Raw genomic sequence first — 133,098 nt, 5'->3', positions numbered from 1 at the left:
ATGTAATTTTAGTTAATGAATTTAAATTGAAGAATATGGATTAAATCTGCAACTTACGCTGTACGGGAAAAATAGTAGAATTTAATCTAATAGATTTAATTGCTCCCAATTAGATAGTAACTGAAATTTCAAAATTCTTAAAGTATAAGGATTAAAATTGATGAAATTAAAGTATAAGAACTAAATTCATAATTTTCATATAGTACATAGACTACTAACAGAATTTGACCAATAATGATATTATAAGAAGTGATGAGTCAGCTGTCGGCTCGTTTAGAGAGCCGATAGATGTGTCAATTTACGTGAACTACGCTAATCTTAAATGCACCGCAAAACTAATTACAGGTAAGGTTGTAGTAATATCTATATTTTTATATGATAAAATGTAAATTTAATATTTTTAATTAGATATTAATAAGTAATTAATTTTTAATCAGACTTAAAAAAATAATTTTATTGGTAAACTATTCGTTAGTCATTCTTAATAGAAGTCGTTCTTATTTTGGTTACTCTAAAATTTTTTAATCAATTTTGTCACTCTAAACAATAAATTAATCAAATTGGTCGCTCCATCTTCAACTTGTAACGGAATGCTGGCGGTGCATTTCCACATTAACCATTTCAAATAGGGGTCATTATTATTTTGGTCACCACAAAATAATATGTGAAAATACATCGTTAGTCTTTCTATTACGCCATTTAATGACGGAGTGGCCAATTTGACCATTTTCTTCTTTTGAACTAACCAAATTAACAAAAAAAAATTGAGTGAAGACAAAAAAAAGTAACCACTGTTTAAACCGGACCGGCTAACGGAGTAATTTTCCCTAATTTATACTAGATTTTAAACCCAATAATGGAGGGCATTTTATCTAAAAGTTCCAAAATAGATTGTGGATGATGATAAGGATCCGATCCATAGGTTTGATCTCCATGGTAATGTCAAGTTAAGGTACAAATTTTGATCCAATTAACATAAAAACAAGATATTTTGGGTAACTTTAAATGCCCAAGTTAAATTTTTTATTAATTAAAGGGATAAATATTAAATTATACATTAATTTTAGTTTAATATTAATTTTAGTTTAATATGTAATTTGATATATGAACTTTGACTTTGTGTAATTATATTCATTAATGAATATATATATTTACTTTCATATTGGATTAATATAATTATTTACGTATACAATATATTAATGCAAAATGATACTAATTCGATAATGTTACTAATGATTTATGAAAATTGAATGAAATCAAAATTTCATTTATAAAATTACACACAAAATCAAAATTTTCGTATGACATTACATATTTAATCGAAATTCATGTAATACAGAAGTTTGTTTTCTTATTGGGGGTGAGAAAAACTAGTTATGAACTGCTTCTTTTGTGGTGGAACGGTTGGTTTGCACCTTTGTCTTGGATGCAATTATTTCCTTTCTTCAAGTTATATAAGTTGGTCAGTGAAACGTCAGATAATAAGCTTGTTTTGCTTGTTATCGTATGAGGAGGTTTAAGTTCGAAAACTCATGGCTCTCGAAGGAGGTTTTAGTGGAGTGGTGTCAGGTTGTTGGAACGATTCTGCTTCAGTTGGTATAATTGAGCGTCTGCATGCTTGTAGTGAGGCATTTTGGCACTAGCACTAGTCAGCCGCTACTAACTTTGCACCTCGTATCCAAGATCTAAAGCGACGTATAACATCGCGCAAGCTTGTTGGGTTAATGATTTATCTTTACTGGAGTTGCGCTCCCAACTTAACTTCTTGCTCTCTCAACAGGCTGTGTATTGGCGTCAAAGGGCTAAGGTTTTATGGTTGTGTCATGGGGAGGCGAATACCAAGTATTTTCACGCCCAAGAATCAAAGCGTCGTTGGATTAATCAAGTATCTATGTTGCTAGATGGATCAGGTAATCCTTGTACCAGTGATGATGGTATGTGTGTGATTGTGGAAGGGTACTTTTAGGATCTATTTGTTGCATCAATCTCTTATGATTATTCTGCATATGTCGAGTTTGCGCCTTCTGTCAATGCGGACCACAATGCATCCTTGCTTGCTGCATTTGAGACTTGAGAGTTTAAGGAGGCGGTTATGTTGGTGCACCTGGACAAAGCATCGGGGCCAGATGGTCTGAATCTTACATTTTTTCAACGGTGTTGGCCTAGTGTTGGACAGGATGTGTATGTGCAGTGTTGCTCTTGGCTGGAGTGAACTATTTCCGGGAATGCTTAAACGAGATTATTGTAGTGCTTGTCATAAAGAAGGATAAGCCAACTTCTAGGAAGGATCTTAGGCCTATAGCTCCTTGCAATGTTCTATACAAGATTCTTGTGAAGGTCCTTGCTAGTTAGTTAAAAAAAGTTACTATTGACGATTTTTATTCCAGGATGATTAATTACAAATAATATTCTAATTGCGTTTGAGCTAATCCATTATTTGTGAAATATAGGGAGAGAGAGCAGAAAGGAGAAGTTGCTATGAAGATCGATATCTATAAGGCTTATAACCAGAATGACGGGGTTCTTTTTATAGTTTATAATGAGCAAAATGGGGTTTGATGAGTGCTGGGTTAATTGGATCATGTTGTGTGTGACTACAATTAGTTAATCTCTCTGAACGGTTGGAAAGTTGGGCCTATTTCATCGCATTGGGATTTATAACAGGGAGATCTACTGTCTCCATATCTATTTATACTGTGTACTGAGGACCTCAGCTATTACTCTGAAAGGTTGAAGCATATGGCTTATACCAAATATGCTTATACCAACACAAGCCACAAACCACCAAAACAACCATTATAGTTTGCATGCATCCTTACACACATAGTTCATCTTCAAATTGGCACAAAACATAATCAAATTACTTTTGTACATATATTGTCATTAACCTATTTACATGCCATTTATAACCAGACCAAAATAAGTAAATAGCTACCAAAAGAGTTGACGAATAGTGTGATTTCCCAAGACGATTCAATCGACTGCGCAAATTCGACAATCTACAAGGAAAAAAACAAAACGAGATAAGCTTACTTAAAGCTTAGTAAGTTCGTATAAAACTTAGACACAACGTACTTGATATTTCATAATTTACTTAATGTAATTAACATACATACATATCATTCCATAATCTCTTACACCTTTCACAACATAACCAAATAGGTTAGTACATCATTTCATACAATCTATTAACATGATAAGCACATGATTCATATGTAACACATACTCAACATTTCCATTCATTTCTTTATCTTATTTTCTCTGGGGAACTATAGTAAATTAACTTCAGATACTCGGGATAATTTTGCTCACACAAGTTGACAATTGGAACATTAATCATTACTCAATGTTGCCAACACAAAGTGTCTGATAGCTGTAACACCGATACAAAGTACCTAATAACCGTAATCACCGACACATAGTGCCTGATAAACCCTAATGACATGTCAGTTGTATCCTAATCATTCACTAAGCTCACAGGGGCCTTAACTCATTTCCCATATTCTTTCCATCTTTATAATATAACACCATATTCAACATGGTCATTTTCATACCTTGTAATAGTATAATTCATTTCAAACACGTATAATTGTTATACTTTACATTTCAATCCCTCGATTCCACATCAATACTTTTCTCAAAAAACCATACCAACACTTATACATTTATACTCATACATAATTCAATTCAAACATTTTATAAACAGAAAAAACCTAATACAAACTTACCTAAACAAAACAGCTACAAACACCACACCAAGGATTACTCCGTAATTTTCCCCTCCCCGCGGTTATCTACTGGTTGGTCTGTTTCATGATCTATATAATAATTTAACTCAATTAACCATTTCAAATACCTTAAAATACTTAAATACATGCACTTGACCTTTTAATAACATTTTACATTATTACCTTAAATTTTTTTCCTTTTATTCAATTTAGTCCCTAAAATCGAAACTTACACATTTATCACAATCAAGCCCAAAGCATGCAAACTAAATTTACTCTTATTCATTTAAAGCCCATAATCAATGAAATTTTACAAGGATTTCATGCTAATTTCAATATATTATCAATTTAGTCCCTAAATTTAAAATTAACCAAATTCACTTTACAAAACAATCTCACATCAAAACAACTCTTCAAGCTCAACCATTTAACATATAAAAACATCAAATTCATCAATGGTGATTTTTCAAACCTATAACAGTTTTACAAAATAGTCCATGTAATAACTAGATTAAGCTATAACGATCTAAAAAAATAAAAATTACTAAAAATGAGTATCCAAATGACTTGCGTGAAAGAAGATCAAGCTTAGCTAATTATTAGACCCTTGTCAATGGTGGTTGTTGGTTGGTGAATTCAAAATGAGGAAGATGGTAACCTTTGTTTGTTTTAGTTTATGTTTTATTTATTAAATGACTATTTTACCCTTTTAAAATAACTTAAATTTCATAAAATATCATACCTAAACTGTGATTATAGATAGCATGGTCTATTTGCCTCATAAAACCCTCCAATTAAAATTTTATAATGATTTAGCAAATATAAATTAATAACGATTAATTTTGCAACTTTTACGATTTAGTTTTTTTTTCCTTAATTAACTGACCGAACGCTACAATTCTAAAGCAAATTTTAATACAACACTCTAATAACCTTGTAAATATTAATATTTTTTGACTCACTGGTCGAAATTGTGATCCTGAAACCACTGAAAACGAGTTGTTACAGAATTACATCAACAACTAAGATTAGTTTTGTAGCGACCTAAAAATTTCGGTACGGGCGCTAGTCGAAGTAATTATTGAAAATTTGAAAATGGAGTTTTGATTTTATTTAAAAAAAATGAGTCGCCACCGATCTTTTTTCTAGGTGTGATCGGACACCTTCAAAAATCTCTTTTTAGAAGAAATTTTTCTTTAAAAAACTTTTCTAAAAAAGAGGCAATTTTAGGTCCACGTCAAAATCCAGAGAAAATTAGGGTTCGAGTCGATTCTGCTGCGAGGAAGGTATTAGCACCCTCGCGACGCCCAAAATTGGTATCTCGTTAAACGCGCGTTGTCTTAATTTTCAAAAATACGAGTTCAATTTAATATTTAATCGTGATTCGATTGAAACACGAGAATCTCTTGTTTTGAAAACACGAGAATTTTGAAACACAATATTTTTTTTTTGAAAACACAGAATTTTTTTGAAACAAGAGAATTTTAGAAACACGAAAATTTTTGAAAACTTGAAAATTTTTACAACACGAAAATTTACGAAACACGACAATTTTTTGAAACACGAGAAATTTTTGAGAACGCGAAAATTTTAATATACGCAAAATTTTGGAAACACGAAAATTTTGAAATCTGAAATTTTTCTTTTAAAACGCGAAATTTCTTTTGAAACACGAAAACTCTTGAAAATACGAAAAGTCGAAAATTTTTAAATACGAGTAAAATTCGAAAATACGAAGATTTGAAACACGAATTTTTTAATTTTATTTTTAAAAAAACGTATCGTATTTAACACGAATCGATGATGTTCACCCCTACATGGTGATGAAATCGTCGAATTAGTGTCAAACCGATTCAATTTAATATTAAATCAGGATTCTAATAAAACACGAGAATTTTTATTAAAAACACGAAGATTTTTTTTATATATATTTTGATTTTTAGAAGGACGTCCCGTATTTAACACGAGCCATCGATATTCACCCAACATAGCGATGAAATCAACGGCTTGGTGTTCAATAGGTCTGTTGCCTTATGCATTAAAATAATTTTTTTTATTTCATTTTTTTATTTTGACCATGCAAGTAAAATGAATATAATAATATTATCTTTTTAAAAAACTATTTTAAAAAAATGCTAATTTAATTTAAATGAGGCAATATTTAAATAAATGAATTAAATTAAAAAGATCAAGAAATTACCAAAAAGCCCTTTTCTTTTTTTTTCCTTTCTTTTTTTTTAGGTCTGCTAGGAGTTGGGCCGCCGAATTCGGGCTTGGGTGTTGGGCCTGGGGGAACCTGCTCGGCCTGCTGCTGCTGAGCCTGGAGGCTTGCTGCTGCTGGGCCTGCGTTGGGCCTGCGCTACTGGGTCTGCTAGAGGCCTGCTATTTCCTTTCTTCTGCTGCTTGAGCTGTCACTGCTATTGGGCCTAATTCAGTCTGCTGTTGAACTGCTGCTGGGGGCTGCTGCAGTTTGGATCGGACCCGGGTCGGGTCGGGTCGGGTGGTCGGGTCAAGTTGACCCGACTGTTGATTTTTCTTTTTTTTCTTTTTCTTCTTTCTTTCCCTTTTTCTCTCTTTTTCTTCTCTTTTTTTTCTTTCTTTTTTTTCTTCTTCTTCGGGTCGCCCCCTAGCTCCACGCCGTCGCTGTCACTTGCGCCGATCTCATCCGCCCTCGGTGGCTATGGATGGCTCCCCTCTTCCCCTTTTCTTTCTCCCTTTTTCATTTTCTTCCTTTCTTCTTTTCTTTCTTCCCTCTCCTCTTTCTTCTATCTCCTCTTTCTTTTGTAATTCGGCCACCCCCTTTAAGTCGAAAGCAACTCCGCTGTGGTCGTCCTCGGCTTCTCTCCTCACTCGGTGGCCGACGGCTCAAAGGTAAGCGTTTTCCCCTCCTCTAAATTCGGCCATTGGCTGCTGCTTCTTTGACTCTTTCTTTTTAGGTTTTCTCTCTTTTTTCTTTTGGATTTTGCTTGTTGTTTTTTTTTTATTCATGCTTGCTTTGCTAAGTGTAGGCGATGGTGGTGCTGCGGTGGTGGGCACGGTGGCGCTGGTGCGACGGAAGGAGCTGCTGCTGTTTTGAATTTTTTTTGCTTCTGTTGTTTGCTCTTTTTTTTATTGCTTGCCCCCCATTCTTCTTTTCAATTTTTCTTTTTTAACCCCCCAATTTTGTCTTCTTCCTCTTTATTTGCAGGTGGCATTAGAGCAATCATGGCCTAGGGAGGCTGCTGGAGTAGCTCGGCTGCCGATTGGGTGATTTGACTAGTCTAGAAGGACTAAATTGTAGAGGGCGCAAAGTTTTTGGGGTAAAAATACAATTTTAGGAAAATATAGGGCTAAAGTGTAATTTCTAAAAAGTTTAGGGGCCCAAGTGTAATTTACAAAATATTAGGGGTCAAGATGTAATTTTTATTTTTGAATTTTTTTGAATTTTTTTTTTAAAAATGAAATCGAGCCGGACAAAATTCAGTGATTACAGCTGCCCCTCTTTGCTCATCGCTATGAAACAGGGATAGAGCAAAGACTTAAAAGCACTGAATTTTGTTCGACTATCCAAAAATTTTCTTTTTATTTGAAAAACAGAAATTGAAAATACCTCGGCGTGTGGCCCGAGGCTCAACTCACCTCTAGCAATATGAGTTGATTTTTGAAAAACAGAAATTTAAAAGAAATACCTCGGCATGGTCCGAGGCTCAACTCACCTCTCGTAATATGAGTTGATTTTTTTGAAAAAAAGCAGAAATTTAAAAGAAATACCTCAGCGTGACCCGAGGCTCAACTCACCTTTGTATTATGAGTTGATTTTTAAAAAAAAAAGACAGAAATTAAAAATACCTCAGCGTGACCCGAGGCTCAACTCACATCTGTATTATGAGTTGATTTTTTTAAAAAAGACAAAAATTAAAAATACCTCAGCATGACCCGAGGCTCAACTCACCTTTGTATTATGAGTTGATTTTAAAAAAGACCGAAATTAAAAATACCTCAGCGTGACCCGAGGCTCAACTCACCTCTGTATTATGAGTTGATTTTAAAAAAAGACATAAATTAAAAATACCTCAGCGTGACCCGAGGCTCAACTCACCTCTGTATTATGAGTTGATTTAAAAAAAAAAGACATAAATTAAAAAAACCTCAGCGTAACCCGAGGCTCAACTCACCTCTGTATTATGAGTTGATTTTTAAAAAAAGACATAAATTAAAAATACCTCAGCGTGACCCGAAGCTCAACTCACCTCTGTATTATGAGTTGATTTAAAAAAAGACCGAAATTAAAAATACTTCAGCGTGACCCGAGGTTCAACTCACCTCTCGTATTATGAGTTGATATTTGAAAAAAACAGAAAGTGAAAAATATTTCTTGAAAGAAACAGGGTTTCAAAAAACATCTGGTAAAGCTAAAAGCCTTCTTCATCATTGATTCTGTGCAGCTTTCTCCCAGTATTCCTTGCTCTACTGGTATACCTGTATATGTCATTTATGATGTTATTATGATATGCACATGTTTGTCCTAAATGCTTTTGTGTCTACATGATCATGCAATGCACCCTGAGCTGTTTGTCACGTGCCTCACTTTGGATTTTCCTGAGGGTCCGCATTCATTTCCTCAATTCTTGACTTTTCTCTCCAATTTTGTACTCATCCTCAAGTTCTGTGAGTAATCTACATTTTCGTATACCACACTCATGCCCCTTTGTTGAACTTTGTTCATGCTTTGGGGCCCTTGTACTTGTCACATTCTCATCCAGGTAATGTTCAACATTCCTTTTGTTTAGAGTATGTCATCTTACTATTTATCATTTAAATGAATCAAACACGAGATGTATGAAGAAATGGCAAAGTAGGCATGAAAGCAATACCTCACATTCATATTCTTTTCAAAAACAACAAACAAAGAAAATTGACAAGGAATAGTTCAAATAAAGAAAGCATCGTAAAGAAAGGAAAGTGAATCCAATGGCCATGAATGCTCTAGTTATCCAACGCATGAACTTCTCCATGTTTCTTTGTCAATGATCTTTTCGAGCATGGCTTCCTGTGTAGAAGATTTCGAGCTTCTGAGAATGCTTCAAATATTGTAATCTCGCCATTCGACTCCCCGCTCAGGTCGTCTTGCTCCTTAAGTCCGAATCTGTTTCATTAGGATGCCCTTTCAGGTTTTCATCCTAATCTTTTCTGTTTATTAAGACGCCCTTTTCGGGTTTTCATCTTAATGTTTTTCTTCTTTTTTTTGTTTTTTTCTTGTTTTTTGTTTGTTTGTTTTTTTTTTGTTTTTTGTTTTGTTTTTTGTTAGGCATAATATTTCTTCACATCATCTGAGTTCACTGGATTAGGTAATTCTTTCTCATCCATCTCAGTGAGAATCAGAGCTCCTCCTGAGAATGCCTTTTTTACAACGTATGGCCCTTCCCAATTTGGTAACCATTTTCCTCGAAAGTCCTTCTGTATCAGGAGAATCTTTCTTAGTACCAGCTCCCCTTCGCAAAATTCTCTTGGCCGCACCTTTTTATCATGGGCCGTGATCATTCTTTTCTGGTACATCTGTCCAAGGCAAATTACCTTCAAGCGTTTCCCTTCAATAAGGTTTAGCTGATCATATCGAGCTTGAAGCCACTCTGATTCTTCTAACTTTGTCTCCATCAAGACACGTAGGGATGGGATCTCTACTTCGATAGGCAGAACGGCCTCCATCCCGTAGACCAGAGAAAAATGAGTTGCCCCTGTAGACGTTCATACAAAGGTGCGATATGCGTACAAAGCGAATGGTAGCTTCTCGTGCCAGTCTTTATATGTCTCAGTCATCTTCCCGAGAATCCTCTTAATGTTCTTATTAGCTGCTTCTACTGCTCCGTTCATCTTCGGGCGATAGGGCGAAGAATTATGATGCTTTATCTAAAATTGCTCACATACTTATTTCATCATCTTGTTGTTCAAATTTAAAGCATTATCTGAAATGATTCTTTCAGGCAGATCATATCGACATATAATCTCCTTTTTTAAGAACCTACAGACTGCAGCCTTTGTCACGTTAGCAAACGAAGTGGCTTCTACCCATTTTGTGAAGTAGTCTATAACCAAAAAGATGAATCGATGCCCATTAGAAGCCTTCGGGGAGATTGACCCTATAACATCCATGCCCCACATAGAAAAAGGCCACGGAGAAGTCATGACATGAAGGGGCGACGGATCTGCGTGAATTTTATCGCCATAAATTTGACATTTGTGGCACTTTCATGCATAGCAAATGCAATCCGTTTCCATCGTCAGCCAGTAATAACCAAGTCTCACAATCTGCCTGGCCATGGTGAAACCACTAGCATGCGTTCCACAAATTCCTTCATGAACCTCCTCAAGTATCTTTCTAGCTCCAACAACGTCCATGCACCTCAGGAGCACTTGATATTTTCCTCTTTTGTAGAGAATATCCCCGTCAAGAACAAATCCAATAGCCATTCTTCTGATTGTTCTTTTGTCATTCTCGTTTGCCCGCTCGGGGTACCTTTGATTCTTGATGTACTCCAAGATATCATGGAACCACGGTCATCCATCTGACTCCTCCTCAATGCTAAAACAGTGTGCGGGGGTCTCATATATTCTCATTTGGATAGGCATTATCTCAGTTTCTCTGTTTGCTTTGAACATCGAAGCCAAGGTGGCTACGGCATCAGCCAATTGGTTCTCCTCTTGTGGAAAATAGTTAAAAGTCACTTCTTTGAATTCTTTGACCAATTCTGTCACCAGATCGCGATATTTGACTAATTTTGAATCCCTTACTTCCCAGTCTCCGCGAATTTGATAAATGACTAATGCTGAGTCCCCGTGTACCTCTAAAATTTCAATTTTCCTCCTGATAGCTGCACGAAGCCCCATGATGCAAACTTCATACTCTGCTATATTATTGGTACAGAAGAAATTCAATCTGGCAGTAAGCGGGTAGTGGTCCCCTTCAGTTGACACTAAGACTGCTCCGATCCCATGCCCCAATGCATTTGATGCACCATCAAAGCTCATCTTGCATGACTTCTCTTTTGATGACTCGCCCTCTTTTTCTGAAATGCACATCAAATCTTCATCTGGGAAATCAAATCTCAAAGGCTCGTATTCCTCCGTTGTTTGACTTACCAAGAAGTCAGCTATTGCGCTTCCCTTTATCGACTTTTGGCTCACATATACAATGTCATACTCAGTTAATAGGATCTGCCATCGTGCCATTCTCCCTGAGAGTGCAGGTGACTCCATCATGTACTTTATTGAGTCCAATTTTGAAATTAACCATGTCGTGTGATACAGCATGTATTGCTTGAGCCTTCGAACCGTCCAAATCAATGTACAACAAAAGTTCTCAATTGAAAGGTACTTTGCCTCATATTTTGTGAACTTCTTGCTGAGGTAGTAAATTGGCTTTTCTCTTCTCCCTGACTCATCATGTTGCCCCAGTACGCAACCCATTGAGTTCTCAAACACGGTCAGGTACAATATTAAGGGTTTTCCAAGGGTCGGCGGTACTAGCACAGGAGGATTAGATAAATACCGTTTTATCTTGTCAAAAGCCACTTGGCATTCCTCATTCCACTCTCCTTCATAAAAATCCTCTGACTTCTTTTTATGCACGCGGAGGCGGCAGTTCTTGTATGGCCTTTATCTTGTCTGGATCAACCTCAATACCTTTCTTGCTGATAATGAAACCTGGCAATTTTCCCGAGGTAGCCCCAAATGTACACTTGGCTGGGTTAAGCTTTAACTAGAACTTTCTTAATCTTTCGAACAGCTTCCTGAGGTTCCCAACATGCTCTTCTTCTCCCCGGGACTTGGCAATCATATCATCGACATAAAATTCTATTTCTTTGTGCATCATGTTATGGAACAACATCACCATGGCTCCCTGATATGTTGCCCCAGCATTCTTCAATCCGAATGGCATCACTTTGTAACAGAATGTTCCTCACATTGTCACGAATGTGGTTTTCTCCATATCTTTTGGGGCCATCTTTATATTGCTGTCTTTTTTCAGTACCGGGACTATATTAGCTACCCATTCTGGATATTTGGAGACTTGTAGGAAGGCAGCGTCAAATTGTTTCTTGACTTCTTCTTTTATCTTTAACAGCATTTCGGGTCTCATCCTTCTTAATTTCTGCTGAACGGGCTTGCATTCTAGTTTCAGTGGGAGCTTATGGACCACAATATCTGTGTTCAACCCTGGCATATCCTGATAAGACCAGGCAAATACATCTTTGTACTCACGGAGTAAGACGATCAAATTCTGTTTGGTGTTCTCTGAAATGGAAGCCACAATCTTCACTTCTTGTTTCTTTTCTTCACTCCCCAAATTCACTGTCTCAACAGATTCTTAATGGAGTAAAATCTATTTCTCTTCTTGTTCAACCATTCTTAGTAAGTCAGGAGGCCGGTCACAATTTGCAGCATCTTCCTCGGCTTCAAATTCTCCTAAACAAACAGCCTTCTCGAAATCGATTTCAGGACTTGTAACGGGATAGTTCATGCCATGGATATCTAAGCACTTGAAAGGCGGATAGAAAAGACTACTATAGGGGAGTATCAAAGTATTGGAATCAACACACACAATGTTATGGAATGAGATACATGGAGAGAAAGGATATGAAGCGATGGGGGTAATTATGAAACTGATAAAAATGAAAAGATGATAACAAAATGCATCTTCATTAATGTCCATTGAAAAGATAAATAGCAAACATAAGCTCTTACGAAAGGAATCCCATTACTTAGGGACATACAAAATAATGGAGAATTAACATTGGGCATTACTCTAGAGAGGACTTAGAAACTACAATGAGGTCCATAGCAATCTAATTGTTCAAAATATGTCTTGGGGGATAAGAGCGTATCATTGAAACATCCTCAATTGTATCACTCTCGTTGAGTTTAGCATCCATAGCTCTAGAATGACGTGATTCCAGACTTGTAGTGTTGCAATTGTGGATTATACGGTTTTAGCCTTAGTGAATGATTAGGGTGATATGTACATGCAATGAATGAATGGATGATGAATGTCAGTCATGCATAAATATGCAAAAAATGGTGTTGATTTCAAGTTAGCCCCATATTTTGGCGTTTTATTAATCCAAAAGAGTCCATTAGAAAATATTTTGCCAATGAAGATGCCTCTAGTGCCTGAGTCCCACTGTTTCCAAATCCCAGTCAAGTCTTCGAGATCGTTCTGACGAGCATTCAAAGTCACACGCTCGAGAAGATCAGAGGTGTATCCTTCCTTTAAACTGTCCCCTTTTACTTTTTGAGTCCTCAAAGACCAATCTCGGACTATAGCATTTTTCTCAGTTACTCGTGTAATTGACTCCTCCATCAAAAACCCGTTTTTGGTAACCAATCTTTAACCAACACCTTCATAATGAGATGTCTATGATGCATGATGAAAAAATAAAATGAAGAACAAATAACCTTGGTTAGATATCACAATAGAAATAAACAGAGGAAAAAAAGAAAAATAAAGACTATGGAAAATTTAACAAATTAAGTTATTCAATCATGCAATTTGGTGGAACAGACCCACATTTATTTATTTATTTATTTTTTGCCCCAACATGCTTTACAAGAAACCTACCCCACATACCATCAGACAATCTATCCGGTCCAATTTATTAAACAGACTCAATTAATTTGCAAATAAATGTAAATGTAAAAGAAATAAAAGGCAAGAGGCGTTTCTCCCGTGCACTTATTTTGGTAACTATCAAACGAATAGAGGTTCGGCATGGCTCTAATTGGGTGGCTCGTACAGTTCACTATATGTGGCTTCGGTTCTAGAAAGGTACTCGAATTGTCCATACTGTCACTTACTAAGGTAAGTACGGAGCCTCGGTTATCGCCTGACATGGGCTTGCGAGTTCAATTTTAGGGATTACATTTACTTATGCCTATGCGGAGGGACAAGTTAACTCACGAAAGTAGAAGTCATATGTAACCCGGAAGTAATTACTAGCCTGTGCGGAGGGACGAGTTAACTCACGAAGGCGTAGCGTTTACTTCCACTTAAATGGACGGAGCCCGAGTAGACAGCTCATGTTATGCAAAAAATGCAAGTGCACGGTGTGTGGGGAGAAACTCACAAACCTTTTAAATTTTATTTTTACTAAAACAACTAAAAAAACGTAAAACTTAAAGCTGAAAAAAAACAGAAAGACAAAACAAGTTAGAAAAATATTAATTAAAAAAAACCGAATGCAAATGCATGACTTTTCAAAAAATAAAATTCAAGGATCACGATTAAAAATTAATTTGAACAAAGGATTTTAAAAATTTGACAACACGCGTTTAACATCAGACTCGACTCTCAAAAACATTTTGTCCCCAGCGGAGTCGCCAGCTTAGCAACGTAAAAATTTCGGTACGGGCGCTAGTCGAAGTAATTATTGAAAATTTGAAAATGGAGTTTTGATTTTATTTAAAAAAAAAGGAGTCGCCACCGATCTTTTTTCTAGGTGTGATCGGACACCTTCAAAAATCTCTTTTTAGAAGAATTTTTTTTAAAAAAAAACTTTTCTAAAAAAGAGGCAATTTTAGGTCCACGTCAAAATCCAGAGAAAATTAGGGTTCGAGAGTCGGTTACGCGCGAGAAAGGTATTAGCACCCTCGCGACGCCCAAAATTGGTATCTCGTTAAACGCGCGTTGTCTTAATTTTCAAAAATACGAGTTCAATTTAATATTTAATCGTGATTCGATTGAAACACGAGAATCTCTTGTTTTGAAAACACGAGAATTTTGAAACACAATATTTTTTTTTTGAAAACATAGAATTTTTTTGAAACAAGAGAATTTTAGAAACACAAAAATTTTTGAAAACCTGAAAATTTTTACAACACGAAAATTTGCGAAACACAACAATTTTTTGAAACACGAGAAATTTTTGAGAACGCGAAAATTTTAAAATACGCAAAATTTTGGAAACACGAAAATTTTTGAAATACGAAATTTTTTCTTTTAAAAACGCGGAAATTTCTTTTGAAACACGAAAACTCTTGAAAATGCGAAAAGTCGAAAATTTTGAAATACGAGTAAAATTTGAAAATACGAAGATTTGAAACACGAATTTTTTAATTTTATTTTTTTAAAAACGTACCGTATTTAACACGAATCGATGATGTTCACCCCTACATGGCGATGAAATCGTCGAATTAGTGTCAAACCGATTCAATTTAATATTAAATCGGGATTCTAATAAAACACGAGAATTTTTATTAAAAACACGAAGATTTTTTTATATATATATTTTGATTTTTAGAAGGTCCCGTATTTAACACGAGCCATCAATATTCACCCAACATAGCGATGAAATCAACGGCTTGGTGTTAAATAGGTCCGTTTACCTTAAGCATTAAAATAATTTTTTTATTTCATTTTTTTTATTTTGACCATGCAAGTAAAATGAATATAATAATATATTTTTTTTAAAAACTATTTTAAAAAAATGCTAATTTAATTTAAATGAGGCAATATTTAAATAAATGAATTAAACTAAAAGATCAAGAAATTACCAAAAGCCCTTTTTTTCCTTTCTTTTTTTTAGGTCTGCTGGGAGTTGGGCCGAATTCGGGCTTGGGTGTTGGGCACAGGGGACACTCGCGACTGCTTCTGCTTGAGCACTGGAGGCTTCTTCTGCTGGGCCTGCATTGGGCTTCGCCATCGGGTCTGTTGGAGGCTGCTATTTCCTTTCTTCTGCTTGGGCCACACGCTATTGGGCCTAATTCGGTCTGTTGTTGAATGCTGCTGAAATTCTGCTGCAGTTTGGATCGGATCCGGGTCGGGTCGGGTCGGGTGGTCGGGTCAAGTTGACCCGACTGTTGATTTTTCTTTTTTCTTTCCCTTTTTCTTTCTTTTTCTTCTCCTTTTTTTCTTTCTTTTTTTTCTTCTTCTTCGGGTCGCCCCCTAGCTCCACGCCGTCGTCGTCACTTGCGCTGATCTCCTCCGCCCTCAGTGGCTATAGATGGCTCCCCTCTTCCCCTTTTCTTTCTCCCTTTTTCATTTTTTTCCTTTCTTCTTTTCTTTTTTCCCTCTCCTCTTTCTTCTATCTCCTCTTTCTTTTGTAATTCGGCCACCCTCTTTAAGTCGAAAGCAACGCCGCCGTGGTCGTCCTCAGCTTCTCTCCTCACTCAGTGGCCGACGGCTCAAAGGTAAGCATTTTCTCCTCCTCTAAATTTGGCTATTGGCTGCTGCTTCTTTGACTCTTTCTTTTTGGGTTTTCTTTCTTTTTTCTTTTGGATTTTGCTTGTTGTTTTTTTCGGATTCTTGCTTGCTTTGCTAAGTGTAGGCGATGGTGGTGCTGCGGTGGTGGGCACGGTGGCGCTGGTGTGACGGAAGGAGCTGCTGCTGTTTTGAATTTTTTTTGCTTCTGTTGTTTGCTCTTTTTTTTATTGCTTGCCCCCTTTCTTCTCTTCAATTTTTCTTTTTAACCCCCCAATTTTGTCTTCTTCCTCTTTGTTTGCAGGTGGCAGTGGAGCAATCATGGCCTAGGGAGGCTGCTGGAGTAGCTCGGCTGCCGATTGGGTGATTTGACAAGTCTAGAAGGACTAAATTGTAAAGGGCGCAAAGTTTCTGGGGTAAAAATGCAATTTTAGGAAAATATAGGGCTAAAGTGTAATTTCTAGAAAGTTTAGGGGCCCAAGTGTAATTTACAAAATATTAGGGGTCAAGATGTAATTTTTTATTTTTGTATTTTTTTTGAAATTAAAAAAAACGAAATCGAGCCGGACAAAATTTAGTGATTACAAGTTTCTATCTACAATATGAGAGTCCTAAGGGTTTTAAACTCTATATCCCTTAGGATTTTCATTAATTACTCTAGTAAGTCTAGTTTTATTTGAGTGTTTCAATGGGCCACCAAGGCTTCAAGTTGATAGGCTTCTCCATGAGTTCCATGAATTGGGTCAAATGAGTCACACTTAATCAGTTGACCTCCATGGGACGTTCTATGCGTAATTGTAACAGCCCAATTTTCAGTAGTGTCAGAACAGTGATTTGAGATCACTAAATCCGATGAAAAAGTTAGAAAAATTTATTAATTAATAATTATAAGTTAAGCGTGATTTTGGAAATATTTTTGAATAAGTGAATTTTGTGATTTAAAAAATTATTAGGTAAATTGGGTCAAAAACGAGGTATCAAGATCTTGATGTTATAAAATGAGCCATAAATATTTTATAGATATTTACAGAGCGTCATTAGGGTAGTGTTAAAGTTTCGTTAAGAAATTTTAATGTTTTGATGGTTAATTGATTAAAAAGGACCAAATTAAAAAAAGTACATTCCCGAGACTTCGTTCCGGTAAATCAGACTCGTAAAATATTTATTATAAATATTTACAAAGCTAGTTGTGTAGTTAATTAGGTTTTAATTAAGTGAATTTGTCTAAATTGAGGTTAATTAGGAAAAGGACTAAATTGTAACAGAGGTGAAAGCTTAATTATAGATTAAAGAAAAGTTAAAAGGACCAAATAGAAAATTATGCCTTTTCTAAAGTTGAGCCGGCATATGCATGATAAAAATCTTAGATTTTTTATGTTTTAAATATATATAAATATATTATTTAATTTTAAAGTATATTATTAATTTATTATATTGTAAATTATATTAATTATATTATATCATTATATTTTAAATAAACAAAAAGTTGACAAATGTATGATGAATATGATGATGACATGTGGAAAAATGAAATACGTATATTAGTAATTATTACATATTTACTTATTATTTAAGTAAATAATATTATATTATTATTTTATTGTTATTATATTAAACTAATTAAATAAAAGAAATAAAAGATAGAAAAAGAGAAATAGAAACAAAATAGGCAAACGAAACAGAGAAGGAAAGAAGGAAAGAAAGAAAAGGGAAAATTGAGGTTTTGAGGTTTCAAGCTCAATTGGTAAGTCAATTTAAGTCTTTTTCTTGTAATTTTAAGTTTTTAGAAACTTAGAACAAAATATTTCATGGTTTATGTTGAAATTTCGGAAGTTATTAGATTTCTAGAGATTGATTATGTTGAATAAATGAAAGAATTAAGGGTTGTTTTGATAGAATTTAATTTTGTGAAGTCTAGGGACTGTTTTGGTGGATTGTTCTTTGTGCTGGAAATTTGAGTTGAATTACTAAGTTTGGCGAGTAATTAAAATATTTTGTACCATGAGTTTTGTTAGTATTAGCTTTCAAGGAGTTTAATGCTATAAATTAAAGTAGCATGGTGTTATGTATTCGGCAATAGTGGGTTATGTGTTAATGATGGAATTAACTTGGTTGATATAATGGATTAAATTGTATAAGATGTAAATATTTTGGGGCAAATGTGTAAAAGTGTAAATAAGTAGCTAAAGGTGTTGAATTGAATGGTATATGAAATTGAGTTTAAAATTTACATAGTCATTTTAGAAATGAGTAGAATGATAGTTTAATAATTTTAATTATTAGTGTTTAATTAAGTTAATTAGTATTAAATTTCAAAATGGGAGTAGAATAAGGGACTATTTAAATAAATAGTCTATTAATTTTATGAGTTTTGGCTAGTGGATAAATATGAGAGAATTATATATATATATATATATGTGTCATTGAGATATTTTGAAGTCTTTTATTTGAAATAGTTTTGTTTGGGTGTTTGATGTTGAATTTGTGTTATTTTTAGAGTAAAATTTACTACATTTAAAAAAAATAAGGATTTATGGTGAAATTAGAGAGTTAAATTAGTTTAAAGTGGGAATGGAATGAAAATGTGAAATTAGTTTTGAGAATAAAAGTTAGTCTCGGTTCAGGGACTAAATTAGAATTTAGGCAAATATTGAGTAAAAATTGAAATATTTATTGTGAGATTGAATGGTGTTGTATTGATGATTTTTAATTGTTTTAATTCCGTAGCTAGCGTCATACCGGAATTCTCGACTAAAAAGGGGAAAAATATAGTCGACGAGGAATAATTCGGAATTCCTGGTTTGTATTTCTATATTCCGAATCTAATTATTAATTGTTGTATTTTGATTAAATGTTATGGTAAGTGATTAAGGTGAGAATTATTGTGTTTTACAATTGAAATGGATTGTTTTGGTATGTGATGAAATTATATTGGTTGAATTGAATTGGAATATATATATTATGAATATATTTGTGTAAATGTGAAATTGTGCAAATATGATAATTGGATTATTTTTATATGTATAAAATTCAGTTTTAATGCCCAAGTAGACGAAATTTAGAACTACTGGGATATTAGTGGCATGCCATTAAGGAACTGCAGTGCGCTATCTGATTATTAACACGTTACGTGCTCTTTGATTATTAGCACGACAGTGCTCTCTGTTTAGTGCATCTGTGCTCTCTGTATAGCACTTTAGTGCTATCTGTTCATTAGTGCATAATAATGCACCTCTGTATTTATTCCGTATATTCGGTGTGTTCTATAAAATCTACTTTGGGCTAAGAATATGAAAGAGTAAACTGAAAATAGAATATGATATATGTTGTAAATACATGGAATACACGAGTTATCTATTCATAAATTGAATGTGGAATGGATAGTGTCATTGTTTAAATGATACGTGAATAAATTATGGAAAACTATTATATATAGCAAATGATGAAAATTGAGTATTATGTGATTTTAAATTTTCAATTGTGCTTAACATTTTATTATACATATTTTAATGTTTTATTTTTAAATATTCGGATTATAGAAATACCACTGAGTTTTTACTCAGCGTACGGTTTTGTTTTCCGTGTGCAGGTTAAGTACTTAAGTTTGATTGCTGATTCAACATCCAACAACGATCCCGAACTCAAATATGGTGATGTTTATTTCTTTGTGTCGGCATGTACCTAGAGTGTCTAAATATTAGTTATTTTGTGGTTTGATTGTAAATGAAGTTGTAAGATTAATTTTGGAGAGTTTATAATTTGGATTAAAATGATGCTTTGATGACTTTTTTTGATGATATAAAATGTTTGAGATTTTTTTGTCTGCTTGATTTGTAAACTCTGGTAATGCTCTGCAACACGATTTCGGCGAGGGATACGGGTTGGGGGTGTTACAGTAATAGTCACGAGATTTATCCGTGGCCTACATGACCTGCATCAATTAGGATCGCATTGATCCTTACAAATAGGCTTCAGCACCCTTACAAATAGACTTCAGCACCCTTACATTGGACACCGAGTTAACCTTGAGTATTGTCGCTAATTTTGGCTTGTAAGCCCTTTGACTTACCCACTTCAAAACTTTGGAAGGACCCTTCTGTCTTTACCAAGCCAACAGTAAGTCAAAATGTAAAACACTAAGAAAGTGTTTTAGATGTACCTCACTCATTGTATTTACTTGATTCAGTTGCCTAGTATGCATCACTACTTTTCCCACAAATTATTAATCATAATTATTTGAACTAAAATTTTTTAAGTTTATAATTATTTTAAATATACAATTATCATAAGTTATAATTAATAATTATAAAATTAAATATTATAATTATTTTAAATTTCAATTTAGTAATATAGTAGAAAATAAAGGTATTCTCGTGGGTTCAAAAAATTCCAAACTCGTGCTTTTATATCTACTAGCTTATGTAATATTTAATTAGTTTTTAAATAAGTCATTTTAATTGCAATAATTAATGTTAAATAATATTTCTTATTTAAATTATTGAATATAATATGAATGTATTAATTTATCAATTCAAATGTTATAATAGAAAATTTTCAAATAATAATTAAAGCATTTATAACATATTCAACATACAATATAGTTTTAATTTATGTAATTAATGCAAAGTAAAATTATTCAAAATAATAACCAATTAACATAATTAAATCTAATATTAATTAAGTGATAATTAATATGTTTAGTATTCTTTGCAAGTATAACTCTATTTTACATCAATAAAATTAGCACAACTTCATTTATGTCAAAACATTTTAAACTAATACTTATTAATTATAATTATCACAATTTTTCCATATACTTTATGGTTATAGTTCTATTCAAGTAATAACTCTGTTTTAAAATTAGGACAATTATTTTAACAAATAATTGTAACTTAAATTCTAATTATTTTTAAATGTGTAATTATCACTACTTCTATTAAATTATAATTATTTTAAATGTTTAATTATCACAACTTCTATTTTATATCAACTTTTAAACTAATAATTTTAAAATTAAGTATTATAATTATTTTTAAATATAAATTTAGTAATATGATAAAAAAATAAACGATGTTCTCATCAGTTCAAAAGTTTTTCATACAAACTTTTATATATATTATAGATTAATATAGATAAAACACAAATGCATTTCTCAAGAATTTAACCATTCGAACATCATGTGATGGCCTGGGTTCCAGTCACGTTTGTTGTTCAAGCTTTGCCCATGTTAAATTTGTAAGTTTTTAAACGGAATAATCAATTCTTATACCCTTCTTTATTTACAAACCATTCAACCTTTACCTTGTATAAATATAACAATTTTTTTTATATAATTGGAGAAGGAAAATGAATCGAATCCAAACTCTCGTATTTACAATATAGTGCTCTTACCATTGAGTGAAGAGATTATTAGGAAAATATGAAACAACTTTAATATAACTATAAACAAAATTAGATAACTACGAGGAACACTCAAGCAAGTACAACAATTAACAAGTCTATTTTAAGCTAGCTATTGTAGTGCATTTAATTATACCTAACATTTACGCATATTTCCTTATGTCAACTTCCAATTTTATTTTAAAAAATTATTTTAGTATTTCATATAATTTTTTATTTTTATTTTTAACTTGTATTTTTGTCAAATCACTCTAAAATTGAGTGAAAAAGTTGGCGCTTTCTAGTTTTGCTAACATGGTATACACATGAATTGCCACGTGAATAAAATATCAACATTTAATTAAATTTTTGAATTTTAAAATATTTGTTTATATTTTTAAAAATAATTTTAATTTTAAAAATAATTTTGGTAATTTTTATTTTTAGTTTTAAATTTTATAAAATTAATTAAATGTTGATTTATCATCCATGTGGTAATCTATGTGTATCTCACGTCGATAAAGTTAAAAACATTAATTTTTCCATCATTTTAGGACAATTTGATAAAAAACGTAAATTTAATAGCTAAAGTAAACAAAAAATTAAATGAAGGCTAAAATGAATTTTTATAAAGTTAAAGAGATAAATAAATCATTGTGCATTTTCTTTTTGAAAACAATAGAACCAAAGTACCAAAGTTTTTTATTGACATAACATTGATAGTTTGATCTTGTAATTAGAATATCTTAAAGTTTAGGGATCAATTTAAAATAAAGGTTATAGTTTGAGGATGTATAGTGAAATTAACTCAGATTATTTTATAAAATTGTTATTAATGATAATTATATTATGTTTTCTTTTGTCTTCTCTTTTACTTTTCGTTTTTTTTAAATATTTTATGCAACTACGTCTAAATTTCAATTTAGTTATATATTAACATTTTTTTTACTTTATTTTTTATTTTACGGCTAATGGAGAAATTATCTTTTAAAAATTGAGAACTAAAAACTTTAGAGAATGGATGAATTGAGAGAATTGAGAGAACTAGGAGAATGAAATTTGAATGCAAAGGGTCAATCGTTACGGGGGCGGTGAACTTTGGTGATTGGAGTGGCATTTGCGATTCACTACTAGGCAAGGTGTCGGAGAAGTTTTTTGGTAGCCAAATAGAGATGAAATGGTTGGAAGAAATTTTCAATTATCTCGACAACTCTGTGAGTGCCTTTGAAAGACATCAATAGCTTGAGCATTCATCCTGAGGTTAATCGAGGGTATTCTAATGCTCATTAAATCTTGAAATCTTGTACATCTGAGGTGGCTACTACAACTCGTGGACTTGAAAGAAGTGGGGCAACCCAGTTGGGGATCAACCATGTTGGCCACATTGTACCGAGAGATGTTTCGGGTGACACAACCATAAAAAATTAAAATCGGTGGTTGCATACTCCTTCTCTAGTCATGGGCATGGTACCAACTACAATTTTTACGTCCCCATGTCAACGCCCCTTATCGATTCTCACTCGTAACAAGGTAAAATTTATTTGATAATATAGTTATCATAATATTTATTCATTATTATATTTTTGAAAAAACATATTATTTGAATAGGCGGAACAATGGACGAGTCATGTAGGTATAGCGGACTAGCTTGAAGATATTCGGCTACTGTTAGATCGATGATCGAAAACAGAGGTTAGTTTTTGAATTTTTCAATTATATAATATTTTACATAAGGATTTGAAATTTAATAATAGGTAGATAATAAAATTTATAATTTTGTACTATAATTTGAATGGATGTTATACGTCAATTCGAAAATTTAAGAATGCATCCTAGTGGAATTTTTGGCCAATCGCAATATCTGTCACGTTAATGTGTCATTGATAGTTTTTGCAACAGTGGAGATGCATGAATCCAACCAAGTGATGCGCTAGTTCTGAGTTTAGGCAAACTATTCTGCCGTCACCCAAGACCTTGAAGAACCGTACAAGGTCGACTTGCAGGAAAGAACTGACAAAGATTAGGCGAAATTCCACAAGAAATATAACATTTGGGAGCATAGGTACAATTTCATACCTATGCGCAGCCCTATTCTCGAACCAAAATTGGTGATTTATTTGGACTACATGAGAGGGTTTAGACATCACAGCAAGCCATATCTACTACCGGAGGAGGAAAGGACTAGGCAATGTCGTCATAAGAGGCCAAGATGACCCCGCATGAATCCTAGGTCGGGAGTATATGTCACCTTAGCAGAGTTATCATCAACTCTAAACCAACACGAGGAACCGATGGCTGCACCACCTCCTGATCAGTATGATTCATAATATTCTAGTAATTTTACTAACCTTTTGGACCTTTTATTTTTACATAAGCACCACGCAATGCACCACTGTAACTTGCATCAACACCTTCTGCACCTTTTATTTTTACATATGTACCACACTATGCACCATCGTACCCTACATCAACACCTTCTGCGGGTATTTTTTTGCACCACCTTCGTCCCTAGCACCATATTACGAGACAATGCCTACAACAACACCGACGTATCCACCATCATCGATAATTCTAACATTTTATCTGTAACCGAGTTATGCGACATACACTTATCCATCGATAGTGTCGCAATCACCCTTAGTGTCATTTTTCTACTAAGGTGGCTCATCTTGGCAACCACCTGTTATTAGAGCGGACGACATACGATGGCAACCTAAAACGACACTGCACTTAACCACAAAGGAACGAGATCAAGAGAAAGATGGAACTCAATGTGAAGATGGAGATTAAAAAGATGAGGAGTCGAAACGCGAACTATGAATAAATCCTAGTCGCAACCGGGGCCCACCGGGTTCTGACACACATTCGGCCCGACGACGCCAATGGTTTTATTTTTTTTTCAAGTTTTGGCATGTAAATCATCTTTTAGTTTGTTAACTTTTAATTTGGATTGTATTAATTTTTTTCATCCATAATGTATTTGATATCAATAATATATAAATTTTTTTGTAATCTACGAAAAATGAAAAATATTGTTATATTGTATTTTATTGTACTTTACATCAATAATATATCAATATTCACAAATTACCAAAAATTGAGAAGCAATGAAAAATGAACAAATTGTCTATCAAAAAAATGAATAAATGTGTTAATGAGGTCTTGTCCTCAATGTTCCCCCATGTGTGGATATGTTGGTCTCATATGCTTTGGGTTCCTACAATAATTGCATAACCTCAGTTGGTTTTTTCTCTCTTGAATATTTATATTATCGCATAATCGAGTAGAATTCAACCGACCTTTTGGCTTACGACACAATGAAATATTCGATACCAACTCAAATGGAGTATCGAATATTTGTCCCACTCGTTATGCATATTCTCCATAATCTTCTTTTTTGTGACTCATGCATTGTAGTACAATGACGTGTAATCGTACTAACATGATTGCCATGAAAAATAAAAGTATGTATTATAGGGCGTGCTTTTAGAGAACATTTTGTCATCTCAGCTGAAAATGCGTCATGCGAGGCATGTTTTCTCCTTCCCATTTTCAACCTTAAACCCTAACCCATAAAAAATTTCCAAAACCTAGGATAGTTTTCAAACACCCCGGGAGTCCCGAGATAATTTTCATATTCAATTAGTAGATTGATTTTTTTTCCTATTCTTCCCTCTCTATTCCAACTATTCCAACTCTCTCAGCCCATATATTTAAACCCTAAAGAATTCTCCTAAATTGTTTTTTTGTTTGGTATTGAAATTTTTTGAACAGAAAGATTAATTTGCGTTTAAGGGAGACTGTGTGATAGTTTTAAGGTGTGTTTGAGTTTACGATGACGCAGTGGAGCTCAGAGACCACCACATTTCATTTACGGTATAGGGATTGAACCATCACATTAGAAGCTTGTCGCGTTGCAACTCAGCCTCCATTTCACGTGGTTATATGGTCACCAGTTGAAGTATAAGTAGGGGTCCTAGTTGATGGTGGTTATGCAGTCACGGGTTGAAGTATAACTTCGGAGCCCAGTTGATGGTAGTTATGCATTGACGATAGTTATGCGATCACAGATTCAAGTTTCATGCTACCGAAATAGGATACTTTATAAAACCAATACATAAGCTTGAGATCATAATCATAAAGAAAAACTAAGGGGTTATCCAATATAATCAGCTTATTATTTTTCTCCATCTCTACCAAAGCAGTATTTTTAACCTCCCTATTCGAAACCTATAACGGAGTTGATGGCAAGTGGACGTCCTTGGGGATGAGTGACTATTTCAATAGAGAAAAGCTTAAGGTCCTTTCGAGGCAAATATGAATGTTGTGATTAAAGAACTCTTTAATGAATACAACTGCTGCCGGCCTAACTCGAGTTTTATCTTCTCCCCACTACCACAGTCACTCCCACTTAAAGTCCTCTTGCATCCAATTCTTTCACAAGTTTCAAACAATTAGGTTTAGGATAGTGCTTTTCGTAGAGACGAAGAAAAAGAATAAGTTGATTATACTGGAAAGCGCATTTGTTTTTTCTTATGATTGTAACAGCCCAGTTTAAACCCTAGTTGGACAGTGATTTCGGGACCACAAATCCGAGTCAGAAAAATATTTTAATATTATTTTCCGTATTTATAGTATATGAATTGATATGTGTGAAATTTTTGTGATTTAATTTATCTGTTTGTGTGCTTAAATTGAAAAAAAAAGGTTAAATCGCATAAAAAGTAAAAGTGGCATTCTCATTGTTAAAGTGTTAATTTGTTATGATTTGATTTATGGAAAGTCCTTAAAGGGTTACTATACCATTATAAGGTTAGTGGACATTTATGTCCATGATTCAAATGACTTATATTATGTTTTTACTAAGGTTAATATAGTAAAAAGTAAACAACATGTTATTAAATAAAATAAAACATAAAATAGCCGTGTAATTAGCTTTATTTTGCGAAACTTGAGAAAGAAAAGAGAACTCTTGAGCTTTTGTATTTTGGCACTTTGAAGATTAAAATTAGGTATGTTATTTGTTTGGTTTTCTATAATTTTATATTTTGATATCGTTGCTTGAATATTACCTAGCCCATACTTTAATTTTTGGAATTGATAATGAATTTGAGATTTACCATTGTTGTTAATGTAATGAAATTTTGTTTGATGATGAAAATAAATCTTTGATGTTTGATTATCATGTTTAATTAAGTGATTTTTAATAAAAATCCAAATTAGGGATTTATTTGTGAAATTTGAAAATTTAGGGACTTAAATGTGAAATAAAAGAAATATATGGATTGCTAAAGACCATAGAAAGATTCAACTAAGGCATGATGTTGATGAATTTTGTGTATTTTTTGTTTTGTGAAATAGGGACTAAATTGTGAAAAATGTGAATTTTAGGGGCTAAAGTGTAAATTTCCCCAATTATGTGTCTATGGTTTAATTGAATAAAATGTGTTATTAAATATTTACATTTGAATTTATTTAGATCAAGAACAAAAAAACAGAATTAAATCGGGGGAAGTCAAAAGTGGTCGAGTAGTCGATTTCATCTGTTCGTCTTCGTTCGAGGTACGTTTATAAGTGAATAATTGATGCTAAATTGAACGTATTTATTTTATACGTAACCGAATTTAGCTTAATGTGATTAATCTCGAGCTTAATTCAATTGATTTATGATATTCAAAAATAGTACGAACTACGTGATTCTGATATGTGATATCGTGTAAGACCACGTCTGGGACGTTGGCAATGAATTGAGATTTACGTGTAAGACCCTATCCAAGACCGTGGCATCGTTATTTGAATACATGTAAGACCACGTTTGGGACGTTGGCATTGTACGAGCTATTTAGAGCCGTCCGAATATCCTTTTTGATTCCGAATGGTATAACATGAAATTATATGGCAAAATCAAATGTGAGTTTGAATTAAACAATTCAGGTATGTTTAAGTTATACGAAGCTTGGAGATAAAGGTAAGTACTTTGCATAACATGAAAAGATGAATTAATCACTTAAATATGAGTATGTATATATAGATATGTGTTCGAGATTAGTTGAATTCGCCTATTAGTATAACTTATATGTATTATTTGAAAACTATTTGCTTATGACTTACTAAACTATTAAGCTAACGGTGTGTTTATTCATTCATTGTTGTATAGATTTTGGAAGCTAGTTACGAGCTCGGGGATCGTCAAGGAAAGTCCATCACACTATCGAACTCTATCTTGGTATTTTGAAAGCTCGAAATTTTGAACGTATGGCATGTATAGGCTAGCATTTGGTTTGGTTGGTCTTGAAAATTGTAGATATTTAGCAATGCGAAAATGGCTTGATTTAATGCTGATATGATAATGTTTAAGTAATTTTGGGACATGGTATATATGTCTAGTATGCCTGGTATATGAATTCAGTATAATGAAAAGATATATATGTATATATGGTTTATGATTAGTACATGTAAGCTTGATATAAGGATGATGGATTTGTTTTGGTTGTGTTTTGTTAATGATGTTATGATAATGTATAATTGGTCATGAAAATAGCTCATTTTGGAAGTATGATTTATAGCGTATTTGTGTGATGATTGATTATATAATTCGCTTAAGTGAAGTAAATATAGTTGATGGATGTATTTCAATTGTGTCTTATTATTGATTTATTTTGGATGCATAATTTGTCTTGTATAAAGGTTTGAAAGTGGTAAATAATTTGTTTTGATATAATACTTATGCTCACATAAGTTAAGTTATATATGTGTGATAGCTTGCATATTGGTTGTTAAAAGACAGCTTATGATGGTAAAATATGAACATGTTTTTGTAATAGTTTTGATGGTCATTTAGGTACGGTTATAAATGGTACAATTAGCGTTGATACGAGATTGTGAAATTGGTTGGTTTATCGGAGGATAAATTTTATGACTGAATATGTAGTTAAAGATCGACTGTACATATGTATTTTGGAAGTGGTGAAAGGGTGTGTATTTATATTTGGCTAACGATAGGTAAAATATATTTATACATGTCTATGATATGTTTAAGTTAAATGCTTGAGTTTAAAATGTGCCATATATGTGATTTATGAATATGGTAAATGATAGATAGTTGTTTTGGATATTTCATTATTCAAGTGGTGTTATAATTTTGGTATGATTTAAGTAGGCTCTTACGTATAAAATTGGTAGTTATTATTTTGTTAAAGTGTGCATAATTTGGTAAAACCAAAATTTATACTTGACCATTATGTGATGTTGTTAATGTCATGTGTATATATATTAATGTTTAATAAATTATGTGGTTTGGCCTGACTTAGTAAAATGTGAAGAGTGCATATTTATAAATAGTACTTTTGGAAAGTAGTTAATGAATAGATTTATATGAATAAATGTCTGATCTGAGTTGTATTTTGATTGGTAATGCCTCGTAACCCTAATCTGACGACAGACACGGGTTAGGGGTGTTACAATGGTTATGGTCTTAAACTTATGTATCGGGTTTATAAAGCGTCCTATTCAGGTATCATAAACTTAAACTCATGATTGCATAACCACTACCAATTGGGCTCCCGAGTTATACTCCAACCCGTGATCGCATAACCACCGTCAACTAGGACCAGTACTTATACTTCAACCCGTGACCGTATAATCACTATGAACTCCAAGCTTAAGTTACAATATGATGGGCTTCTAAGGTAATTGCTCCATCCCGACACGACAGGTGAAATGTGTGGATCAAATATACCTTTAAGCTATCACAATGTCTACCTCAAACACCAACACAATCGGGTCTTTCTCCCCGAATTTTCAACCTTAAACTCTAAAAACTTTAAACCCTTAAAACCTTAAACCTTTTGGGGAAAAAAAGTTTGAGGAGAGAATGTAACACCCATATCCCATTTCTATTACCGGAATAAGATATCGAATGTTACTAGTCAAGTTGAAACAATTAATACGATTTACATTGAATAATAAATTCAATTCCATAATTACAATTAATATTCAATATAAAAGACATCATCCAGTTTTGGGTCTTAAAACGAGCTTTCAAAGCTCTAAAAATAAGTTACGAACATCCAGGGACCAAATCGAAACAAATCAAAACTTTCAGGGAAAATTTTGGAAATTTTCAAGTCGGGGATCACACGACCTTGTGTCCAAGCCATATGATAGAGTCCAGCTCGTGTGGCTCCAAACATGGTCGTATGGATATCTTACATGCCCGTGTACAACTTCGCACGTATGTGTGCATGGACCGTGTAACTCACTGATTTGGATCACACGACCTTGACGTAGGCCGTGTGCCAACCCGTGTAACAATCGAAATATCTTCACACAGCCATGTCGCAGGCCATGTGTTTGCCCATGTAAAGACTGCACCTATACTATTTTACATATGCATTGGGGACACGCACGTGTGACAACCCGTGTCCTAGGCTGTGTGAGCCCAGAATGATCAATTCCATGCTCAATTTCACCCCTTATTGTTTAGGTACCTATACACTTTCAAATACACATTTGAAAGGTGAAAATCAAATTCAAACATACTCAAACATGACCATAAATTCATTTTATATATCATACATTTGTCATCATTGACACACCAATGTATCTCACCACAATTCACTTCCAACTTGCAACTACAATCACATTTTATCTCTACAAAACAAACATACATTTCATTGCAAGCTTAAAGTTAACACATAGCATATCACTTCATACCATAACCATTAAAACACATTTAGGTAATAAGTAGGAGATCACAAGTCATTCAAGTGCACAACATGACATAACATATTACTCAAAACTAGGTATTTGACATAACTATACATAGGGGTCCTAGTACATGCCATATACCAAAATTGAGAAATTAAGCCTACCAAGATTCTCGGATAATGTGATTCCTAGTGTTAACCCGATCTTCTTAGCCTTCAAAATGTAATCTACAAAATAAATAAATTACGGGTAAGCTTTAATAAAGCTCAGTAAGTTCGTTTAGAATTTAATAAACCTTTCAAGTCAAACATAGATTTAATCAGTATTAAACATAGAGGTTTCCATTATATGCAACTTATAACAATAATTAACAACCAATTTAGTAATTCAATATACTCAGTGGACATTACTCGATTTGAGTTTTCGTCGGTATATCTTTAGATTTCTCCTCGTTTGAGTTTCACTCAGTATAACAGTAGGATTTGCTTGATTGAGCAACTTTCCGTAGGATCAGTAGATATGGCTCGGTAGAGCATACTTTCAATATATAATACAAATTTGAGTTTTCGTCAGTATATCTTTAGATTTCTCCTCATTTGAGTTTCACTCAGTATAACAGTAGGATTTGCTTGATTGAGCAACTTTCCGTAGGATTAGTAGATATGGCTCGGTAGAGCATACTTTCAGTATATAATACAACATTCATTAAGAGCATGTCAAAAAAGATATTAATTATTTTAGAAGCATAAATAAACATACGAACTTACTAGACTGATTTGCAGGAGATTCCAAAGTATAGGGACTACTCTGCAGTTTTCCCTTTTTCACGATTATCAGCACGTTCTTGATCTAAAAATAATAATTTCATTCCATCAATTAGAATAACAACACAATTTGATCCTTTCATGCAACTAGGTCCTTTTTGATAAATTACCTATTTTCCCCTTAACTTTCTATTTTTATTCAATTTAGTCCTTAGGTCATAATCATGCAATTTACCCATTTTTCCTAAACACCCATGATAGCCAAATGTTCTATAACTTCATATCAGACCCTATTTGCAATAATTTCACATCAAGTACAAGAAATTTATCATTTAATCAATTTAGCCCCTACACATTAAAATCATCAAAAATCACTTTTCAAAATAATCTAATTTTATCAACAAAGCTCCATATTTCATCATAAGCTTTAAGAAATAACTTCATTCATCAATTGCAACATTTATAACATTTAACAGTTTCACAAATTGGTTCTCGATTTAGCTAGACCAAGCTAATACAAACTCAAAAAACATAAAAATTACTAAAAAGGGGCATCAATACACTTACCAAATCAAAGCTTCAAATCAAAAGCATGAAAACCCTAATATTTCATTTCTATTGCTGTGGAGAAGGTGAGAAGAAAATGAATAATTTAGGTTTAATTTATTATATATTTTATGGTATTTTTGTAAATATTTCAACTTTCTTAATTAAGCTTCAATAAATCATTAATAAGCCTAATTAAACCACTTAATTAAGCATAACCTCGTCAAATTCCACTAACTAATTTCCCATGGGTTAAATTGTCCATTTAGTCCCTTTAATTTAACTACTCAACCTTTACAGTTTTTACAATTCAGTCCTTTTTACTTATTAAACTATCTAAACGATAAAATTTCCTAACCAAAGTTTAATACGATGTTATAGTCCTCGTAAATATTAATTGAATAACATTTACGAATTATGGTCTTGAAACTACTGTTTTCGACACACACTGAAAATCGGGCTGTTATAGAGAGAAACAAAAAGCGCGTCCAGCAAGACGCGTTTTTATCTAACATGGTAGGAAAGTGCGTCCTACTGGACGCGTTTTCAGTTGAGTTTGCAAGAAAATGCATCCTATAGGGTGCGCTTTCAACCACCTTCGGAGTAAACACAGCCTTCAAAATCGGACTATTTCCCTAAATGTCCTAAAAATCGACCATTTCCCTTTTTTTTTTTTTAAATTTTTGGCATTTTCATCAAATTTAAACTATATATCATGCTTTTAATTATATATTTTACATTTATTTCTTTTGTCGTATCCAATACTTAACAACCTAGTTCTTTTGTCGTATCCAATACTTAACAACCTAGCAATAAATAAGCTACTTAATAAGTACTTTAATGTTAACTGTTAGTTATATGTTTAGGTCTATAAAGAAAATTTTGTGATCTCCTAAGTAATTAGTCTTTTTAAATTTTATTTATTACTTTAAAATAATTAATACCTAAAAATTCAACATTTTAATTAAACTAATAAAATTTTTAAAATGCTAACATTTTAAAATATTAGTATTTGTGATTATTCCGTTTAGATAATTTAAAAACAATATTAGGTTAATAAAATTTAGTAAGTTGAAAAAGTTGTAAAAGAAAATAATGATATTGAGAATAAATAGTATAAAATATTCAATATGGATATCATTATATTTTTAAATATATATAAATATTTTTGGATAATATAAAATATATTAAAATATATGTTGAAATTAAATAAAAAGTTTAGTTTTTAAGGTTTGTTTTTAAGAAAAAAGTTAAGGTAAATTGCACCCATGGTCACTTTTGTTTACTTCAGGTTACGTTTTAGTCACTTATGTTTGAAATGTTACGTTTTAGTCACTTATGTTATTGTGTTGTAACATTTTAGTCATTGAGTCATTATTGTCATTAACGGTATAACGGTAAGCTAATATGACGCATTAAATCATCATTTCAAACAAAAAAAATTGGGTTAAATTATACAATTGGTCCCCATATTTTTTTCATTTTGAGCAATTTAATTTTTTCTTTTTCTTTTTTTCATTATTTTCCATTCTCTTCTGCTTCTTCCTCTATTTTCCTACCTTCTCCATTTCTTTCAATATATCAGGAAGTCGAATTGGCAGTGAAGAAAAAAGCATGGTATGGGTTTATGGGTTTTGGTTATAGGCAATGATGGTTTTCGACTTATTTTTTCACTGCCAATTCGGCTTCTTGATATGTTAAAAGAAATGGGGAAGGTAAGAAAATAGAGGGAGAAACATAAGATAATGGAAAATAAAGAAAAAAAATTAAAGAACATAAAAAAAATTAAATTGCTCAAAATGAAAAAAATATGGGGATCGATTGTATAATTTACCTTAAAATTTTTGTTTGAAATGATGATTTAACATGCCACGTCAACTTACCGTTACACTATTAGCAACAATTAATAGCTTAGTGACTAAAATGTTACAACACGATAACATAAGTGACAAAAACGTAACATTTCAAACATAAGTGACTAAAATGTAACCTAATGTAAACAAAAGTGACAATGGGTGTAGTTTACCCAAAAGTTAATAATTTTATTTCACTCTAAGATTTGAATATTTTTCAAAAAAAACACATAAAATTTTAACAAGAAATTTGAGTTATTCAAAACCTCTTTTGAAATTTCTTAAAATTTGACTTATTTTTGAAATTTTAAAACAAAAATAAAGCCTTCCTTCAAATCTCTCACCCAACACGTTCTTAAAAATTATTTAATTATTTTAAATATAATTATTTTTAAAAAATTACGTGTAAAATATTTTTTTCGATGTAACAAATTCTAGTCTTTTATTAATAGAACATTTGCATATTTTGTAATATATGAATCCTAATTTGTATGATTGCTTTAAAATTTGATCTCACTGTCTAATTTAGAGTCTCTTTGGATAAGCGGTGCATTTATCTATGATTACTGTAAAAACAGTAGTGGTGGTGAGATTAGATAATATAGAAAGCTAAATGCACCGTACTGAAAGTAAACGCTCATTCAAAGAGGTCTTTAGACTTTATCATTGCATTTCAAAGGGTTTTTTTTTTTTTTAAGTCATATAAGATAATTTTGTTAAGTTAAAAGTGTTTTTGAACTAAAAAATTTAAACTTTTGCGTTTGGAAAAAGTATATTGGAGTTAAATGATATTTTAACCCTCATTTATTATTGAGTATATTTTATGTTATATTGGATATGCAATTATTTTTCTATTGAAATTTATTTCAGATATAATAACATTATATATTTGAATCAGTAATGGTTATATTTTAATATCCAAAATATAATTTATATATTCAAATTTAATTTTACAAACAATGTATATTAATTGCTTAATAAGTAGTTAAAATTTATATTTCATGTATCAAAATATTAATAATGAGTTTACTATAAATTATTTTCCTATTTGTTTGAAGTATCGTAATATTAACATATTTGAATAACATCTAAATGTATATTTTCAACTTTACGGCATCATGTCTAAAATGAATTTTTCTCTTTTAAAAGGGTTTTTTAATAAAAATACTAATAATTACTTAAAATTTAAACCAAACATTTCAAAGAATGGGTATCTAAGAAATGATATTTGCATCGTATATATTTTTTATTAAATCATCCCTTCTAACTAAATCATGGTTTAATCACTTTCTATTTAATCATAGTAATATATTGTTTTGTTGGAATATATGTAAGGAAAAATAATTTTAAATGGTTAATAATTTCGGGTAGTAGATGAAAAGTATTTCAAATGAAATTATAATGATTAAATCGTAAATTCGAGTATAATAAAAGGACCAAAACAACAATTTAACATTATTTTTCTTACATTTCTCTTACCCTTTTTTTTCTTCCTGCAATAAACTAAACACTTCCATGAAGCTCAAGTAATCTTGGATTTAATCCTTATTCAATAAATTTGATTATTTTTAATCTCTGTATAAAACAAAATATTATAAAGTGGGGAGTAGAGGTAGGGTTGGATCTTAAATGTTAGAGTTGAAGCCTCGCTCATATTTAAACCAAGCTTTCTTCCCCTTCATTTCTGTTTGATTTGAACTCCCTTTCTGTCCTTCCATTTTCCTTTTGTCATGGATGAGCAGATAGATGATGCTGAGTTTTGGCTCCCCTCCGAGATTTTAATGGAAGATGGTATTCTTATGGGAAAACAAAATAACACTGAATTGTTCCCCTACGAGTTTGAGCACTCATACGACTCGTTCTCAGCTCTTAGCTTCCCCGTTGAATCTACTGTTGGGCCTGCTGAGACTGAGAGCAGTGACCGGGATGAGTTTCTTGCTGGGTTGACTCGCCGACTTGTTCTCTCCATGAATCATAAACTCACCCTATATGGTCTTTCCCTCAACAACAACGAGGTAAACTGAAATGTTTTTTTCTTTTTTTAATCCATGTTGAGTAGTGAGCTGCCTTAAAGCTCCTCTGGGACTGGCTTATTAATTATATGCGATTGTTCCTGTATGGGTAGGAAAATGGAGGTTTGGCGAGATCAGCACAGTGGACTCAGAGCAATGGCGGTTCTCAAGTAGCGAAATACAGCGATCGAGACATTAACCATGGAAGAAACCTACCCAACACTCAAAACCATGGGTTTATGAAGAAGTCAAACCAGAGTGTTTCTTGTAATCTTGCTCAAACAAATCATGTAAGCCTCCACCAAAAGATGTTGGGTTTTATGTTGTTGTTTTTTGTGATCTTATGGGTTCATTTTGTCTGGTTTTGTAAGTATGATGGAAGGCAAATGAAGGCAAGAAATAAGCAGCAGCAGCAGCCGAAGCAGAAGAAGAGTAGCTTAGAGAGTAATAAAGTAGGTGAAAGGGGTGAATGTTCAAGGGCTTCATTTCAAGTTCAATCACAACTACAGCTGCCTACGAGAGTGATTTTACTTCAGGGATTTCGTAATGTTAAAACAGAGTCCGTTGGAACTGGTGTTTTCTTGCCTCGTAAATATCACAACAAACCTTCTAAGCCTCGCAAGAAATCAGGTAAAAACAACTACGCCTGAAAAATAAGAAAAAAAAGGTATATTATCCGGTTGGTGACCCAACTTTTAGCTCACTTACATTTTAGTCAATCAAGCGTTAAATCTTTCACGAAAGTTGATTCTATACGTCATATTATATTTATATTTCCATTTTAGTCCTTCAATTTTTAGATCACTTTTATTTTGTCACCCCAAAAATTATTTTTAAGTATTGATTGAGGTAAAAAATAATTAAGGATTAAAGTAAAAAATGGTAGATACTGAAATAATACATTAAAAAGTGTCAAATTATTTTTTCAGTATTGAAATTTTAAATTTTAAAATATCAAAATTAATTAAATAAATTGTTGAAATTTTTATCCTTCAATAATGTAAATCAATTTGTAACAAAAAAAGTAATTTAAATTGAACAATTTATTTAATTGATTTTGATGTTTTGACTTTTAAAATTTCAATATTAAAAAATAAATTTAGAATTTTAATTAGATAAAAATATTCAATTTAACAAATTTTTAATGCATTAATATTTTAGCTTCCCCTATTTTTCACTTGAATGTTTAATGTTTTTTTTTTACCTCGATCAATACTTAAAAAAGATTTATTTGGGGTGACCAAAATGAAAACAACCTAAAAATTAAGTTACTAATATGAAAGTGTAAACATGATATGATGTGTAACAATCAACCGCCGTCAGAGATTTAACGTTTGGTGACTAAAATGAAAGCGCTCTAAGAGTAGGGTGAGAAAATTGCAAGAATTTCATTTTGGTGTGACTAAAATGAAAGTATCATAAGACTAGGGTGACAAAATTGCAAAGAATTCATTTTGGGTGACCAAAATGAAAGCGCACTAAAAGTTGGGTGACCAACTATGTAGTTTACCTAAAAAAGGTAGAATGTAAATTTAGCCCTCAATATTTACATTTTTTTTTATCAATTTGGCCCATATTTTTTTTTAGCTAATTTGACAATTAACTTTTCAAAATAAGTTCAATTGTTTTTACTCAATGTAAATGATAACTAAAACATTAATTTTTTAACGAAGTTGGCATGGCAACCTGCGTGATAATCCACATGCATTTCATGTTGACTTGACACTATTTATCATCATTGTCACGTCAACAAATAATTTTAAATTTATAAAACATTCAAAAAAATCAAAATTCACAATTTTTTTTTAAAAAAAGTTAATTTTATTTTTAAAAAACATTAAGTGCATGTGGATTGCTATATGGGTTGTCATATTTGAAAATTTAGCATTTTATTCAGTATTTTCGTCAAAAAATTAATTGATTCTTTTTAAAAGGTCGATAGTTAAATTTAACTTTAAAAATATTTAAATTACAAAAAATTAAATACTAATAAATAAATTTATTATTATAAAAATATCAAAACTGATTTGAACTAGAGTATGGGCTTTATTTTAGCTTATTTAAAATATTCTCCTCAATCTCTTAAAAGAAATTAGATGAAAGCTACATAATTCATTTATTTTTATATTTGTTTCGATTCGATTTGATTTAGTTTTTATTTTTCGAAATTTTTTATTCTTTTTAAAACCGATTGGACTATGGTTCTAGTACCAACAAAGGCGTTCCCTATTGTAATTTAAACCCGACTAGAAACAGGTTGCGCAATGGTTCTAGTACCAGCAAGGGTTGTCCAAGCATTAAACCTCAACCTTGATGGCACAAACAGTGGTTTTGCATCAAACTACGGAAAATAATCTTAAATTCTAAATCTTAAATTATATAATTGTTAAAAGCTTCCTGGTAAATGGAATTCTGATTGTTTAAATCTTGTAGCTGTTTTGATACCCAGAAGAAATGCAAACTTGAGACAAGAAAATAGAAATGATAGAGCAATGGGAAGCTTCAATCTGCCTCAGGATTGGACTTATTGAGCCTCTGGAAATTGGTCTTTGGTTTGCTGGAAAATGGCAGTTCATGTGAGGAAAGGAATTCAAGAGTATGTATTATATTAATAAAACTTTTGATTGAGGTTGTGTAACCCTCAATCGGTTCATTAACTCGGTTAGGAAGTTACGAGAATATTTTTTCATAATTAAAATAAATAATATTATTTAAAGGTATTTTAGTCTTTTCCCTTTAAAAAAAACTAATAAAATATGAATATGGTAGAATTTGACCAATTGCACTAATTAAACTTTTAATTTACCACTCATCGAAAGTTTTATTTTAACATTTTTGAACCCCATGTGATGGTCTAATGGTTAATGGTGTTCACCGCTCCAAGTGTAGCCTGAGTTCAAGTCGTGCTAGTCACGCTTGTTGTTCAGGCTTTATCTTATTATTATAATTCACAAAAAAAAAAAGAGAGAGGAAGGCAAACTATCAACAATCATTGTTGACACCATTTTTTGGATGAAAACGGGGTCTACTTGGATTTTGAAAACGAAAACAAAAACGGGAGTCGCCACCAATCTTTTTTGACGAGGTGTGATCGGGTCACTTCGTAAAAGTGGTTGTTTTTAATAAACAATTTAATTTTATTAAAACAACGAGTTTGGTCCACGAAATTCATAAAAATGGGTTCGGGAGTCGGTTACGTACGAGGAAGGATTAGCACCCTCGTAACGCCCCAAAGTTGGTACCTAGTTGATTAGTTAATGTCTTAATGTCGAAAATTGAAAACTTTAAAGAGATTTAAAAATACAATCCTTTACTGAATGTTGAAAATTTTTGAGAAAATGAGCATATTTCACGTTAATCGAGAAAATGAATCATATCCAGTAAGTTAGGATACAATGTCCCGAATTCCCGATACGAGAATAAATGCTGAAAATTTACTTATTTTAAAAGGTATTTAATTATCTCGGGTTTAGAAAAGGGATCATGCCCAGTAAGTTAGGACACGATCTTTTCTTAATTCCCGAGATCGTTTAAAAACTTGAGTTTGAAAAGATTCGTGTATTTAGATTTATTATGAAAACCGAAATCCAGTAAGTTAGGGTACGACCTTCTCGAATTTAAATACAAAATTTTATTCAAAAAGTCATAATTTATACATTGAATAAAAACAATTTAACGCAAAATAGTAAAAATAAAATACAATGTTAATATACGCGACAAAACAATAATGAATTCGTAATGAAAATACGAATAATACGAATAATCATCAAAATGAAATAAATAGATATAAAAGACAAGTCAATCATGTAATTGCAAGTAAGTAAACGAATAGAATTAAAACATTTTAAAATAATAAAGAACATGCAAATAACTAAATAAACAAAGAAAATGAATAAAAGTATAAAATGTAGAAGATATATACGTGTATATACATAAAGTTATGAAAATGTGAAAATGTATGTCTATATACATATTATAAAATTATTAAATATATATGTAAGTATATATATATTTACAAAATTTAAAAATATGTTCGTATATATATTATAAAAAATATGCATACATATATAAATTATAAAGTCTAAAAAATATATAAGTATGTATATATATAACAAAATCTAAAAGGGAATAAATGGGTAAATAAAAATAAAAGGTAAGTAATAATAATAATAATAATAATAATAATAATAATAATAATAATAAAACTAATTAGCTAAATAATAAAAGTGCTAAAACACGGACTAAATCGAAATAAAAATGAAAATACTGGGTAAATTCGAAAATAAAAAAATGAAAAGGACTGAAGTAAAACGCGCGTCAAAAGGAAGGGACTGATTGGGAAAATATTCCCAGCCTTCAAGCGCACCGTTTCATGCAGGACCAAAATGAAACAGGTGTAAAAAATGGGGTCAAATTAAAAAATAAATAAACAAGCATAAGGACTAAATCAAAACAAATTAGTAATGAGGGACCAAAGGCGCAAATAGCCCATTTCATGAAAACGCGCGGATCCCCCCTGGAGCGGATCGGGTCGCGCGCGGGTCATTGGGGGGCTAAACGACGCCGTTTAGCTTTCTTTATTTAAGTCAATTTTTTTTAAAAACCTCATTTCAGCCTTTTCATTTAAAAAAAAAAGAGAGAGAGAAAAATAAGTCTCCCTCCCCCCTCTCTCAACATTTCCAGAAGCCGGCCACATTCGCCACCATAGCGCCACCGGGCCCGGTGGCCGGCGTCGCGAAGACCTCTCCGACCAGCGCTTTGAGGCGCGTTCAAAAACCAAGTCCTCTGCTCGAAAAAAGACCAAAAGAGAGGTTTTCCTCCCTTTCAACTCGATTCCAATGACGAAGGGAGATTCCTATCTTTGGGGTTCATGACGGTCAGGTGACCCTTCTTCTCCCCCTCTCCCTTTTTATTTTCTTTTTCTAAAAGTTTTTTTTAGAACAGATTTGTAAAAAAGAAAAAGAATAAATATAATAAAATAAATGAATGAACCGAAGAAACAAAAAAGGAGAAAACAGCAACCTTTTTTTCTCGTTTTATTTCTAATCTCTGTTATGCCTTTTTTTACAAAGAAAATCCCCCAAAATACAGTGATGAAGCCCCCCGATTCGTTTTACAATATTCGGCTTTATAGCCGAGAGAAAGCTAATTTTTTTCTGTCTAGTCTTGTCTGCTTTTCTTCTTGCGTGTTTACAGGTGACCGTACGGAGGTGGCAGGAGGCGTCAGACGCACATGGTAACAGGTGGCGCGGCGCTGGAGAGGCAGGGAAACCCTAGGGTTTTCTTTTTTGCTAAAATTTGTTTATGTTTGGGCCGTTTGGGCCATTGGTCTCTCTTTTTTTTAATTTTGGGCTAGGTTAATAATTTTGGGTTTGTTTGGGTTTGATTTGGGCCCGGGCGGAAAATGGGCCGTACAATCACAATAGTGGAAGGATTTAAAAACAAACTAAATATGCATCACCTTGATCAATTACTTATATATGCATCCTAGCCTCACTATCATTAAATCAATTTGACAACGAAGAAACCACTGCCAAGAGTCCCAATAGATCTATCGCATCAATGATGCAAGAAAAGTCAAGTCTCAAATGACCTATTTTACTCATCGTCATCTTGGAGTCCAATTTTATGGATACCATCATTGTGCTTTATCATGACAAGGTCCTCTAAAAACAGCTCACAATAGATCTGACAGCGCCCTTGCCTTAACAAATCATATACATATATCAGAGCACGACTAAAAAAAACTAAAACCTCACTACTTTTAGAGAAAACAAAAATAAACAAAAACCACCACGATTTAAAAAAAAATAGATCAAAAAAACTAAAATCACCACTGTCTATTATTTATTTATAAGTTTTAATATAGTAGTGCCCACTAAATTAAACCATTATGAAAACTTTAAATATATTGACCTTAGCTCAAACTCATATAAATTCAAATATATTTTTAATAATGTTAATCATTACTTTCGCTCAAATCCATATCAATGTAAGAAGTAATAGATACTGAAAAATGTTTTATTTTAAAATTGTTGAAAACAAAGTTTATTTTCTATTTACTAAACATATTTTTTAACTTTTAAAAAATAAACAATATTTTCAAAAATGGGAGCCTTATTTTTAAATGCGATTTTATTATTTTTGGAAAAATTGCAAAATTTGACCTAACATTTCAGGGTTTTCAATTTCACCCTATTCTCGACATGATTTTAACAAAAGAACTAACATGTCCATTACTCAATGAACAACACATTGATTATTCATGTTGATGTGGCATGTCATGTTAGTAATGATGTGTCATTTTGGTTCAAATTAAAATAAATTAATTTATGATAATAGAATATCTATAAAAAATATATAAAATAGTTATGAAAATTTACAAAATTCAAAAAGATATAAAAGGTATAAGAAATTATAAAATTTTACAAAATTTATGTACATCAACATTAAAAGATTCATTCAAATAATACATATTCAATGAGTTAAAATTAGATTTAACTTAATACACAACACAATAGACTGAACTGAAATATCCACACCTTAATCATAATAAATTTGGGCATAATCCACATTTAGAAAAACTTAGACCTACAATCTTAAAATTCTCTGAAATTCATCTTAAAGCTAAGGTCGGCCATAATTTTAATTTTTAAAATTTATACTCTATAATTAATAGTTTTATAATTGTATTGGATCGAATTGAAAATTATCTCATTCTATACGCAATAAGTCAGCAGTCAATCAAAATGTTAAACCCAAAGAGAGAATAAAAACAATTTCAAAATGTGGGACATTAAGAATAGACTTGATCATGGGTTGAGCCACTTGCTTAGGTTCGAAAGCTTGTTTAAAAAGTGGGAGAGTTTGGGCAAAAATATAGGCTCGAAAAATAGGCTTAGATAAAAAAAGGGTCTATTTCTAAAATGGGTTAAGCCTCAAGTATGATTTTTGACCCGGCCCAAATCAACCTAAACTTCCTTTTTTGCTACTGCTTTGCTGTCATTTCGCTGTTGTTTTGCTGTCATTTCGTTATTATATTGCTACTCTTTTATTGTTAATTTTGCTACTATTTTAGAGTTTGCTAAGTTACTACTAGTTTAATATTTTTAGTGTATTTGATGTATTATATTTTTTAATTTTTTATATAAAAAACAGTCTAAAAAAATTGTAATACGGGTAGGCCAGGTCGGACTCAAGTTTAGCATTTTTAATCTAGATTGGGTTTTGTCAAAATTTTAGGTTCATTTTGAATTGGACCAAGCTTAAAAAATGAACTTAAAATTTTATATTGATCCAACCCAAACTTGACTAATGGAATGAAAAATATAGAATAACTACGTTCAAAGAAATGGAGAAAGGAGGAAAACGGGAGGGAGAAGAAGAAGAAAATGGAAAATAAAGAAGAAGAAAAAAAGAAAGTTAAAAGAACATAAAGAAATTAAATTGCTCAAAATAAAAAAAAACATGGGGATCGATTGTATAAATTAACCCAAATTTTTTGTTTGAAATGATAATTTAACGTGCCACTTCAGCTTACCTTTACACCATTAACGATAATTAACGGCTCAGTGAGTAAAATATTACAACGCGATAACGTAAGTAACTAAAACGTAACGTTTTAAACATAAATGACTAAAATGTAATCTGAGATAAACAAAAATAACTATTTTAATAATTTACCTTCTAATTTTTATCCATCATTTTAAAAGTTATTTAACACGATATTCCAAATTAGATCAAGTGCATAAAAAATGGCGTATAGATTAGTTAAAAATATATATATATATTTTTTAAAAAAGTAAAAGAAAAAAAAACAATTAAGAGTAATATTTCTAACATTTTCGCAAGAAAATGGAAGTTTACGAAAGAAAGGAAAAGAAAAGAGTGGGAAAAAATTTGGTTCGACATTTTTGACACGATGCGCCTAATAAGAGCATCGGTTCATTGTTTGAGACTTAAAAAGAAAAAGAAAAATCGGATCTTCTATAAATAGAAAACAAAGCACTTAACTGCCTGTGATAAATTCTCGCATTCGAATTCAACAATGAAAACGAAAAGAGAGAAAGAGAAATCCCAGATCCCCAACTTTTATACATTGAAGGAAAATCAAAAACAAAAAAAAGGATGATCAAAAGAGAGCCAAACATGATAGCAGATGATAAATTTGATGTGGAAGGTGATAGGTTTTCAACTGTTGAGATCCCTGAAACTGCTCATCAAATTAGCTCTGGTATGGTTTTTATTTACCCATTTTTGAGATTTTCTTTTCTTTTGGGGTTCTTTCTTATTGTTTTTTCTTCCGTTTTCTTTTAAGTTCTGTTGAAAATAATTTCTAAAAAATGATTTTTGAAAAATGATTTATTTTCTTGAAAAAGTTAATATTTTCTAATGTTTAGATGGATCTGTATAAAATATTTTCTATTATTTGACATATTTTCAATGAAACAAATGTATATTTGAGATTTTATTATCTTTTATTATTTAATTGAGTTTATTTTATATCTATAAATTTATATTTTACCTTATTTTTGCATATATTAAAGATATTTTGTTAAATTCAAGTTCATTACAACGTCATTTTTAATTACATGATTACCAAGTAAGTATTTTTATTTAAAAATATGACATCAGCAAAAGTGACAAAAAATTAAACAATGCCAACAATTGGACTTGATTTTCAAATCGAAAAGTAGAGGACTAAATTTTAAAAATAAAAGTACAGAGACTAAGTAAATTTGTGAAGAGTACATAAACTTATTTTAACTTTTAATATTAAATTTTAAAATTTATTATTAAAATAAAATTGAAATATTAAATAATAAATATTTATTAATAATTTATTATATAACTAAATATAAAAATTAAATATGTATGTTTAATAATATTAGAAAATATAATATTTTATATTAATATGTTAAATATTTTAAAAATAAAAATAAATTTTATTATCAATATAATAATATTAATGAAAATAAAATTACCCTTTTCCGAAAAATGACTTACTCATTTTAAAAAATAAGTCAAATTACAAGAAAAAAGGCTTATTTTAAGTAGACTTGTAAATTATTTTCCATTTAACAAGTTGTTTTCGTGAAATAAACATAGGAAAATACAACAAATATTTTTCAGAAAACCTTTTACATGTAAATAAGCCAACCTTTAATTTTGATTTTGTTCGTCATTTTTTTATTTTAAAATATCAATAAACTTTCAAATCTTGAACTAATTAAATTAGAATGCCTAAATTACTATGAGAACAATGATATCAATCTAAGAACTCAACCAACGAGTTTTCTTATTTTTATTTTAGGCGTCCTTCAAATTTATAAGATTTAACAAATAATTAATTTTAATTTTAAAAATTCAAAAATTATTTTAAAAATATATAAATTATTTTAATGTTTTAAATTTTAAAAAATTATTAATTACTAATGTGACATACACGTGAATCAATAAACTAACATTAATTTTCCTATCAATTTTAAGATAATTAAACAAACAATATAAGTTCAAAAGTTAAAATAGATAAAAAAATTAAATAAATGACTAAAATAATTTTTTATAAAGTAAGATAAAAATCCATTATGCTTTTATTTTATTATATTATTTTTATTAATGTTGTTGCCTAGTAACTAGCATGATATTTTAGTATATATATATTATGGGTTTTCAAGATGATAATGGATTTGATTGACATTTTATCTATATTAGATTATGACATATTCACGATATAAGTAGGAAAAATTATGTTACAAGCATATATATTTATAAAATGAAATTTTAGTTACAATCAAAATATTAAAAATATGATATTTTGGGTTTAAATCTTATCAATTGTATTTTTAAAATTTTACATGTTTTATTATTTTATAAAAAAAGCATGTTTAGTAATTGCTTAATTAAGTTGGGACCCAATGGAAAGGCAATATCAATATTTGGTTATTTTATAAAAAGAAGTATTTTAGTAATTACTTAACTGAATCGGAAGTAATGCTACACTAACTCAATAAATTTCTTAAATATTGTACAAATAGATATGTCATATTGTTGTCTAAATATAAACACATTTCATATTGGGTCTTCAAAATAGTGAAATTTAGAATAAATATATTTTTCCTTTCCTTTTCTATGTAAGATTATTTATTACATGATATATTGCAATAGTTGGATATAAAATTAAAAAGATAAAAAACATTAGTATAAAAAATAAGATTTTTAAAATAAATTTTTATATTACCAATTAAATTAATTTATTGTTGACTCATATGATTGAAAGAAAATAATACTCTTACCAATGTATAGAATCATGTGATATGATGTTCCATGTCTTGGTTGGCCTTCGGAGGTAATTTGAGGTGTGTTGGTGAGATTACAGATTCATGGTTCCAGGCAGGAGTTGTGTTGACGAGTGGGGTGAACAGTGTGTTTGTGTTGGGATATTCAGGAACCATCATGGTCCATCTTGGCTGGATCGGAGGTGTAGTTGGTCTGGTTTTAGCCACCGCCATATCTTTGTATGCTAATATGCTTGTTGCCAAGCTTCATGAATTTAGAGGAAAGCGCCATATCAGATACAGAGATCTTGCTGCTGAAATATACGGTACCACTCATCCTTCAATATGTCTGATGTTAAAAAGATGGATTAAAAGTTGAAATGGTTATATCAATCTTATAGTATTTTTCCACGACTATGGTGAATATATATATATCTATAGTTCAACACTTGCATTCAGATCCTAGTAAGATAGGAATATATCTTCAGTTTTAGTATGAATGTTAATGATGTACTTATTTGTTTGATTGATTGCTAGATGAGCTTTCGTGTATCAACAGGTAGGAAAGCTTATTATCTAACATGGGCATTGCAATATGTTAATCTATTCATGATCAACATTGGGTTTCTCATTTTGGGTGCTTCTTCTTTAAAGGTAAAAACCATAGTAACTTTACTAAAGGTTGCTTCCATACTTTGCCATTATGATATTCTACATGTGTTCAGATTCAAAGGTTTTGTCCCATCAAAAGTAGCCTTACAAGCACTTTGAAAACTTGTTGCCTGAAAATTAAAAATAACTTTCTATTTTTTTTTTTAATTTCTGAAGTAAAGGAACATTCAATGCAGGCTTGTTATGTGCTTTTCGTGGAAGAGGTTACCATGAAGCTTCCATATTTTACAGCCATAGCCGGATTTGTTTGTATATTGTTTGCTATTTCAACCCCTAATTTGTCGTCTCTAAGAGTATGGTTAGCATGTTCCACCATTCTCAGCCTCATTTACATAGTTGTCGCATCCGTGCTCGCTGCTAAAGATGGTAACTTCTTATAATCAAAACACCTTCATATTTAAAAAAATGCAGAGTCGCTGCTAAAGATGGTAACTTCTTATAATCAAAACACCTTCATATTTAAAAAAATGCAGAGTCGAAATAACATAAAGATAACCTATCTATATGAGTGGCTTAGATTAATTTCAATTCGTTTCACTCCATGTCGCTTCAGATCTTTATTGTGTTTGAAATACTCGTGTTGGATACATAATTGGACATACTGATAGACGTACAAATAATGATACTCCCATGTTGTTTATAGGAATGAATGCACCTCCTAGAGATTATAGCATACATGGGACAACAGCCGGTAAAATATTTACAATCATAGGGGCATCTTCAAATCTTATGTTTGCTTTCAATACTGGAATGGTTCCAGAAATACAGGTGGGCTTATAAGAATAGTTATAGAATCTTGAAATGAAGAGTCAGATGTAACATAGTTAACTGCATTATCTTTCCGTATTTAATTTTGTTTAGGCTTCTCAACCATTGTTTTCATAACAGGCAACATTGAGGCAGCCTGCAGTGGAGAATATGCTGAAAGCTTTGTACTTTCAGTTCACCATCGGAGTCGTACCGATGTATGCGATTATTTTTATTGGCTACTGGGCTTACGGAGCTTCGGCATCAACGTATTTGCTTAGCAACGTAAGCGGTCCAGTTTGGGTAAAGGCCGCTGCTAACATTTCGGCCTTCCTGCAATCAGTCATTGCTTTGCATGTAAGCAAATACTTGTCCATATCTTTTCAAATATTGAGCGTATCTTCGGTGATAACCTGCCGCTACACTAACTTGATTTAGCTTCCTTAACCGGCCGTAGATATTCGCGAGTCCAGCATACGAGTACATGGACACAAAGTTCAAAATCACCGGAGGAGCCTTTGAGTTAAAAAGCTTAACTTTCCGAATCGTAGCAAGGGGTGGTTACCTTGTTATCAGCTCAACGGTGTCGGCTCTTCTCCCGTTCCTCGGGGATTTTGAGAGTCTTACAGGAGCATTAAGCACATTTCCATTAACATTTATACTTGCAAGCCATATGTATCTTGTGGCAAAGAAGAGCTCACTGAGTAGTTTACAACAATCATGGCTTTGGCTCAATGTTGTTTTCTTTAGTTGTATGTCGATTGCAGCAACAGTTGCGGCTATAAGGCTGATAGTTGTTGATTCCAAAAAATATCATGTATTTGCTGATGTTTGATATCAAGATTAGATTTTACTCCCTCTAGTTAAAAAATTAGACAAATTAGTCCTTTTTATTAAAAATTTCATCATTTGTATTCATTAAAGCTGACGTGACTGTCAAAATAATTAGACAGTGATACGTAGCATGCCACCTGTATCTCTTGTTAACGAACAAGAATCAATTTTTAACTATAAAAATAAATGAAATTTTAATAAAATAATCAATTTACTCTTTTAATAGCTATTTTGTTATTTTTAAGTAGATGCGATAAAATTCAGTTGAATCTTAATATAATGATCAGCATGCGAGAGTGTATCTGAATAGATGCTTTTGATAATGAAGGAGCCCACAAGGCCCAAAGGCCTCATGATTTCCTAGGACCGGAAACGCTTATACATCGGATTTACCGTCTACAAACTACTTTTACTCTATAATGATAAAAATTCCTCAAACCCTATCCTAAGTAGTGTTTCTCACTTGCTGTCGCCGTTATCGGAATCAAAAGGAATCAGCTTCGATTTCCGAATCGGGAAAAAAATGGTGAAGGGACGCCAAGGAGAGCGAGTCAGGTGCCCTTTGAATTTGATCTCTTCGTTTTCTCTTTTAAAACCTAATTTTTTTATAATTTACATTTTGAGATATGGAATATAGTTTTAAGATTTAATTCAATCTTTTCCTTTTCCATTTTTTTTAACTTCCTTATTGCAGACTCTATGTAAGAGGAACTATCTTGGGTTACAAGAGGTAATAAGAATTTAACCTTTTTTATTGCCTTTATTGTATTTTTGTTCTGTTGGTTTTAAGCTGTTCCTTTTTTGTGGAATTAGTGAATTTTCTTAAGGAACTTGAATATTTAGTTATATGTATGAGAAATTTTAGCTGAGTTAATGTGCCAAAAATGGAGTTGAAGGTTTATTATTATTCATTTTTATTAAAAAAAAGAGAGAGAGTTATAGTCTGGATATAGGAAGAATTGTAGACTTCTGGATTCAAATTCCGGACTTTCTGGGTGCCACCTTGAGAGGATGATTACATGAATTATTTGAGCTAAGCATCGGGTTTTGGAGTTTTCATTTCGGATTTAATTGGTACGAAATTGAGTAACAGGAAATTTATTTGCAGAAGTAAGGTTTTTGTTGGCTATGCTCTATAGAGTCAGGCCAGTAACTAGTTTTTGTAGACTGAATTTACAGTTTGGGGGAATAGTGTGATTGAAAATCTAGGATTGCTTCAGGGGACAAAAAGTAATTACTTTTGTCAACCAAAATCAGGGTTTAGGGTCTTCTAGCGTATATGAATGTATATATTGTTTTTGGATTTGGTTTTGTTTGTTTTGAAATTTGGATTGTTGCTTAAATTTGTTTTGGGTGGTGGGTGTCAGGTCAAAATCAAACCAGTATCCAAACACTTCATTGATCCAGATTGAGGGAGTTACCACTAAGGAGGAAGTAGCTTGGTATGCCGGCAAGCGAATGGCGTATATTTACAAAGCTAAGGTGAAGAAGAATGGCTCGCACTATCGCTGCATTTGGGGAAAGGTTACTAGACCTCACGGTAATAGTGGTGTCGTTCGTGCTAAGTTCAAGTCTAATCTTCCCCCCAAATCTATGGTAAGCATGTTATATTGTTTTTATCTAATGGCATTCTTTCTATATATTGTACGTTTGATCTTATATGTATCTTTTGATTCCGTTGCAGGGAGATAGAGTCCGAGTCTTCATGTACCCCAGCAATATATAAGGTAATGTTGACTTCCAGTTTGTGATCTTTCTTAGTTTTTTTGTGGGTTCATGAGTTTTCCGTTTTTATCTGTTTAATTCCAGTAGTATGAGAGGAACCTGTGTTCAGTTTAATGGTTTAACTTTGTCTGAAGATTAGCTACTTGATGAACAAGTTAATTTTTTGCATTTTAATTGTCAGATCAATTCATTGCTCCTTCCTTGTGTCTTTATGACAGTTTTAGTTTTCATCTCCATTTTTAGCCCTTTGACCCTGTCTGCAATTTTAAACTTTAACTTCTGTAAAGATTCACATATTCTTCTTGTTTCAACTTTCAAGTCCTTGTGATTATTCATTATGAGACCCCTACATTGACTGCATGACATAATTCAGCTCTACTGATTTTTTGATGCTGTAGCTTTTGTTGCTTCCTATGTTGCTTCCTATGTTGCTTTGACACTTCATTTTTATACATGTATCCATGTACAATGCTTATCTGGATATAGGTACGAGGATATAATCCTTCTAAAGACACTCCAAATATATGGAAAAACTTCAAAAAATTAACCATTCGTGTTCCAACTCATCATTTTCTTGAAGTACTTGTGTTATGGGGCAATAAAAATATGATCAATTAAAAAATCGAACATACTCCGTGTCCAACTCTTCATTTTTTTTAAAGTACTATGTCCAATGCATTTCTGTATAAATATAGATAAGGATATAATCTTCAATGGACCCTCCAAATGCGAGGAAAGACTTTAAAAAGTTAAAACATACCAGTGTCCAACTCTTCATTATTTAGAAGCACCGATGTCCAATGTATAACCGGATGTGGGTATAAGAGCTACCAAATACATGGCAAAACTTAAAAAAATTTGAACAAACTGTTATTGAATTCACATTTGTATTCAAGTAACATACTTAGCTACTATGTGTTTCCAATCTTGTTTGTCGCTACAGTTGATACGACCTTTCATCTTTTTTTACCTAAGTTCGTTATTTAGATCGTCATATTAGGCTTGCCCTATTATTATATACTGATATTGAGATGTTCTACCAAAATGGAATCTACCTAGTGGAAACATGTAGGTAACTTTTTTTTTTTAACACTATCCTCTTTGAACTATAATATTATAGCTACAAATGCTTGTTCGTCCTCTTGTAATTTCGCAATTTTATTCTTTCTTTGCAGTTGTCTAAATGCCCGGTGCTCGATCGATGACTCGAGTGATTCTATCTTTTCTCTCCGTCTGTCAAAATGTTGTGTGTTTTTGAGGCCATTTTTTTCTTCATTAGGATGATAGGGTTATCAAAGATTTTCCAGTAATTAATTTTCGATGATTGAAGTTTTTGGTAATCAATCATTTATGGAATTGAATAGCAAAGATTGTTCTACTTGAGCATCTTCTTTCTTCTGTTAGGTTAAATTACTCGACATTGCATGGAGTTAGAACCGTTGTCCTCTCTGGTTTGGAGGTTACCGTTGAGCCATATATATATTATTTTATTGAACTGAAAATGGGGCATAAATTAGCAATATATGCTGATTTTGGAAGATAACGGGGAAATAGGTGGTTTTTCCGATATTTAGGTAAATAGATTGATTTTGTAGAGAGGAACAAAAAACGCGTTTTGTAGGAAGCGTTTCTTTTTGATGTGTCCGAAAGTGCGTTTTCTTTAATTACTTGACTCATTACCTTCTTTGGTTGGTCAGATGGTTAAATGTTAGTAATTTTGTTTCGGATTCAATTCTTTTCCTACTCACATTTATATTTTTTATTTCATGTTGTTTGAAATTTTTTTTTTAAATTTCTAGTAAATATATTGTTTTTAAGTTTCTAATTCATTTATTTTAATTAATAATTATTTTATTTATATAAATAAAATAATAAAATGTAATTATATAACAAAACTGTATAATATTAATAAACATTTAATTTTGATTATAAAATATTAGAAATTATCCAAAAATTTATTTATTGAAATAGCATTTATAACAGTTCTGAGTTAACCTGAAGATCTTTAATGCCCTTGATATGATATATGTAAGTGTACATATAAAGATAGGCGAAGCTGTTTTAATGGAACGAAGTAGGTTATTTATAACACGTCCATTTCATGCATTTAAGTTTGACTAAAAGCTTTGGTTGAGTCTTAGTTCGATTAATTGGTATCGTCATTGTTGTCAGTACATAAAGTTGTGAGTTTGAGTGTACTTAAGTATATTATATTTCTATTTAAAAATTAAGGAAGGTTGTGAATAGTTTTAGGTATTATATTAAAAAGTCAATATAATAAGAATTTATAATGAAATTAATGTTTAAAAATTTGGTGTATTTGAAAAAAAATTAATTATTTTAAAAAATTGACATTTTTTTCAAATTTACCTGAAAATGGGGTGTCGGCTCCGGTATTTTGGACATGTTATTAAGACATAAATATTATTGGTCCAGTTCATGCATGTGATTTTAGTCAACTAAAATGCATGCAAGTGGACATGTGTTAATAAATGACCTACATTAAGATAGCTTCACCTAACTTTATATGTACACTTACATATATATTATTTCAATAAATAATTTTTAGATAAATTTTAAAATTATACTTAAATTTTGTGTGGATTATAAATTTTATTTGGGTGTATTTTTGAATGTGTATAATATAATCTAAATTAAAATTTTATATAGATAATCGTATCAAATTAAAAGTTTATATATCAAATTGTATATTGAATTATTCTACATTGCTTTTTTTTTTTGACATTTCAAATACAGTTACAATTATCATTGAAGGTACAAATGATGCATTCAATTTAATTATAGCACACGATTGAAACGTGCGAGTAACATTCTAAATAATCTTTTGCATCGATAATTATATCATCGAAAAAATTCTTACATTTTGTAAACTAAACTTCCCCTCAAAGTCAAAGTTTGTACACAAAGAATATGAGATAACAAAACAAAATTCATCCATGGTATACGTACCTATTGTGATCGAAAACTCACACATCATAACTGTGCATTATGAAACTCAAATATGAGTACTCAAAAATCCAATACTTCTATCTTAATCAAGAATGCCAAGAGTTCATTAACCCTAATAAATACTTTTTTATACGGTGCTTAAATTAGTCATAAAACCTCCTCTCTTATATATTAAAAATAATATTCCTTTAAGCACGTTTGAATCATATCATCTTTATTTTTTTATGGATAAATATCGAGTTATACATGAACTTTGATTTTGTGCAATTTTATACAAAGAATTTTGATTTGATTCAATTTTATAAATCACTAACAACATTATCAAATTAGTACTATTTTATGTTGGTGTATTATATAAATAATTATATTAAATCCAATATGAAAATAAATGAATGTATTCATTTCTTTAAATGTGTACAACTGAATCAAAATTAAAGTTTCATGTATACATATGAATCACGATTTAAGTTTTAGATGTATAATTATACTAAATCAAAGTTCATATATCAAATTACACATTAAACTAAAAATCATATATATATTTGATATTTATCCTTCCTTTTATATAATATTTATAATAACAATAATATCAACAGAAGTAAAACATAATAAATACATTATAAGTAAAGGCATGCATGTTGCAATTAATTTATGGATTAATCAATCAAGTCCATTTTTTTTCATGGATATCACATTAACATTTGCCGGTTTTTTTTATTTTTTAAAATTCAGTCCCTCTAGAAAATTTCAAACTTGTTCCAAGTCTACTTCTACCATCCATTCCCCACTACCACTTTGACCTTTCTAGCAAACCCAAACAAATGAAAACAAAAACAAAAATAACTTACCTGCATTGATTCAATCAATAAGCAATAATATATATATATATATATATATATATATATAAAATAAAATAAATAATAACACAAACGCGTTTACTTCCTCTCTTGTATAATCCTTTTATTAATCTCTCTTCGTTTTCTCAGAGAATTTTGCAGAGAGGCAGCCAATCCATAGCTATTTTCATAACATTAAAGCTTTACTTTTTCTGTCCTTTTTTTTTTTTTAGTTTAACTTTTAATTTTTCTTCTCTCTGGGTTTCATTGATATTGTAATGAGAAACTTGAATCAGATCCATGGGAGCTAGTTCCATCAAATCATCTCAAAAGAACCCATTTTTCACACCAAAAACACCCATAATTTCCCAAGCTCCACCCAGATCCATCTTCAGATAATCCCAATTTCCTTTTCTATTAAAAACCCATTTTTTCTTCATCTAAATTAAGACACCCAGATCCTCAAAACCCAAAAAGAAACCATGAAAAACCAATCGAAAATGTTCACGATCGGGCTAGTATCAGCCTGGTACTCTTCCAACATAGGTGTCTTGTTGTTAAACAAGTATTTACTAAGCAATTACGGTTTCAAATACCCAATCTTCTTAACCATGTGTCACATGACAGCTTGTTCTTTGTTAAGCTACATCGCAATTGCATGGATGAAGATGGTTCCAATGCAGACCATTCGATCTAGGGTTCAGTTTTTCAAGATCACGACTTTGAGTTTAGTCTTTTGCGTATCGGTGGTGTTTGGGAATATTTCTTTGAGGTATTTGCCGGTTAGTTTCAATCAGGCTGTCGGTGCTACGACACCGTTTTTCACTGCGGTTTTCGCTTACTTGATGACATTGAAGAGGGAAGGTTGGCTTACTTATATTACTCTAGTCCCTGTTGTTACTGGGGTTATCATTGCCAGTGGGGTATGTATTTTACTCTCTTCTTTTTTTTTTTAAGCAAATTTTTAGCTTTCTTTGTGGAATGGGTTGGCTTTATTTTGTTGGTTTGATGTGATTGATTGAAGATTTGATTGGAAATTGGGTTTGTTTTACCATGTTAAAATTTATATTGGTTTGTCTGATAACTTTGTAAATGGTAGCTTGTGTTGTTCACAATTGGATTCTTTTTGCTATTGGAACTTGTGGAAATGCCCAACTTTTTAGCATAATTTGGATGTTTTGTCGATAACAATGATGATTGTTCGTGGATTGTATTTCATCTTTTGTTGGTTTCGAATGGATGATTAAGTCTTTAACTCTGATATGAAAACCTTGGTTGTTTATGGTTCATCAATGGTTAGTGTATATACTTTCTATTTCCTCATTTTCCCATGCATTTCACATATTGTATGTTTTGGTGTGCAGTCTGAAATTCAATGATACTCGGACTCAGGTCTAACTATTGGATATGGGTGTATGTACAACACGTGAATTCTTTTTTTTAAGTATTTGGAGGTTGTTAGAGGATCCTATCCTCGTACCATGTTTGGATACCTGTTCAATACAGGTGTTGGACGCCGATACTTGAAAAGAAAATGAAAAATCGAAGTAACATAGCTGGAATTTTCCCCTCTACTTGATTTGAAAAAACCCTTCAAATTTCTTCCATTTTACGTTTTATAGATTTAAATCGTGTTCTGCATTAATCACGTTGTATTTCATTTGCTTAATCCGCTTCCGGATTCTTATTTTTCATTATTGTTGCATATAGGGTGAACCGAGTTTCCATCTATTTGGGTTTATCATGTGCATTTCAGCTACGGCTGCACGAGCTCTCAAGTCAGTTTTACAAGGAATTTTGCTTTCATCCGAAGGGTGAGGAATATTTATGCCTTGGCATTGACATTTATGGTTGATGGCATAATTTTTAATTTTTTCCGTATATTTGCTTTTGTTCAGAGACTGGGAATTGTCACTGAAAATTTCTTGTAATTCTATTTTTTCTAGAGAGAAGCTGAATTCCATGAACCTCCTCCTTTACATGGCTCCGATAGCTGTTGTATTTCTACTTCCGGCAACACTCATTATGGAGGAAAATGTGGTGGGTATAACCCTTGCCCTTGCCCGAGATGATGTCAAGATCATATGGTATCTACTATTCAATTCAGCATTAGCATACTTTGTGAATTTGACCAACTTTTTGGTCACGAAACACACCAGCGCCCTAACTTTGCAGGTATGGCATGCGTCAGCTTTTTAGGAGTTTAACTACATTTCTTTCGCATCTTCTCTTTGAAAAATAAGGATGGATTCTTTAAATCTTTTATCTGATATGGAGTTAAATTAAAATAAGGATGGATTCGAACAAGACGGTGATTTAGAGGTCTTTAATGCTTCAAACTGTGATGATTATGATAGCATGCATCTTTTAGTTGTTTATTAGCATCATAGTTACTACAATGGTTACTTTTTTACGAAATCGAATTAACACAAGTACACTTATCACCCGTCGTCTTTCAGTTGTTCATATAACAAACGCAGTTCCTAGTAAATGCAAGAGACATCAAATACTGTGACATTTGTTCTTGCAGGTTCTAGGAAACGCAAAAGGAGCTGTAGCTGTTGTGGTTTCGATTTTAATTTTTAGAAATCCAGTTTCCGTTACTGGGATGCTCGGTTATACCCTCACGGTCTTCGGGGTTATACTCTACAGTGAAGCCAAGAAACGAAGCAAATGAGACATCATCCTGGGATTACGGTATTGGTTGTGATTGTGATATATTTTAGTGCAAGGATATCAACAATGTTCAAAGAGGCAAAGTTTCGGTAGCATACAATGCTGCGGATTTGTATGCTGCGGATTTTGCGCCATAGATTCCTATAATTTTCCCATGGAAACCTGGGAAGCTGCTTTTTCTTTTGTATCGGCAACAGCTGCGGGATTTTAGTCAAAAATTAGAGGAAATACCATTTTCTGTTCATTCTTTCAGGAGAAAAAAAGGTTGTAGAATTGGTCTTTATACATTGTTTAGATTTCCCATATTTCATTAATTAATGGAAAAGAAAACTCGTAAAATTTACCATTCTATTGTTTATCGTGTTAAATAGTCTTTGTACGTATGGAATTATGGATGTATGACTGTCATGCAATGCGAGTATGATGAGTATCCACAATCTGCATTATTAAACCTACCGCTTCCTACAAGTATGATGGCCATGCAATGTGAGAATGTCATTTCTTTTCAGAGAAGTATTCATGTCATAACGATGGTCATGCAATGAGGATGATAAGAATCCATAATTTGTTAATCCTTTACGTTCACAAAGTAATAAAAACTATGGTGGTGTTTTTTTTTTCTTGCTCGTATCAAAGGTTACATGTATGCATGTTATCACTAAGCATGATATCATTAAACCTACCATTTCCTATAACATCTTCACATCCTAAATCTTAGACACCGACCAGACTCCAGAGATTTACACAAAAAAGGTTATGTGCAAGTCTGTGTCTTCGCTTCTTTGAGATTTAGTTTCATCAATTTCTATTACCTCTTTTGGCTTGACCTGGATCCCACATCATCTCCAACTTTATGGCTCAGTTTAATCATCGATTTCAATCATCTCTGCCTTTGATTTTGTCTCCTCTACCTTTTAAGTTCACTTCCCTCTTTAGGCTTGACATCGGGTCTATTCTCTGCTTGCTGATAGATTACAAGCCAGGGAGGTCAAGTTGGGATCATCCTGGTGCTTGTTCCAGGCTTTTTCAAACTGTAGACCTTTGCATCTGCAATTACAAGGAACAAAACAAGGATTAGGGCCAGGGAAAGCAGATGGTTTAGAAAATGCTCATCATATTTTGACTGTGACTTACTGCTGAAGCATGATTAGTAGATTACGAATATCAGTTCGAATTGTTTCACGTGCCTTTCTCAGTGCTGCTTCTTTGAATAATACCACAAGTTCATCTAGCAATCTGAAAAATGGGGATGCAAACAAGGTTGAAAACCATTGAGAAAGAAGCCAGGAAGTAGCGTCAATAGAATAAGACACAGTTTTTAACTGGTGAATTTATAGAATCCTCATCAAACTGGAGTTCACAACGAACGTATGTTGAAGGAAGAGGACAATAACAGGGTTTGATAGAACAATTTCAAACAAAGGATCAGAACGAGCCTATACGACTTTTATCAAGTCACAAAAAAAGCTTCAAATGATTGAAATTCCTAAAATAAGACAGCATTAAGAAAATATCCATTTTATTTGCTTTTTCTTTTATCATCTGAATCATCATTAAGCACCGTGTTATTACAAGCTTCTTAATACGCCATTAAAAATTATTTTTAGAAAAAAACCAATATTTTGTTCCATTGAACAGTAAAACAACCCAAGTGTAAATCAAGTGCAAACCTGAGGTATAGGTACTTAGTTTACCTTTCAACGTATGGTGTATGCCGTAACCATGTTAACCGGACAACTGTTTGAACTCGTTTGAGAACCTGCAGAACATTGAGAGTATAAAAGATAGATTCATTCCCAGTTCATTCCCCTAACTTCCCTAAGATGCCAGCACCTGCTAATTACATATTAATTTGAAGCAGGAGCAAGAATATGCAATAATCTTACCAGTAAAATAGTTTCATCATCATCAACATGCATCCACTGAAAGAATAGTGGGAAAATACGCCTAATATGGGCTAATATTAGAAGGCCAATAGAATTGAAGATTGGCTCAATAAGTTTAAGCCAAGCAATACGTCGCTCCTTATTCCTTGGCTGCCGCTCCAAATGGCTCAACATCTCATTCAGCATCTTCTCAAACCTATGTAAAAGGCAAATGAAAAATTAAAACTAGCCAACACTAAGTCCAGTACAACTGCAACTAAACTATGAAGCATATATGAGATGTGAATGAAGAAAAGCCAGCTACAAGTATCAAGAAACAACAATCAAAAGCAGCAGAATGATGCTAAATTAACATTACAAGAAAAAGATCAGAAATTGATCAAAACCAGCAATCAATCTTCTGAAGTGAAAAGCAGAAGAACTTCATGACTAAGACCAAGCATATAGCCTCATTCCCAGACCCTAAAGTCCCTTCTTGCAACCCAATTGGTCGATTGACACAACATAAACATTCTCATCATAGTTCCCGGTTAAGACATTTGAGTCCACTATTATTCATTCCATCATTATCATGCACAAAATTTCCCCTGCCTATAAAATTATGTGAAGAGAAATTGTAACATATTAAGAGCTTGCTGAACTTATTCAATGAAAACAATCAAGGTGCTGAGGATAAAAAGGAAACAAGTATAACACGTGATATGGAGATGATCTCGTATCATAAGAGCATACTAAAATCAACCAACTAATATAATTAAGAGAGGGAAAAAAACAAGTATTCCACGAGTTATGGAGATTATGTTGTGTCATAAGAGCACATAAAATTTTGTTAACAAACACAACCAAAATGATAAAAGAGACAAAGAAAACAATTATACTGCAAGCTACAAGGATGATTAAGCATCATCAGAACATACTAAACTTAGTTAACAAACACAATCAAGAAGCTTAAGTGACGAAGAAAACAAGTATATACCCCAAGCCACTGATTATTTTGCTTCATATGAGCATGCTAAACTTAGTTAACAAGCACAATCAAGACACTTAATAGACAAAGAAACAAGGTCAAAATGCTAAAGAGACAACGAAAATAACTATACACAAGCTACAGGAATTAACTTGAGTAATAAGAGCATACTGAACTTGGTTAATAAATACGATCAAGATGCTAAAGAAACAAAGAAGGCATGTATACCACAAACTACGGGGATTGTCTCTTTGAATACAAGTAACGAGTAGCACTGACATCTCCACAACATATTGCCATATCTCATCATCAGAAGCAATGTTCTGGCAGCAAGCATCAAGAATCACATCTCCATACGAATCAAGCTCCACTGCTTTCACATTTTTTGCTACATGTATAAAGCTAATCATCCCCTGCCCCTGAACATAATCCATGCCAAAATAATTTCAAGAGTTTATATCACTTAAATTTATATATCACAAAATTAAAATTACGAAGTCGCTTACTTTCACCTCCGGCGACCAGTGATCGAGACAAGTTAACGCACAAGGAACAACCAAAATTATCATTTTACCCAAATCTGGATATTCAATCTACAAAAAAAAGAGTACACAGATAAACGTTAAAATTAAAAAATTAAAAAAAGAAGAAAGAAATATGTGAATCTGAGAACATTAAATTTAAAATTTGTTAAATACCTGAGAAACAAACCATCTAAATTGATAAGCAGCCAAAATGGCGAAACCTACGGGAGCCCTAGCCGACGCTGCGGAAAATTCGTCGGTTTCATCACTCTTGTCAATCGAGCTCTCCTTAATCTTGTCCTTCAAAACTGGTAAGATTTCCGGCATTAATTCCCCCGCCAAATTTCTCTTCTCATGGCCAGGAAGGGCGTCGATGTAAGCTTGGGAAAGGTCGGAAAAGGCGATTTCCGCGGCGGTCGAAAGTTGGCTGGGGATCCATGTGAGAAGCTCGTGAGTGGAACAACGAGAAGAGGAGAGTAATGCGCAAGCTAAGGCAAAGTCTTTGACTGGTGATTCAATTGAGAGAAGAGATTCGAGCGTTGATTTTAGGGAGATTGTTGAGGTTTCTTGAGGAGTATATGGCGTTTTCGAGAGCGAGTCGAGGATTGGCTTCCTTAATCTGAAAAACAGTAACGGAAATGTTTAAATTAAATGAGAAAAAGAAAGCAAAGCGAGGAGAAAAGAGAGCTTACTGAGAGAGATGGCTATGGAGGTCGGGGAGTGAGTTCGACATTTCCAGAATGTGTTGAACTCGGGTTTGCTTTCGAATCGTGAGTTCGACGTAAGAGGTTGAATCCGAGTTTTTGGTGGTAGTTTTTTATGATCAACTTTAAAAAATTATAAAATAATTATTAAAATATTTAAAAGTTTTTATTGAACCCGTTTAACTACACGATGAATCAATATTATCGATGACATTAGATCTAGGTTGATTTTAAAAAAAAATGTTTAAGTTTTAATTCACAAATTCAATTGGTATAGGTTGTATGAATAGAGTGACTTAAATCCATTTTATTATTATATCAAAACACTATTTTTCAATGTCCATTTAAGTTATCTAGTGAGATCGAACATAATCTATTATTTATTTTTAAATAATAATCATAAAATGTGGTAATATTTGTTGAAAATATTCAATGTGATGCCTCGACTTAAACTATCAATTTACATATTATTATAGCACCTAGAGTTAATACCTTTAGTAAATACTAAACTAATAAATGAAAATTCTACACTTAGAAAACTTATTTTTCCAAATCATCGAGAAAAACTAAAAGAAAAAAAACATGAATAAAAATTAAATTTAAAACACATAACTAAACCTAAACCACATAAGGTTAATAAAAAAAGAGAAAATATTAAATTTAGGTTAAAAAAAAAGAATGTCATATTTTTCAAAACTTTACATTACAACTTATGTGAACATAGTTCCAACATGATGATAGCGAACAGGGTTCTTTATTGCCAAGTAGTATATCTAACATTTTTATTATTTATAAAAATATTCATTCGAAATGAGCCAAATTTGGATTGCATAAAAAATCTTGCACAGAGTCCTGTTACAACATTCACTTCTACTTAGATCAATCAAATACCAAGGCCTCAAATAAACGGAGAGAAACCCAACTTCTTTCTTCCCGGTTCCCCTCCCGAGCATAAATCCAAGAAATCAATAAGAAAACACACCGGCAAACATGGGAATAGACGAAGAACATGAAATAGGTATTCAAGCTTCAGGAACGGATGCAGCGGCACGCTTGATTGATGCGGATTTGATAAGATGATTGTAGCTTCCTTTCTCCTTGAAGAGCTGGGAAAAGTGATGTTTGCAGTACAAAATGCCTTCAAGTGCTGCATAATTTGATGGACTCAAAGAGCAGCCACCATGAGAGCACTTGAAACATGATTTGTGGTAAGACTGTCCTTCTACAGTTACCTGTCGAAAATACGGGAAAAAGAACCCACATTTTAGCTTGGTGTATGGACGACTTGAGCACATTAATACGCATTTCAATAAAGTCCAAAGCAGATATAGTTACAGAAGTAGAGCTTGGAATTTTCAAGACATTAGTTGTGAGAAAATCTCAAAAGTTTAACCTCCCTCTTCATAAAACCTTACTCCGAAATACATGATGACTGAAGCATTGATAGAAACCATTGTCCACTATCAAAATGCTTCAAGCTCTACGATAGTCAAACCATAACAAAACAAAGAATCACTTATAAAGTGACAACATTACTAATCCTATCAGAGCAGTTATTACTTCAGATGGAACTTGGAGAACACAAAATCTAATTATACCTCTCGTTTGGAAGAGATGATCTTCCAAATGCATGAAAAATTGAACATACTTATGTCGCACATATAGTCATATCTGGTACTCAAACCCAAGTCCGGGTAACAAAGGACAGACAACCCAAAATTAAACTCTCGCAACTACAGAAAAGATACATTTCTCACAAAAATGACTTATTGGGATCTAGGAACTCTTACCTTCTCAAGTGGATATGCAGTTTTGCCACAAGTAGCACATTTTTCGACTGTCCCGGAAAACATGCTGGCAGCTTTGCTTGGTGATCTCGTCTGAAATTGAAACAAGTAATTCAGAATTAGCAAGAACATCCAATAACCTATCAAACCCTATTGTTACACAAATCGAATCATCAAACACATGCAGTTCATGCATCAGAAATTTACCAGCTCGGGAGTTAACTTCTCAGCTGCCTTTGCAGCTGTTGACAATAAAATTAATGGCAAATTAAACTCACAAAACAAAACAACTAAGAAATCAAGTAAGCGATTTTATCCGGCAAGATCATAAGGAACATACACGATTGGAAATTCTTGTTGAAGTTACCCGTCTCCTTGAAGAGTTGCTCGAAATGAGGCTTGCAGTAAAGAACACCTTCCATTGAGGAGTAATTAGCCAACTGAATAACATACAAGACAAGATGCTAGGTTAGGAGCAGAAACTTCATTAAAATTCAATAAACAAAGTTGGTCAAAACATAATCTATTATGTGATCCGAGCCTCGAAAATTACACATTCTCTCTAAAGTGTATAAAATAGAAAATTCTTTTGTACTAAACCATAGTATGATAACAATAATGTCTAGGTCACTCCTTAATACATCTTTGAAGTACTCATATCAACATATTTGGAGATGATTATGGACACATGACCCTCCAAATATATAGAAAAACATACCTATATCTAATACTCACACCCGAGTCCGAGGCAGCATAACTAAAAGCTAATATTAAATGCAATAAATGGCAAGAGATACAGCATATTCCATTTGCTTTAAACCTAGTCAATGTACAAAAACAAGCATGTTCACTAGTTTTTCATCTATATCAACAAATGATTGAAAGTAATAATAGAGATATATGCTCATACCCAAATCCGAGTAACATAAGTAAAAGCTACTAAATGCAATAAATGGCAATAGATGCATCATATCCCATGGTCAATGTACAAAACAAGCATTGTAAACTATTTTTTCATCCATACCAACCAAAAGTGATTAATAAAACGCAACCTTTAGTGTCCCTTTGCAATGACTGCACTTGAAGCAAGATTTATGGTAAGGAACTCCATCTGCAGACAAAAGTTCAACTGGATAAACAGTCTTCTCACAAGCCTTGCATTTCTGTTGGGTACCAATAAATGACATGGCTCGAATGTGCTTTGGTCAAAACAAATCGTACTGTTCTTTATCTAGTTCCACGGATCAACTTTAATTCGATTTCTTCTCTTATATTTGCCTATATTAACTGCTCAAAGATGTTAAGAAACAAACAACCAAAAACACAATTCAGAATCAGATTATGTCAAATTTACAACTTCAAATCAGTTTATTCTTCAGTAATTTTGGTCTAAAGGTAACATAAATTGCAATCGATAAAGCCATTATTGCCTAGCTAACGCTTCATATTTCTTAGCAATGTCTCAAAATCACGTCCAATACATATTCGGATATGGGTATTCGGATACACATGCACCCGAATCTACGAGGCTAAACCTTTACATTAGTTTTTGCAGAGAACGCAATATATATATATATATATATAACCTCAGACACTTGATAAACTTGAGTTCATTCTCATTTTATTTTCCTAGCATCCTCAAAACCCCCGATCTGGGACTTAAAAATTAACAAGAAAAGAAATGAACCAAGCAAAATCCAGTGAGTCGATCTAATTTGAGAAAGAAATGATGAAAAGATAGTAACATAAAGCAAACAGAAATGGGTTAAAATTGAAAGTTGAAAGGGAAATTAAAAAGAATGTACCTTTGATAGAAGAAGAAGAAGAAGAAGAAGAAGGCCTGGATTTATGAAAGAAAGAAGAAATAAACGTAAAATGAGAGTATAAAAAGGAGTGAAAAGGGCTTATGGGGTTTGAAAGACCAAAAATGAAGGGAGTGTAAAAGAGGAAGTGGGAGATTGTGTACTTTTTGCAGCGAACAGATGCTGTAGACGTGTATTATATGATGATGGTGGAGGAGGAAGAGAGAGAATGTCGAAAGAGAGTGAATTTTATTCCATTTTTTGATACGATAACCTTATTTATTATTTTATTTATGTATTTATTATTATAATATTGAATTGAAGGCATAAGCATCAATTCATTGTATAATGATTAAAATCTTATTGTTTTATAAATTATTAGGTCCAAAATTAATAAAGCAGTGCCACCAGAAGTACAATTGCTTCAAACACTAGTGAAGAATAAAATAATCAATACATTCGTGGGGTTTTGCCCAGAGAGATAATTTACTATTTCAACATCACGTACAACAAGTGATCATAAACACTAACACTTACCAGATTAGCACTTTCGAACCTAAATTCTAGATCACTATCACTTGAAAACTTAGGATAAAAACCATATGACTCATTTGATTACTTACAAAATGCATTCTAAAAAACAAGTTCTAAATAATACAATAAGTGCTAAAATTATTCACACCTTTTTACCTCTACAAGAGAGTTGCTTGTTTAAAATAAAAGATAATTCTTCGAGATATGTTACCAATATATCTGATCTAATCCAATCTCTTAAGGAAGTCAATTTGCTTGATCCAATCCAAACCAATTTTCATGATAAGTTCATATAACAAGTTTGGGTATCATACAAGAGTTTGCACACATCTAAAATATCAACAAATATTATAGCCCAAAGATTTTGTCACCAAAAATTACCATTTCCATATATAACGAGTTATGAGGCTGAACAATATTAAAATCAGTGGGTATTGCTCGTAACACTCCTCAAAATTGCGTCAACATCATAATAGAAGAAACATATATAAAAAAAAAAAAATGCTCCCCTGAATAGCTCACTATCAATCAATCAAACTTAACAATAAAATAAATAAATGCATAAACAATCTAGATACAGCCTTCTTCATCTTACTTTTCCTTTTTGTTCAAAATATGTCAACACACACGACGTAAATAAGATGTTTGGGTAAGGGTGCAATGGGTGTTAACTCATTAATAATTTTGCAACTCGTGGAACAATAAATATTTTTACCACGAAATCTGGAGGGAGTAGAAATATCTTTATTTTAATCTTTAAAAGTTGTTGATAGTACATTTTTATCAATAAATAAAATTTCGGAAATAACATTTTATAGTTATTTATAAATTGTATCGTTCCGATTAAAACATTTGTTTATTAATAAACCCCAAAATGGAAACAAACGCGCCAGATAGGGGTCGAACCTATGACCTTCTGCTTAGGAAACAGACGCTCTATCCACTGAGCTACAAGCGCGTCCTGATACAAGGTTCTATTTATATAATAATTCTACTATAAAAGTTCAATCTTTGTATATGACACAATTTCAACCGAATAGAATGTGATCTCCCAGAAAATTTAAAAATTCAAACACAACTCGTATCCAATATTCAGCGGCTACTAAGAAAAAAATTGAAATTCAATAGATATTTTATGAAAAAATTCTTTAAATTTGTACCAAACTACATAAAATTCAATAATTTATGATTCATTTTAACTTTTTTTAAAATATTTTTCTCGCCTTCGTCCCTATTAAAATAGTTTATAAAATATAATATCTAAACCTAAATATAAGCTAAAATAGTTTATTGTTACTGATATAAGTTAAACCCAAACAGCACAATCTTGGGGGGAATGACACAGCAGCATACATTTCAGGTTCCTCGTTGACAAAACTCCCACAAAATTCTTCTAAAACGGAAGCAGCACGAAAGTGTGTAGAGCTCAAAAACAAACAGATCAATGATCTATAGCCGTATGTTGAGGAAAATAACATGTCGAAATTATTCCCACTAAGCATGAAAATCTTGTACAAGCACAAGCCAAGTAACAACAATATCAAATACCGCAAAAACTCAATCATTAGTCAATATAATACTTGCTTTCCAATGTGTAGCCAACACGGTGCAAAATTAGATATAATAAACAATTAGTTGCCGACATCCATAAAACCCTCACGTAAGTGCACGCTAGTGTCAGGGACCAAAGCGCAAAGTCCGTGACCATGCCACAAAAAGCGCCCCATGGAGGTCTATTGATTAGATGGGTAACATTTTGCCCACGAGAACTGGCCCGATTGAAAGAGCTATTGGACAAGCCTGTCAGATTGAAGCCTGGTTGGCCCGATGATGAAGACATGACAACTTAGGCTAATTTTAGTAACTAATCTTAGAAGATAGAGAGAATCATATCTTGTAAAGATTAGATTAATTTTGATATGGCAAATCTTGTAAATCCCTAAAATCAAGGGATATAGTGAATCTCGTCCGTCGATGCAAATGTATCTTGACCGTCGGTTTAGGAGGAGCTCAACTATAAATAGAGAGTCTCCCCTCATTTGTAATCATCCATTGTAACTTGAATTCTTAAGAGTAATAGAATTCTTGAGCATTTATTCAAACACTTTGTGTGCATTCTTTCTTTGGCTTTCTGTTGTTCTTTTGTAGCTTCTTTTGGCACAATCGCTTCCGCTATACAAATTGGTGCATTGGAGGAGTTCTATAGAATCCTCACTTTTGGGCGTAAAGGCTGACTTAGGCGAGTTTGGAGCAAACGGATCGTCTAAGGCCGCACGGATTGCAAGACAAAAGGTCTAGTCCCGTGACACTAGTGGGGAGTTGAAGAGAAACAACTAGACCTATCTCTTAAGCCGAAATCAAGATGATTAAATAAAGTTAAGAGTAACTAGCTAAGCCTTTTACCATATGAAATCTCAACTTGGACCAACTTAAACAATCATTAATGGGTAGATCAAATAAACATGAGACCTTGCTGTAACCTCATAAAGCTTCATGAAATGGTATGGCAATATTATATGCAACTTCAAGCAGCATAAAACCAAAAGCAAATTTCGACCATTGCTCCTTCCTTGACTCGATTAGGTCTCTTTGTCCGAAAGTTTAAAGATGAAAACCGATTCAATTACATATGCAGAATTGAGGACAGCCATTTCTTCCCCACAAAATACATCAGTTTTTAATAATTCATATAGCTTTGCAGTCAGATTCATTTCTACAAGATAACAAAGCAATTGACTGCTTAAAAGGCGGAGAAGAGAGAGATTCACCTCAACTTCAACAATTGAACATTTATCGATACAAAAGAATACAGGTTTCATGAAACATAAACCTCACATATTTTCCCAAGAAACAAACACCAAGCCAATGTTTTTTTCCCCTAGAGTTTAGCTCAAGTAATCAACATAATTCAAGTTAACTAAACTGAGGTTTAACACCTAAGTAATTAGAATTGACTAAACCAACAATTATACTTAATTCCACTAAATTCAAGCCATATTTCCATTAGAACGACTCAAATTAACACTATCAAGCTTACAAATTTCAGAAAGAAACAAAAACCGATGAATTACACAATAAAAGTTCAAATCAAATTAAAAATAAATTAGAATAATACCGGCACAAGCGACCAACGTGCAAGAGACCATCAGTAGAGAAACCAGAGCATTTATCAAGCTTCAAAGCCTGCAAACCCCTCCCTCTAGACTTGGCCAAAACTTCCAAATCTAAATCTTCAACAATCATCCTTCTGAAATGCACGGATTTCAAGCAATTGAAATCTCCGCTATTTCCTTCACCCAAGGCGTCACGTGCCCTCCCCAATCTTCGGGTATCAAATTAAACATTGCCGCCCGAGGCTTTCCTTTCAATTTCAACGATTCCAAGTGCCGGAACCGCCGTAGCAACCGATCGGGACTCGTCGTGGAACAAAGCGAAATCGATATGTGCTTACGTGTCAATGCGTCAAACTCGTACCAGCGCCGGATACGAGGGAAATGGCGTCGCGGTCTTTCGGGTCGTCAACGCACATCATCACCAATCCCAAAACGACATCGGATAAACCGGTTTCTCTCATCCAAAAACTCAAATTGGATCTTCAAAAGAAAATCCGGAACTCTTTTTAAATCAAAACGAGAAACGGATTGAAAGAAATGTTTACTTGGAAATTGTTTTCCGTGAAAGTGGAAGACAAAGAAATGGATCCGCCAGTAGGTACTAAAAATGGGGTCAGGTATGGGTCGGGTTGAGAAGACAAGGTACAAGAAGAAGAAGATAGAAAAGCTAGAAAAATGGACGGTAGAGATTGAAAGGAGAGAGTAGATCTAATGGTGGAAAACAAATTTATAAGCGGCCTTCACGGTAGGAAATATTGATGAGATGTTCATTCATACGACGTGTCATGATCCAATTAGACGCGTGATTAGATAAGTGTTCTTTTTCCCAATTAGATTAGTTTCCAGTTAAAATGACAAGATCAATTTTTCTAACAGAATTATATTGTTAATATAATAATAAAAATATCGGAGTGACCAATTGCAAGTGGAAAGAATAAGCAGAGCATCAAAGTGGTGCTCCCAAAAAGATGGACATGAAGACTAGGGATCTGGACGGTGGTGGAAAATGCAGAAAAAGTGAAAAACCCATTCACATACTAACCATACACACTAATAACAATAGTAAAATACTACAAGATAGCAAATCCCTAAAATGGGTAACAGATTGGGACTCTAATTACAATTAAATTATGACAAAACTGCAGATGCATTTATCTACAATTTTTCATTTTCAAAGAAAAAATATAAGAAAGAAAAACATTAATTTTTTTACTCAACTTTTTCTTCTCTCGAGCCTGAAAGTTTAGCACCATTACTGCTCAAACATGATTCATCCGAGCCGCTAGATCCCATCAGCTTCTTCGTATCAGGATCATCATGACTGTTGCTACTGCTACTACATTGTTTTATAATACTATCTACCACGGAGCTGGAAGTAAGTGTAACCAGACTAACGGCGGCAATGGCACTAACATCTCTGGTTCCACTGTATAGACCCCGGCTTCCGGCAACAAAGATACCTTTTTTCTCATCAGCATTGGTTAGAACTGCTGGCAATACATCAATCAATGGAGGATTACTCTGTGTTGAGCCACTGATGAGCAGCCTAAGTGTTTCTCTAGCACCCTTTTCAACCATGGTTTCGGTGTTCACAAGGTTTGGATGCAATGGAGGAATTGCTGTTGAAAGGGTGGGACCGGCACTAACCAAGTAACCTTGTCCTGAAGAGCAAACATCAATGACTGGAATATGAACAATGGAATCACAAATCAAAGGTGTGAAAGTTGGAATTTGTTGCGAACTTGCCATTGGCAATCGGACCAATGGTTCTGGGAGGAAAGCTGGAAAATCCAGTGAAGGGACATCAGCCAGATTGAGTGGTGGCGACGGTTTCAACAAGCTGGAAGCACTATTCATTGGCAATATTGAAGAAAGTGGTGGAAGCTTAAGAGATTCAATTGACGACGATGGAAGCTCAGAAGCAGCCGAGTGTTGTAGAGTAGATGATCCTGGGGGGCACCAACAATAATAAGGAGAAAAGACAGGCGATACTAAAGAAGGTTGAGATACGGAGCTTAGTGTTGGTGGTAAAGAAAGTTTTCCAAGTGATTCAAGGAAATTTGGAGTGAATGGACAGCTCTTGACATCCGGAAGCTTATTGGTTTCAGCTTGGTTGCCATCAGAGGAAACTTTTGAAACAGGTGAAGCAATTGTAAGGCTCTCAGCTTCAGAGAGATGGTTATCTCCACGCCGTCGTACCTTATCCCTTGTGTTGCTCCTTAGAGAAGACAAGTTTCGGGTCAAGCCCTCTTTGAAAGAACTTGATCTTGGACTTAAGCTACCTTGATAAAGTGCATTCACCTTGAGTACTTGACTGCTAGAGTGCCTGGACCGCAAGGATTTTGATGTTGAAGAAGTTTGTCCGTTGTGCACATCGATAGTGTCAAGCACAGAATTGGGTGATGGTGGACCTGAATAACTTGCTTGTGTATTACTCACTGTGGATCCAAAAAGATATGCTCGAAGCTGAGTTGCAAAGCAGCCTAGTCGTGATTCGCTGATTCCAGTTAATTCAGCAATTGATGGTTTTCTTTTGATCAAGTCCTTCACCTATCATGGAAAGAACATAATATTAGATTACAATCACTTGACAAACAAAATCTGTTAGTGAGGGTTTAAAAGAGTTCAATTAATTGCCTATGTAACACTAAATCGATGTAAATATAATTTTTTTGTAGGTATGCACATCTATACACTATGTTACTCCAAACTTAATTACGACTGTTGGATGCAATATACATCTTACATGAGTATATTCAATTTCAAGCATTTATCTTAGGAGAGCCATATCTCCATGCTCATATCTGGATATGTGTCAAAACAGGTATGCCACGAAAAATGAAGAGTATGAGAAACACAGTCTTGTACATGCATAAGGAAATTACTGATGAGAACAGTACTAATACCTTTGAGAGTAATTCAATCCCAAGGAGCTTTGACTTCTCCGAGCACCAATAGTAAAAAACTTCACCATCTGGGATCTTCACGAGGAAAGATCGTCCAGAATTGTCTGCTGGGATCTCATCAATGGAAACAGCAGCACATTGAGGTTTGTCACTCAAAGTGAAAAGTCTCTCGGTTTGACCATCATCCCCAACAAATGAAAGGCGCAAATCCGATGTAGGCAAGAGCATAAGAATCAAATTTCCCCTGCATCAGTTCAAAAGGTTTCAGGAGGCACTTTAGACAAAGTAAAAATTGGCAATTATAATTCAAAACAGAAACTGTAAGATCAAGTTATAAGCATAAGTAACAAGTCTATTACATAACACCTTGCATGCAGCAAGCTGTAAGATTCAGCCATTTATATCATCCAAAAAGAAGCCTCTAATGGAAAAACTAAATGTAGATAAGATCTCAGGCAGTTAACCAAATAAGTTATTTTTTTAGGAATACAGTGGTTTTGGCAAGGACTGACATGTTTCTTCAATTCTTCCTTTTGCCTAAAGTACCCATATGTTTGGGCATAGGTGTGGGATAGACCTTCCAAGAATCCTCTAAAAACAAGAAAAACCTACAGGCCAGTCTTTACATTTCATGTATTTTCCAATAATATCATTTTATGTAATCTAAAACAATCTGTTTTATATCCTGTGACATGCCTTACACCCCTCTTTTTACATAAACATAGACAAATTGAACAGCTACAATCTATTATCATAAATAACCTTCCAGAAATGGTTATTAATGACTAAAGACAAAATCATAAACCACAAGGACGAGGCATTGTATAGTAAAAGAGTAACCACGATATAATAGAAAATAACAAGGAAAATATACACATCAGATTCTACAAAATTTACAGCAAAACTGACAATTGACGGTTGACACAGACAAAGAATCATAACTACAACTCACACAATAAAATTAGCACTCAATCCTACTTATAATTGATCTATTAAATTTCAAACCTATATATATCCACAGAACAGCAGCAACAACAGCAAACTATATAATATAGGAGATGAAACTACCTTTACTTCCTCACAATTCAGAGATCATTATAGAATACGCCCACTTTACCTACAAGTCAAAAGACATATTTATTTGGAAGCATGAACATGATGGCCAACAACAAACTAAAATAGAACCCAAAATTTTCTACACTCTATTAACCACTAAATACACCTTTCAGTCAAATCATATTCTAGGGTAAACCTGGCACTAAGGGAAAGTTTCCAACAGAGGAAATCAATTAAAAAAGTTGCCAAACGAAAGCGCTATTGAGAAAACTTATAATGTAGAGCAAGGATCCAGATATAAGATCTTTTTAACAGTCAACAGTTATGCAAAACTATGCTTTGACCACCAGAAGCAATGCAACAATCCAGAAAATCACGAAAATCAAACCAGTATGTATTTAACACAATGCCAATAATATGATAAAACAATAAGACTACCTAGGCTTATGCATCAAAATGTAAATAATTGAAGAACACACAACACAATTAAGTAATAAACTAAGATATAAAGAGCACAATTATACACCAGAAATATGATCAAGTCCAAAGATCAAACAAAAAGTCAGCACTAAAAACAAGTCACTTCCAAATGCTAGCACATATAATCATATGAAAATGCATGGTAGTAAACATATGAGACATACTGTGAAAGACCAGAAATTTTCTAAATTCCTGTTTATTTTTAAACGAGCTGCTTGTATGGGATGTTGAAATCATCACCATATAACATAATACAATCAATTAATATCATCTTAATTCCCAAACCTTGACTACGGGGAAATTTTTAAGAGTCGTACCAGACAATGTAAGCTGCCAAAAACACTATATGAAATTAAAAGTGTACGAAAGACCAAATAAAAAGGAAGCCAAGAAGGCCATTAATGACACTGGTAATGAATGTGAATGGATCAATGGATCTAACAGAAAAAAGGTTCACTTCTGATTGTAACTATATCTATAAGTGGCGCATTCCTCTATCAAGTGGTCTCTAATATTCCAAACCAGTCACCACTTACCTAATTTGATAATTCCAAATTTAATAAGAAAAGAAAAGAAAACCAAAATGGTAAGTTTTTAGAGATTAATTACACCGCTAATGAACATGAATGATAGATCCAGGGCAGATGAATCTATGATAAATTAGAGACCTCATATCAATAAGAATTCAATTACCTTATAGCACAAGGGTGAAAATGAGTTCCTTGTTTGTTAATCTTCCCCACTCGAACTGAAACCAAAGGTATGCAAAAACACCTCGCCAGCATACCAACTTCCGATGGCTCAAAGTGCTGCAAATTTCATCAAAAAAAAAATTTACACACATAAAATAGACAAATTAAGACTCCGATATAAAAAAATAAAACATTTATAATAAGTTCAGAAGAAATTCGATTTAAAAAGAAAATGAAACAATTGTATCAATTGAAATTCCAAGTTATCAAAGATACCTGACTCAAATGAGCTAACAATCTATCCTCGGCGACGCCGTTTGAGACGTTGACTTTCAACAAAGGCTTTAATCTCTCATCGTTTCGACAAGCGCCGATTAATTGCATATCTAAAGCTTGCAACCATTGAAGAACCCTATCTTCTCGATTGCTTTGTTGAAGCAACAAATCTCCGTCGTTTTCATCAACAAATATGTCGGTTAATCTTTCCGTGAGTCCGATTTCATTCATTGTCTCACTGTTTTGTCTCGAAGCTGCTCCAGATCCACCGCTAGAGGAGGTCTCGATAACGCCGTCCGATGATGAATCGATCGATTCGTCGCCGTTTTGATCCACATGATCATCAACAAATTCTCGGTTCCCAGAACTAGCCATCAATGATTTCAAACACAAATTTTAAAAAATGGAACCTTAAAAAATTTCGAATTGACAAATTATTGGATTTATGAGGGAATCTAATTTCGTGATTCGTTAAAATTTTCAAATTATTTTAGAATTAAAAGCGAGAAGATCGAGGAGATCGATTGGCGTACTTCCAGAGAGGCGTCGTTTTAGAGAGAGAGAGGAGGGAAATTATTAGAGAGAGAAAAAATATCTCCTTCACCAAAATTTAAAGGAAAAAACAAATGAAGATAAGAAAAACAAAATTTAACCTGGAAAGGGTATATATAAAGAAGAAAAAAAAATGAAAAATACAGGCGGACGTCAAGGTGTTTTATAGAATTCGGTTAATTGTTATTCGGTTTGAGTTCCGTGCTTTGGTTGATTGGTTATTACTTTTTCACTTATTTTATTTGTTAAAAATTCCACGTCCGCTTTTTATATAGTATTTCTTAGTTGTGTGGATCCCACCAGAAAAGAAATGCCACGTCAGATAGGGCGATGACAACTTAATCACTTATTTAACTTTGATTTACTTGCCATTTAATTTTTTTAATAAGTATAAATTTCAAAATTATATATCAATTTTAATTTAATACGTAATAATTTAATTTAATGTAATTATATATGTAAAACTCTAATTTTGATTTAAATCTATACTTGAAATTTTAATTTAGATTTAATCATACATATTTAAATAAATAAATAAATTTATTTTTATATTAGATAAATAATATTATATAGATATATGAATTCTGACATATTAATATATCGCTCATACCATTTTTTACTTTTATGACACCTTTTGGAGTTGGTTTTATAATAGAGGTGTTCATGGGTAGATCGGGTTGATATTAACATATTTTATGTTTGTTCAAGTTTGGTTCGACCCGAAATTTGGGTCTAAAATTTTGCCGAATTTTGCCCATATTTGCAAAAGATTAACCTAGGCCCATTTTAGACCTGTCCATATTATTTTTTAAATTTTTTTAAAAAAAAGTATTTATATTATATTATTTTAATATTTAATAACTTTGTATATTTTTTATTTATTGAAATTTTTTATATAATCATCTTAACATTATTTTAATGTTCACATTATAATAGTATTATATATTTAGTATATGTTTATTTTTATAATGTGTTCTAAATTACATAATATATAAAATAACATAATATAAAATATTATAAACTTAAAACGGGTCGGGTCAGGCCAGGCTTGGGCCTTGAATGTTCAAGCCCAAGCCCGACCCATATTTTAAATGAGCTTAATTTTTTTGTTCAAACCCTCTCAAATTTCGAGTGGATCTTTAGGCCTGAGCGAGTAACATGACCCACAAAGACGAAGCCAAGGGGGGTTGGCAGGGGGCCCGCCCCCCCTAAAATGGAAATCTTCACCTTCAATCTTTCTATAATTTTAAAAATTTTAAATTAGTATATGGTAAAATTACACTTTGGACCCTTAAAAAATAAGAAAAAAATTGATTTAATCATTTAAAAATTATAAAGATATAGGCAATTAAAATACTAAAATTTCACTTTTGTTATAGCAGAAATATACAACTTAATTCCGGCCCTCCTCAAAAAGTTTTCTGGCTTCGCCTTTATCGACTCATGAACAACTCTAATTTTATGTAGTATATAGATATAAAATATTTTGATGTTTTAGAATAGCTGCGACAAGAAAATCTATTAATTGTTACATTGAAAGTTTTGATTGATAAAAAAAAAGTCAAATTGCTAAATAAATGGATTAGCACGTGAGCTCTCCTGGTTAAATAGGAAAATTTCGGATTTTCATGGCATTTAATCTGTTCCACATCCTATTTTTGAAACAATTTATAAATTTTCAAATTCTTCCATACATTCTAACAACTAACCTAAAATTCTATAATATACTAAAAATAAGTTAATGCAATAATAAATTTTTTGACTATTTTTTACACATTTTAATTAAAATTTGTAAATATTTATAAGACTTTACAATATGGATTTATTCTTTTAGGAATTAAAATAATACGAAAATTAAGAGATAAAAGTTGAAGTTAAGTGATAGGTCTCGTATCCACCAAAAATTAATCTTACGCCTGAAAACATAATATAAAATTCGTAATGTAAGGAGCAAGATCAATCCCATAGGGATTGGTCTGAGAGTGTTTGAATTTCTCACAATCAAGGCACTTCGTAGACAATTTCGTATCCATGATTCTTATAGTGGTGCATTAAATAAATAAAAAGAGATTAAAGTAATACAGAATTAAATAAATAAAAAATCTAAGAACAGTAAAACAATAAATAAAATTTGAATTCGAAATAAAATAAAATAAATCCAATTGATGAATGTTCCAGCCTCGAATACGACATCGATCTCGATTCCAGAATTGATTATGAACTATAGGTGTCTTCTTGCTCACTAGTAAGCCAGTTATAGTGATCGAGAACGCCTCAACCACAAATTCTTAATCATAACTTAACCGCAGGAACTACTTAACGATTAACCCTTACCAAATGAATAACCTTGAAAAACACTTTCACGCTTTAATCTGTTGACAGCTTTGTGAACTAGAAGAACCCGATTTTAATTAACAATCTCAACTGTGCAAATATTTTAAATTAGACCACTTAATCCTATGGCATCATCGAACTGCACTCTTAATCGAACCACGCCAACTTTCCCAACACCGTACAAGGGATCTTTCTTGAAACGACACTAAAAGGAATACTATGAGACAATTCTATCTATCTCTTGAACTAGAGAAAAAGTGAATGCACAAACAAAAAAAAAGTTAAATATGATTTCAAATCACACATCTCAAACACCAAAATTTAATCCAACTTTAGCTAAAATATAATTTACTTAATCATAATAATTAACAAAAAATAAATAATAAAAATAAAATTTAATAAAACAAAAGAACAGCAACAGAGTGGCGCAAAAGCCAAATAAAAAGTAATAAAAAAGAGCTACCATTCTAATTTTCAGTTTTAAGCTGAAATTAATATTTAATATTCTACTCCCACCCAAATTCTTAAAAGTTTATCTAAATAAAATATAAAATATAAAACTTAATCCTAATTAAACTCTTAAAGAATATATTTACAAATAATATTTAAATAAAAATAATGAAAATAAAATTCCTAAGATTTAAAAAGTCTGTCCTGTACGACAAATTACTACTTTCGTACTCAAATTTCTATGTGACTTCATATTTGGGCAAAATACCAAAAAAGCCCTATTTTTTTAAAATTTATCGAAATAGGCCCGGTATTTTATTATTTATTGGAATGTGCCATTTTCCCCGAAATCGCGTCCACGTCAGAGCGCTTTACTTACGTGGATAGAAATCGCTCCTACGAGGACGCGATTTGCTGACACATCGCGCTGACGTGGATGCGATTTCGGAGAAAATAGCCCATTCTGGTAAATAATAAAATACCGGGCCCATTTTGGTAAATTTTTAAAAAATAGGGCTTTTTTTGGTATTTTGCCCCAATATGTATTACTGTAATATGTAGCTCAAATTATGTATTGTAGTTAATATTCATAATATTGTAGCTCAAATTGTCAATCCGTCTATACTATTGTACTAATAATATATATTAATGTAATATTGAAGAGTTAATTGATTAAAAAATAAATGCAACAAGTACAAAAAGATTCAAAATTATTACCAACAAGATTTGAACCAATGTACTAAGGGAAAAAAGCAAGCATCTTAACCAACTAAGCTAAACTAATTAATTGACATATTATAAAAATCTGTTATTATCTTAATTATATTACTTACGTTCTAACGATTTATCGGACATATTCCATACACGTGTCAAATCAGGAAAACTAATACAAAAATTCTGTAAAAAAAATCCGGTGTTTACTTCAAATAAATAAGGAAAATAATGATTTGAATGTTTCAAAATTTAATTTTAAACCGAAAAAATCAAAATTTAGAGGTAAAAAAGGATATTTTTCGACGAAAACTACGGCAAACCACCTTCGGCCATTTGTCAGCGCATAGATCTCAAAAAGTTATTCGAAATAAAAAAAATCGTCTCAATCGGACAACCGAGCTAAAAGTTATGGCCTTTCAAAGTTTTCCAAGCTAAAAAACATAAACGGTCAATTTTTTGACCGGTGGGTACTGTTCACGTGCGGCGCAAATCGCATCCACGTAAGCACGATTTGCTGACACGTCCCCTGACATCGCGTTGACTTGGACGCGATTTCGAGAAAAATGGCGCATTCCGGTAAATAATAAAATATCGGGCCCATTTCAATAAATTTTAAAAAAATAGGGCTTTTATGTGTAATTTGCCCTCCATATTTCACTTATTTTTTTTATATTTGTAAACTTACGGCATCTACATAAAAAATAAACAATAAACACCAAAACCAGTAACATCATTCCCAAAAATATATCAAAATACAGCACATATATATGCCCATTTAGTACAGTATCATTAGGGTTAATGTAGTAAATGAAACTGGACTAAACCACCACAACACTGCATTTCATTGCTATCCCTAATTATTAAAATTGGAATCTTTAAGCCATATTAGACTTGATACATTTGAATACATAACAAAAACATGATAAATTGAATCGTAAATAGATTTTATTTCAACAAGTAATCTTTCTTTTATTGAAAGGTATAATATATGGTACAATCCAAGTTTGAATGTTTTGAGCAACAACTTACTAGTGTTGTAATGGAAAGAGATCAGAGGCGGAGTGGAGTGGAGTGGAGCAGAGCGAAGGGCAAGGGAGTTTTCGAGTCAAGGAAGCTTTGATTTCACGGTGTGTATGCCGTCCTTAACAAGCAACAATCGAGCACCTTTGACAAGTTCTTCTTTGATCATGAACAGTACGGCAGCTGCAAGAACACTTTGTACGATTTTTGTGCTCATACCTTTGTAAAATCCATAGAAGCCTTCGTAGCGGATCATCTTTAGAATAGCATCCATAGTCCCTATATGTAAGAATGGCATGTTTTTAATTGTTGAGCAAACAAATCTAACAACATAATGTCTTTTGGTAAATAAACTTGTTTGCATCAATATCAAACGCATGAAGTTTAGTTACTCAATTCTATAGTACGGACTACTTTAGATACTTAAACCGTCGAAACATTAATGAAATGCAAACTTCAACATGATGTTACAAACCTTTGTATTGATGCCTTCTATCCCCAGTTGCAACTTGTTTTGCTTGAAGTCTTGCCTATAAAGACAACAAAGAATTGCACATCGACACATTTTCAAGCTGATATAGAAAGGTTATAAGCTATTTGCTTATCAAGACAAATACGAGTTTGTGCCCAATGGGGATGATATCGATTTGATTCGGTCAGATTTTTTGAACTGCCCATCATAATACGGTTTTTTTTTATATATTAATTTTTGGTTTTGAATTTTTAGACTTCTTTTGATAAAATGAACTTTGTTTTATGACTTTTGAATATTACTTGACAAAATTTTAAAGGTTTTTTTCATAAATATTTCTAAAAAAACAATAATGCAGGAAGAACTTTCAAGTTATTTTTACTATTTTTAATATAATTTTTTATATCATAAATAATTAAAATTAACTATAAAGAATTAATTATAAATTAAATAAAAGATAGAATTCAGTTTGGTTTCGGGCAATTGCGGTTTTTTAACTTGCATTCATAAACCATACAAACACCTTGATTTGGGTCGATTTTCGATTTTCGATTTTCCTTGCTCAGTCCAAGTGCTCAACACGGGCATATTTAATTTTTTTTCCTAAGTTTTTACATGTATTTATAGAGTTCAAGAGTCGTACCCCATACCTCATGTATGAAATTGTGTCAAACATAAGAGTAAAAACGAGGACTTCAAGAGAAATGAAGAGTGGAAATAACGTAGGTCAGATAATCATACCTTTACTACGTTAAGAGGGTAGGTCACAACAGTAGCTCCTAGTTTGGCCAAAGCTCCAAGAAGAAATATCTAGCATAATTAGACAACTAATTCAAAGATTAAAACATAGAAGAAATGAGATCTGCAAGGAACACAAAGGTAGCGATTCGAAACCTAAATATGGATTTGGATTTTAAAACTAGTTTAAGTTGTGAGATAGAAGAAATATAAATGTAAAATTTATGATATTATTAATCAATTCAAAATATGTTTATTTAGTAGTGAATTTGAAATTCGTGTTTTTATACTTTTAAACTATATAATCATATTGAATTTAAAATAATACATAACATGTGCATATCTTTCTCACAATCAATATAGCAAATTAAATCCAAATTCAAATTGTCAAATTCATGTTCCAAGATGAAATCAGAGCCAACCTCTAATGCAGTTACTCCATTGTTGTCTGGTTTACTAAGAGATCGTTGTTTCTTCAGCTTCTTCAGCATCGTTTCATACAACATAAATTGCATAGCCGGATTGCTCACCTGTGCGAAACAACAGGATCGATAAGTGAAACTCTCTTAGCGAGTGTAACAGCCACTTCTCACATACCATGATCAATGTTGGGAATACACCTTTCCAGAATCCCCAAAATCCAGCTTCATCATAGACTTCTTGAATCTGCAAGTATTTCATATGCAAAAGAATGTAACCAAATGTTGTGCATTTTGGTTGACATTACAAAGAAACCAAATTTCAAAGTAATTAATCCAAATCTTTGAGATATTTACGATTGTTTATGAGGAAAACATGATAAAATCAAGCTCAACATCCAGACAATAAGAACGTACCTACGATATAATATGAAAACTGCTATTTTGACCTCATCCCAACTTCATGCACATTAGATTCAAGCATCAATTCAGCATTCAAATTCCTTCACCGATTTGTTCTCCATATCTAAGTTCTTAACTACAATTGCTATATTAGATATATAATATTTCTAAATACTTCTACTTCTACCTATAACATCCATTCATTTCTTCATCATTTATTAGTGCTCATCTATCATCAATCCTCCCATCGACCCTTTCCATATGGCCTTTCCACCACTCGAAACAAGAATCATCATTTAGCAAATATCAGAGATGTGGATAATGCTTTAATATATATATATATATATAATATTTTGCATTTCTATTATTGTATAGAGTTTAAAACAACAATATTCTACTATTTCTGGAGAAAACTTGAATGAGCTTCAATGTTATAAGTGAGCTAACATAAAAGAACTTTATAGACCAAGTGGTCGTGCATACCGCATGACCAGTGCTATAAGAAAAAGGCTCAATGGCAGAAAGAACTGTTTCCTCCAGAGCAGGAGTTGCCAATCTATTAGAGTGATCTTTCCTCAAAATATTTGTGTGAGTCTGCAACACAATAATTTTTTTAGTTTAAATATGAGCAAGTATGTAAACTGAAAGTGGATGCCTTCAAATTCAAGTGTACAACTCAAAACATTAAGTAGTACAAATCATTGTGTGATCTAAAACAAAGTTAGGCATACTAATCGAGAACTCATAATTATACCCAAGAGACCACATTAATTTCTTGTATTTTCTCAAGGCAATATTTTAGCCAAGGTATCGGGATAATGGAGAATTATAGCCATTGACTTAGATCCAAAGCACCACCCTTATTGTATGGATATTCAACAATAAATATATTTACATTAAAGTTTGTGCTTTTTATGTTTTACAGAAAATAAAAAGCTTTTTTTGAAATGCCCTTTACCTGCATGCGTGTCACAACAACCCAAATGGGGTTCGTCAACAGCACATTTACACACCTGCATGGAGAAAGGATATAATCATGTAATTAGATAATATATAAAGAGAACTATTACTGCAATTATGGATATTATTTGAAAGAAATTAGTGTAGTTTCTTTATAATTTATAGAACTTTTAAAAAGCTAATGCAACAACCACATGCAATCAGATTTGAGTTAAAATTAAAAATAAAAACTAGATTACCCCGATAAAGCAGCTACAATAAGTGATGAAAGCATCCCGACTGATCCATCGCCAATCCCTTTTTTCTGGCGTTCAAGTGCTTTACTTTCAGCTTTATTCCTGAATATTTGATAGAAATAATAGTAAACACCCTGTATCATAGAAATAGGAAGTATTCATGAATCCAAAAAATAGAACAAACACATAATATGGCAACTTTACTATCACATACAAACGGAAGAAAGCAGTTGGTGCAAGGGAAAAGCCTGCAATCCATTTTAAAGATAGATCAGTATGAAACTCAAGTTCAAGAAACAATTATAAAGAATGTAGTTAAAGTAACAAAAATAGCTCTTTAGAGATCACAAGATATTTGAATTAAAATTAAACAACCATCCAAACCCTTATCGTTATTGCAGTTGACCCTCAAATATTTATCTCATGTATTTATGCCCTCAAACATCCATTTTCATCTAATTGAGCCCTCAACTGGATGGAAAATTGACTATGGCGTTTAACCAAAATTTGTCTTATCAACAGCTCAATTGGATGAAAATAGATGTTTGAGAATAGGGGGTTGAATGACTATTTAATTTTAGTTCAAGGGTTGAATGTCCCTAATTTTCATTGTTTCACTTGGAAACATTACAACTACTAGCTATGTTCTACGGACTCTTTGTTTTCCTTAAAATAAATGTGTCCAATATCTATTACTAACACATTTTAATATGTGTACACGACAATGATCTACCACATATATAACACTAGAAAAAACAAGACACATAATGTATTGGACACTCACTCCCTAGTCCAGTTGCAATAGTACTCCAGTTAAAACTTAATGGTAGCAATAACAGTTGTGCTAAAAATCTTAAAGGTCGTCACCTGAGATGCAGTTGTACCTACTAATGAAGGCGTTAATCCTCCATACAACCTTTCCCATCCTTCTTGCTTTACAACCTATTCACAAAATAAGCAAACAAATCCAATATTGGACATAAATTCCAATTGTTTAAATTTTACCTCGTTAAAGAGATAGAAAATCATATTTGATTGAAAAAAATAAACAAATAGCTGAGATGCAACGGTGCAACATCAGTTTAAACAAAATTACTAAAAACTAGTTTGAAAAATCAACAGCCAAACAACACCTAACATGAACAATAACTCAAAATTTAAATTCCATTAGCAGGTTCCTTTAAGTTTCAAAGTTTTCCCATTAATTATAAAATAAAACCGTCATCTAACCAAAAAAAATTGCAAAAAAGAAAAGATAAGAAACCTGGCACATTTGTTCAATGGTTCCAAGTTTTCGTTTCTCTTTCTTGAGATCACGTTCTGTTTGTTGACGAGTATTTACCTGTAGATCGATTTTTTTTTTTAAATTATAGCTAAAAAAATTAAATTTAAAAAAATGAAGAAAATGAAAAGAAAACCATACAGTTTGAAGAGGATACGTAATGAGTTGAGCTATAATTCCTCCACCGGCTCCTGCCAATCCATTTATTAATGCGTCTGACATATCTATGATCCCTAAAAAAAATATAAGGTTAAAAAAGAAAAAGAAGTTCAATATTTTCTCGAGAAAATCCGGTGTTTGGCAACGATTGCAATGGCAAAGCGGTCTATCTAACGTTTTAGAGAGAGAACGCAGTAAATGGCATCTCAGGCTTTGGCTGTAGCGAATGGAAAAGGAAAGGAAATGGCCTTCACTTTGGCTATTGAAGTTCCCTACTTGTGAGTCATTGGTTGCTCCGTTTAAGAATGCGAAATGCGAAATGCGAAATGGAATTATAATTTTTTTTTTGGTGAAATAATAATTATAATTATAATTTTTAAACACTTAAAAAGCACAAATTTTGTATGAGAAGTTACAACAGCCGGTTGAGCTTTGACTCATGGCAACACCAATGGAACCATTTCCTCATGTCGTCCCTCCTTAAATTCGCTGTTATTGGGGGAAGGAAAATTCAACACAATAGTTTCATCGCCCCTGAAGCTTTTCATGCAAATTTGTTTGACAAGTTACAATAGTTGGTCGGGGTGATGCCAACAAAACATTTTTTGCCTCCTGTCATCTCTGCCTGTATTATGGGAACGCAAATTTACGACCATATTTTCATCTTCCCTAAAGTTTTCCACTCTTGAAATCTAGTCTCTTTTTTATTATTTATATTTGTAATTTTTTTTGAATAAATTAATTTAAATGAAATTTTATTATTCACGGTAATATACTTTGTAGATGTCTTTGACGGTTTCTGCACGTAAAATAAAATATAAGTAAACATCGACTCATTAATTACTTAACTTTTAATTAATACCAAGTTGCAATACATAGTTGAATCGTAAAGTAGGAAGACAATTTGTATTAGGCTTAGTTTGGATTGGCGGTATATTTACTTTCGGTGAGGTTAAAATCAACTATGGCTGTGAAATTAATTACTGTAGCAAAGAGATTAGATACTGAAGTAGTGAGATCAGAAACAACGGTGGGGTGTGTGGAATTCAAACGCAACTGTAAACAGTAAGATGAGAATAAAAAATGACTATCGAGATATTAGATTAAACCTGATATATAAAAATATATATATATAAATTAATTAACATTTACAAATTTAATAAATAACTAAAATTATTACAAGTAGATTTATGTCTAATAATAATTTAATTAAAAAGTAATTAAAATTTGAGAAAGAAATCAAATATTTATTATTTTATTTAATATTTCAAAGCTAATTATGTATTTAGCTATAATTGTTCAATTTAATATTACTATATATTTTATTTTAGATTTATATTTAACTACTTATAATTATTTACTTTTATATTATAAATTTTATTATGATTTCTTTGGTCTATTTTAAGTTGTTTTATGGGATTTATTAAGAAGGACAAAAAAATATATATGCTACAAACGCAGCTTAAAATTTTAGCTAGGCAAAAATAAACCAGTGAGATTTTTAGGGTGTGGTGTGATTACACCTCTTCCACCGCAATGAAAGCTTGTCATGCAAAGGCAATATTGTGCTGTGATTGTACAATTTTCGATATTAGTCTCACTGCATTGAGGCTAAACACAAATTCAAAGGAAGCCTTAATAATGTCATAACGTCCACCCGAGGGGACATGAAGCAAAATGCTACAAATTAAATCATAGTAGGGTCGTCACTAACCAATTAGAGTTAGGTCGGTTAGCCACCTATTGTCTAAAGTTTGAGGACTAATCTTAAGAAAAATCTTAAAATCTAAGAATTGGTATTGTCACCAATTTTTAGGTTCGAGAGTACAATTATGCGTAGGAAAGATTATAACACCCCCGTGACACCTAAATAAAATAAGTCTAACTAAATGAAAAGAAAAGCAATCTTAAAAACTAATTTAAAATAAAATCCTAAAACTAATTAATATATAAATTCTAAAATCTAATTTAAAATACCTAATAAAAATATGAAATGAAAATATTACAATTTAAATTAAGTACAAAATTCCTAATATTCTAATTTAATATCTCAATCCAAAAATTCTAATGAAATCATACAATTTAACAATATATATAAACCAACAATATAAATTAGAAAACCTAACTTAAAACTCTAAATTAAGATCTTAGAAGCAAATCTAATTTCTAATATAAAAGGCTAATATCTAATTAAAAGCTAATTTGAAATTCTAAATTAAGATTCTAAAATTTAACCTACAAAATTAAGAAACCTAAAATGAATTTAAAGTCTAAACTAAATAAAAAAGAATTTAAGTAAAAGGAAACCCAAATAAAAGCACAAATCAAAACATATCAAATAATAGAAAATAAAACATGTATATCACAAGTACCAATCAAATCAATTAAAAAATATTAAATGACAAATAATGACAATAGTAATAACACATCAATGATTATAAAACCCTAAAATGAGTTTTTACATGAATAATAATAAAATTAATTACGAAAATATGTTATGTTGTAGATTATTTACATAAATGGTATGTTTTCTACCGTAAATATAGGTGCACTAGCTCTAAAAGCAACTTATCATCACCCAATCACTTCATGTGAAAAAAAAAAAAACTATTTTTAAGTGGTGTCACCACATTGTTTGGCAACACCAAAAAAATATTGATCACCTTTAAATATTGAACAAATGTCATAGGAATACAAAAAAATATATTTTTTTAAAGTAGTATTGTTTGACATATTAGTGTCATTGATTCAAATTATAAAAATAAAATAAAAAATAAAAATGTTGGGGCTCCATGATTGGGTAGTCACATTAGGGGAGGGTGTCGCCTGACAATGTTGCGGCACCAAATTTGTATATTAAACTCGATTTCTAGCTAAAAAAAAAATCAATTGTTATTTATCAGTTTTAAAACAAAACGAGAAAGAAAAATATTGAGTAGTTAAAATTAAACAGGAGAAATCTTAAGTTTGAAATAGATGCAAAAGTCTCAAATTTGGGTCCCTACAACTATTATAAATCAAGATTAGAATATTTGTCTTTCATTTCAAAAATCATTTTCTTTGGACACCAGAAATTAAGTTTGATTTGATAAGGGTATTTTGTAATTATTTCTTTATGTAATTTCATTTTATGTTATCATTATATATAATTATGTGACTATATATTGATAATAATTTCTAGTATGATATGCAAATTGTACAAGCCCAAATACGCCCGGGCCCAAATAATTATACAACAGGCCCAAAACCCAACTAAACCTAGCCCACAAAAAAAATAGCAGAAACCTTAAGGGCTTCTCTGCCAGTCAATAAGCCCCAACATTACGTCGCACCCAACGCTTCCAGCAGGAGGCCAATCGCCGCAAGACTCGGAGACCGACTCCCCATGCGCGCCGTGCTCTCCGGAACACACCTGCAAAAAAAAATGGACTCAAGGAGTCCAAAGAAAAACAAACAGCAAGCAATATTTTTTTCCTTCTTTTTCGATTTATTGTCTTTCTCTTTTGCGGCCTATAAAAGGCCATTTTGTAATCTGTGAAAGGGGGGACAAAAATTGATTGTGAATACAAAAAAGGTGATTTTTTCATTCGGGGTTCTGTTTCTTAGTTTCGTTCCTTGTTTTTTATTTTCATTTTATTTTTTTTAGTTTTTGCTTAAAAAAACATAAAAGAAAGAGGGGGATTTACCTTTGTCGCCGAAACAGTGGGACCGGTGCCATCTCCGTCACCGCCGGAGCCTCGGCACAGAGGCCGAGCGGCGGCTTCGAAAGCGACGAAACCCTAGAGGCGGACTACTGCTTCAGAGAAAGAGGAAACAAGTGTTTCCTTGGTTTTTTTTTGTTTGTTTGTTTTTTACTTTTAAAAAACTTTGAAACATTAACAAAACGACGTCGTGTTGATAGCCAGACCCGCGCGGTGACCCGACCCGGAGGGGAGGATCCGCGCGTTCTGGCCTCGAATGGGAAATTTGCGCATCTGGTCCTTAAATTTCTAAAATCGTTTTTAAAATCAGTTTTTGTTTCTTTTAAATGTGGCACTTTACTTTTCTTTTATTTCGATTTGATCCTTATTTAAACGCACCGTTTGGGGAGAGGAATTATTTCCATTTTGGCCCCCATGTAATGCGCGTGTGTCAGATTAGTCCTTTTTTATTTTAACTTCATTTATTGATTATTTTGTGTTTTCTCTTCCAATTCGGTTTTTTTTTTTACTTTTATCATTATTATTATATTATTTATTATCACTTATTATTTCTATATTTATACGCATATATAGTATATATACATTTAAAAAAAAACTTTTATAAATACATACATATATTTTTATACATACAAACATTTATATATATATATATACTTTTATATCTTAATATTTTTTTACTTTTGTAAATATGAATATACGTATTTTTATATTATCCTTTGTAGATTTTTTTACAAACGTATGTATATATGTATACCTACATATTTTAATACATATGTGTTTCCCATATCCTATAGCTTAAAATATACATTCATTTTCTATAGTATAAATATATATATATATTGGTTTTAAATTATTATAAACATTTTATTATTTTATATATGCTCCATTATTTTATATACATATTGTACATATTTTTATATATATTTTTACTTTATTTTCATAATTCTCATATACATATATACATGCATTTTAGAAATTATTATAAGTTTTATGTATTTCATTCCTTTTTATGTGTATACTTATATGTGTGTTTTATATATGCATTAACATTTTATCATGTCTTTTAGAAAATATATATTTTGGTTTCATCAAAATCATCATATTTTATAAATTTTCAAAGTATTTAGCGTTCATGATTCTTGAGGAAGACCGTGTCCTAATATTGCGATTATTCTTCGATAAATTTAGAACGCAAAGTATTCATTTTGCATTAAATTCGCAAATCTTAAATAAAAGCTTATTCTTGGGAGTTCAAAATGTTGGGTCCTAACTTATGGTCCGATATTTTGACTTCTAAATAAGAATTTTCAAAAGCAAAAGGCAATATTCGGGTATTTTGAAGATTTAAAAACATTGTGCCCTAACTCACTGGGTGTGGTGTTTATTTCTTTGAAATAAGAATGTCTTATTGTTTTAATTCGTTCATGAAATAAAAAGTTTCATTTTAAAATCTTTTCAAATTTTCGACACCAAGACATTAAAAAAATCAATTTGGTACCAATTTTGGGCGCTACGAGGGTGCTAATCCTTCCTCGTGCATAACTGACTCCCGAACCTGTTTTCTCAAATTTCGCAGACCAAAATTATTTTTAAGGTGGGCCGATCACACCTTAATAAAGGATCGGTGGTGACTCCAATTTTTGTTTTTAAAGTCGACAACTAAATTTTTGTTTTCAAAAAAACAGTTTCGACAGCTTGGCGACTCCACTGGGGACATTAGAGAGTCGAGCCAGAAATTGATTCATTTTTGTCTTTGTGTCGAACATCAAAAGTTTTTTAAAAAAAAAATTTCATGATTTCCCTTCATACTTTTTTTTTACCATGGTATGTTGGTAACTTTGCATTTGCATTTTTCATTTTACCCTTAAGTGGGAGCGAGAAACTAGTCCTTCGTGAGGTTTTCACCTCCTTGCAGGGTAGTGGACCGCTTCCGGGATACATCCGTACCTATGTCTTCGTGAGATTTTCATCTCCGTACAGCCATAGGGAAATGTGTCCCCCTGAACTGAACTCGATCCGTATGAGCCTATAATGGGTGAAGATCGAGGAATCTGCTGGTTCGGGTACCTTTACCTTAAAAGCCAAACCGCGTATAGTGAACCTTAGGGACTTACCCTAGGTAGAATTACTCTAAACCTTAGTAGATACCTGACTAGGAGTTTTTATTATTTATTGATTGTATTGGATTTAATGTTTATACCCGATACTAACCCGTTTTGTTTTGTTTTGGTTATGATTGCATTGCATTTGCATTGTAGAAAAGAGATGTTGATTCAAGTTTGATTACTAATTTAGAAAGCCTATCATAAGAAAACGAGTTTCTTGATAAAATGGAAAATAGTACGGTAGCCTGAATATATTCCAAGAAATACAAGAAGGGCGATGGAAGAATTCGTGACTTTACTTTGGGGCCCAAGGATTCAAGATGATTGTCTAAGAGCTTTCAACATTCCAAATTTCTTAAAGAAGCTAATGAGTATTACGAGGACAAGCAGACAACGAATTGCGACCAGAATCAAGCAGAAGGAGCTAGCAGTGACATCCTTTGGAAGTTCACGAGGTTTATCTTAACATCCGGATGAAGAAGGAGTAGATGTCTTTGCTTCGAGTATGAGGGCAAAGCCGTATATATATCCGCTTTATGTAAAGAAATTTGTCCTCTAGTAAGGTTTTTTAAATGGAATTGAATCAGAATCAACGTCTCTTTATGCATTCATTTCATGCATTCGCATTTCATTACATCATATACATCAAAGATTATTCAAAGATCCTAATTAACTAAAATCATTGCTCAGTTAACCTGGAATCCAACCAACCAACCCAACACCGATACGGCACTCGAGCAAAGATAAAAGATATGGATTAGAGATTAGAAAAGCTCGAACAGTACCAGAAAGAGATGCAAGACCGGCTTCAGCTACAAATGCAGGAGCGGTTAGACAAGATGAAACAAGAGATGTCTGAGAAGATGCGAGAATCCCAAGAAGATATAGTGGCAAAGTTAACCCAACCGATAACTAAGGGAAGTGATAAAGGAAAGTGCCCCATGGCAAATGTCGATGAGGGAAATGATGATGAAATTCTTTACCCTCCAGGTTTCACCCCTCCACATATGCGAGCCCAAGCTGAATACCCGCGCAAATTTACTGTCACTATCAGGGCTCAACAGTTTCGGGCTGGTATTTCGAACCTCCAAACTGGGCCGAGTTCTAATCCTGAAAATAATCCTGTTAACTCTGCCATTCCTGACTTTGATGAAGTGGTTGAGAAGGAAAGAATGAATGAGGAGTTACCGAAACAGTTAGAGGAAAGGTGTAGGCGGCTCGAGGAGAATTTCAAGGCGATGGAGGTCACTGAGAGTTATCGAGGCATTAACGCAAAAAAGCTGAGTTTAGTACCAGATTTAGTACTTCCTCATAAGTTTAAGATGCCTGAATTTGAAAAGTACAATGGGACGAGCTGCCCAGAAGCTCACATCACCATGTTCTGCAGGCGAATGGCGGGATATGTTAACAACGGCCAACTCTTGATACATTGTTTCAAGACATGACCTTGCAGGCGACATCCAAATGGTACAATCAATTGAGTCGTGCCACGATTGGTTCATGGAGGGACTTGGCGCAAGCATTCATGAAACAATATAGTCACGTGACAGTTATGGCTCCTGATAGAATCACCCTTCAGAATATGGAGAAGAAGCCGAGTGAAAGCTTTAGGCAGTATGCACAGAGATGGAGGGAGGTCGCAGTCCAAGTTCAGCCACCACTCTTGGAAAAAGAAATGACCATGCTATTCATTAACACCCTGAAAGCACCTTTCATCACACATATGTTAGGAAGTGCCCCAAAAAGCTTTCCTGACATAGTCATTATTGGTGAAATGATTGAGAGCGCTATAAGGAGCGGGAAAATTGATGCAGAGGAGAGTAACAAGAGGTTAGTCCCAAGGAGAAGAGAAAATGAGGTGAACAACACGGGTTACTCTGAATCATTTACTGTTAGTCATCTAGGAAAAGGGGTTGCTAGTCAACAAAGTTCATTGAGACAGGAATCTGGAAAGAAACCAGGTACTGAGAAGCTCCAGTTCACGCCAATTCCGATGTCGTATAAGGAGCTGTACCAAAGTTTATTCGATGCACACGTTGTTTCTCCTTCCTACATAAAACCCCCACAACCTCCGTATCCCAAGTGGTATGATGCGAACGCACAATGTGACTACCATGTAGGAATTACAGGGCACTCAATCGAGAATTGCATTACCTTCAAAAAGCTAGTTGAAAAACTCATCAACATGGGTGTTGTCAAGCTTGATGACTCATCAAGTGCAAAAAAATCCGCTTCCCAATCATGATTGACAATAGGGTGGATGCAATATATGAAGAGGTGCTGGGGGTGTTCACATCAGTGACATATACGAAGAAACAACTGAAGAAGGGACCTTGTTAGATATTCGCCCTTGTAAACCTGAGAGTGTTCTAAATAATTGGACCGCAGAAGAAACCCTATAGTATTTAGAGTTTGTTAGAGTAATGTTCAGAACACACTTGTTGCTTTTAGCCTAGAAGCAATAAGAATTTCTTTGTGAAATAGGCTGACGTCTGAATATTATTATTTTAATGAATACATTATTGTAATCATCTTTGAGCAAATGTTCTTTCAGTCTTTACGTTTTCTTCATTCTATTGGATTTTTCCTACCAAATCATTCATTCGTTCATATTATTCATACATTCTTTTGTATATTTTTTGGTACCCACTATGGGTCCCCAAATATCAATGACATGAATGACACTGCTACAGATTTAGAATCTCCTTTTGAGTGAGACATGTGTTTAGAGGGATCTCACAACTTTGAAGATGACATGGATCGTAGCTTATTTCTGGACTTATTAAGGATGGTAGAGCAGGAAGAAAATTTACTTCATGAGGAGACAATGGAGACTGTGACCTTGAGGGAACATGCATGACCGAAAAAACAAAGCAAGACGTTGTTGGGTTACTTCAAGCATTCAAAGATGCCTTCGTATGGTGATACCAGGATGTACCCGGTTTAAGCGCTGTCATTGCAATCTGAACAACAGCACGGTATCAGAAATTTGCAGTATGTTCAAGGTGAATATCATTAATGGTGCAATGAAAACTCTACCGGGGCAATGCCACTCTTTCCAGTTTATCACATTTTTCCATTGAAGTTGAAATTCTTTCTCTGTGAGTTTTGGCTGAGCTGAAGTAGGATGAAGATCCAATCCCGATACGACTAGTTAAACCTAGTGGAAGAAAAAGACTAGAAACTATTCATCAAGGTCAGATATACCAAGAAATGAATGATGCGAGCCTATAGCAAAAGGCTTGTCCCAGAGAATTCCACGATGGCGACCTAATGCTGAAGAAGCTCCTCACTCTACAAAAAAATATAACGGATGCCAAATTGGGAAGAACCTTATGTTATAGAAAATGTCTTTTCCAAAGGAGCTTTAATTTTGAGTAAGATGGATGATAAACCTGCAAAGTCCTATAAACTCAGATTCAGTCAGGAAATACTTTGCTTAAAGAAGGAGAGGACCAAGGTAAAAACCTGCAAATGGCAGTTTGAGTCCCCCCCAAAAAAAAGAAAAAAGGAAAAAAGAAGTGATGAAAATGAAAATGAAAAAGTAAAAATGGAGAGGCTAAGGTGAAAACTTGCAAAGGGCACCTTAGACCAAAGGGGATTTGAGTTGAAAACCCAAAAATGGCGGCTCAAATATTGATCAGAATGGGGCATGAAGTAATCAGAGTAGCTCAAATCTTGATCGAATGGGATATCGATGGTCTTGCTATACCGAATCGTGAGGAAAGGGTATGCGACATCTTGGGGCATCGATAGAGTATGGTAGATCTCCTAAACACATGTCAAACCCAGAAAGGTCTTTAGCAAGTTTGTACAGAGAAGTTCAAGCTACGATATCTGGGGCACCTAATCCTTATACCATTTTTGTTATTCTTGGAACACTTCATTCATTTCCAAGATACACATTTCTAAATCCATTTCTTTGTCATTTATCTTTATTATCTTTGACAACTTATTCATTTCAAGCTATGCTCAGAACCAACTCTATTCTTATCCATCATTTTGTTCTCTTTACAAGTGTGTTGCATTAGAATAATAATTAATGGACTAATAAAACTTTCACAAGGGAAGTTTTGCATATTACTCTAGAAGTTTCTGAATAATATAGGAACCTCAAACATGACTATTGTTTAGAACGCACCAGGTTGGAAATCTGATAAAGAAGAGTCTAAATTAAGACTATCCCTTTGAATTTTCTTGTCTAGAGTATTAATTTAACAAAATGGCAAGATGTTGTGTTGGTGAAAGCTTCAATGAACAAGCAAGCAATGATCACCGAGTAATAAGAAGAAGTTGTTCTTGGAGAAGATTTCTTCATTTGTGCATGAGCATTTGGTACAACACCCTGGGAATGGTGTAAGGGACCAAAAAGTTCCACATCCTGTATCCTTGAATTGTGATAATAGAGGATTGAGAAAAGGCCAAATCTTTTACTCTTGGGTTACAACGGGAAGAGATGGTACAAATTTTGCATCCTAGTGGATCAAACTTGGAGGTTTACAGTGGGGGGCAATCTGGTCAAGTGCTTATTGAGTTCGCCAACCGAGCATAAAGGCGCTATAGTACATTAAGCGATAGGACCTTAATAAACTTGGAGTAATGATAACTCAAGCGTTAAAATATCATTTTCATGACATTCTACATTCATTCAAATGTCATTCATACATGTCTAGTTAGGAGCATTTGATTCATTTGATCATGACATCTTAGGCATAATTAGGTTCATAAAATAAATCATACAGGTCACGTTCCACAGAGAACAGGTCGGTGGAATCACAAAGCCTTATCTCACTGAGTTGCAGTGGAGCAGGTTGAAAAGAAACAGATATTGTCTTCATGTACTGGCGTAAAGTAGATCAAAGATACCAGATCTTGTCTTCCCATACTGGTGGTGAAGTAGATCGAAGAAAACAAATCTTGTCTCATGTACTGGCATGAAGTAGATCAAAGATACCAGATCTTGTCTTCCCATACTGGTGGCGAAGTAGATCGAAAAAAATAGATCTTGTCTTCATGTACTGGCGTGAAGTAGATCAAATATAGCAGATCTTGCCTTCCTACATAGACAGCGAAGCAGATCGAAGATGGCTGATTTTACCTCCTCGTGGTTACAGTGGAGTACATTGAAGCCAGTATTTCTATCTCACTGGGCAGCAGTGGAATAGATTGTAGATTTCAGATCTTGTCTTCATGTACTGGCGTGAAGTAGATCAAAGATACTAGATCTTGTCTTCCCATACTGGTGGCGAAGTAGATCGAAGAAAACAGATCTTGTCTTTATGTACTGGCGTGAAGTAGATCAAATATAGCAGATCTTGCCTTCCTACATAGCCAGCGAAGCAGATCGAAGATGGCTGATTTTACCTCCTCGTGGTTACAGTGGAGTACATTGAAGCCAGTAATTCTATTTCCCTGGGCGACAGTGGAATAGAGTGAAGATTACAGATCTTATCTCCCTAAGCAGTAGTAGAGCAGATCAAAGATGGCATATTTTGCCTCCCTGTGGTTAAAGTGGAGTACATTGAAGCCAATAATTTTACTTCCCTGGGCAGCAGCGGAATAGATTAAAGATTTCAGATATTTTCTCCCTAAGCAGTAGTGGAGCAGATCAAAGATAGTGAAATTTACCTCCCTATGGTTACAGTGGAGTACATTGAAGCCAGTATTCTTATCTCCCTAAGCAGTAGTGGAGCAAATCGAAGACCCCAGTCTTATCTCCCTGAAGTTACAGTGGAGCAAACAGAAGTATACCAATCCTATCTCCTTGAAGTTGCAATGGAGTGGATTAAAATCGCAGATCTCATCTCTCTGAAGTTGTAGTAGAGCAGATCGCATCAGATTTATCTTTAAGTTGTAGCAGAACAAATTGAAACTACAAGTCTTATCACCCTGAAGTTGCAGTGGAGCAGATTAAAGATAGCAAATTGAGAAGCTACAGCATACGAATCTTATCTCCCTGACATTGCAGTGAAGTAGATTGAAACGCTAGTTCCTATACCTCTGAAGATGCAATAGGAAGGAATGAAGCTACTTGAAGAAGAAAAGCACCGAAGAAGTCGAGGCTCAGTAAGGCCGGGCACAATTGGGCTTTTAGTCTTTGCTCTATTCCCATTACACGACAATGAGCAAAGAGGGGCAGCTGTACAAGCCCAAATACGTCCGGGCCCAAATAATTATACAACAGGCCCAAAACCCAACTAAACCTAGCCCACAAAAAAATAGCAGAAACCCTAAGGGCTTCTCTGCCGTCGCCGCAAGCCCCAACAGCCCCACGTCGTACCCAACGCTTCCAGTAGGAGGCCAATCGTAGAGACTCGAGACCGACTCCCACGCAGCCGTGCTCTCCTAACACACCAGAAAAAAAACGGACTCAAGGAGTCTAAAGAACAACAAACAGCAAGCAATATTTTTTTCCTTCTTTTTCGATTTATTTTCTTTCTCTTTTGCGGCCTATAAAAGGTCATTTTGTAATCTGTGAAAGGGGGGACAAAAATTGATTGTGAATACAAAAAAGGTGATTTTTTTCATTAGGGGTTCTGTTTCTTAGTTTCGTTCCTTGCTTTTTATTTTCATTTTATTTTTTTTAGTTTTTGCTTAAAAAAACATAAAAGAAAGAGGGGGATTTACCTTTGTCGCCGAAACAGTGGGACCAGTGCCATCTCCGTCACACCACGAGCCTTGGCACAGATCGCTGGCCAAGGCCTTCGAAGGCGAAACCCTAGGGAAGCAGACTCTGCTTCAGAGAAAGAGGAAACAAGTGTTTCCCTGGTTTTTTTTTGTTTGTTTTTACTTTTAAAAACTTTGAAACATTAACAAAACGACGTCGTGTTGATAGCCGGACCAGCGATGACCCGACCCGAGGAGGATCCGCTGCTCGCCTCGAATGGGAAATTTGCACATCTGGTCCTTAAATTTCTAAAATCGTTTTTAAAATCAGTTTTTGTTTCTTTTAAATGCGGTCGCACACTTTTCTTTTATTTCGATTTGATCCTTATTTAAACGCACCGTTTGGGGAGAGGAATTATTTCCATTTTGGCCCCATGTAATGCGTGTGGCGATTAGTCCTTCTTTTATTTTAACTTCATTTATTGATTATTTTGTGTTTTCTCTTCCAATTCGGTTTTTTTACTTTTATCATTATTATTATATTATTTATTATCACTTATTATTTCTATATTTATACGCATATATAGTATATATACATTTTAAAAAAACTTTTATAAATACATATATATATTTTTGTACATACAAACATTTATATATATATATATATATATATATATATACTTTTATATCTTAATATTTTTTTACTTTTGTAAATATGAATATACGTATTTTTATATTATCCTTTGTAGATTTTTTTACAAACGTATGTATATATGTATACCTACATATTTTAATACATATGTGTTTCCCATATCCTATAGCTTAAAATATACATTCATTTTCTATAGTATAAATATATATATATTTTGGTTTTAAATTATTATAAACATTTTTATTATTTTATATATGCTCCATTATTTTATATACATATTGTACATATTTTTTATATATAGTTTTTACTTTATTTTCATAATTCTTATATACATATATACATGCATTTTAGAAATTATTATAAGTTTTATGTATTTCATTCCCTTTTTATGTGTATACTTATATGTGTGTTTTATATATGCATTAACATTTTATCATGTCTTTTAGAAAATATATATTTTGGTTTCGTCAAAATCATCATATTTTATAAATTTTCAAAGTATTTGGCGTTCATGATTCTCGAGGAAGATCGTGTCCTAACTTACTGGATTGCGATTATTCTTCGATAAATTTAGAACGCAAAGTATTCATTTTGCATTAAATTCGCAAATCTTAAATAAAAGCTTATTCTTGGGAGTTCAAAAATGTTGGGTCCTAACTTACTGGTCCTGATATTTTGACTTCTCGAAATAAGAATTTTCAAAAGCAAAAGGCAATATTCGGGTATTTTGAAGATTTAAAAACATTGTGCCCTAACTCACTGGGTGTGGTGTTTATTTCTTTGAAATAAGAATGTCTTATTGTTTTAATTTGTTCATGAAATAAAAAGTTTCATTTTAAAATCTTTTCAAATTTTTGACACCAAGACATTAAAAAAATCAATTTGGTACCAATTTTGGGCGCTACGAGGTGCTAATCCTTCCTCGTAAATGAATCGACTCGAACTGCTTTTCTCAAATTTCGAGACCAAAATTATTTTTAAGGTGGGCCGATCACACCTTAATAAAGGATCGGTGGCGACTCCAATTTTCGTTTTTAAAGTCGACAACTAAATTTTTGTTTTCAAAAAAACAGTTTCGACAGCTTGGCGACTCCACTGGGGACATTAGAGAGTCGAGCCAGAAATTGATTCATTTTTGTCTTTGTGTCGAACATCAAAAGTTTTTAAAAAAAAAAATTCATGATTTCCCTTCATACTTTTTTTACCATGGTGTGTTGGTAACTTTGCATTTGCATTTTTCATTTTACCCTTAAGTGGGAGCGAGAAACTAGTCCTTCGTGAGGTTTTCACCTCCGTGCAGGGTAGTGGACCGCTTCCGGGATACATCCGTACCTATGTCTTCGTGAGATTTTCATCTCCGTGCAGCCATAGGGAAATGTGTCCCCCTGAACTGAACTCGATCCGTATGAGCCTATAATGGGTAAAGATCGAGGAATCTGCTGGTTTGGGTACCTTTACCTTAAAAGCCAAACCGCGTATAGTGAACCTTAGGGACTTACCCTAGGTAGAATTACTCTAAACCTTAGTAGATACCTGACTAGGAGTTTTTATTATTTCTTGATTGTATTGGATTTAATGTTTATACCCGATAGTAACCCGTTTTGTTTTGTTTTGGTCATGATTACATTGCATTTGCATTGTAGAAAAGAGATGTTGATTCAAGTTTGATTACTAATTTAGAAAGCGTATCATAAGAAAACGGGTTTCTTGATAAAATGGAAAATAGTACGGCAGCCTGAATATATTCCAAGAAATACAAGAAGGGCGATGGAAGAATTCGTGACTTTACTTTGGGGCCCGAGGATTCAAGATGATTGTCTAAGAGCTTTCAACATTCCAAATTTCTTAAAGAAGCTAATGAGCATTACGAGGATAGGCAGACAACGGATTGCGACCAGAATCAAGCAGAAGGAGCTAGCAGTGACATCCTTTGGAAGTTCACGAGGTTTATCTTAACATCCGGATGAAGAAGGAGTAGATGTCTTTGCTTCGAGTATGAGGGCAAAGCCGTATATATATCCGCTTTATGTAAAGAAATTTGTCCTCTAGTAAGGTTTTCTAAATGGAATTTAATCAGAATCAACGTCTCTTTATGCATTCATTTCATGCATTCGCATTTCATTACATCATATGCATCAAAGATTATTCAAAGATCCTAATTAACTAAAATCATTGCTCAGTTAACCTGGAATCCAACCAACCAACCCAACACCGATACGGCACTCGAGCGAAGACAAAAGATATGGATCAGAGATTAGAAAAGCTCGAACAGTTTTTTACAACTAGGCCCACTTGTTGAACTCATTAGTTTTTTATTCTATGGAAGAAGTTAAAAGTTGATATGAATACATGCTGGAAATATATGATGATTTAGCATGGAATTAGAGCTTTAAATTGTTCATATGCTGGTTTTTATTGAAAGAATTGATCAGAAAGTGAATGTTTGAGACCTAATAGTAAAGGAGTTTGAAGTTAAGGTTATATGTGAAAATTCTGAATTTCAATAGTTTTGAAATAACTTATAATGTCTAGGTAAAGTATTAATTTAGAAAATTAGATTAATTGAGGGGTTAATTGAGAAATGACCGAATTGCATAAACTGTGAAATTTGAGGCAAAATGGAAATCAACATTTAGCACTAAAGCAGTTTTGGACAGCAGCAGTAGTGTAATTTTGAAAAATCACCAAAAATTGTGGGAATAGAATTATAGGGTGAATAAAATATGAAATTAAATCTTATTGAGTATAGTTTCTCATAGAAGAAACGGTGTAAGCAATGAAATTGTAAATCATGAGATATATTAAATTTTGTGAGACAATGTCAGAATGATTTCGGGTTCCCCTGTTTTGACTTTGGAAAATTGTTAAAAATTGTAAAAAAATAATTATCAATTATAATTTATATGATTAGAACACTTAATGAGTCTATTTTCAAAAGAAACAAACAGAAACATTATCCAAATTCTTTACAATGAGATAATTAATTTTTAGTGAAGAGAGGCCAGAGATGTCAAGCAGAGGAATAGGGGAAACTTTAAAGAATAAACTGTACTATTTGGCTAAACCAAAAATTCTGAAAATTTTATGGTAAGAAGATATGTGAATCTAATTTTGGGGAAAATTTACGGATCTTAATTTGGAGTTCTGTAGCTCCAGGGAAAAATAATTTAGTGACACTGACTTAGATAAACGGCTTTGAATATACATGTGAGTGAATAGTGGAATTATAATTAATGTCGTTTAAGTGTGTTATTTATATTAAAGATGTGGAATGGAGAGGAGGAGGAGGAAAATTGAGAAATATATGATTATTAAACTAGCATGAGTTTTCATTAAAAATGACCAATTTACATGTTTTAGGTTCAGGGACTAATTGAACAAATGTGAAACTTTAAGGGTAAATTTGTAAAAATTTCAAAAGTGACTAAATTGCGTGAAATGAATTGTTTTACTATTTAAATTAGTAAATTGAATGAAATATTAATTTAGATCAAGATTTGGTGGAAATTGAGAAAATAAAATTTTCCAAAATGTCCCTAAATTGTGGTATTTTTGCAATTTAGCTTGGTAAGTTCGTATGAACCATATTTTGTATAATTTTAATTGAAGTGAATGCTATTTGGTAATGAATATTATATATGTGAGTGTGTTTTATTATTGGTAATATGTATAATTATTAGATGTCTTGAAATGATTATCCAAAGCTTGTTGGAGATATATCACATTATCCATTAGTTCTATCGGGAATTTTTAATGATTTGATTCTGGTTATAATGACTTATATAAGTTAAATTGGTTAATGTTAGGGCTAATTTACCAAAAAAAGCTGTTTTTTTCAAAATTTACCGAAATGGGTCGATTTCTTGATTATTTACCGGAATAGGCCATTTTCCGGGAAATCGCGTCCACGTCAGCGCGATGTCAGGGTATGTGTCAGGACATCGCGTCCACGTCAGCCGCGACTGCTGGCGTGGAAGGAAATCGTGCCCTCAGGACGCGATTTCCTTCCACGTCGGCAGGTCGCACTGACGTGGACGCGATGTCCTGCCACATAGCGCGTTCCCGGGGACGCGATTTTGACGTTGATTTCACGTTTGGGTTTTTTTGGCTTTTAGGGTTTAGGGTGTAGGCTTTTTAAGGTTTCACTACAGTTGGTCATGTAAGAAATAATTTTTTTGACGTTTCTGAGCAAATAGTATTAAATCGCTTCTACCAGGATGATATTTGAGAAGAAATTGTGAAATCGAGCCCTCGTGGACGCGATTTCGCTATAGTTGGTCATGTAAGAATTTTTTTTTGACGTTTCTGAGCAAATAGTATAAAATTGCGCCCTCGTGGACGCGATTTTGCTACAGTAGCAAGTTTGGGCTGAGGCTATAAATTAGGCAGAAAATGTTCTTAGAGTGCATAAGTCATAGCAGAAACATTTTAGAGAGGCTAAGAAAGTTAGAGCTTCAAAATGAGTGAACGTATTAGTGCTGTTATTTACTACGATGGTGAGGTTTGCCACACCGAGAATGGTGTTATTTTTTTTCGGAGAATACGATGCGACTGTCATTTAACCAGAACATCGATTTGACAGAATTTTGTAAAAGAATTAGGCGTAAAATCTTTGGAACGACGCCAATGAAAGTTCTGTCAATCACGTATCGATTTTGTTCTTGTGTTGATTCGGTGACATATGACTCGTTCGACATAAAATGTGCTCGTAGCTTGGAGGCAATGGTGCAAACTCATATTGCTAGCGTAGCAACTTATATTGAGTTATATGTACAATTTACGTCACCAACTGATGTACTTTCGTCCGGTGTTCGAGATGTATACACGACCCCTGGCCGACACTCTGTTAGCCGGTTACAAAATACGGAACAGCCCATGTTCGGTAGCGGTGTCGAATGCACATCCCCCGCAAGATACTCTGTCGGTGGATGGGACATGTACATCGGTGGCTCGACGTTTGACACTAGGAATACGTACTGGGGACCTGTATCAAGTTCTAGTGGATGGCAATCTACATCCAGTTGGGGACGTTATCAAATGCCCAGAAGAAGGGATGACGTACTACCTACGACATCAACCGGTGAGAGGATGTCGTACGCTGCAGATGATTGTGGGTTTGAAGATGACTCTGATGTGGAGCCACCTCGAGAGCCCGGGCCGGATGGTGTAGAGGTTGGATTATTTTCTGAACCGGAGCCTATTCCAACAGAAGGTGAAGATGGTGAAAGGAGTTCAGATGATGAAGAAAATCCACGATTCAGAGCATACCCACCTCCAACCCACATGCATAATGTCTATCTGTCAGCAGATGATGCGTTAGAGTTTTCAGATCTACCACACCGGTTGCGCGATCGTACAAGTTCGGGGGTAGATTTCGGTGAACTTGAAGTTGGTAATCAGTTTACCAATAAGGATAGTTTTATTGGTGCTTTGAAACAGCATAGCATCAAAAACGGCGTTAATTACCATATCGTTAAATCAAAATCTGATAAGTTTGAGGCGAAGTGTGCGGTGCAAGACGGCACATGTTCATGGAAAATCGTCGCCTCGTTAAGGAAAAGGACAGGGTTGTGGGAGATAAAAAAGTATAAAGGTCCACATACATGTGCTGCAGGTACAGTGTTGAATGTGTCAGAATAATAGTTTTATTTTCCAATGTTGCATTATTTAATGTACTCCCTCTGTCGGTGTTTCACAAGATCATCCCAAAATGGATTCAGCTATGTTTGCTAGCTTGATAATGCCCACGATAAAAGCAGATCCTAGGACTTTAGTGCCGGTGATAATTGCCAATATCCATAGCCAAATGGGGTACACGCCCTTTTACCGCAAGGCTTGGATAGCTAAGTAAAAGACATTGGAGAAGATGCATAGTGAGTGGGACGCCTCATATAAATTCTATTCTTAAAGGAACGCGCCATCTGCCGATAACATCGGTTGTGCGAGAGACATATTTCCGTTTGGCGGCGCTATTTCCAAAGCGAGCAGTAACTTATGCAGGCCAGATGCAGGGTGGCCATGTATAGTGCAATAAGGTAGTTCAAGAAATTAACAAGGCGAAGGCGAGGGCAAACATCATGAACGCAGTGTGTCACGATCGAGACAATTTATGGTTTCGCGTGACGGAGTTTGACAGACCGCACCAAGGTGTTGTTGACGGGCAATATCGTGTACACTTGCGAAACAGGACTTGTGACTGTGGGAAGTTTGATGCACTTCGTTATCCATGCGCTCATGTTATTGCAGCTTGTCAGAAACTCCGTCTGGATCCGCTGAGTTATGTGGACGAAGTGTACAAATTAGAAAACATGTACAACGTATGGAGACACGGTTTCCCACCGGTCCCAGATGAACGTAAGTGGCCGCTCGTATCTCTTGCTCCTTTTAAGCTGTTACCGGATAGAGAGTTGCGTCGCAAGCCGAAGGGTCGACCTTGCTCCACTAGAATACGGAACAATATAGATATCCGAGAAACAACCAGTCAACAGAAGTTGTGCGGATGGTGTAGGAACCCAGGCCATACAAGTCGATCATGCCCTAATCGCAATAGTTGAATGTAATTTTACAAAAAATATATTTTATTCAATTATTAATTGATAATTGTATTAATTGTTAGTAAAATTATCAAATTACTTTAATTTCTTAATTGTTAGTACCGGTCAAAACATTTTACCAAATCTAACATTATGTAAAACTATGTAAAATTATTAAGCCCAAAAACTTTTGTTAATGGTTAGTAAAATTATCAAATTATGTAAAATTATTAAGCCCCAAAAATGTGTTAATTGTTAGTAAGATTATCAAATTAGGTATAATTATGTTAGGGTTTTACATAAATTAGGTTAGGGTTTTTAATTAAAATAGGTTAGGGTTTAGGGTTTTAATTAAATTAGGTTAGGGTTAGGGTTTTAATTAAAATAAGTTAGGGTTATGATTTTTAATTAAATTAAATTAGGTTAGGGTTAGGGTTTTAATTAAATTAAATTAGGTTAGGGTTAGGGTTTTTAATTAAAATAGGTTAGGGTTAGGGTTTTAATTAAATTAAATTAGGTTAGGGTTAGGGTTTTTAATTAAATTAGGTTAGGGTTAGGGTTTTAATTAAATTAAATTAGGTTAGGGTTAGGGTTTTAATTAAAATAGGTTAGGGTTAGGTTTTTAATTAAAATAGGTTAGAGTTAGGGTTTTAATTAAATTAAATTAGGTTAGGGTTAAGGTTTTAATTAAATTAGGTTAGGGTTAGGGTTTTAAATTAAATTAGGTTAGGGTTAGGGTTTTAATTAAATTAGGCTAGGGTTAGGGTTTTAAATTAAATTAGGTTAGGGTTAGGGTTTTAAATAAATTAAATTAGGTTAGGGTTTTTAATTAAAATAGGTTAGGGTTGGGGTTTTTAATTAAATTAAATTAGGTTAGGGTTAGGGTTTTTAATTAAATTAGGTTAGTGTTAGGGTTTTAATTAAATTAGGTTAGAGTTAGGGTTTTTAATTAAATTAGGCTAGGGTTAGGGTTTTAATTAAATTAGGTTAGGTTAGGGTTTTAAATAAATTAAATTAGGTTAGGGTTTTTAATTAAATTAGGTTAGGGTTAGGGTTTTTAATTAAATTAGGTTAGGTTAGGGTTTTAATTAAATTAAATTAGGTTAGGGTTTTTAATTAAATTAGGTTAGGGTTTAAGGTTTTTATTACGGTTAGGGTTAGGGTTTTAATTAAATTAGGTTAGGGTTAGGGTTTTAAATAAATTAGGTTAGGGTATCAAATAATATCAAAATAACTCGGAAAAATTTCTATGTGTATTACATCGAATAAACTTCTATTTCATTACATCAAATAATAAATTTTAATACGGTAATCAATGTCTATGACCGGGGGATTCGTTTCCACATGGCGGCCGTCGACGGTTACGCGCTAGATTCCTCCTTCCTCTAGCTTCCGGCGGTAGTTATTCTTCCTCCGGTATTGATTGTTGTTCTTTCGGTTCGGCATCTGGTTGTCGGACTTGGGACGATGATCCACCTTCAAAGAATAATGTATATATTGAGGTGTTTGCATCATGAACGGCGACAGAGTTTAAAAGCCATGCGTTGCTGGCGATTGGTAAAAATGAGAGCTCCCCGACGGCCCCCCTTGCAACCCCTCCTGCGCTGCTGGCCTAGTTATCGATGGTCCGCTCGGCATTATAGGAAATGGAGCTGATCCGGGCATTTGGCTCCAACCTGCCATAGGATTCGGAAAAGGATACATATACGGGTTAGGGTATATATAAGGGCTAGAAAAAACACCTGGCATCATAGGGAAAGGCAATTGCGTGGTATCATCTGTTGAATTGCTGCGTCAGGTGACTGCATCGGTGCTCTTGTTGGGGACGGTGATTGCATGGCCGCTGATGATGAGCCGGGTGAATGTCTGGGCCTCGTTGAGGGGCTGCATTCGTAGTCTTGTCGCCTTAGATTTAGAGGCCCGCGCCTTTCCCTTCCGACACGTATTTGCCACTGTCTCTCCTCTGGCGTAAGTAAATACGGCTTCCCATAGATCCTAAACCATGGCATGTATTCTGGAACGCACGCTATGTATTCTGGAACGCACGCTAACTCTGGAACGATGATTTGTTCCCGAGTAGGTAGATATTCATGCCGATTTTCCCACATTTCCGTACTCGACTCGACCGATTCTAGGCCAATCCGTACCTAATAGCCGAAGGTCGATTTTGTGGTGATCGTCAAACACCTCAGGGTCCGCAGGAATCGGTTGTCTACATCCAAACTGTAGTAGAACTCTGTTTGTCTGGTGGGGCTCCACGGTTGCATAGTTGATCAACACCACTTTCGCGTGCCAAGAGTTTGGATTTTGTAAAAACTCTTCTGGGATTACTGCCCGGATTGCCGGATCCTCGTATGGTGTCTATTGAAACTACATGAACATGATAGAAATATAACTTATATACATAATACTAAATACTAAATACTAAATATCAATCCACTAGCGAATGTATGGAAATATCTATTTGCAATAATACTTACTTCTGCTTCCGACCGTTGCTCCAATAGAAGCCGTATATCTTCAAGTTCAGACGGTAATCCACGATAACTTGCCGGATGGTTCCACCTAATTAAATAATTTTTTAGCATACTTTTATTCTTACAAAATCTACATAACAATTTCAAAATGTAATATAAAATTTACCTCGTTACGAGTGGGAATGTATATGGGTGGTTCACTCGATGACGTAGAAATGGAAAGCGAAACTGTGCCCATGATTACAGTAGTGACAGGAAACCTCCGATGTTTGCTCTCCTCGGTCGCGTCGCCCCGCACATCTCCCGATATAATGTTGTCAAGACAGCAGACCCCTAATTAAATTCACCGGCTCCTCTAAAATCAATGAGTTTTAGCAGCCACCTTAGATGTACACTGCTCCGTGACGTGTCGGGAATCAGATAACCTCCAATTATTTGAAGAATGTATGATCGAGCATATCGGATTCTTTCAATTTCGGTTGAATTTGCATTCGGATCGGGGAAGGTAGCACGTAACCAGCCCATCTCCACCTTACCTCCATCCATTTTATCCGGAACAGTGCCCAAAAGCTCGTAGCACACCGCCTCTCAATTGCTAGATTGGGTAGACCCGGTGACTGGGTGCCCTTCCACCGGCAATCCCAATTGCAGATGGACATCTTCTAGAGTGATAGTGCACTCTCCACATGGAAGATGAAATGTGTGCGTCTCGGGTCTCCACCTCTCGATCAATGCACTGATCAGTTTCGGCTCCAACTTGCATCCCCGGCCTACCGTCGCCACGTGCCAAAAACCCGCTTCCCGCAGGTAGTCCTCTACTAACGGTGATGGAGGAGCATGCATATTCCGGATATTGCATTCCAATACCCGATCTTCAGACTTTTATAACAAATAATAAATTAATAATTATCTAAAAATACATAAATAAAAATATCTTAAATAATATTTAAAATTTAAATTTAATACTTACCATTTTCATTTGCTCCACCGATATGTGATTCCTATCAAGACGAATCAATGATCCGGCCATTGTTGAAAATATTAAAAAATTTAAAATTATTTTAAAAAAATATAAAATTATTTAAAATTATCTTTAAAAAATGAAATTGAATAGAAAAAGAAATTTAATATGGATTTTAGAGATTTTGGGAAGGAAATTGAGAGGATTTTGGAAGGAATTTGAGAGTTTGAGAGAATTTTGGAAGGAATTTGAGAGAATTTTGGAAGGACATTGAGAGAATTTTGGAAGGAAATTTAGATAGGATTTGTTTGTGAAAAAAATGGGGGTAGGGGGTTTTTTATAGTTTTTTATTTTTTGACCGTTGGGGGGGCAACGGTCAAATTTTTGACCGTTGGGCCACTGTTCACGCGCGTGGCACATCGCATCCACGTCAGCGCGACCTGCTGACGTGGACGCGATATCCTGACACGTACCCTGACATCGTGTTGACATGGACGAGATTTCCCGAAAAATGACCCATTCCGATAAATAATAAAGAAATCGGCCCATTTCGGTAAATTTTGAAAAAAACGGCTTTTTTTGGTAAATTAGCCTAATGTTAGCTCATAAATATTTTGATTTTGATTGATTATAAATATGAATGCTTGATGAAATGAAATGTCTGAAAATTAATTTGTAAACTCCGGTAATGCTCTATAACCCTATTCTGGAGAAAGATACGGGTTAGGGGTATTACAGCTAAACTCTGAATCAAAAGAGTTGGCTATAAGTCAACAATTTCCAAATAAGGAGGAATGTGTAGCGACCATCAAGAAGTATAACATGAAAATGTAGGTAGACTATAAAGTCGTTGCATCTAGAAGAGTGTTGGAAGCTTGCAGAAGGTTACAACTAGCTGGTACGAGCTGCGTTGATTTAGAGATCACAATTGTGGGAGATTTGAAAATATGTAGGGTAAATTTCCTCATAGTTTTATTGAAGTTCAAAGTGAGAATTAAATTAACTAGTCATCATAGTTTTATTGAATGGGACAATTAAATACATCTCCTCGTAGATTCTAATATGGTAAATTTGTCATGGCTTTAACGAAATTATAATTAGATTGATAAAATAATTTAATTGGTAACATTAATTAATTAACTAAATAACTAATAAGTTTGGGAAATAGAAAAATAGTTGTCATAAAGTAAATCTAGGTGAAACAAAAGTAATCATCTATAAAAATAATGAAATACTGAGAACCACTAACAATAGAAACAGGGGAAGGACCCCAAATGTCAGAGTGAATAAGTTTTGAAGGAGATGTAGTAATAAAAGTTCTATTAGTAAATGACAAGGCCAATTGTTTAGCAAGTTGACACTCAAGACATTTAAAAGACTCAAATTTGGTGGATCCTAATAATCCATGAGACACTAATTGATGAAGTTTACTTACAGAAGCATGACTAAGTTGAAGATGCCACTGAAGTAAAGAAGGTCATAAAGTGGTGACAGTAGAGATAGGTCCCTTAGGTAGATACAACGTAACGAGCTCAAATAATCTCCCCACTTTCTGGCCTGTTCCAAGAATCATCCTCGTAGTCAGATCTTGCACCTAACAACTAGACAAGAAAAAATATTTTTAAAACCAAAATCACAAAGTTGTCCAATAGAAACGAGATTAAAAGCTAAGGTAGAGACACAATAGGTGTTCGAGAGACTAGGGTTAGAGATGAATGTATGACCTACATGTGTAATAGGCATTTGTATCGTTAGCTGTATGAACAGGTGGAAGAGAGAAGGTAGACACATGGGTGGAGAAATCTTGTAAATTAGGTGTCATATGATTATAACAAGCAGAATCAAAAAACCAAGTAGAAGTACTTGGAGTAACAGACATGAGAAAATGTGAAGAGGAATTGGAAGATAAAACTTGTTTCAAGAGAGGTACTAAGTTACTTAATGAGAGGGAAGTAGAATTTGCAGAAGCAGCAACAACAACTGATGAACCAAGAACATGAAAAACTCATTTGGAGCTGAGAGATCCATTAACCTTAGTAGTGTTACCAATTTGAAGGGGCCATATCAAACAATCGCGAACAAGGTGACCATATTTATGATTGTAACAACATTCCACCTTAGGATAGGAGGAAAATTAATGACCATTCTGACCATAATTTTTACAAAAAACATTGTCAGAGCTAGAATTTTGGGACAGTGGTCTAGTAGCAAGAGCAACATCGAAGGAAGATGCCTAAACCAACCCTAGACAGGTCTACTAAAAAATAAGTTTTTTAATAGTAGTGTCTAAGGATGGAAGGGGTCTCCGATGGAGTAGAGAGGCTTGGACTGACTCATATTCATGGCAAAAGTACCATGAGAATTGAATGAGGTGAAAATGGTCCTCGCTGATCTTGGCTTAGGACAATTGAGTCCAGATTGACTTCACCTTGGCAAGAAAGGCATTCACAGATTGACCGAGCCATTGCTTGAAATTGTGTAAGGTACTCCATAGTTGGAAGCAATGAGTAATATTGGTGATTCGATATCGAGCAACAAAAAAGTCTCAAATCTCTTTTGTTGTTTCAAACTCATCAAACTAAGCATAAATGTCAAAAACAGATGTACTACAAAACCAAGTGATAATTTGATAATTATTACTGTCCTAGTCCACCAAACAATCTTTATACTTGAAAACAATCTCATCCGTCTCACGAACAGGTTGAATATCATCTCCGATAGCAATGCGCCATAATTTGCGGCCAATAAAAAAGCTATGCATCTAAAGACCAAGACCATGACCTAAAGACCAAGACCTTTAGTGGCGCTTTTCCCACAAACACCGCTAAAGACCAAGACCTTTAGCGGCGCTTTTCCCACAAACGCCGTTAAAGATCATGACCATTAGCGGCGCTTCTCCCACAAACGCCTAAAGAACATGAACTTTAGCGGCGCTTACCCACAAACGCCGCTAAAGAATATGATCTTTAGCGGCGCTTTTATCACAAACGCCCTAAAAGTACTGTTCTTTAGGGGCGTTTATGGAAAAATGCCACTAATTTTGGCAAATTAGTAACATCCGATTTTCATCCATATACAATCCTTCTTGTAACATAAAATCCAACCAAAAACAACAAATTTAAATGATACTTCAAATTCAATGAAAGATATATGATATAAATTGATAACTGAATTATAATTCAAAATATTCTTACAATAATATTAAAATTAACAATGTTAAAAATATTCTTACAATAACTAAATCACACTAAAATGTTTACACAATCACCTCCCGAAACAAAAAAGAAGAACCACAAGAAAAAAAAAAGAAAAATACACAAATCCGAAACAACAGTTTTGGCAATCACTTTTCAGAGTAATACCGAAAAAATAACCCCTGGTTTCAACAAAATGACACATTACTTAGAAGTCTCCTTGCTTTGTCTTCGTTTCAAATCTTAACGCAAATAGAAGAATAGAAATGCACTTGATTCATACATTAGAAGACCAAAACCACATCTGCAAATAAATAAAAGCAAAACATACACACAATAAGTACTGGAAAATTAAACCAATACTAACTTTCAAGGTAACACTTTGGAATAAAAATAAATAAGTAAAGGTCTAATTATGAATTTTATCCCATTAATTTACAAAACCTGATAAGTTAGTCCAATTAATTAATTGGATAACATTAATAAACCTTACTGTTAAATTACTAGCTTGAATATCAACACTTCAATATTTAATATGTAAGGAATTATCAAAATCAACATTTCAACATGTTAGCAAAGCAGCCTGTTCCTGCAGCATGCAAAGATGATCCAATGCTTCAATAACATAAAAAAAAAATAAAGTTTTAAGCACACTAAAATCCTAAAGAGAAATAAAGAAATTGACTTGGTCAAAGATATAGAAGTTTTCATTGGCATAGATTTCAGTTAGAACATTGAACAAATAAAAACTATATATATATATATATATATATATATTGCAAAGTATAAATATATATCCATCCATATATATATATATATATATATATCAATACTTATTTTAACTTATTTATTAATTCTATTTAAACTAATATTTAAATATATCAAATGGTTTAGATTAAATTTTTAAAACATATTTTTAAAAAAACTAATTAATCTAAACCCAAAACCTTGATCCAACCCCAGAATTCTTAAACCTTAAATCCCTAACTCTTAACCCCTAACCCCTCTTTTACAATTATATAAGAACTTAATTAATATATAAATTAAAAAGTACTAATTAATCTAAACCTTAAAGCCTAATCTGACCCCAAATCTTTAAACCCTAAATCACTAACTCTTAACCTCTAATTCCAAACCCCTAACTACTAACACCTAAACCTTATTTAATATATAAATTAAAAACACTAATTAATCTAAACCCTAAGCCCTAACCTGACATTGAATCCATAAACCTTAAATCCCTAACTCTTAATCTCTAACCCCTAACCCCTAAATCACAACCCTTAAACTAGAATCCCTAATCCATAATCCCTAATTCCATAATCTATAAACCTTGAAATTGTAACTCCTAAACCGATCTTAAATCCTAAATTAACCATATACCCTAAACCATATATATTAAACCCTAAACTATAATGATAATTAATTAAATATTTTAAAACTAATACTATCTTATCTTTTACAATTATATATGAAATTATTTAATATATAAATTAAAAATCAATCAGTCATGTACCCAAAAATTTTAAAATTATTTTAAATAATAGTATTTTAATTTTTCTATTTATAACAAATATTTTTCTATGTTTTTTATTTCAAATTATTTCTACGTGTCATTATTTCAAACTTATCCATTTTTAACAAATATTCAATTAAAAATGAATTAAATTTTAATTAATATAAATAAACAAATTAAATAGTAAATAGACAGATAAAATGCTAAAGCCTCGAGTATTAGCGGCGTTTTAGCGGCGCTTCTTGGAAAATGCCGCTAAATCCCTGAGCATTAGCGTCGCCTTTTTAAAAACACCGCTAGAGCCCTCAAAAGGTCAGAAAATGATGCCGTTGGGCTTAGGTTTTTTGCGGTGTTTTTCCAAAAAACGCCGCTAATGCTCAATCTTTAGCGGTGTTTTATGTAAAGCGCCGCTAATGCTCGATTTTTAGCGACGTTTTGACACTAAAAATGTCGCTAAAAGCCTGTTTTGGTGTAATAATATCACAGCTTAATTCGAAGTTAAAAAAAACTGTAATTTTACAAGAAATGTCAGTGATCTTGAGATGGATGAGTTTCCACAACAAGTAAAAACTTTAACAACTATGATTCAACATACTTCACACTTGCCCACATGTCGAGTGATCTTTCATTATCTTATTTGGATTATGGGTGTTTTTGTTGAAGCATCGTCAAACCCATAAGAGAGGCCTAGAATCCAATCTAAAATTGTTGAATGGGTCAATTTTTTTATGGGTTTCTTTTAATGAAAAGATTTTTCATACATATTACAAAATATTAATGGTAATTGAGAGAAACTGAACGTCTTAAGAAAAATTTTCAAAATTTCGATTGTTAAATAATTAGTCAGATTTTTAATAATAATAGGTATTGTCTTTGGATCATATTGAGGTTTTATCTTTTGTTTTTGTCGAAAGCCATTACTAACTCAAGTGGTATTATATCCTTCAAGTGATGTTCTATATGTCATAGTTAAGAGTTTAAACCCCACTTAAAAATGAAGACACTCACATCCTTTTGGAGGATGATTGTACACCCAAAAATCACCCGTTATCTCGAGAAGTTCTCTCTATGAATTGTATATGTATTTTAGTGATGAAATCTTAACACGACGAAAAGACAACCACCATCATTATATACTTCAAAATTTTACCTAAAAGAAATCGGTCTGTTGAACAATAACGATACAAATCCGGGCCTTAATTAAAGAGTTTATAGGCTCCTTTTTAAAGCTAAAGCAAATAAGCACACCCGCAATTCAAGTGAGTCTTACGAATGAGGAGGTATCTGCATGTGTATGTGTTGGTGCTATAGATGCGTACGCACGCACCTAATCGACATACTGTTTTTTCTTTTTACTCTGATTATTTTATTGAGTGGTTATTATTGAAAATGAGACCTTTAGAGTATTTAAATGGAACAATCACCCCAAGCCAAGTTGAAAGTGTTGAGAGTTGGCACAAACTTGTTGGGTTAAGTTAGGTAGAATATTATAAGGGTGTTTAATATTCTATATAGTCGAAGTTAGGGGTCCAATCTCCTTAAAATAGAAAATTTTCTATTTAGTTTTTATAATTTATAAAATTTTAATTTAGTAATGGTAAAATTATACTTTGACTTTTAAAATGATAAAAATTTAATTTAATTCTTTAAAAATTATAAAAATATAAACTATTAAAATGGTGAAATTGTATTTTATTATCATAAAAGTATACAATTTTATTCTCGCCAACCCAAAAATCTTCCGATTTCGCTCCTATATATATATATATATATATTCATATATGATAGACTAATATATTTATATTTATATGATATTTATGTTATTTTTCATCTCATATGTTTTTATTCAATATTTAGAATTATTCATAATTTCTTTCTAAATCGTAAATAAGAAGATAAATGTGTTTTAATGTGCTTGAACTCACATTCTCTTACATTGTTAACAATGTCAATAGCAATCGAGCTAAAATTCAATGACATTTCAGTATCATAATTTAATTACTTCTTTATTTTTTCATATTATATTTAAAATTTAACATATACATCCATTGATCAAAGATAAATAAAAAAAGTAAAGAAATGGAAAATTTCTTTGAGTTGTGATTTATATAAATCATAAATTTTTATTTTCTATAAGATGAAAAAGCACCTATACATAGACCCGACTCGACCCGACCTGATAGTGGCTATTTTTTATATACAAAATTTCTATTATATTGATAGAACATCTCATAGAAGCAATATAATAAGATAAAGATACAAACAGAAGCCAACTCAATTTCTTCATTTAGAAAACAAACAAGTCATGGGGCTGGTAGTCATATGTTGTGTTTGGTATTTTATATACATTCGAATATAAATTTTAAAATTATATAATTTTTTCATTTAATGTAGTTATAGATATAATTTATTTATTTTTATTTTGATTATATAAAAATAATTTAAACATTTTCAGTTAAATTATTTGTATAATCAAATAAAAATTAAAATTTTATATGCATAATTACATCAATTTACTATTTACTTTTTGAGAAGATTATAGATTCACACAAATATATAAAATATGTAAATGGGATTATGAAAATGACATTTCTCATTCACAAATCATAACCATACAAATACAAATGCCCACTTACTTTTTAGATGGGTCATTGCTCATTACCAACCTCCCTTTTTCCTTTTTCAAGTTTAATAAATAAAAACAGAGGCATAATAATATATCTTCTTTACATACAAAAACACAAGCGTACAAACAAAACAAAGAAACTTAAAAAGGGTTGTTGGGTTTCTTTTTTTTTTTTTTTTGTTTAACTTAAGTTCATAATCATACAATCCTCATCACTTTGATTTGAAAGGAATGGCTCTGATCACAACAACGTGGTAGAGTGCTGCTAGTGCTGCACCAATGAATGGTCCCACCCAGAAAATCCACTGCAACCGAAACCACACCAAACTAATTAAGGAATTAATTTCTAAAAAAGAGTGAAATGGCGAGAAAATTTGAGAGGGGCTTACATGGTCATCCCAGCCCTTGTCCTTGTTGAAGATGATGGCTGCACCAAGACTACGAGCCGGGTTAATACCAGTTCCAGTGATTGGGATTGTGGCTAAGTGTACCAAGAACACTGCGAACCCAATTGGCAATGGTGCCAGAATCTAGCCATACAAAAATAAATTCATCCGTTAGTAACAACATACATAACTTAATCCGTAATTTGATTTTATTATGAAGTATGGGATGCTTACAGGGACATGAGAGTCACGGGCGCTGCGCTTGGCGTCAGTGGCTGAGAAGACAGTGTAAACAAGAACAAAGGTGCCGACAATTTCAGCACCAAGGCCATCACCTTTTGTGTAGCCATGAGCCACCGAGTTAGCTCCGCCGCCCAACATACCGTACCGAGTCTTCCCCATGAAACCTTTCACCACACCCGCCCCGCATATGGCGCCCAAACACTGCATCACCATGTAGAAAATTGCCCTCGTCAACGACAGCTTCCTCGCCAAGAACAGTCCAAAAGTCACTGCCGGGTTGATATGGCCACCTATCCACCACCACCGTACAGATGCCATTTTTATTAGTTTTCTTCATACAGTTTTTATATTTGAAAAGAACCCAAAGAGGAAAAAGAATTGCATATTCATTCTGGTTTTCTCGAGAAACAAACAAGGGGGGAGGAAAGAAAGTTTACCTGAAATGCCAGCAGTGCAGTAAACAAGAGCAAAGATCATACCACCAAAAGCCCAAGCAATTCCTTGAATCCCAACAGTTGGGCACTTAGTTTTTTCCTTAACAACTCCCATAACAGTCAAAATAGTGATATACAAGAAAAGGAAAGTCGCCACAAACTCGGCAATCCCAGCCCTATAAAAGGACCATGAGGTTAACTCGCCAGGCTCGAAAAATGGAGCCGGTGGTGGTTCAGAATAGTCTTTCCCGTCATCTTGAGTCTGAGCCGCGGTCCCAATTGGTTGCCTCTCTGTGAACTTGTTGGCTCCCAATCTAACATCCTCTTCTTTGCCCTCCATTTCCCTTCTTCTTTGCTTCCCTTTTTTAGTATCAAAACATCCAAAAGGACAAAAAAACGTAAACTAAAGTGAAACAAAACTCTGGTTCTTTCTTTTAGAATTAGTGAGGGTCCTTCGGACTTGTAATGGTGATTTTTATAGGCTAAGTTTGCTGAGAAAATGGTGAGGGTGTAGGCAGGGGTTAAAGGTAATATAATAATGATACTTATAAAAATAATCACTTTTATTTATTTTAGATTATATTTTAGTCACTTATGTTTTAAATGTTACGTTTTAGTCACTTAAGTATCGTTTTATTACGAAGTGATTAATTTATCGTTAAATTTCGTTACCTCCCTAACCGTAATCTTATGTGACAGCCCAAATAAATTTAAACCCAACGAAAACTTTAACTACTACTCCAAAACAAATTTTGGTACATAATTTGAAAACTTAAAGAAGTATAAAAATCATCTTGTGATTTTATACAATTTTTTGCAACATATTTCAACAAGGTCAAATTTTAATTATTGCGATCTCATCAATCGTTTTTCTTTAACATTCAAAAGATTGAATCGATGAATGATTGAAAACATTACATGGGAAAAAACCTTTAATAATTTATATGGAATGGATATGAAATTAAAACGACTTCTCACCATCGATGTTATTGTAGACAGAACGATAGATGCAAAAATCATGGGATTGTGTCGACAATAAACGATATCTTATAGATAAGCTAATGTAGGATATGAGGAATAAATGAGTTTTGTTATTAATTTTATTATACGTTCTTATTATATTTATATAATATTTAAAATTATTCCATCCTTAAATAAGAAAAAAATAACCCACTTTAATACATTTAAATTCATATTTTAACCATTATATTAATCGAATAAAACTCTATAGTTTTATTGAAAAAAACAAAATATTATTTCGAGAAGGATGCATATGGATGGGAATATTTTTTTGCGATAAACGACAAGGGGATGTCATAATTTGGCTCAATTTTGGCCACAAATGTGTGGGCTGTGACCATCTATCAGGCACCGCCCACTGCCACTTTTGTCAAGTGTGAGATTGAAGGGAGAGGGCGTGGAAAATGATATAATGATGTTCTTTTTTCTCTGTGTTTTTTTCCAATGGTAAAAATGAAATTTTCTAATAAAATATCGTGACATAATTCAATTAACTTCAAAAAATTAATTTTTTTTTGTGATAGTGTATAATTTAGTGAGATTTATCGATTGATATGAGTACAGCTATTGATATAGGAGAATATAAGTTTAAGTGCGCTTAAAATGTATGATTCTTTTAAATATGGTTTAAGAAGAAGTTATATATAATTCTAGATATTGTATCAGAAAAATATAATCAAAATTTATAATAAAATTATTAAAAAAAACTAATCAGAATTGTTTGTCCCATGTGGTCAATTTTTTCGGCTGTGTTAGAAATTATATTTGATCATCTCTATCACAAATTTTTGCACATGGGGCGGCGAAATATAACACCTAAGCCTCTTATAAATTTATATTATAACGAATTTTGAGTTAATAATTATTTTTAAAATGTGAATTTTTTAGGTTTATAAATAGATTATATATAACCACAATACAAATATAAATATGTGTTCAAATAATTATAAACACAATATAACGAATTTTTTGGATAAATATGTGAATTTATATTTTATATATAAATATTTGTTTATTTATATTTATATATATGTAGTTCACTAACGTGTTTTGTCTAACAAATCCAACGATATTGACGACAGACCATGACCCCACCCTTTCTAATAAGCCCATCGGCCCCCCTACCGCCACTGACGACCACAACAACTCTATCTCAAACAAAAAAAGATGGAAGTAAAAGAGAGAAATTTTACTTGAAGTAACAGTAGAGACAAAATTGTGGTCGTCAGTGGTAGTAGGGAGGCCGTTGGGCTCATCATAAAAAGTGGGGTCATGGTCCGTTGTTGTTGTCATTAGATTCTCTCTTCTTAAAGAGGATTCAAATGTTGATAATGTCATCTTTGAAACTTTTGTCAAATTCTTAAAGAGCTCACTAACTTTAGTCAAAAGCAAAAAAAAAAAAAAGAAGTCATGTCAGCAATCCATTAGTAAATTAACAATTTTTTTAATGACAATGGCTAATTCGAGCAATTTTCATAATTAGAGTAACTAAATTGATAAAAAAAATTTTAGAATGACCAAACTAGGCACAACACTATTTTAGGATAATCTAGTAACCTTAAAAACTAATGAATCAAAAATTTCAAACTCTTTGATATATTCAAGGAATATTTCAACTATATCTTTATTATTTGTAGGAAAAGATTAATATTTTATTTATTATATTACATTTTTGTCAATTATATTTCGTCCAAAATATTACTTTTATAATAATTTTACCATTCTTTTCAACACTTGATCAAAATTTCCTTAAATCATAACAAATAATGTGTTTTGTATAAAAAAATTCTTTTACTTTTTAATGTGACTTTGATCAAAATAGAAACCCTAGATATTTATTGCTCATCCCAAATTTTAGTTTATTTATTTGAGAAATGAGATGTGTAATTAATTTATTAGAGAAATGAAGAACCAAATTCTATAAAGATAATTTAGTAAAATTTACTTTCAAGTAATTGTACATTTCATTAATTAAATAAAAATATTATATTCTAATTAATTAAATCAAATAAAATAGTATAACATATTCGGATATACTAATTAATCACATAAATTTATTAATTAACACTATTCTTTGTGCGTGAAAATAAAACTTACAAAACAGGTCTTTGTATAGACCACAAGTCTCATTTTCCTTATTTTCTTAAGCAAGTCTCCACTTGTGAAAAAATATATTTTTTAGTAATTTAGTCGGTGTTAGCAATTTCTTCCACTAAATAATTAGTTAAGTAATTTAATGTGCAGTTATTTATGCTTTTTTATATAATTTATAATCCCAAATTTTAAATATAAAATATATTTAAACATGCTCAAATCCAATTCTTTTATATATCAATAAAATTAAAATTCATATATCATAGTTTTATGTGTAAAAAAATCATTATGATCTCTTTATTAATTTTATTAATTATTTATATTTCTTTAAAATATAAGCCACTCCTAGTTATATACATTGGTTTTATATGAACCAATGATTATATCAGAAAGTGCACAAAAATTGTGCAGAAAATCTTTTGGAAGATAATGATAGACTTAGGGAATTTGATCATATTTAATTTAAACCAGCTAACTATATATATATATATATATATATATATATATATATGCAATGTACAGGCATATGGATAACATAAAATAATGGCATTCAGAATCTTTTAGCTTTATCATTTTGTGCTGGCAATAGCTTTAGGTTAGATTTTAGGGACATCATCATACATCATATAATTTGAAATATGATCTGGATATGCATGCATGCAATTTTGGCCCACTTTAAATGTATATATAATATAAAGAAAAAATGACACATAATATAAAATGGATACATGAAATATGTGTGAAAGAACTTAATTGACTGAATAGACATCTATTTTTAAAAGGTGATATGGAGCAAATTTGGGGTTAAGAAGTTATGGCAATGGGGACTGTGTGGGCATGTTTTTGGAGGTCTGCATTTGGGTTGTCATTATTAAAAGTAATCATGGTGGGGGGACTCCCTTGGATTTGCATGGAATTGGAACATGGGGAGCTCAAGAAAAAGTTAGTGGTCACTTTAAGTTGAAGCTCAAAGTGTCTCATTTGCAATTTTAACTTCTTGTGTTTGTCCAAAACTAGGGATTCAAATTCTTAATTTCCAAACTACTCAATCTCTATTCAATAGGAATTTTTTTTATCCAAATAAAAATTAAATTTTAGATTTAAAATTAAATAAAAGAATGTTTTTTACCATTATTTTATAATTTAATCAAATAGAGCTGTTTATGGGTCGGATCACCCCAAAAAATGAGAGAGTTTGGGCAAAAATAGAGGTTCGAAAAATGTGTTTGGACAGAAAAATAAGGTCTGTTTAGAAGACAGGCCAAGCCTCGGGTAAGGTTTTTTTGGCCTAGACCTAACCCGACCCGAATTTGTAAAAGAAACTACTGTTTTGTTGCTGTTTTCCCATTGTTTTGTTACCATTTCACTATTATGTTTATACTATTTTGCTATTATTGTTTGGATTTAGTATAACTAGTATTGTTAATTTTACTACTATTTTAGAGACATTTGCTTGTTAAGTTCCACATATCTTAGTGCTATTAAAGTATAAAAGCTTTATTTGTTGGGAAACATTTATTTTAATATTTTTAGTGTATTTGATGTATTATATTTTTAAAATTTTTAATAGAAAAAATAAAATAAAAAATTTAAAACAATCGAGCCGGACCTGAATTTTAACATTTTTATCCGGGCTAGACTTGAATAAAAATTTAGACCTATTTTTTAAGCCTAACTAGACCCGAACCTATCAACCGGGCCTAAAATTTTATTAGAAAAACTCAGCCATAAACAACTCTAGACTCGAATTACAAAAAAGAATCACATTTAAAATTTGATTCATACATGTCGAATCTACCACCGCTTGATCTATTTCCAAGAAACAATCTTTTTTATTATTTTGATGCATCGAATATAGAAACAAGTGTCTTCGCCACCAGTGTTCCATATAAATTTTGCATATTTTTAAGGGTACGTGAAGCCAAAAAAATTCTTATGAGTCAAAATTAAATTATAATTTTTAGTATAGTTGAAAAGTAATTTTATTATTTTGATAGTCTATATTATTATAATTTTAAAAGATTAAATTAAAATTTTATCATTTTTAAGAGAATCAAAGTGTAATTTTATATTTATTAATTTAAAATTAAAAAATTAAAATTGTAAATAAAAAATTTTCCTTTTTAGAGTCCTATGCCTGAAAAAGGGTTTTTTTTTTTCACTTGCCATAAAAAATCAGCTAATGCCTCTACGTCTTGAGGTTCAACTTCGATAGCATGTTTGTAGCACTCTTCTGCCCTGGATGTATATATATCAAACAAAGTAATTAGTTGTATAGCGATAAATATATCATTCTAGTTCTACTATGTACCGATATTGATGTAAAATCTCAAAGATTGAGTTTTTACTTTTTGTTTCCCGAAACTAGTATGTTATTCTGCTCTAATTTCTTACTATCTCTGATGCATTTAGGTTTGTGGGTATGGCTTATGGGGCTTTAGGATCCAAAAAACCTTCAAACAATTAAACATATCTACTTCTATGAATCTGGATTGCTATCTCATTCCAATTTGAGAGTGAGTTCCAATCCAATTATACCTATAGATGAAATGTCTGGAAATTTGCTAATCTTTTTCTTGAAAACTGCTATATTATTTGTGGTAGTCCAGAATGAGAGAGGATGATGTTCTGGTCCAGAGAGAATAAAGAGGAAGAAGAAGAGCAAGCAGAAGTCCCTCCCCTCACTACACCAAACAGGTCTTTAGCGGCGTTTTTTTAGGCCTTTAGTAGCGCTTTTTAGCAAAAAAGGCCGCTAACGAAAACGTCGCAAACGTTTGCAGCGTTTACAAACAAAAACGCCGCTAAAGACCATGTTCTTTAGCGGCGCTTAGAAAAAAACGCCGTTAAAGACCATGTTCTTTAGCGGCGCTTAGAAAAAAACGCCGCTAAAAATCATGTTCTTTAGCGGCGTTTATTCTTAAGCGCCGCTAAAGAACATGAAAATTAGCGGCGCTTTTATAAAAAAACGCCACTATTTTTGGGATTTTTTTATATTAAATTTTTCATTTTTTCAGCCTCCTGTAGCAACAAATCAAAAGGAACCAGATTTAAACCAGCCAAAAGCAATAAATTTATATAATATTTCAAATTAAACGAATAAAATAATATTAATATCAATAAATAAAAGTGAATTCATAGTATTTTTGCAAAAATGTTAAATGTTAAAATGATAAAATATTTATGTCATACACTATGAAGACGGAAGTTCTGATCAAACATCTTCATCACACTGAAGTCATTCTTGGAGTTCGTCGTACTTTTTGGCTCGCTCTATTTCTCTCATTGCATCTTCCGCTTCCTCATTGCCTCTCTGCTTTAAGTTGTAGCCGGAGTTATTCATATTTCCTTTGAACCTCAATCGTGGTCGCTTGCATCTCACCATTTGGTCTTTCAACCTCGAACTTGACTTGAGCCTGACTCCCCGAAGCCATGTATTGGTGGGAGCTGGATCCAAAATATTGGGTTGGACTAACAAAAGATCCTTGAAATCGAACCCGACCATACCTTTCAGGACCCAAAACTTCAGCAATAATCCGGTTATCAATGTCTTCAAGATGAACAGAACTATCACTAGAAGCAATCGCTTCGTACTCGGCCTTTTTATCCTTTAGTTTTTCCTAATAAATAAATCACATAGTTAGGAACGCAATATTATATATTAAAAATTAAAAACATATGCAACATAACAATAGTTGCATTACAAGCAATGAATTAAACCATTAGAAAATAAACACTAAAAATAACTAAAATAAGTCAAATCTTATTAAGTAAACGTACCATTATTTCACCAAACTTGAGAGTCATGGGAGATCCATCTTTCTTCCTATGTGTAATTTCAAAAGTTGAAGGCGTCCAACTTTTGACCGGACGACGATTCCTACAATATGGTAGTATAAATATTATTTAACGAAAGTTATACATATTCGACAATATTAAAAAATTAAAATACCTCGCCTCATTACACATGCAAAACTTCTCGACTTACTTGTGGGTGAATTTTTGTTTCTGTCACTTTTTCCAACTTGTTCACGATCCTACGTTATGAAATTTTTAGTACGTAAATAGAAAATTTTATAAACCAAAATAATTACAATAGTTTGGAAGTACGTCATACCTCGCCTTTCTTCGAATGCCAAAATCTAACCGCATCTTCCCATTGGTACCTCAACATACCCGGCGAGACATTTTGCAATTTCTCATCTAGGGTTGTTTTTGTTTTATAATAATTTTTCTTCAAAGTACTTTTATTGTCTCTCCATCTTTTTCCCAATGCTTTCTTTACGTAAGCATCCGAGACCTCTAAAGCAAACCTCGCCTACAAAAAACAAAAAACACAAGTTAATAAAGTAAATATAAATGAAACTATTTCCCAAGCATTACAGATGGCATTAACATTTTGTTACCTTAATATTATCGAGGGCTTGGTTTTTGTTACTTTCGGGCATTTGATGCCATGACTCGTAGTTGATAGGCAACATATTCGTATTTCGTGCTAAAATGCCCATGTATCCTGCTAAAAGTCGAGCTTCTAATCCAACAGGCTGACCAAAACTGTTTCGTCCAACTTTGACACGCTCGACTGGATCTAACTCGTATAACTCTCTAAGTAGCGTACGTCCTCGACCTCTGCGCGTCCCACCATTTTCAGCTACAAATGGTATATTATAATATAAGAATTTGAAAAATAAATCAACTATAACAAAAACACGCATGTAAATTAAACGTAAAATTACTTTGAACTTCTGTAGGATCCTCAGCTGTAATCGGAACATTCAAGATCCAATTGTTGTCTCATTGCTCAAGACTATTTGTCTCTGTCGAGTTAGGATCATTCCTCGTAATGCTTCCCTTAGAATTTTTCTTCTAGGCATTTTATCGCAATACACATAAAATAGTTGACAACTTAATAACTAATTACAATAATATCAGGACATATAAAACAGTTGAAATATATAATAAGACCAAGATTTAAATTATAATATATTACATATAAATAAAGAATCGTAAAATCTTACTACATCATTATTCGTAAATATCTTCATCGGTATCCTGACGAACCCATTGAAATTGTGCACTAGTACTAGGGATATTGTCGTTTAAGTTTTGTTCTGGAAAGGGCAAAGTTTTTGATCTGTCGTCGATGTTATATCTACTTCCACTACCCATGTCAAACAAGTCTCTAGGGATGTTACGGAGTACAACGTACCAACCCTCATCAGTTGGATCTTTTGAGTAAAAAACTTGTTTGACTTGAGATGAGAATACATACGGCTCATCTATCGATTCTCATTCTGTGTGAATCAATCGGTCAAAATTCACCATTGTAAAACCAAATTGATCTTGCTTAATTCCACGAGCTGTATTAAGATCGGCCCAATCACCTCGAAATAAGACAATTTGCCATTTGCCGTAGTAATCCAACTCAATTATGTTAGTAAGATGTCCGAAATATTCCACATTTCCCTCGACAAGATTATTGTCCCTAGCACTAGCATAACTTGTGATTGTAGAATTGACAACTATTCCACAATTTTGCGTTCTCCTCAACCTCTCGCGATATTTTGTATGAAATCTGAATCCGTTGATGAGGAACGCACTATATCTTTTAACCACTCGATTTGGACCTTGGGAGAGCCATTTAACTTCGTCGTTTACGTTCTTCCCACTCCAAACCTATTGAACGGAAAGTAAACTAAGTAATTAAAAATGTTATGAGAAAACATTATTATTTGTAAGCGGAAGCTCCAACTGCATACCGGTTGGCTTAACCATTCATAAAAAGATTCTGTAAACATCTTATTGATATCTCGATGTTGTGTTCTTCGGGAGCGCGAACGAGATCTCAATATTTGTTTGTACTCACCATGTTAAAAAAATGATCACCTTGTTAGAAGATAAATAGTTATTAGTTTGATAAATATTTATCAAATTTGTAGAACTTACTTCCGTAAAGGTTCCAATGATTCGTGGTGAAACAGAACATATCGATATGCTTGTACCCACGATAAATGATCTAATTCTACAATTTCAACTTTACCGATTGGTTCTCCGAAACTTTGGAACAAATAAGTATCGGCTAAGTTATGGTCCGTGAGTCCAGCATTCTTATTTGGTCAGTTTAACCTTGTTTCAACATCTTCCAAATATCTTGAGCAGAAGGTCATACATTCCTCTGCCAAGTAGCCTTCAGCAATCGATCCTTCTGGATATCGCTTGTTGCGGCAGTAAGACTTTAAATTGGATAGGAACCTAAACACAATATACAACATTTCTTAATTATTGAAACTAAAGGCATATAGGTGAATGAAGGAAAATTTTAAAAATTTTAATTAACACCTTTCTATGGGATACATCCATCGATAGAAAACGGGTCCGCCAAGAATTGCTTCGTGCGGGAGATGGATTATCAAGTGAACCATAATAGTGAAGAAGGAAGGTGGGAAGATTTTCTCCATGTTGCATAAAGTCAAAGCAGCTCGATCCTGTACCTTCTGAAGTTCTTGAACATCCAAAACTTTGCCCCAAATGGCTTTCATTATGTTGGATAGTTCAATTATACAAGACGTCACCTTCTTGGACATACAACATCGTAGAGCCACTAGCAGTAAATCTTGCATCAAGATGTGATAGTCATGTGATTTTAGCGAATATAATCTTCGATCTTTAACACTAACACATCGAGATATATTTGATGCATACGCATCTGGAACCTTTATATCCTTCAACACCGTGCAGAACACTTCTTTTTTCGTCTTTGAAATTGAAAAAATAGAAGGCGGCAACCGATATTTTCCATTCGGAAGTGGATTGGGATGAAGATCAGGTCGGATTCCCATTTGGAGTAAATCAAGTCGACTCTGAAGATTGTCTTTTGATTTTTCGTCGACATTCAAAATTGTACCCACAATGTTCTCGCAGACATTTTTCACAATGTGCATAACATCAAGATTGTGTCGTAAAAGGTGATGCTCCCAATAAGGCAACTCAAAAAAAATACTTCTTTTTTTCCACAAGTCTGCCTCATTAGGATCGTCCTCTTCATCAGAGTCATCATCAGCTTCATCATGTGATCTTCTATTTCTTTGCGTGTTTGGCGGGTGGTTCATCTTCCCATAAATGAAATTCATATCTTCCAACATGAACAAGATTTCAGAGCCACTGGTCTGCGAAGGAGCTTCTCTAAACTCTTCAGTACCATTAAATACAGAACTCTGAAATCTAAATCTATGATTTTTTGGTAACCACCGACGATGCCCCATGTAAGAAAACTTCTTCCCATTGTACAACCATTGCGAACATGTTTGTGCAGCACAACAAGGACACGCATAACGACCCTTGGTACTCCAACCGGATAAATTGGCATAAGCGGGAAAGTCATTAACGGTCTACATCAAAGCTGCACGTAAATTAAAGTTCTCCTTTCTCAGCACATCGTATGTCTCGACACCAGCCCACAATTGTTTTAACTCTTCAATAAGTGGCTGTAAATAAATGTCGATATCATTCCCGGGCCCTTTCTCTCCAGGGATAATCATAAATAAGATAAGGGAAGATTGCTTCATACAAATCCACGAAGGCAGATTGTAAGGAACAAGCACTACTGGCCAAGTACTGTACGCAGTGCTCATGATCTTGAAAGGATTAAATCCGTCAGATGCTAGCCCAAGCCTCACACTCCTAGGATCGCTTGCAAAGCCTGGAAATTTATTGTCAAATGATTTCCAAGCTAAAGAATCTGTCGGATGCCTTAATAATCCATCATCGGTTCGTCCATCATGGTGCCACGTCATACACTCTGCAGTCTTCGACGACATGAAAAGCCTTTGAAGCCTCGGTATCAGCGAAAAATACCGTAAAATCTTGACTGGCTTCTTTCTTGACTGTGCATCATTTTCATCGTCGTTCCCACCTTCTGCGTTTTTACTTATCCAATGGGAGTGGTCACATACATGACAGCAAAAAAATTAGAATGTATGGAAAATAATTTTAAATTGGAATGCATGGAAAATAATTTTAAATTAGGAGTAAATACTGCCAAAAAAAAAGGAAAACATATGTAAATTACACCCAAATAAACAAGAAAAAAATAAAACACTTTAACTCTAAATCCATTACTGTAAAATAACAGTTAGGCACCTATAGCAATTCAATTCGGATTTCAGTTTGGTTATAACATGTTACAACAAAATCAAACCAAATCAGAAAAGATAAAAGGAAGCCTATATATATTCAATATAATCAAACAGAAGAATGGTTTTTCTTTAACAAAAAAGTTTCCCATTGAAAAGTTTTTAAAACAAATTCATTAGATAAAACGTAAAATGCCAATAACTTTTCCACGCCATAACTCTCTGAGTAGCAGACTAAAGGCATTTCACATAAAAGAAACACGTCGTACCTAAACCCACTATCGAACTAATCGAAGCATCGACCAATTTCGTGTATAAAGGACCGATTTTTGAGCATCAAGGAGTCCAATAAAAGTAACCATATCAGAACTAAGGACCCAAAGCCACTAATTTTAAAAAATTAAATTAATACCGAGAGCTTTATACCTTGGAAAGGGTATTGCCCAAAACTGCAGATGGAATCTGAAATTACTAATTGCGGCGTCTTCTCCTCGGTTTCAGCCTTGGAGCTTCTGGGGAAGTTAGAAGATTGAAAGCGTGGGTTGCTATGAGGAAGGAGTCAAAACAACAGCAATGAAGAAACAACAGAGAGACATTAACGCATGAAGAAAAAGACGGTTGCGGCGCAGAGAAGAAGCAACAGAGAGACATTAACGCAGGAAGGGTAAGTACTCGAACTTACCGATGGTTGCGGCACCGGAAATGGACGGACGGAGTGATGCAGCACAGGAGACGGCAGAGTAGCAGGTGGTCGGGTTTGGGGGGCTGTTAGGGATTAGGGGAAATTTTAGGGATTTGAGGGAGAATAAGTATTTGGGGGGAAAATATTTACCAAATTTTGGGTGTAATATTTGGTCAGACTGATGGAAAATACGACGCCGTTCTCATCTAAAAACATATCCATTTGCGGCGTTTAGAGCAAAGCGCCACTAAATTTAATTGAAACGTGGCCTTTTCATCAACAAACAGGTGAAACATGTGGCGTTTCCCAATAAACGCCACTAATAAAATAGATAAACGGCATCGTATCAAACATTGAAATACATTTTTGCGGCGTTTTAAGCAAAGCGCCACAAAATATAGGTCAAAAATTTGCGGCGTTTTAAACTAAGCGCCACTAACTATAACTCAAAACGCGGTCGCTTCATCAACACTTACCTCAAACTCGTGGCGTTTTCGATAAAACGCCACTAATAACATTAACAAAACGACAACGTTTCAACAAATGTTTGAACATTTTTGCGGCGTTTTAAGTAAAGCGCCACTAACTATAACTCAAAACGAACCCGTTTCCCCAACAGTTTACCCAATGTTGTGGCGTTTCCGACAAACGCCAGTAATATAATAGACAAAAACGACAACATTTCAATAAACATAATTATAATTTTGCGGCGTTTCATTGAAAGCGCCACTAATAGCAACGTAAAAGCGGCAGCCAATAACTCCTAATCCAACTTGTCTGGCGTTTTCAAAGCGCCGCTATCTGAGATGAACAAAACGGCGCTTCCCTTCCCAATGATGAAACGACGCAGCTTTTACTTAAGGTTAAATTCTCTTTCCATGCTTTTGAGATAAACGCCTCTAACGGCTTTCATTGCAAAAAAAAATTTAAATTTCTACAAAATTTAAAAATATTTATAATTTATTTTAAATTATATATACGCTAAGAATAGAATACAAATATACTAGCACGTGAGTTTTCAAAATAGTGTCATCCAAGATTGAAGTTAAATTGATCCAAAATTTAAACCAAAGTTATAAAATGGAAAAATTAATAATAAAAAATGAGAGAGTAATACATTTAAAAAAAATAAATTCGCGTTTTAAACCTGCTTAAATTATAATTTGTAATCCTTAAACCTCAAAAACCAAACCCCAAACCCTAAACCATAAACCCTAAATCCCAAACCCCAAAACCCCGAACAGTAAAAGTCAAAACCAAAAGTCCCAAACCGTAATTTTCCTAAACCATATTTTAGGGTAATTGCATGGCCAATGTTACTGTACAAAACATATATTTTATATTCATATATTAAACTGTATGAATCTTTAGTAAAATCTAAATGTTCTTCAATTTTTAAACAGTATCCTTAAACCCTAAACACAAACTGTAACACATAAACTATTAACCCAAAATAATAAACAGTAAACTGTAATCCCTAAAACTCTAAACCATGGACATTAAATCATATATTCTATAACGCAAACCCAATAGGCCTAACCTGACCCCGAATTTTTAAACCCTAAATCACTAACTCTTATCTTCTAACCCTTAAACCCTAAACCCCGACCCTAACTTGTACTAACCCTAAACCTTATTTAATACATAAATTAAAAAATATTAATTAATCAAAACCCTAAATTGTAACCCGAATCCCTAACCCCTAACCCTTAAACCATATTTTATAAAAATTAAAACACACTAATTAATCTAAACCCTAAAGCCTAACCTGACACCGAATCCATAAACCTTAAATCCCTAACTTCTTAATCTATAACCCCTAAATTACAACCCTTAAATTAACAAGAATCCATAATTCCATAATCTATATAAACGTTAAATTTGTAACTCTTAAACCGACCTTAAATCCTAAATTAACCGTATACCCTAAACCGCATATATATTAAACCTTAAACTATAATGATACATAATTAAATATTTTAAAATTAATACTATCGTATCTTTTCTAATTATATATGAAATTATTTAATATATATAAATTACAAATCAATCAGTCATGTACCTAAAATTTTTTAAAATTATTTTAAATAATACTATTTCAATATTTCCATTTTTAACAAATATTCAATTAAAAATAAATTGAATTTTAATTAATATAAATAAACAAATTAAATATAAAATGATTTTGTGGCGCTTTAAGGAAAAACGCCGCTAAAGCACTAAAAAGTTCCGAAACGATGACGTCTGGCTTTAGTTTTTTGTGGCGTTTCGGTAAAAGCGCCACTAATACTATGCTTCAGCGGCGTTTTCCCATGTGCGCCACTAATTCCAGTATACATCAAGAACTAAACGCTGTGTTTTGGTTAAGATACTTTATAGTAGCGTTACACAACGCCGCTAATGATATACTTTAGCGGCGTTTTTCATCAAGCGCCACTAATTCTAATACTCCTCAAGACCAAACTCTGCGTTTTGGTTAAGATATTTGGAGGCGCTTACCACAAAACGATGCTATAACTATCCTTTACTGGCGTTTTCCATAAACGCCACTAATTATAGTATACATCAAGACCAAAACAGTGCGTTTTGATTAAGATATCTTGCGGCGTTTAACGCCCTGCACCGCTAATACTATACATTAGCGGCGTTTTCTTTATAAGCGCCACTAATTGCAATATACATCAAGACTAAACTCTGCGTTTTGGTTAACATCTTTTGCGGCGCTTCCGCTAAGCGCCGCTAATACTATACATTACCGGCGTTTGTTCATAAGCGCCACTAATGCCAATATACATCAAGACCAGAACGCTGCGTGTTGGTCTTGATATTTTGCGGCGCTGCGTGGTAAACGCCGCTAATGATGTTCTTTAGCGGCGTTTTGTTAGAATCGCCGCTAATGCTAGATCTTTAGTGGCGTTTTTTTCTTTGCGCCGCTAATGGTCGATTTTTAGCGGCGTTTGTTATCAAAACGCCACAAAATATGCCGCTAAAAGCCTGTTCTGGTGTAGTGCCTTTAGAACGTTTGTCGACTTTTGTTATACCAGATCAGATTTCGGGTCGGAATATTATAATTATATGATAGATATAATTTGTTCATATGACCTGACTTCTCCCATGCAACACGACACATTCCAAAAGTTGATTTTTGCACCCAAAGATTTCCCTTGGGTTCAAACCTAGACATTTTCTATAAGATAGTTTTTCTCTAACACATTACCAATTGAGTTATTACTTCCTTCAAGTAAGAATTTAAAGGGAATGTGGGTATAAATAAGAGTAAACGCAATAATCTCAAATTCGTATGTTGATTAATATAAATTAAAGACAGCCATATAAAGGCAGAAATTTTACTTGTTATCGTCCTTGACAACAAGGTGAAGAAATTGAACATAATTTGCAAGCAAAAGATAATTATTAGGATCCTCAGTCACATGCATTTGGTAAGCAATATCCGTTCCGAAATGAACTTCGTAGTTATCTGGTTCAAGCTCCACATGCAATGGAGAAACCAATTGTTGCCTTATTTGATAGTTAAGAGCTTTATGAATCGGTTTCCCTCCTATCCTCGAAGCCTCTTTGACCATTAATTCCTATACCCTAACGTCCCCATTGGCCTTAAGACATTGATCTTCTTGTTCTTCCTTTGAAACTAACACGGTTTCGTAACAACTTTTTGAGTGAATACTTGTCGTTGGATTGCATCAAAAGAAGCTTTTTCCGCCATCTATTGAACCGAAAAGTTAGACAAAAGAAGCATAACGTAAACCAAGAGTGTCGGCATTTTGAAAAACACTTGTTGGAACAGCCATACAAAGGTTAATGTCATGTCTTGTTGGATTTTAGACATGACGACCATCAAATCTTTGGAGTAAAGACCTTCCCTAATCATCATTGCGTAGTTTTGGATCTCTCAGATGATCAAAACTAAAGAAGAAATGGCATTTTTAATTGAGGAATAAGCAAATTCACTTGCGTTATCAATGAAACAATCCAATTTCCGCCCTTATTTTCTCTTTATGAACCTCAGCAAATGTGGGATCCCCACATTGTTTTCTTTTTGTTCGATACTGAATCTTTGAATCTCATCTCTTTCGGGACTGATTCCAAGCGTTGTTGGATGTGGAACCCGACCTTTGATGTTAGAAGATGCTCTTGTGAACACTCTTTTAATGGGGGAAGACATTGAAGCTTGAGCAACAATGAACCCTCAACTTTCTTGAGCTAAACCGTAATGAACAATAAAAGTAACTATTGAGTATGACTCTTATTTTAGTCAAATTTGAGAAATAATCTTTCAGTTAAGCTCTGTTTATTTGTTTCAATCAAATTCTGATTAGTCTAGATTATTTTATTATTATTTGACCTATGAATTTAGCCTATAAATAGACTCTTTTATAACCTTAAAAAATATACTAATTAGAGATTAGAACTCATAATACATTTAGAGAATTTTGTGTTTACATTTGGAGGGTTGTTTGTTTTCAGGTTTTCGGGGTTTAGTTTTTATCTCTATCTTTTGTACTATTTGTTCTTTTGCCATTATAGTAAAATTATCTTTACCTTTAATTTTTTATCCTCTTTGGTTTTTTACTTGTTGCTTAATCGGGTCAATCCCAACAGTAACTATAGGCCAAAAATTGGCTGCACTTAACTTGATTGGCAGATCCTATAAATGAGATTAAATAGGGTGATTTTTGTGGGTTTTGAATATTGACTTCTGCAGATTCTCTATTGGTGTAAACTTTAGTTCCATAGCTTAATTTGGTCTCAAACAAACCCCATTAAAGAAATGAAAGAAAAATTCATTAAAACTCAAAAATCCTATTCATAGGGTAACCAAAGGTTCTAAGAGAAGAAAACTCAAGATATAACTTAAATCAAAATAATAAATTGCTATTGCTTTTCTATGTATACGTACGTTATTTGGATTCTTTAATATTAAAATTATTTTTGTTGAATAATTTTGTTTTTTTAATATGAACTTTTAAATTTATGTAAAAATATATATTTTAAAAAATCAAAAGTACCATAAAATGGAATTAAAAATTTAGAAAATATGGTAAAATGTTATAAGAAAAGAGAACATTTAATTGGACGCAAATTTGATAGAGTAAATAAAATTGAAAAGGAAGATGGAAAACTTACCTAAAATATGAATATTTTTGTAGGAGAATTAAAAAGTATATAAAAGGATAAAAATATACAATCAGGGTTTAAATTAGATGAGCTTACTCTTTGTTTTGAGTTTTGAAAATGTTTGGGCATTAAAAAGAACCTTTTTACCCGTTATTCGTAGTACTTGATGCTCCATGTCAATGATTTCTATGGTTAATATTCAGCCATATGTCTTAGTAGATTTATTGGTGATTTATTTTAATAAAAAATGATAAACTTTGATGATAAAATTATATCATTAACTTTGAACCATTATGACTTTTACTTCAACATTTGAAGACAAATCATGCAACCTTTCGAGTTTTAGAACTTCTATCAACATCAATTATTTAAATCTGGATTATAAGTAGGTCCTTATGAAACTCCAGTAACAAATGGGGGATTAAAACGTAAAATAAGTTAATATAAGGGTGTTGTCGACTTCATTTGGAGTGAGCTGCGACCATGGAAATAGGGTGTCGGGACTTCAACAGGGGAAAGTCATGACATTGAAGATAGGGGACTCAATGTTGCGACACCAACAGGGGAATGTTGCGACTATGAGGACAGTTTTCCCCAATTTTGCATCATTCTTTTCAAACCTACCAAGTACAAATCCCAAATGGTCTAAGTGACCCTAAAACTCAACATTGTACATTTTAGGCATTAATTCAAATGCCAAACTACTATTTTTGGCACATTTAATATCATTCAACACATGATCACATACACATTCATATTCATCCTAATCACATGCATCACTCTTTACTACCTGGCATGTAAGCAATACCTCGTTACCAAGCTTACATATACGAATTGAGCATACATACTCATGTTTCACTAGATTAGTGCATATACATACCATCCAATAAACATGAACATATAAAGAGTGCAAGCATCTCTACCACAAGTACCTAAATGTCCAAAATGAACCTAAAAACTTATTCAAGATATTAGCTACATGCCATATGCTATTAACATAGAAAAACTATACAAACTTTGTTGAGTTGAGAGAGTTGAATCTGGATGCTGCCGATCACTTTGTGAGAATTCGAGATCTATGATAACTACGTATGAAAATAAACAAACCGCATGCTGAGCAATAGGGCTCAGTGGTGCTAACATGATTTAAATCAATAATCATACATAAGCAACGTACCAAATACACATAGCATGGTATCCATACACTATCTAAGTCATAATCACATTACTAGTCTCATGAACTTAACATCTCAATTTGTGTTACTCGTCATGCCATATATCAACATTTAGTCCTTATACCATACCTTTCAATTACATGAACAATATAGTATATCACAAAGAGTCATGGTACCTTTTCTTTCTATTCTCGAATCTATTGATTCGTTATATAACCGGATCAACCCTCAAGACTCGTAATAATAAAATCACGTGTAATTTCACATGTCATCATTTATTGCTTAAATATTAATATACAAATATACAATTCAATAACCAAAGTCAATAGGAAAAATACGTGTTTTCATAATCTCTATTAACCAGACACGAACTCAAGGCGGATACACGGATCATCCAACTATCACACTAATATATCTAGCACCCAATGCCTCATTGGTACGTCCTAAGTATAATATGTTGGAAAAATCTCGGTTTGAAAATGATTTTCTTGCATAGCGAAAAAATAAAATTTTGAAAATCGACCAAATTTGTGATATTTATAGAAATAAACCTTAATCGGATTCGTACCTGTGTTTTTTACTTAGAAGATGTTCGTTGTTCTCGACTTTCAACCAAACGATGTTCTCCACTATTTTCGTACCACGAATTGTTTCAAGTGTAGGCTCAAACCAATTGAATAGAAACACAAAACTAGAAAAAATTTTCTCTCATTTTGGGGTGAAAACAAAAATTCTCTCTTCTTAATAAAAACTAGAAAAAAATTTCTCTCGTTTTGTGTTCATAGCTCTACCGGTGCCATCTATTTATAGGAAGAGGAGACAGAACCCTTGTTGAGTTGTAGTGGTTTATTTCTACGACTCTCGCATTTCCTTTATCTCGAGACAGATCAATGCCGTCTTCAGCTACATACGATAATTCAATTATAGAAACTGTATTAGTTTTCAGCCAATTACATGAAAAACACATAATAATTAAACATAGTTTGCATTTTATTCATTTTAGTCCTTACAATCGATTTGCCCATATTTTTCGATATTTAACATCGAATCAGAATCTAATTTC

At 33.0% G+C, this 133,098-nt stretch overlaps 10 protein-coding genes and 1 non-coding gene across 16 annotated transcripts; 4 read left to right on the top strand and 7 right to left on the bottom strand.

The window, feature by feature from the left end:
- Window positions 1-10,262: 10,262 nt before the first annotated feature.
- On the bottom strand, window positions 10,263-11,171 carry LOC105784914 (uncharacterized). The gene has a single exon (XM_012610848.1). The coding sequence runs from the start codon at window positions 11,169-11,171 to the stop codon at window positions 10,263-10,265; it is 909 nt and encodes a 302-aa protein (XP_012466302.1).
- Window positions 11,172-34,766: 23,595 nt separating this feature from the next.
- LOC105771540 (hypothetical protein) lies at window positions 34,767-37,883 on the top strand. The gene is made up of 4 exons (XM_012592986.2): window positions 34,767-35,166; window positions 35,277-35,453; window positions 35,535-35,793; window positions 37,597-37,883. Exons 1-4 carry the CDS (start codon window positions 34,882-34,884, stop codon window positions 37,692-37,694), a joined length of 819 nt encoding a protein of 272 aa, XP_012448440.1. The 5' UTR covers window positions 34,767-34,881; the 3' UTR covers window positions 37,695-37,883.
- A 5,153-nt stretch (window positions 37,884-43,036) lies between these two features.
- On the top strand, window positions 43,037-47,823 carry LOC105772274 (proline transporter 1). Its single transcript, XM_012593576.2, has 7 exons — window positions 43,037-43,396; window positions 45,542-45,766; window positions 46,000-46,094; window positions 46,289-46,478; window positions 46,756-46,880; window positions 47,001-47,216; window positions 47,317-47,823. Exons 1-7 carry the CDS (start codon window positions 43,291-43,293, stop codon window positions 47,692-47,694), a joined length of 1,335 nt encoding a protein of 444 aa, XP_012449030.1. The 5' UTR covers window positions 43,037-43,290; the 3' UTR covers window positions 47,695-47,823.
- A 261-nt stretch (window positions 47,824-48,084) lies between these two features.
- LOC105772746 (60S ribosomal protein L35a-1) lies at window positions 48,085-50,796 on the top strand. 2 transcript variants are annotated; one of them, XM_012594170.2, is made up of 5 exons: window positions 48,085-48,248; window positions 48,388-48,423; window positions 49,061-49,289; window positions 49,378-49,420; window positions 50,594-50,796. In XM_012594170.2, the coding sequence occupies exons 1-4, from the start codon at window positions 48,217-48,219 to the stop codon at window positions 49,417-49,419; spliced, it is 339 nt and encodes a 112-aa protein (XP_012449624.1). In that variant the 5' UTR covers window positions 48,085-48,216; the 3' UTR covers window position 49,420; window positions 50,594-50,796. The 2 variants fall into 2 exon arrangements, with proteins under 2 accessions (XP_012449624.1, XP_052487878.1); XM_052631918.1 differs by lacking the exon at window positions 50,594-50,796 and having other exon boundaries at window positions 49,378-49,615.
- A 2,519-nt stretch (window positions 50,797-53,315) lies between these two features.
- LOC105772744 (probable sugar phosphate/phosphate translocator At3g11320) lies at window positions 53,316-56,251 on the top strand. Its single transcript, XM_012594168.2, has 4 exons — window positions 53,316-54,147; window positions 54,935-55,038; window positions 55,171-55,399; window positions 55,755-56,251. Exons 1-4 carry the CDS (start codon window positions 53,707-53,709, stop codon window positions 55,899-55,901), a joined length of 921 nt encoding a protein of 306 aa, XP_012449622.1. The 5' UTR covers window positions 53,316-53,706; the 3' UTR covers window positions 55,902-56,251.
- Window positions 56,252-56,448: 197 nt separating this feature from the next.
- Window positions 56,449-60,115, bottom strand: LOC105772743 (uncharacterized protein At2g39910). Its single transcript, XM_012594167.2, has 8 exons — window positions 59,970-60,115; window positions 59,452-59,896; window positions 59,260-59,346; window positions 58,982-59,172; window positions 57,787-57,982; window positions 57,595-57,659; window positions 57,035-57,136; window positions 56,449-56,947 (listed from the first exon to the last, which is right to left on the bottom strand). Exons 1-8 carry the CDS (start codon window positions 60,008-60,010, stop codon window positions 56,851-56,853), a joined length of 1,224 nt encoding a protein of 407 aa, XP_012449621.1. The 5' UTR covers window positions 60,011-60,115; the 3' UTR covers window positions 56,449-56,850.
- A 666-nt stretch (window positions 60,116-60,781) lies between these two features.
- LOC105772745 (LIM domain-containing protein WLIM2b) lies at window positions 60,782-63,810 on the bottom strand. Its single transcript, XM_012594169.2, has 6 exons — window positions 63,574-63,810; window positions 62,821-63,055; window positions 62,109-62,208; window positions 61,976-62,010; window positions 61,772-61,861; window positions 60,782-61,213 (listed from the first exon to the last, which is right to left on the bottom strand). Exons 2-6 carry the CDS (start codon window positions 62,953-62,955, stop codon window positions 61,004-61,006), a joined length of 570 nt encoding a protein of 189 aa, XP_012449623.1. The 5' UTR covers window positions 62,956-63,055; window positions 63,574-63,810; the 3' UTR covers window positions 60,782-61,003.
- Window positions 63,811-64,989: 1,179 nt separating this feature from the next.
- TRNAR-CCU (transfer RNA arginine (anticodon CCU)) lies at window positions 64,990-65,062 on the bottom strand. The gene has a single exon. It is a non-coding gene; the product is annotated as a tRNA-Arg (tRNA).
- Window positions 65,063-68,235: 3,173 nt separating this feature from the next.
- LOC105773115 (uncharacterized) lies at window positions 68,236-73,255 on the bottom strand. The gene is made up of 4 exons (XM_012594787.2): window positions 72,628-73,255; window positions 72,353-72,468; window positions 70,124-70,367; window positions 68,236-69,767 (listed from the first exon to the last, which is right to left on the bottom strand). Exons 1-4 carry the CDS (start codon window positions 73,000-73,002, stop codon window positions 68,427-68,429), a joined length of 2,076 nt encoding a protein of 691 aa, XP_012450241.1. The 5' UTR covers window positions 73,003-73,255; the 3' UTR covers window positions 68,236-68,426.
- Window positions 73,256-77,600: 4,345 nt separating this feature from the next.
- Window positions 77,601-82,686, bottom strand: LOC105774573 (peroxisomal nicotinamide adenine dinucleotide carrier). 4 transcript variants are annotated; one of them, XM_012597111.2, is made up of 12 exons: window positions 82,541-82,686; window positions 82,348-82,439; window positions 82,189-82,266; window positions 81,792-81,866; window positions 80,928-81,058; window positions 80,687-80,741; window positions 80,212-80,322; window positions 79,505-79,573; window positions 79,330-79,437; window positions 78,911-78,979; window positions 78,173-78,227; window positions 77,601-77,976 (listed from the first exon to the last, which is right to left on the bottom strand). In XM_012597111.2, exons 2-12 carry the CDS (start codon window positions 82,426-82,428, stop codon window positions 77,783-77,785), a joined length of 1,026 nt encoding a protein of 341 aa, XP_012452565.1. In that variant the 5' UTR covers window positions 82,429-82,439; window positions 82,541-82,686; the 3' UTR covers window positions 77,601-77,782. The 4 variants fall into 4 exon arrangements, with proteins under 4 accessions (XP_012452565.1, XP_052488279.1, XP_052488280.1 ...); XM_052632319.1 differs by adding an exon at window positions 81,139-81,172 and having other exon boundaries at window positions 80,928-81,026; window positions 81,809-81,866; window positions 82,348-82,674; XM_052632320.1 differs by lacking the exon at window positions 82,541-82,686 and adding an exon at window positions 81,139-81,172 and having other exon boundaries at window positions 80,928-81,026; window positions 82,348-82,418.
- A 29,999-nt stretch (window positions 82,687-112,685) lies between these two features.
- Window positions 112,686-114,282, bottom strand: LOC105773456 (aquaporin PIP1-2). 2 transcript variants are annotated; one of them, XM_052632520.1, is made up of 4 exons: window positions 113,803-114,282; window positions 113,357-113,655; window positions 113,122-113,266; window positions 112,686-113,041 (listed from the first exon to the last, which is right to left on the bottom strand). In XM_052632520.1, the coding sequence occupies exons 1-4, from the start codon at window positions 114,137-114,139 to the stop codon at window positions 112,935-112,937; spliced, it is 888 nt and encodes a 295-aa protein (XP_052488480.1). In that variant the 5' UTR covers window positions 114,140-114,282; the 3' UTR covers window positions 112,686-112,934. The 2 variants fall into 2 exon arrangements, with proteins under 2 accessions (XP_052488480.1, XP_012450837.1); XM_012595383.2 differs by having other exon boundaries at window positions 113,126-113,266.
- Window positions 114,283-133,098: the final 18,816 nt, after the last annotated feature.

This window comes from Gossypium raimondii, chromosome 6 (assembly GCF_025698545.1).
Source record: "Gossypium raimondii isolate GPD5lz chromosome 6, ASM2569854v1, whole genome shotgun sequence".
NCBI lineage: Eukaryota > Viridiplantae > Streptophyta > Magnoliopsida > Malvales > Malvaceae > Gossypium > Gossypium raimondii.
This window is presented reverse-complemented; position numbering and strand designations above follow the sequence as displayed.

Coding starts and splice junctions, on each gene's coding strand:
- LOC105784914 (XM_012610848.1), bottom strand. CDS start 11,171: ATGGGTTGCGTACTGGGGCAACATGATGAGTCAGGGAGAAGAGAAAAG.
- LOC105771540 (XM_012592986.2), top strand. CDS start 34,882: ATGGATGAGCAGATAGATGATGCTGAGTTTTGGCTCCCCTCCGAGATT. Junction 35,167..35,276: donor TTTCCCTCAACAACAACGAG/GTAAACTGAAAT, acceptor CTGTATGGGTAG/GAAAATGGAGGTTTGGCGAG. Junction 35,454..35,534: donor ATCTTGCTCAAACAAATCAT/GTAAGCCTCCAC, acceptor TGGTTTTGTAAG/TATGATGGAAGGCAAATGAA.
- LOC105772274 (XM_012593576.2), top strand. CDS start 43,291: ATGATCAAAAGAGAGCCAAACATGATAGCAGATGATAAATTTGATGTG. Junction 46,881..47,000: donor GAATGGTTCCAGAAATACAG/GTGGGCTTATAA, acceptor TTTTCATAACAG/GCAACATTGAGGCAGCCTGC. Junction 47,217..47,316: donor AATCAGTCATTGCTTTGCAT/GTAAGCAAATAC, acceptor AACCGGCCGTAG/ATATTCGCGAGTCCAGCATA.
- LOC105772746 (XM_012594170.2), top strand. CDS start 48,217: ATGGTGAAGGGACGCCAAGGAGAGCGAGTCAG. Junction 48,249..48,387: donor CGCCAAGGAGAGCGAGTCAG/GTGCCCTTTGAA, acceptor TCCTTATTGCAG/ACTCTATGTAAGAGGAACTA. Junction 48,424..49,060: donor ACTATCTTGGGTTACAAGAG/GTAATAAGAATT, acceptor GGTGGGTGTCAG/GTCAAAATCAAACCAGTATC.
- LOC105772744 (XM_012594168.2), top strand. CDS start 53,707: ATGAAAAACCAATCGAAAATGTTCACGATCGGGCTAGTATCAGCCTGG. Junction 54,148..54,934: donor GGGTTATCATTGCCAGTGGG/GTATGTATTTTA, acceptor TGTTGCATATAG/GGTGAACCGAGTTTCCATCT. Junction 55,039..55,170: donor ATTTTGCTTTCATCCGAAGG/GTGAGGAATATT, acceptor TATTTTTTCTAG/AGAGAAGCTGAATTCCATGA.
- LOC105772743 (XM_012594167.2), bottom strand. CDS start 60,010: ATGTCGAACTCACTCCCCGACCTCCATAGCCATCTCTCTCA. Junction 59,347..59,451: donor TTAGATGGTTTGTTTCTCAG/GTATTTAACAAA, acceptor TTTTTTTTGTAG/ATTGAATATCCAGATTTGGG. Junction 57,983..58,981: donor GACAATCCCCGTAGTTTGTG/GTATACATGCCT, acceptor CCTTTTACATAG/GTTTGAGAAGATGCTGAATG.
- LOC105772745 (XM_012594169.2), bottom strand. CDS start 62,955: ATGTCATTTATTGGTACCCAACAGAAATGCAAGGCTTGTGAGAAGACT. Junction 62,011..62,108: donor CAACAAGAATTTCCAATCGT/GTATGTTCCTTA, acceptor TATTGTCAACAG/CTGCAAAGGCAGCTGAGAAG. Junction 61,214..61,771: donor CTGCATATCCACTTGAGAAG/GTAAGAGTTCCT, acceptor TATTTTCGACAG/GTAACTGTAGAAGGACAGTC.
- LOC105773115 (XM_012594787.2), bottom strand. CDS start 73,002: ATGGCTAGTTCTGGGAACCGAGAATTTGTTGATGATCATGTGGATCAA. Junction 72,469..72,627: donor TGTTAGCTCATTTGAGTCAG/GTATCTTTGATA, acceptor TGAAATTTGCAG/CACTTTGAGCCATCGGAAGT. Junction 70,368..72,352: donor TTTCACCCTTGTGCTATAAG/GTAATTGAATTC, acceptor GAACTGATGCAG/GGGAAATTTGATTCTTATGC.
- LOC105774573 (XM_012597111.2), bottom strand. CDS start 82,428: ATGTCAGACGCATTAATAAATGGATTGGCAGGAGCCGGTGGAGGAATT. Junction 81,867..82,188: donor CCATTGAACAAATGTGCCAG/GTTTCTTATCTT, acceptor TTTTGTGAATAG/GTTGTAAAGCAAGAAGGATG. Junction 81,059..81,791: donor TAGGTACAACTGCATCTCAG/GTGACGACCTTT, acceptor TCTATGATACAG/GGTGTTTACTATTATTTCTA.
- LOC105773456 (XM_052632520.1), bottom strand. CDS start 114,139: ATGGAGGGCAAAGAAGAGGATGTTAGATTGGGAGCCAACAAGTTCACA. Junction 113,656..113,802: donor CTGCACTGCTGGCATTTCAG/GTAAACTTTCTT, acceptor GGTGGTGGATAG/GTGGCCATATCAACCCGGCA. Junction 113,267..113,356: donor CCCGTGACTCTCATGTCCCT/GTAAGCATCCCA, acceptor TTGTATGGCTAG/ATTCTGGCACCATTGCCAAT.